This window comes from Cherax quadricarinatus, chromosome 35 (assembly GCF_038502225.1).
Source record: "Cherax quadricarinatus isolate ZL_2023a chromosome 35, ASM3850222v1, whole genome shotgun sequence".
Lineage (NCBI taxonomy): Eukaryota > Metazoa > Arthropoda > Malacostraca > Decapoda > Parastacidae > Cherax > Cherax quadricarinatus.
Window position 1 is genome coordinate 23,159,215 of NC_091326.1, and position 123,561 is coordinate 23,282,775.

At 47.5% G+C, this 123,561-nt stretch overlaps 1 protein-coding gene across 1 annotated transcript; it reads right to left on the bottom strand.

The window, feature by feature from the left end:
• Nucleotides 1-6,567: 6,567 nt before the first annotated feature.
• LOC128695107 (uncharacterized) lies at nt 6,568-121,620 on the bottom strand (the record flags this gene model as incomplete). Its single annotated transcript, XM_053785521.2, is given in 11 exon segments — nt 6,568-6,863; nt 7,389-7,463; nt 14,261-14,579; nt 15,245-15,347; nt 21,773-21,869; nt 56,244-56,431; nt 63,949-64,203; nt 70,081-70,395; nt 71,398-71,655; nt 79,824-80,090; nt 121,383-121,620. Coding segments are annotated over 11 exon segments (2,142 nt in total), but the record flags the coding sequence as incomplete, so codon positions are not given.
• Between the last annotated feature and the right edge of the window lie 1,941 nt (nt 121,621-123,561).

Here is a 123,561-nt window from a genome sequence, read left to right on the forward strand (position 1 = left end):
TGTTACCATTACCGTCTACTGTTACCATTACCATCTACTGTTACTATTACCATATACTGTTACCATTACCATCTACTGTTACTATTACCATATACTGTTACCATTACCATCTACTGTTACCATTACCATCTACTGTTACCATTACCATCTACTGTTACTATTACCATCTACTGTTACTATTACCATATACTGTTACCATTACCATCTACGGTTACCATTACCATCTACTGTTACCATTACCATCTACTGTTACTATTACCATATACTGTTACCATTACCATCTACTGTTACCATTACCATCTACTGTTACTATTACCATATACTGTTACCATTACCATCTACTGTTACCATTACCATCTACTGTTACCATTACCATCTACTGTTACTATTACCATCTACTGTTACTATTACCATATACTGTTACCATTACCATCTACGGTTACCATTACCGTCTACTGTTACCATTACCATCTACTGTTACTATTTCCATATACTGTTACTATTACCATCTACTGTTACCATTACCATCTACTGTTACCATTACCATCTACTGTTACCATTACCATCTACTGTTACCATTACCATATACTGTTACCATTACCATCTACTGTTACCATTACCATCTACTGTTACTATTACCATATACTGTTACCATTATCATCTACTGTTACCATCTACTGTTTCCATTATCATCTACTGTTACCATTATTATCTACTGTTACCATTACCATCTACTATTACCATTACCATCTGCTGTTACCATTATCATCTACTGTTACCACTACCATCTACTGTTACCATTACCATCTACTGTTACCATTATCATCTACTGTTACCACTACCATCTACTGTTACCATTACCATCTACTGTTACCCTTACCATCTACTGTTACCATTACCATCTACTGTTACCATTATTATCTACTGTTACCGTTACCATCTACTGTTACCATTACCATCTACTGTTACCATAACCATTTACTGTTACCATTACCATCTAATGTTACCATTACCATCTACTGTTACCATTACCATATAATGTTACCATTACCATCTAATGTTACCATTACCATCTAATGTTACCATTACCATCTAATGTTACCATTACCATCTACTGTTACCATTACCATCTAATGTTACCATTACCATCTAATGTTACCATTACCATCTACTGTTACTATTACCATATACTGTTACCATTACCATTTACTGTTACCATTATCATCTACTGTTACCATTACCATTTACTGTTACCATTACCATCTACTGTTATCATTACCATCTACTGTTACCATTACCATCTACTGTTACCATTACCATCTACTGTTACCATTATCATCTACTGTTACCATTACCATCTACTGTTACCATTACCATCTAATGTTACCATTACCATCTACTGTTACTATTACCATATACTGTTACCATTACCATTTACTGTTACCATTATCATCTACTGTTACCATTACAATCTACTGATACCATTACCATCTACTGTTACTATTACCATCTACTGTTACCATTACCATCTACTGTTACCATTACCATCTACTGTTACTATTACCATCTACTGTTACCATTACCATCTACTGTTACTATTACCATATACTGTTACCATTACCATTTACTGTTACCATTATCATCTACTGTTACCATTACAATCTACTGTTACCACTACCATCTACTGTTACCGTTACCATCTACTGATATGATACCATTACCATTTACTGTTACCATTATCATCTACTGTTACCATTACAATCTACTGTTACCATTACCATCTACTGTTATGATACCATTACCATTTACTGTTGTGCAAGAATGGTATATAATACCGACAAGATAAAATTAAGACACATGTGCAATATCTGGGTATCTTTATTGTAGACGTTTCGCCATCCAGTGGCTTTATCAATACAAATTCTAGGACATAACTTGAAGACAGTAGAACTATGTACAGAAGATGAGGTAATCAGTCCCTCAACCTAGCAGTAGGTGCGAAGAACACCATAGTCCACGACTATGGTGGACTGATTACCATTACTGTTACCATTACTGATTACTGTTACCATTATCATCTACTGATACCATTACCATCTACTGTTACCATTCCCATCTACTGTTACCATTCCCATCTACTGTTACCATTACCATCTACTGTTACATAAGAACATAAGAAAATGAGAAAGAAGGAACACTGCAACAGGCCTACTGACCCATAAGTAGCAGGTCCATGGCCCCCCGCCCGGATTAGCCCAATGACCCCCCCCGGATTAGCCCAATGATCCCCCCGGATTAGCCCAGTGACCCCCCCCCGGATTAGCCCAATGACCCCCCCCCCAGGATTAGGCAAATGACCAACCCAGTCTGGTCACCTTCATTCAAGGATGGAGCACGGCACCAGACCCAGCAGCACAAGCTAGTCAGGTCCAACACACACCCACCCACACCCACTTTTGTATTTATCTAACCTATTTTTAAAACTACACAACGTTTTAGCCTGAATAACTGTACTCAGGACTTTGTTCCTCTAATCCACGACTCTATTACCAAACCAGTGCTTTCCTATATCCTTCCTGAATCTGAATTTTTCCAACTTGAAACCATTGCTGCGAGTCCTGTCTTGGCTGGAAAATTTCAGCACGCTATTTACATCCCCTTTATTTATTCCTGTTTTCCATTTATACACCTCGATCATATCCCCCCTAATTCTACGCCTTTCGAGAGAGTGCAGATTCAGGGCCCTCAGTCTAACCTCATAGGGAAGATTTCTGATACATGGGATCATCTTTGTCATCCTCCTCTGTACGTTTTCCAGAGCATTTATATCCATTCTGTAATACGGTGACCAGAACTGAGCAGCATAGTCTAAATGAGGCCTAACCAAGGATATATAGAGTTGAAGAACAACCTGAGGACTTCTATTATTTATGCTTCTAGATATGAAGCCAAGAATTCTGTTAGCTTTATTGCGAACACTAATGCACTGTTGTTTTGGTTTTAGATTACTGCTAACCAGAACTCCTGAATCCTTTTCGCAATCAGTAGTATTAAGATCTACATTATTTAGTTTATATGTGGCATGGTTATTTAACTGTCCAACATTTAGAACTTTGCATTTGTCAATATTAAACTGCATCTGCCACTTCTCCGACCATTGCATCAGTCTATTCAAATTATCCTGGAGTGTTCTAGTGTCCTCATTAGAATGAATTGGACGGCCTATTTTGGTGTCATCAGCGAATTTGCTTATGTCGCTATTTATTCCCTCATCTATGTCGTTTATGTAAATTGTGAACAACAAGGGGCCCAACACTGACCCCTGAGAAACACTGCTTGTGACGTGCTCCCATTCTGATTTCGCCCCATTTATGCAAACTCTCTGCTGCCTATTTGTCAACCATGCCTCTACCCAGGAAAAAATTTCTCCTATTCCGTGTACCTTAAGTTTCCTCAATAGCCTCTGATGTGGAACTCTATCGAAAGCCTTACTGAAGTCCATATACACAATATCATATTCATTACCATGATCTACCTCCTCAAACACCTTAGTGAAAAAAGTTAGTAAATTCGTAAGACAGGAATGCCCCTTTGTAAAACCGTGTTGAGATTCATTAATCAATCTGTGCCTATCAAGATGGCTACGAATTGCTTTGGCAATTATTGATTCCATAAATTTTCCCACTGTGGAGGTAAGGCTTATTGGTCTATAATTCGAAGCCAAGGACCTGTCACCTGCCTTGTAAATAGGTGTTACATTTGCCATTTTCCACTTATCAGGCACTATGCCAGTTTGTAGTGATATGTTAAAAAGATTAGCCAAAGGTACGCTAAGTTCCTCTTTACATTCCTTTAACACCCTTGCAAACAATTCATCAGGACCTGGGGATTTGTTAGGTTTTAGTTTCTCTATCTGAGGACCATGTCACTAGTTACCGCAATCGTACATAGTTTATTATCCTGTTCTACATAATCTATTATTTCAGGAATATCGCTAGTATTTTCCTGGGTGAAAACTGAGAGGAAGTAGGTATTGAGAATTTCACACATATCCTTATCACTGTCAGTGATCTGACCAGAGTTACTCTTAAGTGGGCCAATCTTGTCCCTAATCTTACTTCTGTATACCTGGAAGAGCCCTTTTGGGTTAGTCTTTGAATCCCTTGCGGCCTTAGCCTCATAATCCCTTTTTGCTTTTCTTATTCCTTTCTTTATTTCTCTTTAGTTGAATATATTGATTTCTTAACTGCCCATCCCCTCTTTTGATACGCCTATATATGCCTCTCTTTTGACCAATGAGATGTTTTAATCTATTGTTCATCCATTTGGGATCATTTTTGTTAATCTAATTTCCCTACTTGGAACAAAAGTTGTCTGGGTAGCTAGAACTATGCTCTGAAAAACGTCATATTGGCAACCAAGATCACTTACCTGACCCATAATCAGGACATTCCAATTTAGCCCACCCAGGTAATTTTTCAGTCCCATGAAGTTGGCCAAGCGAAAATCTGGGACAGAGATTTGATTGAAGTTATCTGGGTAATTCCATGATATATTGAAACTAAGTGATTTGTGATCACTTTCCCCAAGCTCATCATTAACCTCAAGATTATTAATTAGTGAATCTTTGTTGGCAAGAACCAAGTCAAGCAGATTGTTTCCTCTAGTTGGTTCTGCCACAAACTGTTTTAAAAAGCAATCTTGAACCGTATCAAGAAAGTCACTAGACTCAAGATTTCCTGTCATATTGTTCAAATCAATTTGTCTAAAGTTAAAATCTCCCATTAACACAACATTTTCATATTTAAATGCCTTATGAATTTCATCCCATAACAGCTTACTGCACTCCCTATCAAGGTTTAGGGGCCTATAAACCACACCCAAAATTAATTTGTCACGACCCTCGAGAAACTGTAGCCAAACAGATTCTGTGTTCGATGTTTCTAATCCTATATCATGTCTAAGACAATTTAAATTTTCTCTGGCATACATCGCCACACCACCACCCTTCCTGTTGACCTTATCGGTGTGGAATAGTTTATAACCCTGTATGTTGCATTCAGAAAGCATTTCTCTATCTTTCAGGTTGAACCGGGTCTCTGTTATACCAATAATATCTATATTACTTGCACTTGCAAGTAATCTTAGCTCATCTATCTTATTTCTTAGACTTCCATCTACTGTTACCATTACCATTTACTGTTACCATTACCATCCACTGTTACCATTACCATCTACTGTTACCATTACCATCTACTGTTATCATTACCATCTACTGTTACTATTACCATTTACTGTTACCATTACCATCCACTGTTTCTATTACCATCTACTGTTACCATTACCATCTACTGTTACCATTACCATCTACTGTTACCATTACCATCTACTGTTACCATTACCATCTACTGTTACCATTACCATCTACTGTTATTATTACCATCTACTGTTGCCATTACCATCTACTGTTACCATTACCATCTACTGTTACCATTACCATCTACTGTTACCATTACCATCTACTGTTACCATTACCATCTACTGTTACCATTACCATCTACTGTTACCATTACCATCTACTGTTACCATTACCATCTACTGTTACCATTACCATCTACTGTTACCATTACCATCTACTGTTACCATTACCATCTACTGTTACCATTACCATCTACTGTTACCATTACCATCTACTGTTACCATTACCATCTACTGTTACCATTACCATCTACTGTTACCATTACCATCTACTGTTACCATTACCATCTACTGTTACCATTACCATCTACTCTTACCATTACCATCTACTCTTACCATTACCATCTACTCTTACCATTACCATCTACTGTTACCATTACCATCTACTGTTACCATTACCATCTACTGTTACCATTACCATCTACTCTTACCATTACCATCTACTCTTACCATTCCCGACTTGATGTCAATAACGGAGAAACTTGAGACTTAATTTAGTGAGTGATATCAAGAGCATATACATCAAGCATCAAGGTGAGGGTATAATGTTTGTCAGGGAATATTACAAGTGCTTCTTGACGCGGGTCTTAGTAATATGACTACACACAGCTGGAGCTTCTGGCCATATGTTCGAGTCCTTCCACTGGCTTACCCGCCCATCTCAACAAAAGTCATGGTTATGAATATACCCAATTAACAACTGTACCCCTAAGTTCAAGGATCTCACTAACTTAAGATTTTCAAAGTTGATGAACCTAAACTTGAGCTTGGTAAGTTACTAAAAAAAATAATTTTGCTGTACTGCATCTCTGGAAAATATTATGCATTTTGGTTTAAAAAAAAACAGGTAAGCAAACAATAGAATATATTTATTAGAAAACGTCTCTGTCCTGGGAACTTGATCACTTCTAACACACCCAGATTAATGTGACATTATATATAGGCGGAGAGTGAGAAGTGACACAAATTAAACCAATTTGTCGGTATTAATTACCAAGGTTTATACTATTATGCCTTTTTAACACCCCAAATTTGCTTTTATACCAGTGGACACATTTTTTGCTGTGGTATAGAGGTGTGGCATGACGCAAAAAAAAAAAAAAGGTTGTGAGCCACTGGTTGAGACAGTTTCTAAACCCTCTTGTTGATACCAGAACCTTCACACGGTGATTGGAACCTTCAGACTATGTTTATAATATTTTTATTGTTTCTGAAGTCTTCAGTGACTGGAAACTCCAAGTGGTGTTTGGAAACTCCAGATGGTGTTTAGAGACATTACAGGTGGTGTTTGGAAGCTCCAGGTGTTGTTTAAAAGCCCCGTAAGGTGTATGATAAGGAATCACAAGTCTTCAGAATCCTCAGTATCTGCTTCTGTCGCTATGCCTCTGAAAACAATGATGTCCAGTTATTATTATTAATAATAATAATAATAATAACAATAATAATAATAATAATAATAATAATAATAATATTATTATTATTATTATTATTATTATTAATATTATTATTATTATTATTATTATTATTATTATTATTATTATTATTATTATTATTATTATTATTATTATTTATTACTATTATTATTAAATCCGCTAAACTTACAGGATTTAAACAATGACTGAGAAATATGATCCGAGGAAATAGAAGGTAATAGCTCCACCTCCTGGGATGAAGAGCCCCTGGAGCAGGTAGGTTAGGTAAGGTAAGGTTTGTCAGGAAACAAGACAAGTGTTTCCTGACGCGGGTCTTAGTCTTATGATGACCCGCAGCTGGAGCTTTTGGTCATCTGACCGAGGCCTTCTACTGGCTTACCTGTCCACCCCTTTAAAAATTAATGGTTATTCTAATTATCTTTTTGGAGCAGAGAGATTATCTGTGGAAGTGAAGGAAGGTGGTGGTGGTGGTCTTACCGAGGACTGTGGGGAGTCGAACCGTGACGACGTCCCTCGTGGTTTCAAGCTCGCCTTGGGGATGTAACTGACCACCTGGTGAGATAACATAAGATAAGATTTTGTTCGTATATTTAATCTCGAGGGTTAGCCACCCAGGATAACCCAAGAGAGTTAGTGCTTCATCCAGGACTGTCTGTCTTATTTCCATTGCAGTCCTTCAATCTTGTCCCCCAGGATGCGACCCACACCAGTCGACTAACACCCATGTACCTGATTACTGCTAGGTGAACAGGACGAAAGGTGTAAGGAAACACACTCAATGTTCCACCGGGAATTGAACCACGGACACTTAGTGTGTTCGTGGTTACCTACCAGGCCACGGGCCCAGCTAGCAGAGACAACTTGTTTGAACAAGAACACGAAAAAAACCCACTTCACGTTACAAACGAACACTTGTTTATTTGTCAGGAGAAGTGACCCGGGGGATTCGAACCCTGTGGTCCAATTATTCAATTTATCTACCGACAGTCGTTCGTTACAGCACACCAAAGCTGGGGACAATTTGAAGCCGATCGGATGAGGCGTTCTGAGGTTACTGGCGACTAGTTAGCTTATTCAGGTACAGGTACATATAAGTATAATTATCATACATAGTGTCCGGGACCCAAGACTGTTCCACAGCCTCCCACCCAACGTACCCACCTAACATACCCACCCAACATACCCGCCCAATATACCCGCAAGTACCAATAAACCCCTGACTGCCTTCAAGAGGGAGCTGGGCAGATACCTAAAGTCAGTACCTGAACAGCCAGGCTGTGGTTCGTACGTTGGACTACGTGCGGCCAGCAGTAACAGCCTAGCTGATCGGGGCCTGATCCGCCAGGAGGCCTGGTCAAGGACCGAGTCGCGGGGGCGTTGACCCCCGTAACACCCTCCAGGTAGTAACATACGTGTAAATTACCTGGGATAGCCCCAATGTGTCTTGTGTTGTGGCAGCGGCAGCGGCAACAGGAACCTTGTCCTCTATTTTTACTTCTACCTGAGGTTCCCAGCAGCCCAGTGATGACCTAATCAAGACCCGCATAACACTAACATGTGTGGATACCCAGAATGATATAAAGCAACTGCAGAAATCACCCAAAAGTTCACAAATTTACCAACTAATAGGACTCGTACTAGCAACTCCTACCCCGCTGCCACTGAAGTGATACTCCACAACATTCACCCATCACCCATCGCCTACTATTCACCCGAAGCCACAGCCAATGGACAAGGGTCAGAACAATAAAAGAAGATCCAGTAACCAGCTAAGGACTCCTAACATCAAAGGTGAGAGCAGTAATAACACGAGGAAAACTTGTGGTACTGCCAGCCAGGACACAACCCTCATCACCCACCGACACCACCACAACACACGACAGACAACAACAAACATGGCCGCCTCTACAGTCCAAGATAACTCCTTCCCAGTATTTGATGTCAAGATCACCGACCCAGAAATAGCTAAACTCCTTATGATTCAGAACCAAACGATCACCAAACTAACTCAAGAAATGCAGGAACTAAAGGCTAGCAATGCAGATTACCTCAACAAGATCACTGCTCTAGAACATAAACTAGACACTCTAGAACAACAAAGCAACACCCACACCCGGTCCCTAGACACCATCAACACTCTAAAAGACCAAGTCACCCTACTTACTACCAACATTACAGAGGAAAGATCAAGAGTGGACCAACAACTTGCCAATGTCATAACCAACTTCCAAGACCATAATGACCAACAGCAGCTATCTGACGCTGTTGTAGTTAACAGCAAACATCTCCCAGCCACAGTCACCCAAGAGACCTGCATGGAGACCACCCTACAGCTTATCAAGGACCACCTTCGCCTTAACATACGTAGTGATGACCTAAAGGATTGCAAACTGATGGGCTACCAAGCAGGTAAAAAAACAGTGCTGTTAAAATTCCAAACTAGCCTACAAAGAAACAACCTACTAAAAACATCTATTTCTATGAAAACTGATGTTTACGTCAATGAGTGCCTTACCAAAACAAGACAAAACCTTCTTTATCGGCTAAGAAAATTGCGCTATGCCCAAAAAATCCACCAGTGCTTTGTGAGGGATGGAAAAATAGGAGTTAGGAAACAGCCCACTGGGAAGAGATACTTCATCTCCACAGAACATGACCTTAAAACATTCCTAAGTGAGGCTGGACTAACAGAATCAGAGTAAAGTGCAGATAATACCCATAGTCCACCGTTAGTGTTATATTGTCATAAATTTGTGCCCCCCTAAAATTCTAATACCCCAACTACTTTTGATTGTCATTGTTGTATTCAACGACCATTCTACCTCATAGTCTTAATTGTGTTTAATATCTACAGAATCTATCTCCTTTTTTACAACTTACCACATCACTGTTCCATCTTATTTTTTTATAAACTAACCATAACTTGTCTTCAATAATTCTACCTCACTTTAAAAAATACTCAATTGCCCAATTTTATTCTAAATCCCTATTATTGCCCAATTTTACTTTAAGCTATATTGATCAAAATTATTGTAAACTTCTTTTATTGACCATTTTTATTCCATACTTTTTTAAACTAGTATTTTCAACTACAACTTTTATATTATCCTGTCTACCATCTTACTAGCATATTATAACCAAGTCATTGCCATTTTTATTTTTATCATTTTTTTTATTATTCTTTTGCTACCTTAATTTGTGTATTTTATCCTGTCAATTTAAATCTAATTATACTTTAATTCTTGTAAACAACTTATATAAGACCTTAGTGCAATTACAATTGAGAGTCTTGTTCCTTTATTATATTATTAGATTAATCACAGTTTTACTCTAGCTCATTCTAGCTCAATACATAGTCAATACCAAATTCACTATACTAGACCATAGTGTAATTACTAGTGAGAGACTGGTGCTATTTGTAATTTGTACTTTTATATTATTAGACTAAACCTAGTTGTACTATAGCTCATTCTAGCTCAATACATAGTCAATACCAAATTCACTATATTAGACCATTGTGCAATTACTAGTGAGAGACTAGTGCTATTTTTAATTTGTACTTTTATATTATTAGATTAAACCTACTGTACTTTAGCTCACTCTAGCTCAAAACATAGACTCCACAAAAGTCATTATTAGACCTTAGTGCAATTACAAGTGAGAGTCTTGTTCTATTTGTAATTTGTATTTTTATATTACTAGTTTATACCTAGTTGTACTTTAGTTCATTCCAGCACAACACATAGACAACATCAACTTCATTATGTGTAGTAGTGACTATACTCTACATGACCAAAATACTCTAGCTATATACTTGTCCAAACTTCCCACCACTACAGATATCAGTACTAGAACTCAACACACAACTCAGGATATAAATAACCATAATTTAAACCTAGAAGATGATTGATCACGTTGACCCTGATCTAAACCTCCATAATCTGACACCCAATCAAAACCTATTGGAAAGTAACTGCCTTTATTACACAGCATCACAAGCCACCACTATCCTAAACAATGCTAAAAGTCTATCAGTACTTAACTACAACATCAGGTCCTTAAGCAAACACTATGATGACCTCCTAGCACTCCTTGAATCACTAAAGACACCCTTCTCCTGCATTATTCTTACTGAGACCTGGCTTAAGCAGGACACAATAGATATCTACCCTCTACCAGGATACACAGCAATTCACAACTGCAAACCAAACCAAGTTGGGGGTGGTATTGCAATCTATTACTCTAACCAATTATCTTGTCTTAGCACCACTTGCTTTAGTGATGAATATGGGGAATACATTTTTGCTAATTTTACTGTAAAAAACCTTAAGACGCCTATAACAATCAGTGCCATTTACCGGATACCTCACACAAACATCCCAAATTTCAGTGAAAAATTAAAGTCAATAATAACAAACAGACAAATGAATAAGCACCACCTTCTCTTAGCTGGAGACTTCAACATCAACCTTGGCTTACTAGATGATCAGCCTGTAACTGATTTCATCAACAATATGAACAACACACTTCTCATACCAACAATAACTAAACCAACCAGGCTCACTGAGACAAGTGCAACCATAATAGACCACATATGGACCAATATACTAGCCCCCCTTAAATCAGGGATAATCACAGATAGCACTACAGACCACTACCCTACCTTCCTCCTGACAAACATTAGTAAACCACCACTTGAATACAACAAAGTCTCATTTAGACTCCATGACGAGGCCTCAGTAAGGAAGTTCACAGCTGACCTAGAGACTGTTGATTGGCCTACAGAATTCTCCAAGGCCAATGGTATTGATGACTGGACAGACATTTTTCTTAACAAATTACTTAGACTATACAACAAACATTGTCCTATAAAAACAAAACAGATCACAAACAAACGGCTTGGTTGCCCATGGCTAACCAGCACCATTCTGAAATCCATTGACAAGAAACACCAATATGAAAAGCAATATAGACAGGGCTTAATACACAAAGATATTCTTAAACACTATTCATCAGCTCTCACCAAAGTAATAAAGAAAGCCAAACAACTATACTACTCCAGCAGATTCACAGACACTAGAGGAGATATAAAAAAGACCTGGAAAACACTCTCTCAGATTCTAGGGACCCACAAACTGAGAAAAACCAAGAATATTGTCCTAACTAAACCTAATGAAACACCACTACATCCCACTGACACAGCTAACAAGATAAACGACTTCTTCTCAACCATAGGATCTAATCTCGCCAGTAAAATCCCACATACCAATGCCCATGCCGGGGACTACCTAGATGGGAATTTCCCTAATTCCTTCTATCTTGCACCAACTGAGCCCACGGAAGTCACTGAGATTATAAAGTCACTTAAAAATAACTCGGGGAATCTGTCTCATGTCCCACCATTACTGTACAAGTGAGCGGCCCATGTCCTTTTGCATGCTATTTCATTACTTTTTAACAAGTCACTAGAGACTAGCACCTTCCCGAAACTACTCAAGATGGCAAGGGTTACACCAATACATAAAGGTGGTGACCCTACAGACTTAAACAACTATAGGCCAATATCTAACTTACCATTGCTATCCAAAATCTTTGAGAATCTCGTGCACAGGAGACTGTATTCATTTATAATGGCTCAAAACATACTCAACCCCCTGCCAATTTGGATTCAGGAAAAATAAAAGCACTAATGATGCAATCATAAAAATGCTAGATCTGCTTTACACAGCATTGGAAAATAAGGAATATCCACTAGGAATTTTTATTGACCTAAGAAAAGCTTTTGACACAGTAGACCACGACATCCTACGCCACAAACTTGATCATTACGGTATAAGAGGCCATGCGCTTGCTTATTTCAAATCTTACATTACTAATAGGTATCAGTACGTCACCATTAAAGACACAGCATCAGCAACACGGCCACTTGATACTGGAGTTCCGCAGGGAAGTGTCCTTGGTCCCCTGCTCTTCCTCATATACATCAATGACCTTCCAAACGTATCCCAACACCTGAAACCCATTCTCTTTGCTGATGACACGACTTATGTCATCTCTCACCCTAATCTTGCCACCCTCAACACCATTGTGAATGAGGAGCTGATTAAAATATCGACTTGGATGACAGCCAATAAACTTACGCTTAACACTGACAAAACCTACTATATTATGTTTGGTAGCAGAGCAGGAGATGCACAAATTAACATTAAGATTAACAACACTCTAATTACCAGAAATAATGGGGGCAAATCCTAGGCTTATACCTTGACAACAACCTAAATTTCAGCACCCATATCCAGCATATAATCAAAAAAGTATCCAAAACGGTTGGGATCCTCTCCAAGATACGATACTACGTGCCGCAAAATGCCCTTCTCACACTATACCACTCATTTATCCATACCTCACCTATGCTATTTGTGCTTGGGGATCAACTGCAGCAACACACCTAAAGCCAATAATAACCCAACAAAAAGCTGCAGTAAGAATAATCACTAAATCCCATCCCTGGCAACACACCCCCCCACTCTTCATAGACCTAAACTTACTCCCTGTTCAGTACATCCACACTTACTACTGTGCAATCTACATCTACAGGGCCTTAAACTCTAATATCAACCTTGACCTAAACCGCTTTCTTGATAGTTGTGACAGAACCCACAGGCATAACACCAGATACAAACATCTCTACGACATTCCCTGTGTCCGGCTAAACCTTTACAAAAATTCAATGTATGTCAAAGGCCCTAAAATCTGGAATACCCTACCTGAGAACTCTAGAACTGCAGACACATTCATCACCTTCAAAACTACCATTAGAAAACATCTTATCTCCCTGATACACCCCGTCAACTAACTACACGAATACCACCTGGTGGTTCACACACTCACTCACTCATTTGACCATAAACAGAAATATTAATCTCAATCTTAAAATAATGAATCCTGTGATACTCCAATACTGAAACTATGTACTGTGCCAAAACAAAAGCATTCACATTGCTAAACTCACAAACTAGTATTTAGTCACTTAGCCATAATACCAACTTACCTCATAATTTGTAATATTTTACAATTAAGAATAAAACTAAGTCTGCCCGAAATGCCTAGCCATGCTAAGCGTTCTAGTGGTACACTCTGTAATCACAATTTTACTACATGTAAACCACACAATAACCAAATTTCTGTAAACTCAGCATTGTAATCCTTATAGAGAATAAACTTTGAATCGAATTGAAAAATAGTCAAGGTGGCTGTTTTGCGGTTATCTCTCTTCTATTTTCTGTCTCCCACACGAGAGACAGAGAAAAGATAAAAAATAGCAGGGCACAAAAGAGTATAATACCCACCGGTTCCACAGAAGACTGGGCATGTTGGTAGCTGGAGTGACTGGAGTGCCCAGGACTGTACCTCCCGTCATTGTAAAGATCGTGAACGTCTCTCCTGGGGCTGAAGCTAGTATCTATGTACAGGTCACGGGGCGGTGGAATGCGCTGGGGGCTGTAGTGGGCTGCACTGTACGGATCATGGGCTGTTCTCTGTATGGGGGTTGAGTGGGCAGACCCCTGCAACGACCCACCTCCACCACCTGTCATCTGCGTCCCACCTCCACCACCTGTCATCTGCGTCCCACCTCCACCACCTGACTTCCGCACCTGCTGCTTCTTACTGTCGCCAGAAAAGTATTCTTAAATACGCTTCCTACTTAAAAGAACATATAACAATAACACGAATGCGTCAGCTGGAAACATGCATTTCCTAAATACGTGTGTTCCAAATATGTGTCCAACATATGCATGTTGGAAATCGTGAAAAAAGTGACATAATGTAAATCGTGAATACCAGATATATTCATTATTTTTTTTTAACACATAAATACAGATTTAATATTATGTTGTGTTTTTCCAGGGAGTTTTTTTTTTTCAGATTTCAATAATGGGTTGAGAGTACTGTGTTACTGATGTGTAGAATCTGCTAGATAGCAGGCCGACAGCCATCCCAGGAGGCTGACAGCCATCACAGGAGGCTGACAGCCATCACAGGAGGCCGACAGCCATCACAGGAGGCCGACAGCCGTCACAGGAGGCTGACAGCCATCACAGCAGGCGGACAGCCATCACAGGAGGCCGACAGCCATCCCAGCAGGCCGACAGCCATCACAGGAGGCCGACAGCCATCATAGGAGGCCGACAGCCATCACAGGAGGCCGACAGCCGTCACAGGAGGCTGACAGCCATCACAGCAGGCGGACAGCCATCACAGGAGGCCGACAGCCATCACAGCAGACTGACAGCCATTACAGCAGAGAGACAGTCATCCAGGCAGATACTTACTAAACGACGGCAGCGATGAATACAATAAGGGCCGCACCGAAGACCGAACCAAGTACCGAGACAACGATAACCCAGGCTGGTGTCTTGCTGCTTTCGTCTGGCACTGTTGACGATATATATATGTTCGGGTGAGATATAAGCAACTATTGGCAGAAAGGTGGGCTGGTGCCAGTATGAGTAGTGGGGGGGGTGGGTTGAAGAGGATTGGAATAGTTTTAAAAATGCAGTATCAGAATGTGGGGCAGAAGTTTGTGGTTATAGGAGGGTGGGTGCAGGAGGAAAGAGGAGTGATTGGTGGAATGATGAAGTAAGAGGTGTGATAAAAGAGAAAAAGTTAGCTTATGAGAGGTTTTTACAAAGCAGAAGTGTTATAAGAAGAGCAGAGTATATGGAGAGTAAAAGAAAGGTGAAGAGAGTGGTGAGAGAGTGTAAAAGGAGAGCAAATAAGAGTGGGAGAGGCCCTGTCAAGAAATTTTAATGAAAAAAAAAAAAAATTGGAGTTAAAGAAATTAAGAAAGCCTAGGGAACGAATGGATTTGTCAGTTAAAACAGAGAAGGGGAGTTAGTAGATGGGGAGATGGAGGTATTGGGTACATGGCGAGAATATTTTGAGGAACTTTTAAATGTCGACGAAGAAAAAGAGGCGGTAATTTCATGCACTGCCCAGGGAGGTATAACATCTTTTAGGAGTGAAGAAGAACAGGATGTGAGTGTGGGGGAGGTGCGTGAGGCATTACGTAGAATGAAAGGGGGTAAAGCAGCTGGAACTGATGGGATCATGACAGAAATGTTAAAAGCAGGGGGGATATAGTGTTAAAGTGGTTGGCATTTTTATTTAATAAATGTATGAAAGAGGGGAAGGTACCTAGGGATTGGCAGAGAGCATGTATAGTTTCTTTATATAAAGGGAAAGGGGACAAAAGAGACTATAAAAATTATAGAGGAATAAGTTTACTGAGTATACCAGGAAAAGTGTATGGTAGGGTTATTATTGAAGGAATAAGAGGCAAGACAGAATGTAGGATTGTAGATGAGCAAGGAGGTTTTAGAGTGGGTAGGGGATGTGTAGATCAAGTGTTTACATTGAAGCATATATGTGAACAGTATTTAGATAAAGGCAGGGAAGTTTTTATTGCTTTTATGGATTTAGAAAAGGCATATGATAGAGTGGATAGGGGAGCAATGTGGCAGATGTTGCAAGTATATGGAATAGGTAGTAAGTTACTAAATGCTGTAAAGAGTTTTTATGAGGATAGTGAGGCTCAGGTTAGGGTGTGTAGAAGAGAGGGAGAATACTTCCCGGTAAAAGTAGGTCTTAGACAGGGATGTGTAATGTCACCATGGTTGTTTAATATATTTATAGATGGGGTTGTAAAAGAAGTAAATGCTAGGGTGTTCGGGAGAGGGGTGGGATTAAATTATGGGAAATTAAATACAAAATGGGAAGTGACACAGTTACTTTTTGCTGATGATACTGTGCTTATGGGAGATTTTAAAGAAAAATTGCAAAGGTTAGTGGATGAGTTTGAGAATGTGTGTAAAGGTAGAAAGTTGAAAGTGAACATAGAAAAGAGTAAGGTGATGAGGGTATCAAATGATTTAGATAAAGAAAAATTGGATATCAAATTGGGGAGGAGGAGTATGGAAGAAGTGAATGTTTTCAGATACTTGGGAGTTGACGTGTCGGCGGATGGATTTATGAAGGATGAGGTTAATCATAGAATTGATGAAGGAAAAAAGGTGAGTGGTGCGTTGAGGTATCTGTAGAGACAAAAAAAATTTATCTATGGTGGCAAAGAAGGGAATATATGAAAGTATAGTGGTACCAACACTCTTAAAAGGGTGTGAAGCTTGGGTTGTAAATGTTGCAGCGAAGAGACGTTTGGAGGCAGTGGAGATGTCCTGTCTAAGGGCAATGTGTGGTGTAAATATTATGCAGGAAATTCAGAGTGTGGAAATTAGGAGAAGGTGTGGAGTTAATAAAAGTATTAGTCAGAGGGAAGAAGAGGGGTTGTTGAGGTGGTTTGGTCATTTAGAGAGGTTGGATCAAAGTAGAATGACATGGAGAGTGTATAAATCTGTAGAGAAAGGAAGGCGGGGTAGGAGTCGTCCTTGAAAAGGTTGGAGGGAGGGAGTAAAGGAAGTTTTGTGGGTGAGGGGCTTGGACTTCCAGCAAGTGTGCGTGAGCGTGTTAGGAGTGAATGGAGATGAATCGTATTTGGAACCTGACGATCTGTTGGAGTGTGAGCAGGGTAATATTTAGTGAAGGGATTCAGGGAAACCGGTTATTTTTATATAGCCGGACTTGAGTCCTGGAAATGGGAAGTACAATGCTGCACTTTAAAGGAGGGGTTTGGGATATTGGCAGTTTGGAGGGATATGTTGTGTATCTTTATACGTATATACTTCTAAACTGTTGTATTCTGAGCGCCTCTGCAAAGACAGTGATTATGTGTGAGTGAGGTGAAAGTGTTGAATGATGATGAAAGTATTTTCTTTTTGGGGATTTTCTTTCTTTTTGGGTCACCCTGCCTCGATGGAAGACAAGTATCCACAAGTATCTGCGAGTATCCATAATTATCTACAAGTATTTATAAGTATATAAAAGGATCTAAAAGTATTTGCAAGCATCTATAGGTATCTACAAGTATCTATAAGTATCTACGAGTAAAAGTATTTGTGAGGTCACTTCCATTCTTTTCATTTTAATTTCAAATGTTTACTGTGTTAATATTTGGTGGTTTCAGGGTTGACTTGTAGCTTTATGTAGCAGTATATGTCTCGTGACGGTATATGTCTCGTGACGGTATGTCTCGTGACGGTATATGTCTCGTGACGGTATGTCTCGTGACGGTATATGTCTCGTGACGGTATGTCTCGTGACGGTATATGTCTCGTGACGGTATGTCTCGTGACGGTATGTCTCGTGACGGTATATGTCTCGTGACGGTATATGTCTCGTGACGGTATATGTCTCGTGACGGTATGTCTCGTGACGGTATATGTCTCGTGACGGTATATGTCTCGTGACGGTATATGTCTCGTGACAGTATATGTCTCGTGACGGTATGTCTCGTGACGGTATATGTCTCGTGACGGTATATGTCTCGTGACGGTATATGTCTCGTGACAGTATATGTCTCGTGACGGTATATGTCTCGTGACGGTATATGTCTCGTGACAGTATATGTCTCGTGACGGTATGTCTCGTGACGGTATATGTCTCGTGACGGTATATGTCTCGTGACGGTATATGTCTCGTGACAGTATATGTCTCGTGACGGTATATGTCTCGTGACGGTATATGTCTCGTGACGGTATATGTCTCGTGACGGTATGTCTCGTGACGGTATATGTCTCGTGACGGTATATGTCTCGTGACGGTATATGTCTCGTGACAGTATATGTCTCGTGACGGTATGTCTCGTGACGGTATATGTCTCGTGACGGTATATGTCTCGTGACGGTATGTCTCGTGACGGTATATGTCTCGTGACGGTATATGTCTCGTGACGGTATGTCTAGTGACGGTATATGTCTCGTGACGGTATATGTCTCGTGACGGTATATGTCTCGTGACAGTATATGTTTCGTGACGGTATGTCTCGTGACGGTATATGTCTCGTGACGGTATATGTCTCGTGACGGTATGTCTCGTGACGGTATATGTCTCGTGACGGTATATGTCTCGTGACGGTATGTCTCGTGACGGTATATGTCTCGTGACAGTATATGTCTCGTGACGGTATGTCTCGTGACGTCTCGTATATGTCTCGTGACGGTATATGTCTCGTGACGGTATGTCTCGTGACGGTATATGTCTCGTGACGGTATATGTCTCGTGACGGTATGTCTCGTGACGGTATATGTCTCGTGACAGTATATGTCTCGTGACGGTATGTCTCGTGACGGTATATGTCTCGTGACGGTATATGTCTCGTGACGGTATGTCTCGTGACGGTATGTCTCGTGACGGTATATGTCTCGTGACGGTATGTCTCGTGACGGTATATGTCTCGTGACGGTATATGTCTCGTGACGGTATATGTCTCGTGACGGTATGTCTCGTGACGGTATATGTCTCGTGACGGTATGTCTCGTGATGGTATATGTCTCGTGACGGTATATGTCTCGTGACGGTATGTCTCGTGACGGTATGTCTCGTGACGGTATATGTCTCGTGACTGTATATGTCTCGTGACGGTATGTCTCGTGACGGTATATGTCTCGTGACGGTATGTCTTGTGACGGTATATGTCTCGTGACGGTATGTCTCGTGACGGTATATGTCTCGTGACGGTATGTCTCGTGACGGTATATGTCTCGTGACGGTATGTCTCGTGACGGTTTGTCTCGTGACGGTATGTCTCGTGACGGTATGTCTCGTGACGGTATATGTCTCGTGACGGTATATGTCTCGTGACGGTATGTCTCGTGACGGTATATGTCTCGTGACGGTATATGTCTCGTGACGGTATTTTATGTACACTGTAACTCCGGGGGACGGGAGTATCTCATGGGGACGGGACTATCTCCGGGGTACGGGAGTATCTCCGGGGTACGGGAGTATCTCCGGGGGCCGGGTGTATCTCTGGGGGACGGGAGTATCTCCGGGGGACGGTAGTGTCTCCGGGGGACGGGTGTATCTCTGTGGGACGGGAGTATCTCCGGGGGATGGTAGTGTCTCCAGGGGACGGGTGTATCTCCAGAGGACGGGTGTATCTCTAGGGGACGGGAGTATCTCCGGGGGACGGGTGTATCTCCAGGGGACGGGTGTATCTCCAGGGGACGGGAGTATCTCCTGGGGACGGGTGTATCTCCAGGGGACGGGTGTATCTCCGGGGGACTGGAGTATCTCAAGGGGAGGGTGTTTCTCCAGGGGACGGGTGTATCTCCAGGGGACAGGAGTATCTTCGGGGGGCGGGTGTATCTCCAGGGGACGGAACTATCTCTGGGGGGACGGGTGCATCTCCGGGGGACGGGTGCATCTCCAGGGGATGGGAGTATCTCCAGGGGACGGGTGTATCTCCAGGGGACGGAACTATCTCTGGGGGGACGGGTGTATCTCCGGGGGATGGGAGTATCTCCAGGGGACGGGTGTATCTCCAGGGGACGGAACTATCTCTGGGGGGACGGGTGCATCTCCGGGGGACGGGAGTATCTCCGGGGGACGGGAGTATCTCCGGGGGACGAGAGTATCTAACGAGGGACGGGTGTTCTCCAGGGGACGGGAGTATCTCCAGGGGACGGGAGTATCTCCGGGGGACGGGTGCATCTCCGGGGGACGAATGTATCTCCGGGGGACGGGAGTATCTCCAGGGGACGGGTGTATCTCCATCCATGGGACGGGTGTATCTCCAGGGGACGGGAGTATCCCCGGGGGACGGGTGTATCTCCAGGGGACGGGTGTATCTCCAGGGGACGGGTGTATCTCCGAGGGACGGGAGTATCTCTATGGGACGGGTGTATCTCCAGGGGACGGGTGTATCTCCAGGGGACGGGACTATCTCCGGGGGGACGGGTGCATCTCCGAGGGACGGGAGTATCTCCGGGGGACGAGAGTATCTAACGAGGGACGGGTGTTCTCCAGGGGACGGGAGTATCTCCAGGGGACGGGAGTATCTCCGGGGGACGGGTGTATCTCCGGGGGACGAGTGTATCTCCGGGGGACGGGAGTATTTCCGGGGCAGACAACGGGTCACCGGTGACTGGCCGCCGGTCCCAGGAACTACGACACTTCTCGTTCTGTGATGACCATCACCTCTACAAGTACCTACGAGTAAAAGTATCTAAACGTATCTACAAGTATCTATAAGTATTTACAAGCATCTGCAAGTATCTATAAGTATCTACAAGTATCTATAAGAATCTTCAAGCATCTATAAATATTTACAAGTATCTATAAGTATCTATAAATATCTACAAGTATCTACAAATATCTATAAGTACAAACAACTATCTATTAGTATCTAGAAGTATCTGTAAGTATTCATAAGTATCTATAAGTATCCATATCTTCAAGTATCTATAAGTATCCATATCTTCAAGTATCTATAAGTATCCATAATTATCTACAAATATCTATAAGTATCCATATCTACAAGTATCTATTAGTATCTACAAATATCTATAAGTATATGCAAGTATCTATAAGTACCTACAAGAATCTACAAGTGTCTGTAAGTATCTACAAATATCTACAAGTATCTTTAAGTATCTACAAGTATCTATAAGCATATATAAGTATAAGTATCTACAGGTATCTACAAGTATCTATAACTATCTGCGAGTATCTGCGCATGTCACCTGTTTACTAGTGAGTCTTGAGTACTTAGAGCTGAGTACTGATCACTAAACGCTGAGCACTAACCTTGAGGTAGTGCTCAGCGGACTCTAGTAGAGTTCTAACCTGAAGTGGGGCTAGTGTGGACTCTAGGAGAGTACTAACCTTGAAGTGGGAGTAGCATGGACTCTAGAAGAGTACTAACCTTCAAGTGAGAGTAGCGTGGACTCGAGGAGAGTACTAACCTTGAAGTGAGAGTAGCGTGGACTCGAGGACAGTGCTACCAGTACTCTGGTCCACTAACACGACCAACACACTCAGCCGCTGACCAGCCTGAGTTGCCTGTTACCAGGATGACATGTTGGGTTATCTTGCTTCTTAAACACACACACACACACACACACACACACACACACACACACACACACACACACACACACACACACACACACACACACACACACACACACACACAAATCGGCCTGACCTCACTGGAGGACAGGAGGGTCAGGGGAGACATGATAACGACATATAAAATACTGCGTGGAATAGACAAGGTGGACAAAGACAGGATGTTCCAGGGAGGGGACACAGAAACAAGAGGCCACAATTGGAAGTTGAAGACACAAATGAGTCAGAGAGATAGTAGGAAGTATTTCTTCAGTCATAGAGTTGTAAGGCAGTGGAATAGCCTAGAAAATGACGTAGTGGAGGCAGGAACCATACACAGTTTTAAGACGAGGTTTGATAAAGCTCATGGAGCGGGGAGAGAGAGGGCCTAGTAGCAACCGGTGAAGAGGCGGGGCCAGGAGCTAGGACTCGACCCCTGCAACCACAAATAGGTGAGTACAAATAGGTGAGTACACACACACACACACACACACACACACATCACAAACGACCACACAAAAAAAATTTTTTTTCTTTCTGTGGTATAAAAAAATGGGTTGCCAAACAGAAGGACAGAGAACCATGGGACTGTTGGATGAGCCTGGGAGGGAGGATTGGGTGGCAGAGCTCATGAAAATGGAAGAAAAGTGGGGAAGAAAGCTAGAAGAGCTTAGCAAGAAAATGGAAGAGAGGATAGCTGCAGAGAGCAGGAAATTGGGAGCTACAAGCCACAGCAGCAGAAGCTAAGATACAGTGCTTAGAAGAGAAACTAAAAAAGCTGAAACAGTCCAAAGAACCAAAGAGCCATATTCGCATGACATCAGAAACTACTACAACAGTTACAAACGAGGGGACTGTAGGGAACAAAGGAGTTTAACTGTATGAATAAGGTCCTATCAGACCACCGTGGAGCCAAGGAAAAGATGATGACACACCAGGAACTAAGGAAGGGACTGAAGAAAATGAAAGGGCCAAGCTATATGCAGAAGCCCAAACAGACCATGGCAGTCCCCAGGAAAGGCTGAGAAGAACAAATGACAGACCACAGAGCACAGGGACATCAGACAGAAAAGAGATTGAAAGAAGAAATCCTGCAGTGGAGGCAACCAAATCGACTAAGGGGATGCAAAGAGAAATGCAGTGGGAGGATGAAAGGGAGAGGTCAGTTTTTGTTTATGGGCACCAGGAAGTTGAAGGGGAAACTTATAAAGCAAGAAGGCAGGAGGAGAAAAAAAGCAATTGAAAGTATCATGAAAGCAATAGGAGAGGATAATATGACCCAGTTGACAAATTTTCTGAGAATAGGGAAGTTTGCGAGAGGAAAAAAAAAGCCAGTCAAAGTGATTTTCAAGGCAGAAACAGATTGAAACAGGATCCTGCAAGAGAAAGCACGACCAAGGGTCATGCCGACATACCAAAGGGTGTACCTCGACCACGACAGAACACAAACAGAAAGGCAGAAACTGAAAGAGAGGGTACAAAGACACAAGGAGGAAAGAGAGGCACAGATGGAGATGAGCAGAAGAACACAGACTCAGGAGGAAGAACAAATACAACCTTCCTCAGAACCACCTACAGAAGGACCTCAACCATGACAACCCCAATGCAACCAAACAATCTAACCCAAAACCCACTGTTATGACCTAGGTCATAATGAAATTAATTTATGTATTATCCACTTAATATTATACTCGGGGTTTCTTTAATATTAGCTAAATTAAAGATTCCACTAGTTTATAATATTATCTGATTTAGGAATATACTCAGGTATGATGTGTTTATATATAAATATATATATATATATATATATATATATATATATATATATATATATATATATATATATATATATATATATATATATATATATATATATATATTTACGTATTTTGAGTAATGTTAGGTAGGTAGGTAACAGCTGGCTAAAAGTTGAAACAAGGTATGTCCTTGGAGGGTAGTTTAGCCTACTATTCCCTCTTCCCTTTGTCGAGTTGATGTCATGTATGGATTAACTGTGTTAATTCAGTTCGCTCTCTCTGCCGACTCAGTGTGCATTGACTGAGCTACCCTCCAGTCCAGTACTCCGCCTTATTCTCACTTGGATAGAGAATTCTGTTGTAGAAACTCCTGAACCAGCTTGTGGTTTATTGTGAAGTGAAGTCTGCGGACAATTATATACTGTTACCTTCAGGTTACGATGTGACGACCAGTGTCAAGCTTAGAACTTTGTGATATATTCCTTATGCCAGGGAGTTACTCAGCGAAAGTGTTAATTCTCAATATATGTACTTGCTTACAAGTAATGTTACTATTGAGGAAGCAGTAATATTCCTCTGATCATTAACAAGTGTAGTGACCATATTGACATAGTCTCCAGAGGAGGTCTGTGATGTACATTCTATTTAAGAGTTTTCTTGTGTGAAGGAAAGTTTCTGACCAAAGTGATATTTAATAGATATTTGTGAATATCTCAGAATTATTTAAGCTTTTAAATAAAAAGAAACTAGAAAGGACTGAGTAACTATTATTTGTGCCTTACATTTCTAAGTTTGGAAATATCTTCTCATTCTATGAAGTGTATTGTTACGGAGTGCACTAACCTGGCTAAAGATTAAGATTCGAACCGTAACACCCACACACTGTACCCACTGCCCCCACACTCCCTCATCACACACTCCAACCCCACAGAAGCCCCCCATAGTTTCCAGCCAGGTCTCCTGCTCCCCCAAGGTTTGGTACACAAATGCAGATGGAATAACAAATAAATGTGAAGAGTGGCATGATAGAATCAAGGAGATGTCCCCAGACATCATAGCACTTACAGAAACAAAACTAACTGGGATGATAACAGATGCACTCTTCCCACCCAGATATCAGATCCTGAGGAAAGTTAAAGGGAGCAGAGGGGGAGGAGTTGCATGGATCATTTAAAACCGATGGGGATCTGAGGAAGTGGAAGAAATGGCCAAGTGGGCAAAATGGACTATGTAGTAGGTACAATTCAGTCTAGGGGACACAAGGTAGTCATTGCAGTGATGTACAACCCGCCACAGAACTGCAGGAAGCCAAGAGAAGAATATGAAGAGAGCAACAGAGCAATGGTGGATGCACTAACTGAGGTAGCCAGAAGAGCTCACACAGGTAGAGCAAAGCTGCTAGTCATGGGCGATTTCAATCACAAGGGGATTGATTGGGAAAACCTGGAGCCACATGGGAGTCCTGAAACATGGAGAGCCAAGTTGATGGATGTGGTACTGGTAAACCTCATGCATCAACATGTTAGGGACACTACCAAACAGAGAGATGAGGATGAACCAGCAAGACTGGACCTTGTAATCACCCTGAGTAGTTTGGACATCGAGAACATTACATATGAAAGGCCCCTCGGAGCTAGTGATCACATGGTTTTGAGCTTTGAATACATAGTAGAGTTACAAGTGGAAAGGGTCACAGGAGTAGAATGGGAGAAGCCAAACTGCAAAAGGGGGGACTACACAGGCATGAGGAACTTCCTGTAGGAGGTTCAGTGGGAAAGAGAACTGGTAGGAAAATCAGTAAACGAAATGATGGACTACATGGCAACAAAATGCAAGAAGGCAGAGGAAAGGTTTGTTCCCAAGGGCAACAGAAATAATGGGAAGACCAGAACGAGCCCTTGGTTTACCCAAAGGTGAAGGGAGGCAAAAACTAAGTATGCAAGAGAATGGAAAATGTACAGAAGACAAAGGATCCAAGAATATAAAGAGATTAGTTGAAGAGCAAAAAACGAGTATCTGTGCATACTCGTTTCTTGGAGGGACGCCAAGCAACAGTACGAAAACGACATAGCATCGAAAGTCAAGTATAACCTAAAGCTGTTGTAAAGCCACATCAGTTGGAAGACAACAGTCAAGGACCATGTAATCAGGCTGAGAAACGACCAAGTATGTGGGGAGCTCAACATGTGATTTAAGGAAGTATTTGCAATGGAGACAAAAAGGACTCTGGGAAGTCAGAACAGGAGGGTACACCAACAAGGAATATACAAGTGCTGGATGAGGTACAACTGAGGAGGAGGTGAAGAAGCTGCTAAATGAACTTGATACCTCAAAGGCGGTGGGACCGGACATCTCTCCATGGACCCTTGGAGAGGGTGTTGTTAGTGTGTGCCACTAACAACAATTTTCAACACATCTATTGCAACTAGGCAGACACCTGAGGTACGGAAGATGGCAAATGTAGTCCCCATTTTTAAGAAAGGAGACAGACACGAGGCACTAAACTACAAAGCAGTGTCATTGACGTGTATAGTATGCAAAGCCAAGGAGAAGATTATCAGGAGGAGAGTGGTGGAGCACCTAGAACAGAATAAGCTTATAAACGACAACCAGCACCGATTCAGGTAAAGAAAATCCTGTGTCACAAACCTACTGGAGTTTTATGACAAGGAAACTGCAGTAAGACACGAGAGAGAGGGGAGGGTAGATTCAATTCAATTAAATTCAATTGAAGTTTATTCTCTATAAGGTTACAGTGTGGGGTTTACAGGTTTTGGGTATTGTGTGGTTTACATGTTATAAAATACTAATTACAGAGGGGGCCACTAGGACGCCTAGCATGGCTAGGCATTTCGAACAGACTTAGATTAATTCTTAACATTAAATCCTTACAGATTATGGTATTAAGGCTAAGTGACTACATCATAATATATGAATTTAGCAATGTGAATGCTTTTATTTTGCACAATACAAAGTGCCTATATTGGAATATCATAGGCAAGCTTATGACTAGTTAGGATTTATTATTTTAAGATTAGTATTTCTGGGTTTATAGTCAGTGGGTGAGTGTAATTGTGAACCACCAGGTGGTTATCATGTAGTTAGTTGTCGGGGTGGATCAGGGAGATAAGATGTTTTCTAACTGTAGTTTTGAAAGTGACGAATGTGTCTGCAGTTCTAGAGTTTTCAGGTAGGGTGTTCCAAATTTTAGGTCCTTTGAAATACATTGAATTTTTGTAAAGGTTTAGTCTGGCTCTGGTGGCCTGGTGGTTAACGCTCTCGCTTCACACGGTGAGGGCCTGGGTTCGATTCCCAGCCAGAGTAGAAACATTGGACTTGTTTCTTTCCACCTGTTGTCTATGTTCCCCATCAGTAAAATGGGTACCTGGGTGTTAGTCGACTGGTGTGGGTCGCATCCTGGGACACTGACCTAAGGAGGCCTGGTCACAGACCGGGCCGCGGGGGCGTTGACCCCCTGAACTCTCTCCAGATCTCTCCAGAACACGGGGAATGTCATAGAGATGTTTGTGTCTGGTGTTATGCCTGTGGATCCTGTCACAACTATCAAGAAAGCGTTTTAGGTCAAGGTTAATATTGGAATTTAAGGTCATGTAGACATAGATTGCACAGTAGTAAGTGTGGATGTACTGAACAGGGAGTAAGTTTAGATCTGTGAAGAGTGGGGGTGTGTGTTGCCAGGGATGGGATTTAGTGATTATTCTTACTGCGGCTTTTTGTTGGGTTATTATTGGCTTTAGGTGTGTTGCTGCAGTTGAACCCCAAGCACAGATAGCATAGGTGAGGTATGGATATGTAAGTGAATGGTATAGTATGAGAAGGGCAGTTTGCGGCACGTAGTATCGTATCTTGGAGAGGATCCCCACTGTTTTGGATACTTTTTTTGTTATGTGCTGGATATGGGTGCTGAAATTTAGGTTGTTGTCGAGGTATAGGCCAAGAAATTTGCCCTCATTATGTCTGGCAATTAGAGTGTTGTCGATCTTAATGTTAAGTTGCGCAACACCTGCTCTGCTACCAAACATAATATAGTAGGTTTTGCCAGTGTCAAGTGTAAGTTTATTGGCTGTCATCCAAGATCAGGGTGGGAGATGACATAAGTCGTGTCGTCAGCAAAGAGAATGGGTTTCAGGTGTTGGGATATGTTTGGAAGATCATTGATGTAAATGAGGAAGAGCAGGGGTCCAAGGACACTTCCCTGCAGAACTCCAGTATCAAGTGGCCGTATTTATGAGGCTGTGTCTTTAATGGTGACATACTGATACCTATTAGAAAGGTAGGATTTAAAATATGCAAGCGCATGGCCTCTCATACCTTAGTGGTCAAGTTTGTGGAGTAGGATGCCGTGGTCTACTGTGTCAAACGCTTTTCTTAGGTCAATAAAAATTCCTAGCGGATATTCCTTATTTTCCAATGCTGTGTAAAGCAGGTCTAGCATTTTTATAATTGCATTTACTTGATTGTATTTACTTGGATTGCAAGAAGGCCTTCGACACAGTTCTTCACAAGAGATTAGTGCAAAAGCTAGAGGATCAGGCATCCATAACAGAAAGGGCACTGCAGTGGATCAGAGAATACCTGACAGGGAGGAAACAGCGAGTCATAGTACAACGAGGTGTCAGAGTGGGCGCCTGTGGCGAGCGGGGTTCCGCAGGGGTCAGTCCTAGGACCAGTGCTATTTTTGGTATATGTGAATGACATGATGGAAGGGACAGACTCGGAAGTGTCCTTGTTTGCAGATGATGTGAAGCTAATGAGGAGAATTAGATCGGATGAGGATCAGATAGGACTACAAAAAGACCTGGACAGACTGCAAGCCTAGTCCAACAACTGGCTCCTCCCTGCCAAATGTAAAGTCATGAAGATCGGGGAAGGGCAAAGAAGACCGCAGACGGAGTATGGGCTAGGTGGCAAAAGACTGCAAACCTCACTCAGAGAAAAGGATCTTGAGGTGAGTATAATACCGAGCACATCTCCTGAGGCTCACATCAACCAGATAACTGCTGCAGCATATGGGCGCCTGGCAAACCTGAGGATAGCATTCCGATACCTTAGTATGGAATTGTTCATGACTCTGTACACCGAGTACGTCAGGCCCATATTAGAGTATGTAGCACCAGTCTGAAATCCACACCTGACCAAGCACGTCAAGAAATTAGAGAAAGTGCAAAGGTTTGCAACAAGACTAGTTCCAGAGCTAAGGGAAATGTCCTACGAGGAGAGGTTAAGGGAAATCGACCTGACGACACTGGAGGACAGGAGGGACAGGGAAGACATGATAACAACATATAAATTACTGCGAGTAACTAACACGGTGGACAGAGACAGGATGTTCCAGAGATGGGACACAGAAACAAGAGGTCACAATAGGAAATTGAAGACTCTGATGAGTCAAAGGGATGTTAGAGAGTATTTCTTTAACCATAGTCTGGCAAGCGACGTAGTGAAGGCAGGAACCATACATAATTTTAAGACGAGGTATGATAAAGCTCATGGAGCAGGGAGAGAGAGGACCTATTAACGACCAGTGAAGACGCGGGTCCAGGAGCTATGAATCTACCCCTGCAACCACAAATAGGTGAATAGAAGTAGGTGAGTACACACACACACACACACACACACACACACACACGCGCGCGCGCGCACACACACACACACACACACACACACACACACACACACACACACACACACACACACACACACACACGGGTCACAATTGGTAGTTGAAGATTCAGATGAATCACAGGGATGTAATGAAGTATTTCTTCAGTCACAGAGTTGTCAGGAAGTGGAATAGTCTGGGAAGTGAAGTAGTGGAGGCAGGATCCATATATAGCTTTAAGAAGAGGTATGATAAAGCTTATGGAGCAGGAAGAGGGACCTAGTAATGACCAGTGAAGAGGCAGGGTCAGGAGCTGTGACTATCCGTGCAACCCCAACTAGGTGAGTACACACACACACACACACACATACACAACCGAGGAAGAAGTGAAGAGGCTGCTAAGTGAGCTAGATACCTCAAAGGCGATGGGGCCGGATAACTTCTCTCCATGGGTCCTGAGAGAGGGAGCAGAGGCACTATGTGTACCATTAACAACAATCTTCAACACATCTATCGAAATAGGGCGACTACCTGAGGTATGGAAGACAGCAAATGTAGTCCCAATTTTTAAAAAAGGAGACAGACACAAAGCATTAAACTACAGACCAGTGTCACTGACATGTATAGTATACAAAGTCATGGAGAAGATTATCAGGAAAAGGCTGGTGGAGCACCTAGAAAGGAATGAGCTTACCAACGGCAGCCAGCACGGTTTCAGGGATGGGAAATCCTGTCACAAACTTACTGGAGTTCTATGACATGGTGACAGCAGGAAAACAAGAGAGAGAGGGGTGGGCACATTGCATTTTTTTGGAGTGTAAGAAGGCGTTTGACACAGTTCCACACAAGAGATTAGTGCAAAAGTTGGAGAACCAGGCAGGGATAACAGGGAAGGCACTGCAATGGATCAGGGAATACCTGTGAGGAAGACAACAGCAAGTCATGGTGCATGGCGAGGTATCAGAGTGGGCGCCTATAACGAGCGGGGTTCCACAGGGGTCAGTCCTAGAACCGGTGCTGTTCCTGGTATTTGTGAATTACATAAATAGACTCAGAGGTGTCAGTGTTTGCAGATGATGTGAAGTTGATGAGAAGAATTCAATCAGACAAGGACCAGGCAGAACTACAAATGGATCTGGACAGGCTGCAGGCTGGGCCCAGAAAATGGCTCCTGGAGTTCAACCACACCAAGCGCAAAGTCATGAAGATTGGGGAAGGGAAAGGAAGACCGCAGACGGAGTACAATCTAGAGAGCCAGAGACTACAAACCTCACTCAAGGAACAGGATCTTGGGGTGAGTATAACATCAGGCACATCTCCTGAGGCGCACATCAACCAAATAAATGCTGCAGCATACGGGCGCCTAGCAAACCTAAGAACAGCATTCCGACATCATAATAAGGGATCATTCAGGACCCTGTACACTGTTTACGTTAGGCCTATATTAGAGAACGCAGCACCAGTTGGAACCCACACCAAACCTTTGCACCTTACAAAGGCTTGCAACAAGACTCGTCCCGGAGCTAAGGGGCATGTCCTACGAGGAGAGGTTAAGGGAAATCGACCTGACGACACTAGAAGACAGGAGAGATAGGGGAGATATGATGACGACATATAAAATACTGAGAGAAGTCGACAAGGTGGACAGAGGATGTTCCAGAGATGGGACACAGCAACAAGGGGTCACAGTTGGAAGCTGAAGACTCAGATGAATCACAGGGATGTTAAGAAGTATTTCTTCAGCCACAGAGTTGTCAGGAAGTGAAATAGTGTGGGAAGTGATGTAGTGGTGGCAGGATCCATACATAGTTTTAAGAAGAGATATGGTAAAGCTCATGGAGCAGGAAGAGTGACCTAGTAGTGACCAGTGAAGAGGCAGGACCAGGAGCTATGAATCGAACCCTGCAACCACAATTAGGTGAGTATACATACAAACCTAACTCAAGGAAAAGGATCTTGGGGTGAGTATAATACTGAGCAAATCTGAGGTGCACATCAGCCAGGTAACTGCTGCAGCATGTGGGCGCCTGGCAAACTTAAGAATAGCATTCCGACATCTCATTAAGAAGTCGTTCAGGACCCTGTACACCGTGTGCATCAGGCCCATATTGGAGAATGTAGCAACAGTTTGGAACCCACACCTGGCCAAGCACGTCAATAAATTAGAGAAAGTGCAAAGGTTTGACACGAGACTAGTCCCGGAGATAAGGGACATGTCCTACGAGGACACGGGGAAATCGACCTGACGATATTGGAGGACAGGAGGGACAGGGGGTGGGCATGGTAACAACAAATAAAATACTGAGAGAAATCGACGACGTGCACAGAGACAGGATGTTCCAGACATGAGACACAGCAACAAGGCGTCACAATTGGAAGCTGAAGGCTCAGATGAATCACAGGGATCTTAGGAAGTATTTCTTCAGTCACAGAGTTGTCAGGAAGTGGAATACTCTAGAAACTGATGTAGTGGAGGCAGGTACCATACATAGCTTTAAGAAGAGGTGTGATAAAACCCGGAGAAAGGATAGTGACCTAGTAGCGACCAGTGAAGAGGCGGGTCCAGGAGCTGAGTCTCGACTCATGCAGTCACAACTAGGTGAGTAGAATTAGGTGAGTACACACACACACACACACACACACACACACACACACACACAAGGTGACAGAAGTAAGGCAAGAGAGAGAGGGGTGGATCGACTGCATATTTTTGGACTGCAAGAAGGCCTTCGACACAGTTCCTCACAAGAGGTTACTGCAAAAGCTAGAGGATCAGGCACACATAACAGGAAAGGCACTGCAATGGATCAGAGAATATCTGACAGGGAGGCAACAACGAGTCATGGTACGCGACGAGGTATCAGAGTGGGCGCCTGTGACAAGCGGGGGTTCCACAGGAGTCAGTCCTAGGACCTGTTCTGTTCTTGGTATATGTGAACGACATAACGGAAGAGATAGACTCAGAAGTGTCCTTGTTTGCAGATGATGAAAAGTTAATGAGAAGAATCAAATCGGATGAGGATCAGGTAGGACTACAAAGAGACCTGGACAGGCTACAAGCCTGGTCCAGCAACTGGCTCCTTGAATTTAACCCTGCCAAATGCAAAGTCATGAAGATTGGGGAAGAGAAAAGAAGACCGCAGACACAATATAGTTTAGATGGCCAAAGACTGCAAACCTCACTCAAGCAAAAAGATCTGGGGGTGAGTATAACACCGAGCATATCTCCTGAGGCGCACATCAATCAGATAACTGCTGCAGCATACGGGCGCCTGGCAAACCTACGGATAGCGTTCCGATACCTCAGTAAGGATTCGTTCAAGACTCTGTATACCATTTAAGTCAGGCCCATACTGGAATATGCAGCACCAGTTTGGAATCCACACCTAGTCAAGCACGTCAAGAAATTAGAGAAAGTGCAAAGGTTTGCAACAAGACTAGTCCCAGAGCTACGGGGATTGTCCTACGAAGAAAGGTTGAGGGAAATCGGCCTGACGACACTGGAGGACAGGAGGGTCAGGGGAGACATGATAACGACATATAAAATACTGCGCGGAATAGACAAGGTGGACAAAGACGGGATGTTCCAGAGATGGGACACAGACACAAGAGGTCACAATTGGAAGTTGAAGACTCAGATGAATCAAAGGGATGTTAGGAAGTATTTCTTCAGTCATAGAGTAGTCAAGCCGTGGAATAGCCTAGAAAGTGACGTAGTGGAGGCAGGAACCATACATAGTTTTAAGGCGAGGTATGATAAAGCTCATGGAGCAGGGAGAGAGAGGACCTAGTAGCAATCAGTGAAGAGGCGGGGCCAGGAGCTGTGACTCGACCCCTGCAACCACAAATAGGTGAGTACGCACACACACACAAAATAGTTTAACATTTTGTAACACAATCTATCATGTAAGTAGCAGTCACCAGTACACAACCTGTGATTGGCAGTCACCAGTACACAACCTGTGATTGGCAGTCACCAGTACACAACCTGTGATTGGCAGTCACCAGTACACAACCTGTGATTGGAAGTTACCAGTACACAACATGTGATTGGAAGTTACCAGTACACAACCTGTGATTGGAAGTTACCAGTACACAACCTGTGATTGGAAGTTACCCGTACACAACCTGTGATTGGAAGTTACCAGTACACAACCTGTGATTGGAAGTAACCAGTACACAACCTGTGATTGGAAGTTACCAGTACACAACCTGTGATTGGAAGTTACCAGTACACAACCTGTGATTGGAAGTAACCAGTACACAACCTGTGATTGGAAGTAACCAGTACAAAACCTGTGATTGGAAGTTACCAGTACACAACCTGTGATTGGAAGTAACCAGTACACAACCTGTGATTGGAAGTTACCAGTACACAACCTGTGATTGGAAGTAACCAGTACACAACCTGTGATTGAAAGTCACCAGTACACAACCTGTGATTGGAAGTTACAAGTACACAACCTGTGATTGGAAGTAACCAGTACACAACCTGTGATTGGAAGTCACCAGTACACAACCTGTGATTGGAAGTTACCAGTACACAACCTGTGATTGGAAGTAACCAGTACACAACCTGTGATTGGAAGTTACCAGTACACAACCTGAGATTGGAAGTAACCAGTACACAACCTGTGATTGGAAGTTACCAGTACAACAACCTGTGATTGGAAGTTACCAGTACACAACCTGTGATTGGAAGTCACCAGTACACAACCTGTGGTTCGAAGTTACCAGTACACAACCTGTGATTGGAAGTAACCAGTACACAACCTGTGATTGGAAGTTACCAGTACACAACCTGTGATTGGAAGTAACCAGTACACAACCTGTGATTGGAAGTTACCAGTACACAACCTGTGATTGGAAGTTACCAGTACACAACCTGTGATTGGAAGTAACCAGTACACAACCTGTGATTGGAAGTAACCAGTACAAAACCTGTGATTGGAAGATACCAGTACACAACCTGTGATTGTAAGTAACCAGTACACAACCTGTGATTGGAAGTTACCAGTACACAACCTGTGATTGGAAGTAACCAGTACACAACCTGTGATTGGCAGTCACCAGTACACAACCTGTGATTGGAAGTTACCAGTACACAACCTGTGATTGGAAGTAACCAGTACACAACCTGTGATTGGAAGTCACCAGTACACAACCTGTGATTGGAAGTTACCAGTACACAACCTGTGATTGGAAGTAACCAGTACACAACCTGTGATTGGAAGTTACCAGTACACAACCTGTGATTGGAAGTAACCAGTACAAAACATGTGATTGGAAATTACCAGTACACAACCTGTGATTGGAAGTTACCAGTACACAACCTGTGATAGGAAGTCACCAGTACACAACCTGTGATTCGAAGTTACCAGTACACAACCTGTGATTGGAAGTAACCAGTACACAACCTGTGATTGGAAGTTACCAGTACACAACCTGTGATTGGAAGTAACCAGTACACAACCTGTGATTGGAAGTTACCAGTACACAACCTGTGATTGGAAGTAACCAGTACACAACCTGTGATTGGAAGTTACCAGTACACAACATGTGATTGGAAGTAACCAGTACACAACCTGTGATTGGAAGTTACCAGTACACAACCTGTGATTGGAAGTTACCAGTACACAACCTGTGATTGGAAGTAACCAGTACACAACCTGTGATTGGAAGTTACCAGTACACAACCTGTGATTGGAAGTTACCAGTACACAACCTGTGATTGGAAGTCACCAGTACACAACCTGTGATTGGAAGTTACCAGTACACAACCTGTGATTGGAAGCAACCAGTACACAACCTGTGATTGGAAGTTACAAGTACACAACATGTGATTGGAAGTAACCAGTACACAACCTGTGATTGGAAGTAACCAGTACACAACCTGTGATTGGAAGTAACCAGTACACAACCTGTGATTGGAAGTCACCAGTACATAACCTGTGATTGGAAGTCACCAGTACAAAACCTGTGATTGGAAGTAACCAGTACACAACCTGTGATTGGAAGTAACCAGTACACAACCTGTGATTGGAAGTCAACAGTACACAACCTGTGATTGGAAGTCACCAGTACATAACCTGTGATTGGAAGTCACCAGTACACAACCTGTGATTGGAAGTAACCAGTACACAACCTGTGATCGGAAGTCACCAGTACACAACCTGTGATTGGAAGTCACCAGTACATAACCTGTGATTGGAAGTCACTAGTACACAACCTGTGATTGGAAGTCAACAGTACACAACCTGTGATTGGAAGTCACCAGTACACAACCTGTGATTGGAAGTCACCAGTACACAACCTGTGATTGGAAGTAACCAGTACACAACCTGTGATTGGAAGTCACCAGTACATAACCTGTGATTGGAAATCACCAGTACATAACCTGTGATTGGAAGTCACCAGTACACAACCTGTGATTGGAAGTCACCAGTACACAACCTGTGATTGGAAGTCACCAGTACACAACCCGTGATTGGAAGTTACCAGTACACAACCTGTGATTGGAAGTCACCAGTACACAACCTGTGATTGGAAGTCACCAGTACACAATCCGTGATTGGAAGTCACCAGTACACAACCTGTGATTGGAAGTCACCAGTACACAATTTGTGATTGGCAGTCACCAGTACACAACCTGTGATTGGAAGTCACCAGTACACAACCCGTGATTGGAAGTCACCAGTACACAACCCGTGATTGGAAGTCACCAGTACACAACCTGTGATTGGAAGTCACCAGTACACAACCTGTGATTGGAAGTCACCAGAACACAATCTGTGATTGGCAGTCACCAGTACAAAAACAGTGATTAGAAGTCACCAGTACACAACCTGTGATTGGAAGTGACCAGTACACAACCTGTGATTGGAAGTTACCAGTACACAACCTGTGATTGGAAGTTACCAGTACACAACCTGTGATTGGAAGTTACCAGTACACAACCTGTGATTGGAAGTAACCAGTACACAACCTGTGATTGGAAGTTACCAGTACACAACCTGTGGTTCGAAGTTACCAGTACACAACCTGTGATTGGAAGTAACCAGTACACAACCTGTGATTGGAAGTTACCAGTACACAACCTGTGATTGGAAGTAACCAGTACACAACCTGTGATTGGAAGTTACCAGTACACAACCTGTGATTGGAAGTTACCAGTACACAACCTGTGATTGGAAGTAACCAGTACACAACCTGTGATTGGAAGTAACCAGTACAAAACCTGTGATTGGAAGTTACCAGTACACAACCTGTGATTGGAAGTAACCAGTACACAACCTGTGATTGGAAGTTACCAGTACACAACCTGTGATTGGAAATAACCAGTACACAACCTGTGATTGGAAGTCACCAGTACACAACCTGTGATTGGAAGTCACCAGAACACAATCTGTGATTGGCAGTCACCAGTACAAAAACAGTGATTAGAAGTCACCAGTACACAACCTGTGATTGGAAGTGACCAGTACACAAACTGTGATTGGAAGTCACCAGTACACAACCTGTGATTGGAAGTCACCAGTACACAACATGTGATTGGAAGTCGCCAGTACACAACCTGTGATTGGCAGTCACCAGTACACAACCTATGATTGGAAGTCACCAATACAAAACCTTTGTTTGGAAGTCACCAGTACACAACCTATGATTGGAAGTCACCAATACAAAACCTTTGTTTGGAAGTCACCAGTACACAACGTGTGATTGGCAGTCACCAGTACACAACCTGCGAGTGGCAGTCACCAGTACACAACCTGCGAGTGGAAGTCACCAGTACACAATCTGTGATTGGCAGGCACCAGTACACAACCTGCGAGAGGCAGTCACCAGTACACACTGTGAGTGGCAGTCACCAGTACACATTCTGTGAGTGGCAGTCACCAGTACACAACCTACGAGTGGCAGTCACCAGTACACAACCTGCGAGTGGCAGTAACCAGTACACACTCTGAGTGGCAGTCACCAGTACACAACCTGTGAGTGGCAGTCACTAGTACACAACCAGTGAGTGGCAGTCACAAGTACACAAATGGTGAGAGGCAGTCACCAGTACACACTCTGTGAGTGGCAGTAACCAGTACACAACCTGTGAGTGGCAGTCACCAGTAAACAACCTGTGAGTGGCAGTCATCAGTACACAACCTGTAAATGGCAGTTACCAGTACACAACCTATGAGTGGCAGTTACCAGTACACAACTTGTGAGCCGCAGTCACCAGTACACAACCTGTGAGAGGCATTCACAAGTACACAACCTGTGAATGGCAGTTACCAGTGCACAACCTGTGAGTGGCAATCACCAGTACACAACTTGTGAGTGGCAGGTAACAGTACACAACCTGTGAGTGCCAGTCAACAGAACACAACCTGTGAGTGGTAACCACCAGAACAAAACCTGTGAGTGGCAATCACCAGTACACAACCTGTGAGGGGCAATCGCCAGTACACAACTTGTAAGTGACAATTCCCTGTACACAGTCCGTGAGTGGCAATCACCAGTACACAACCTATGAGTGGCATTCAGCAGTACACAACCTGTGAGTGGCAGTCACCAGTACACAACCTGTGATTGGCAGTCACCAGTACACAACCTGTGATTGGCAGTCACCAGTACACAACCTGTGATTGGCAGTCACCAGTACACAACCTGTGATTGGAAGTTACCAGTACACAACCTGTGATTGGAAGTTACCAGTACACAACCTGTGATTGGAAGTTACCAGTACACAACCTGTGATTGGAAGTCACCAGTACACAACCTGTGATTGGAAGTCACCAGAACACAATCTGTGATTGGCAGTCACCAGTACAAAAACAGTGATTAGAAGTCACCAGTACACAACCTGTGATTGGAAGTGACCAGTACACAAACTGTGATTGGAAGTCACCAGTACACAACCTGTGATTGGAAGTCACCAGTACACAACATGTGATTGGAAGTCGCCAGTACACAACCTGTGATTGGCAGTCACCAGTACACAACCTATGATTGGAAGTCACCAATACAAAACCTTTGTTTGGAAGTCACCAGTACACAACGTGTGATTGGCAGTCACCAGTACACAACCTGCGAGTGGCAGTCACCAGTACACAACCTGCGAGTGGAAGTCACCAGTACACAATCTGTGATTGGCAGGCACCAGTACACAACCTGCGAGAGGCAGTCACCAGTACACACTGTGAGTGGCAGTCACCAGTACACATTCTGTGAGTGGCAGTCACCAGTACACAACCTACGAGTGGCAGTCACCAGTACACAACCTGCGAGTGGCAGTAACCAGTACACACTCTGAGTGGCAGTCACCAGTACACAACCTGTGAGTGGCAGTCACTAGTACACAACCAGTGAGTGGCAGTCACAAGTACACAAATGGTGAGAGGCAGTCACCAGTACACACTCTGTGAGTGGCAGTAACCAGTACACAACCTGTGAGTGGCAGTCACCAGTAAACAACCTGTGAGTGGCAGTCATCAGTACACAACCTGTAAATGGCAGTTACCAGTACACAACCTATGAGTGGCAGTTACCAGTACACAACTTGTGAGCCGCAGTCACCAGTACACAACCTGTGAGAGGCATTCACAAGTACACAACCTGTGAATGGCAGTTACCAGTGCACAACCTGTGAGTGGCAATCACCAGTACACAACTTGTGAGTGGCAGGTAACAGTACACAACCTGTGAGTGCCAGTCAACAGAACACAACCTGTGAGTGGTAACCACCAGAACAAAACCTGTGAGTGGCAATCACCAGTACACAACCTGTGAGGGGCAATCGCCAGTACACAACTTGTAAGTGACAATTCCCTGTACACAGTCCGTGAGTGGCAATCACCAGTACACAACCTATGAGTGGCATTCAGCAGTACACAACCTGTGAGTGGCAGTCACCAGTACACAACCTGTGAGTGGCAGTCACCAGTACACAACCTGTGAGTGGCAGTCACCAGTACACAACCTGTGAGTAGCAGTCACCAGTACACAAACTGTGAGTGACAGTTATCAGTACACAACCTGTGAGTGCCAGTCACCAGTAAACAACATGTGAGTGGCAGTCACCAGTACACAACATGTGATTGGCAGTCACCAGTACACAACCTGTGAGTGGCAGTCACCAGAACACAAGATGTGAGTAAAAGTTACCAGTACACAACCTGTGAGATGCAATCACCAGTACTCAACCTGTGAGTGGCATTCACCAGTGCACAACCTGTGGGTGACAATCACCAATACACAACCTGTGAGTGGTAGTCACCAGCACACAACTTGTGAGTGGCAGTTACCAGTACACAACCTGTGAGTGGCAGTTACCAGTACACAACCTGTGAGTGGCATTCACTAGGACACAACCTGTGAGTAGCAATCACCAGAACAAAACCTGTGAGTGGCAATCTCCAGTACACAACCAGTGAGTGGCAATCACCAGTACACAACCTGTAAGTGACAATTCCCTGTACACAGTCCGAGAGTGGCAATCACCAGTACGCAACCTATGAGTGGCAGTCAGCAGTACACCACCTGTGAGTGGCAGTCACCAGAACACAACCTGTAAGTGGCAATAACCACTACACAACTTGTGAGTGGCAATCACCAGTACACAACCAGTGAATCGCAGTCACCAGCACACAACCTGTGATTGGCAGTCACCAGTACACAACCAGACAGTTGCAGTTAGAAGTACACAACCTGTGAGGGGCAATCACCAGAACACAACATGTGAGTGGAAGATACCAGTACACAACCTGTGAGTGGCAATCACCAGTACACAGCCTGTGAGTGGCAGTAACCAGTACAAAACCTGTGAGTGGCAATCACCAGTACACACCCTGTGAGCGGTAGTCACCAGTACACAACCTGTGAGTGGCAGTTACCAGTACACAACCTGTGAGTTTCAGTCACCAGTGCACAACCTGTGAGTGGCAATTACCAGAACACAACCTGTGAGTAGCATTCACCAGAACACAACCTGTAAGTGGCAATAACCAGTACACAACTTGTGAGTGGCAATCACCAGTACACAACCAGTGAATCTCGCAGTCACCAGTACACAAACTGTGAGTGGCAGTTACCAGTACACAACCTATGAGTGGCAGTTACCAGTATAGAACCTGTGAGTGGAAGTTACCAGTTCACAATCTGTGATTGGCAGTCACCAGTACACAACCTATCAGTGGCAGTCACCAGTACACAACATATGAGAGACAGTCACCAGTACACAACCCGTGACTGGCAGTCACCAGTACAGAACCTATGAATGGCAGTCACCAGTACACAACCTGCGAGTGGCAGTCACCAACACACAACCTGTGATTTGCAGTCACCAGTACACAACCTGTGACTGGCAATCAACAGTGAACAACCTGTGAGTGGCAATCACCAGTACACAACCCGGGAGTGGCAATCACCAGAACACAAAGTGTGAGTGGCAGATACCAGTACACAACCTGTGAGTGCCAGTCACCAGTACAGAACCTGAGAGTGGCAGTCACCAGTATATAACCTGCGAGTGTGAGTCACCAGTACAGAACCTGTGAGTGGCAGTCGTCAGAACACAACCTGTGAGTGTGAGTCACCAGTACAGAACCTGAGAGTGGCAGTCACCAGTACACAACCTGTGAGTGGCAGTCACCAGAACAGAAGATGTGAGTAAAAGTTACCAGTACATAACCTCTGAGTGGCAATCACCAGTACTCAACCTGTAAGTGACATTCACCAGTGCACAACCTGTGAGTGACAATCACCAATACACAATCTGTGAGTGGTAGTCACCAGCACACAACTTGTGAGTGGCAGTTACCAGTACACAACCTGTGAGTGGCAGTTACCAGTACACAACCTGTGAGTGGCAGTTACCAGTACACAACCTGTGAGTGGCATTCACTAGGACACAACCTGTGAGTGGCAATCACCAGTACACAACCAGTGAGTGGCAATCACCAGTACACAACCTGTAAGTGACAATTCCCTGTACACAGTTCGAGAGTGGCAATCACCAGTACGCAACCTATGGGTGGCAGTCAGCAGTACACCATCTGTGAGTGGCAGTCACCAGTGAACAACCTGTGAGTGGCAGTCACCAGTACACAACTTGTGAGTGGCAGTTACCAGTACACAACCTGTGAGTGGCAGTCACCAGTGAACAACCTGTGAGTGGCAGTCACCAGTACACAACTTGTGAGTGGCAGTTACCAGTACACAACCTGTGAGTGGCAGTTACCACTACACAACCTGTGAGTGGCAATCACCAGTACACAACTTGTGAGTGGCAGTTGCAAGTAGACAACCTGTGAGTGGCAGTTACCAGTACACAACCTGTGAGTGGCAATCACCAGAACAAAACCTGCGAGTGGCAATCACCAGTGCACAACCAGTGAGTGGCAAACACCAGTACGCAACCTGTAAGTGACAGTTCCCTGTACTCAGCCCGTGAGTGGCAATCACCAGTACACAACCTATGAGTGGCAGTCAGCAGTACACAATCTGTGAGTGGCAGTCACCAGTACACAACCAGTGAGTGGCAGTCACAAGTACACAACCTGTGAGTGGCAGTCACCAGAACACAACTTTTGAGTAGCAGCCACCAGTACACAACCTGTGAGTGGCAGTTACCAGTACACAACATCTGAGTGCCAGTCACCAGAACACAACCTGTGAGTGGCAGTCACCAGTGCACAACATGGGATTGGCAATCACCAGTACACAACCTGTGAGTGGCAGTCACCAGCACACAACCTGTGATTGGCAGTCACCAGTACACAACCTGACAGTGGCAGTTAGGAGTACACAACCTGTGAGGGGCAATCACCAGAACACAACATGTGAGTGGAAGATACCAGTACACAACCTGTGAGTGGCAATCACCAGTACACAACCTGTGAGTGGCAGTCACCAGTACACAACCTGTGAGTGGCAATCACCAGTACACACCCTGTGAGTGGTAGTCACAAGTACACAACCTGTGAGTGGCAGTTACCAGTACACAACCTGTGAGTTTCAGTCACCAGTGCACAACCTGTGAGTAGCATTCACCAGTACACAACCAGCGAGTGGCAGTCACCAGAACACAACGTGTAAGTGGCAATAACCAGTACACAACTTGTGAGTGGCAATCACCAGTACACAACCAGTGAATCGCAGTCACCGGAACACAAACTGTGAGTGGCAGTTACCAGTACACAACCTATGAGTGGCAGTTACCAGTATAGAACCTGTGAGTGGAAGTTACCAGTTCACAATCTGTGATTGGCAGTCACCAGTACACAACCTGTGAGTGGCAATCACCAGTACACAACCCGGGAGTGGCAATCACCAGAACACAAAGTGTGAGTGGCAGATACCAGTACACAACCTGTGAGTGAAAGTTCCAGTACACAACCTGTGAGTGCCAGTCACCAGTATATAACCTGCGAGTGGCAGTCACCAACACACAACCTGTGATTTGCAGTCACCAATACACAACCTGTGAGTGGCAGTCGTCAGAACACAACCTGTGAGTGTGAGTCACCAGTACAGAACCTGAGAGTGGCAGTCACCAGTACACAACCTGTGAGTGGCAATCACCAGAACAGAAGATGTGAGTAAAAGTTACCAGTACATAACCTCTGAGTGGCAATCACCAGTACTCAACCTGTAAGTGGCATTCACCAGTGCACAACCTGTGAGTGACAATCACCATACACAACCTGTGAGTGGCAGTCTCCAGTACACAACTTGTGAGTGGCAGTTACCAGTACACAACCTGTGAGAGGCAGTTACCAGTACACAACCTGTGAATGGCATTCACCAGTATACAACCTGTGAGTGTCAATCACCAGTACACAACCTGTAAGTGACAATTCCCTGTACACAGTCCGTGAGTGGCAATCACCAGTACACAACCTGTGAGTGGCAGTCACCAGTACAAAACCTGTGAGTTGCAGTCACAAGTACACAACTTATGAGTAGCAGCCACCAGTACACAACCTGTAAGTGGCAGTTACCAGTACACAACCTGTGAGTAGCAGTCACCAGTACACAACATGTGATTGGCAGTCACCAGTACACAACCTGAATGGCAGTCACCAGTCCACAAACTGAGAGTGGCAGTCACCAGTACACAACCTGTGAGTGGCAGTCACCAGTACACAACCTGTGAGTGGCAGTCCCCAGTACACAACCTGTGATTGGCAGTCACCAGTTCACAACCTGAGAGTGGCAATCAGCAGTACACACCCTGTGAGTGGTAGTCACCAGTACACAACCTGTGAGTGGCAGTTACCAGTACACAACCTGTGAGTTTCTGTCACCAGAGCAGAACCTGTGAGTGGCAGTTACCAGTACACAACCTATGAGTGGCAGTTACCAGTACACAACCAGCGAGTAGCAGTCACCAGCACACAACCTGTGAGTGGCAGTCACCAGTACACAATCTGTGAGTGGCAGTTACCAGTACACAACGTATGAGTGGCAGTTATCAGTATAGAACCTGTGAGAGGAAGTTACCAGTTCACAATCCGTGATTGTCAGTCACCAGTACACAACCTGTGAGTGGCAATCACTAATACACAACCTGTGACTGGCAATCAACAGTGAACAACCTGTGAGTGGCAATCACCAGTACACAACCTGTGAGTGGCAATCACCAGTACACAACCTGTGAGTGGCAGTTACCAGTACACAACCTGTGACTGGCAGTTACCAGTACACAACCTGTGACTGGCAGTTACCAGTACACAACCTGTGAGTGGCAATCACCAGTACACAACCTGTGAGTGGCAGTTACCAGTACACAACCTGTGACTGGCAGTTACCAGTACACAACCTGTGAGTGGCAGTTACCAGTACACAACCTGTGACTGGCAGTTACCAGTACACAACCTGTGACTGGCAGTTACCAGTACACAACCAGCGAGTAGCAGTCACCAGCACACAACCTGTGAGTGGCAGTCACCAGTACACAATCTGTGAGTGGCAGTTACCAGTACACAACGTATGAGTGGCAGTTATCAGTATAGAACCTGTGAGAGGAAGTTACCAGTTCACAATCCGTGATTGTCAGTCACCAGTACACAACCTGTGAGTGGCAATCACTAATACACAACCTGTGACTGGCAATCAACAGTGAACAACCTGTGAGTGGCAATCACCAGTACACAACCCGGGAGTGGCAATCACCAGTACACAAACTGTGAGTGGCAAATACCAGTACACAACCTGTGACTGGCAGTCACCTGTACACAACCTGTGAGTGGCAGTTACCAGTACACAACCTGTGAGTGCCAGTCACCAGAATACAACCTGTGAGTGGCAGTCACCAGTGCACAACCTGTGAGTGGCAATCGCCAGTACACAACCTGTGAGTGGCAGTCACCAGTGCACAACCTGTGAGTGGCAATCGCCAGTACACAACCTGTGAGTGGGAGTCCCCAGTACACAACCTGTGAGTGGAGTGGCATTCACCAGTACACAACCTGTGAGTGGAGTGGCATTCACCAGTACACAACCTGTGAGTCACAATCACCATTACACGACCTGTGAGTGGCAGTTACCAGTACACAACCTGTGAGTGGCATTCTCAAGTACACAACCTGTGAGTGGCAGATACCAGTACACAACCTGTGAGTGGCAATCACCAGTACTCAACTTGTGAGTGGCAGTTACCAGTACACAACCTGTGAGTGGCAGTTACCAGTACACAACCTGTGAGTGGCAATCACCTGAACAAAACCTGTGAGTGGCAATCACCAGTACACAACCTCTGAGTGGCAACCACCAGTACAAAACCTAAAAGTGACAGTTCCCTGTACAGTCAGTGAGTGGCAATCACCAGTACACAAAGTATGAGTGGCAGTCAGCAGTACACAACCTGTGAGTGGCAGACACCAGTACACAACAGTAAGCGAGTGGCAGTCACCAGTACACAACCTGTGAGTGGCAGTCACCAGTGCACAACTTATGAGTAGAAGTCATCAGTGCACAACCTGTGAATGGCAGTCACCAGTACACAACCTGTGAGTGGCAGTCACCAGTGCACAACATGTGATTGGCAGTCACCAGTACACAACCTGTGAATGGCAGTCACCAGTACACAACCTGAGAGTGGCAGTTACCAGTACACAACCTATGAGTGGAAGATACCAGTACACAGCCTGTGAGTGGCAATTACCAGTACACATCCTGTGAGTGGCAGTCACCAGTACACAAACTGTGAGTGGCAGTCACCAGTACACACCCTGTGAGTGGTAGTCACCAATACACAACCTATGAGTGGCAGTTACCAGTACACAACCTGTGAGTTTCAGTCACCAGAGCGCAACCTGTGAGTGGCAGTTACCAGTACACTACCTGTGAGTGGCAGTTACCAGTACACAACAAGCGAGTGGCAGTCACCAGTACACAACCTAAGAGTGGCAGTCACCAGTACACAACCTGTGAGTGGCAGTCACCAGAACACAACCTGTAAGTTGAAGATACCAGTACACAACCTTTGAGTGGCAATCACTAGTACACAACCTGTGAGTGGTAGTCACCAGTACACAACCTGTGAGTGTCAGTCACCAGTACACAACCTGTTAGTGGCAGTTACCACTACAGAACCTGTGAGTGACAGTCACCAATACACACCCTGTGAGTGGTAGTCACCAGTACACAACCTGTGAGTGTCAGTCACCAGTACACAACCTGTTAGTGGCAGTTACCACTACAGAACCTGTGAGTGACAGTCACCAATACACACCCTGTGAGTGGTAGTCACCAGTACACAACCTGTGAGTGGCAGTTACCAGTACACAACCTGTGAGTTTCAGTCACCCGTGCACAACCTGTGAGTGGCAGTTACCAGTGCACAACCTGTGAGTTGCAGTTACCAGTACACAACCTGTGAGTTGCAGTTACCAGTACACAACCTATAAGTGGCAGTCACCAGTACATAACCTGTAAGTGGCAGTCACCAGGACACAACCTGTGAGTTGCAGTTACCAGTACACAACCTATAAGTGGCAGTCACCAGTACATAACCTGTAAGTGGCAGTCACCAGGACACAACCTGTGATTGGCAGTCACTAGTACGTTTCGCCTACACAGTAGGCTTCTTCAGTCGAGTACAGAAAAGTTGATAGAAGCAGAAGATACTTGAAGACGATGTAATCAGTCCATCACCCTTAAAGTTTTGAGGTGGTCAGTCCCTCAGTCTGGAGAAGAGCATTGTTCCGTTGTCTGAAACAATATGAAGTTGAAGTGACAGGATGGAGCCTTATATAGTGCCAGGAGGTGAGACGTAGGTTGCTTTGGGAGGTCAGGTCCCTCTCAAACTCAGCCGTTCTCACTAGTAGAGGTTGTCGAAGTTGATGGTCTGTACCAAGATACCCTTGTGTTGCAGTGTCTGACAGAATGAACATTAAAATGGTATAAAATACCGACAGATTGTTAGGTATGTTGCATATGTGTCTTACCTAACAATCTGTCGGTATTTTATACCATTTTAATGTTCAAACTCTGGCCTCCTTGAACCCCTCTAGAACTAACTCTGAACTCCTTAAACCCCTCTAGAACTGTGGCCTCCCTGAACCCCTCTAGAGCTAACTCTGGCCTTCTTGAACCCCTCTAGAACAAACTCTGGCCTGTTAGGTAAGACACATATGCAACAGTTAGGTATCTTTATTTCGGAACGTTTCGCCTACACAGTAGGCTTCTTCAGTCGAGTACAGAAAAGTTGATAGAAGCAGAAGATACTTGAAGACGATGTAATCAGTCCATCACCCTTAAAGTTTTGAGGTGGTCAGTCCCTCAGTCTGGAGAAGAGTATTGTTCCATAGTCTGAAACAATATGGAGTTGAAGTGATAGGATGGAGCCTTATATAGCGCCAGGAGGTGAGACGTAGGTCACTAGTAGAGTAAGAATGTAGACATTGAGAGGTCAGGTCCTTCTCAAATCCAGCCATTCTCACTAGTAGAGGTTGTTGAAGTGGTTCCAAGTCTGTACCAAGATACAATACTCTTTTCCAGACAGAGGGACTGACCACCTCAAAACTTTAATCACCCAGTACACCGTGGATGGTAGTCACCCACTCCACAGTGGATGGTAGTCACCCAGTACACCGTGAGTGGTAGTCACCCAGTACACCGTGGATTTTAGTCAACCAGTACACCGTGGGTGGTAGTCGCCCACACAACAGTGGATGGTATTCACCCAGTACACATTGGATAGTAGTCACCCAGTACACAGTGGGTGGTAGTCACCCAGTACAACGTGGATGGTACTCACCCACTCCACCGTGGACGGTATTCACCCAGTACACTGTAGGTGGTAGTCACCCAGCACACCGTGGACTGTAGTCACACAGTACATCGTGGGTGGTAGTCACCCAGTACACCGTGGATGGTAGTCACCCAGTACACCGTGGATAGCAGTCATCCAGTACACCGTGGGTGGTAGTCACCCAGTACACCGTGGGTGGTAGTCACCCAGTACACCGTGGATGGTAGTCACCCATTACACCGTGGGTGGTAGTCACCCAGTACACCGTGGATGGTACCTATCCAGTACACCGTGGATGGTAGTCATCCACTCCACCGTGGTTGATAGCCACCCAGTACACCAGGGATGGTAGTCACCCAGTAAACCGTGGATTGTAGTCACCCAGTAAACCGTGGGTGGTAGTTAGGCAGTACATCGTGGGAGGTAGTCACTCAGTCCACCGTGGGTGGTAGTCACCCAGTACACCGGGGATGGTAGTCACCCAGTGAACCAGGGATGGGAGTCACTCAATAAACCGTGGATGGTAGTCACCCAGTAAACCGTGGATGGTAGTTACGCAGTACATCATGGGTGGTAGTCACCCAGTACACCGTGGGTGGTAGTCATCCACAACAACGTGGGTGGTAGTCGGCCAGTACACAGTGGGTGGTAGTCACCCAGAACTCCGTGGGTGTTAGTCACCCAGTACACCGTCGATAGCAGTCACCCAGTTCACCTTGGATGGTAGTCACCCAGTACACAGTAGATGGTACTCAGTGCACCGTGGACAGTAGTCACCCAGTACACCGTGGATTGTAGTCACCAAGTACACCGTGGGTGGTAGTCACCTTGTACACTGTGGATAGCAGTCACCCAGTACACCGTGGATGGTAGTCACCCAGTACACAGTAGATGGTACTCAATGCACCGTGGACAGTAGTCACCAAGTACACCGTGGGTGGTAGTCACCCTGTACACCGTGGGTGGTAGTCAGCCAGTACATCGTGGATAGTAGTCACCCAGTACACCGTGGATGGTAGTCACCCTGTACACCGTGGATGGTAGTCACCCTGTACACCGTGGATGGTAGTCACCCAGTACACCGTTGGTGATAGTCACCCAGTACACCGTGGATGGTAGTCTCCCAGTACACCGCGGATGGTAGTCACACAGTACACCGTGGATGGTAGTCACCCAGTACACCGTGGGTGGTAGTCACCCTGTACACCGTGGATGGTAGTCACCCAGTACACCGTGGATGGTAGTCACCCTGTACACCGCTGATGGTAGTCACACAGTACACCGTGGGTGGTAGTCACACAGTACACCGTGGGTGGTAGTCACACAGTACACCGTGGACGGTAGTCACCCAGTACATCGTGGATGGTAGTCACACAGTACACCGTGAATGGTAGTCACACAGTACACCGCGGATGCACAGTACACCGTGAATGGTAGTCACCCAGTACACCGTGGATGGTAGTCACACAGTACACCGTGGATGGTAGTCACCCAGTACACCGTGGATGGTAGTCACCCTGTACACCGCGGATGGTAGTCACACAGTACACCGCGGATGGTAGTCACACAGTACACCGCGGATGGTAGTCACCCAGTACACCGTGGATGGTAGTCACACAGTACACCGCGGATGCACAGTACACCGCGGATGGTAGTCACCCAGTACACCGCGGATGGTAGTCACCCAGTACACCGTGGATGGTAGTCACACAGTACACCGCGGATGCACAGTACACCGTGAATGGTAGTCACCCAGTACACCGTGGATGGTAGTCACACAGTACACCGTGGACGGTAGTCACCCAGTACATCGTGGATGGTAGTCACACAGTACACCGTGAATGGTAGTCACCCAGTACACCGTGGATGGTAGTCACACAGTACACCGTGGATAGTAGTCACCCAGTACACCGTGGATGGTAGTCACACAGTACACCGCGGATGGTAGTCACCCAGTACACCGTGGATAGTAGTCACACAGTACACCGCGGATGGTAGTCACACAGTACACCGCGGATGGTAGTCACCCAGTACACCGTGGATAGTAGTCACACAGTACACCGCGGATGGTAGTCACACAGTACACCGTGGATGGTAGTCACACAGTACACTGTGGGTGGTAGTGAGATAGTACATAGTGGGTGGTAGTCAGCCAGTGAACAGTGGGTGGTAGTCAGCCAGTACACAGTGGGTGGTAGTCAGCCAGTGAACAGTGGGTGGTAGTCAGCCAGTACACAGTGGGTGGTAGTCAGCCAGTGAACAGTGGGTGGTAGTCAGCCACTACACAGTGGGTGGTAGTCAGCCAGTACACATTGGATCGTGGTCACCCAAAACACCTTGGGTAGTAGTGAGCCAGTACGCAGTGGGTGGTAGTCACCCAGTACACAGTGGGTGGTAGGCCAGTGCACAATGGGTGGTAGTCAGCCAGTACACAGTGGGTGGTAATCAGCCAGTACACAGTGGGTGGTAGCCACTACACAGTGGATGGTAGTCACCCAGAACACAGTGGGTAGAAGTAACCCGGAACACAGCGGGTGGTAGTCAGCCAGAACACCGTGGGTGGTAGTTAGTCAGTACACCGTGGATGGTAGTCAGCCAGTACACAATGGGTGGTAGTTAGTCAGTACACAGTGGGTGGTAGTCAGCCAGTACACAGTGGGTGGTAGTCAGCCAGTACAAAGTGGGTGGTAGTCAGCCAATACACAGTGGGTGGTAGCCAGTACACAGTGGGTGGTAGTCAGCTATAACACCGTGGGTGGTAGTCAGCCAGTACACAGCGAGTGGTAGTCAGCCAGAACACCGTGGGTGGTAGTCAGCCAGTACACAGTGGGTGGTAGTCAGCCAGTATACAGTGGGTGGTAGTCAGTCAGTACACAGTGAATGGTAGTCAGCGAGTACACAGTGGGTGGTAGTCACCCAGAACACAGTTGGTGGTAGTGAGCCAGTACACATTGTGTGGTAGTGAGCCAGTACACAGTGGGTAGTAGTGAGCCAGTTCACAGTGGGTGGTAGTCAGCTAGTACACAGTGGATGGTAGTCACACAGTACACCGTGGATGGTAGTCCCACAGTACACCGTGGATGGTAGTCACACAGTACACCACGAATGGTAGTCACACAGTACACCGTGGATGGTAGTCACACAGTACACCGTGGATGGTAGTCACCCTGTACACCGTGGATGGTAGACACCCAGTACACCGTGGATGGTTGTCACACAGTACACCGTGGATGGTAGTCACACAGTACACCGTGGATGGTAGTCACACAGTACACCGTGGATGGTTGTCACACAGTACACCGCGGATGGTAGTCACACAGTACACCGTGGATGGTAGTCACCCAGTACACCGTGGATGGTAGTCACCCTGTACACCGTGGATGGTAGTCACACAGTACACCGCGGATGGTAGTCACACAGTACACCGTGGATGGTAGTCACACAGACCACCGTGGATGATAGTCACCCAGTACACCGTGGATGGTAGTCACCCAGTACACCGCGGATGGTAGTCACACAGTACACCGTGGATGGTAGTCACCCTGTACACCGCGGATGGTAGTCACCCAGTACACCGTGGATGGTAGTCACCCTGTACACCGTGGATGGTAGTCACACAGTACACCGTGGATGGTAGTCACCCTGTACACCGTGGATGGTAGTCACCCAGTACACCGTGGATGGTAGTCACCCAGAACACCGTGGATGGTAGTCACACAGTACACCGTGGATGGTAGTCACCCTGTACACCGCGGATGGTAGTCACCCAGTACACCGCGGATGGTAGTCACACAGTACACCGCGGATGGTAGTCACCCAGTACACCGTGGATGGTAGTCACACAGTACACCGCGGATGGTAGTCACCCAGTACACCGTGGATGGTAGTCACACAGTACACCGCGGATGGTAGTCACCCAGTACACCGTGGATGGTAGTCACCCAGTACACCGTGGATGGTAGTCACACAGTACACCGTGGATGGTAGTCACCCTGTACACCGCGGATGGTAGTCACCCAGTACACCGCGGATGGTAGTCACACAGTACACCGCGGATGGTAGTCACCCAGTACACCGTGGATGGTAGTCACACAGTACACCGCGGATGGTAGTCACCCAGTACACCGTGGATGGTAGTCACACAGTACACCGTGGATGGTAGTCACACAGTACACCGCGGATGGTAGTCACACAGTACACCGTGGATGGTAGTCACCCAGTACACCGTGGATGGTAGTCACACAGTACACCGCGGATGGTAGTCACCCAGTACACCGTGGATGGTAGTCACCCAGTACACCGTGGATGGTAGTCACACAGTACACCGTGGATGGTAGTCACCCAGTACACCGTGGATGGTAGTCACCCAGTACACCGTGGATGGTAGTCACACAGTACACCGCGGATGGTAGTCACACAGTACACCGCGGATGGTAGTCACACAGTACACCGTGGATGGTAGTCACACAGTACACCGTGGATGGTAGTCACACAGTACACTGTGGGTGGTAGTGAGATAGTACATAGTGGGTGTTATTGAGCCAGTACACAGTGGGTGGTAGTCACCCAGTGAACAGTGGGTGGTAGTCAGCCAGTACGCAGTGGGTGGTAGTCAGCCAGTGAACAGTGGGTGGTAGTCAGCCAGTACACAGTGGGTGGTAGTCAGCCAGTGAACAGTGGGTGGTAGTCAGCCAGTACACAGTGGGTGGTAGTCAGCCAGTGAACAGTGGGTGGTAGTCACCCACTACACAGTCGGTGGTAGTCAGCCAGTACACATTGGATCGTGGTCACCCAAAACACCTTGGGTTGTAATGAGCCTGTACACAGTGGGTGGTAGTCACCCAGAACACAGTGGGTGGGAGTGAGCTAGTACACAATGGGTAGTAGTGAGCCAGTACGCAGTGGGTGGTAGTCACCCAGTACACAGTGGGTGGTAGGCCAGTGCACAATGGGTGGTAGTCAGCCAGTACACAGTGGGTGGTAATCAGCCAGTACACAGTGGGTGGTAGCCACTACACAGTGGATGGTAGTCACCCAGAACGCAGTGGGTGGTAGTCACCCAGAACACCGTGGATGGTAGTCAGCCAGTACAAAGTGGGTGGTAGTCAGCCAATACACAGTGGGTGGTAGCCAGTACACAGTGGGTGGTAGTCAGCTATAACACCGTGGGTGGTAGTCAGCCAGAACACCGTGGGTGGTAGTCAGCCAGAACACCGTGGGTGGTAGTCAGCCAGTACACAGTGGGTGGTAGTCAGCCAGTACACAGTGGGTGGTAGTCAGCCAGTACACAGTGGGTGGTAGTCAGCCAGTATACAGTGGGTGGTAGTCAGTCAGTACACAGTGAATGGTAGTCAGTCAGTACACAGTGAATGGTAGTCAGCGAGTACACAGTGGGTGGTAGTCAGCCAGTATACAGTGGGTGGTAGTCAGTCAGTACACAGTGAATGGTAGTCAGCGAGTACACAGTGGGTGGTAGTCAGCCAGTATACAGTGGGTGGTAGTCAGTCAGTACACAGTGAATGGTAGTCAGTCAGTACACAGTGAATGGTAGTCAGCGAGTACACAGTGGGTGGTAGTCAGCCAGTATACAGTGGGTGGTAGTCAGTCAGTACACAGTGAATGGTAGTCAGCGAGTACACAGTGGGTGGTAGTCACCCAGAACACAGTTGGTGGTAGTGAGCCAGTACACATTGTGTGGTAGTGAGCCAGTACACAGTGGGTAGTAGTGAGCCAGTTCACAGTGGGTGGTAGTCAGCTAGTACACAGTGGATGGTAGTCACGCAGAACACCGTGTGTGGTAGTCAGCCAGTACACGGTGGGTGGTAGTCACCCAGAAGACAGTGGGTGGTAGTCATCTAGAACACCGTGGGTGGTAGTCATCTAGAACACCGTGGGTGGTAGTCATCTAGAATACCGTAGGTGGTAATCACTCAGAACACCGTGGGTGGTAGTCATCTAGAACACCGTGGGTGGTAGTCATCTAGAACACCGTGGGTGGTAGTCATCTAGAATACCGTAGGTGGTAGTCATCTAGAATACCGTAGGTGGTAATCACTCAGAACACCGTGGGTGGTAGTCATCTAGAACACCGTGGGTGGTAGTCATCTAGAACACCGTGGGTGGTAGTCATCTAGAATACCGTAGGTGGTAATCACTCAGAACACCGTGGGTGGTAGTCATCTAGAACACCGTGGGTGGTAGTCATCTAGAACACCGTGGGTGGTAGTCATCTAGAATACCGTAGGTGGTAATCACTCAGAACACCGTGGGTGGTAGTCATCTAGAATACCGTAGGTGGTAATCACTCAGAACACCGTGGGTGGTAGTCATCTAGAATACCGTAGGTGGTAATCACTCAGAACACCGTGGGTGGTAGTCATCTAGAATACCGTAGGTGGTAATCACTCAGAACACCGTGGGTGGTAGTCATCTAGAATACCGTAGGTGGTAATCACTCAGAACACCGTGGGTGGTAGTCATCTAGAATACCGTAGGTGGTAATCACTCAGAACACCGTGGGTGGTAGTCATCTAGAATACCGTAGGTGGTAATCACTCAGAACACCGTGGGTGGTAGTCATCTAGAATACCGTAGGTGGTAATCACTCAGAACACCGTGGGTGGTAGTCATCTAGAATACCGTAGGTGGTAATCACTCAGAACACCGTGGGTGGTAGTCATCTAGAATACCGTAGGTGGTAATCACTCAGAACACCGTGGGTGGTAGTCATCTAGAATACCGTAGGTGGTAATCACTCAGAACACCGTGGGTGGTAGTCATCTAGAATACCGTAGGTGGTAATCACTCAGAACACCGTGGGTGGTAGTCATCTAGAATACCGTAGGTGGTAATCACTCAGAACACCGTGGGTGGTAGTCATCTAGAATACCGTAGGTGGTAATCACTCAGAACACCGTGGGTGGTAGTCATCTAGAATACCGTAGGTGGTAATCACTCAGAACACCGTGGGTGGTAGTCATCTAGAATACCGTAGGTGGTAATCACTCAGAACACCGTGGGTGGTAGTCATCTAGAATACCGTAGGTGGTAGTCACCCAGAACACCGTGGGTGGTAGTCATCTAGAATACCGTAGGTGATAGTCACCCAGAACACCGTGGGTGGTAGTCATCTAGAATACCGTAGGTGGTAGTCACCCAGAACACCGTGGGTGGTAGTCACCCAGAACACCGTGGGTGGTAGTCATCTAGAATACCGTAGGTGATAGTCACCCAGAACACCGTGGGTGGTAGTCATCTAGAATACCGTGGGTGGTAGTCACCCAGAACACCGTGGGTGGTAGTCATCTAGAATACCGTGGGTGGTAGTCACCCAGAACACCGTGGGTGGTAGTCATCTAGAATACCGTGGGTGGTAGTCATCTAGAATACCGTGGGTGGTAGTCACCCAGAACACCGTGGGTGGTAGTCATCTAGAATACCGTGGGTGGTAGTCACCCAGAACACCGTGGGTGGTAGTCATCTAGAATACCGTGGGTGGTAGTCACCCAGAACACCGTGGGTGGTAGTCATCTAGAATACCGTAGGTGGTAGTCACCCAGAACACCGTGGGTGGTAGTCATCTAGAATACCGTAGGTGATAGTCACCCAGAACACCGTGGGTGGTAGTCATCTAGAATACCGTAGGTGGTAGTCACCCAGAACACCGTGGGTGGTAGTCATCTAGAATACCGTAGGTGGTAGTCACCCAGAACACCGTGGGTGGTAGTCATCTAGAATACCGTAGGTGATAGTCACCCAGAACACCGTGGGTGGTAGTCATCTAGAATACCGTAGGTGATAGTCACCCAGAACACCGTGGGTGGTAGTTACCCAGAAAACAGTGGGTGGTAGTGATCCAGTACACAGTGGTTGGTAGTGAGCCAGTATACATTGGGTAGTAGTGAGCCAGAACACAGTGGGTGGTAGTCACCCAGTACACAGCGGGTGGTAGTCAGGCCAGTGAACAATGGGTGGTAGTCAGCCAGTACACAATGGGTGGTAGTCAGCCAGTACACAGTGGGTGGTAGTCTGCCAGTACACAGTGGGTGGTAGTCAGCCAATTAACAGTGTGTGGTACTCAGCCAGTACCCAGTGGGTGGTAGTCAGTCAGTACACAGTGGGTGGTAGTCAGCCAGTACACAGTGGGTGGTAGTTAGCTAGTACACAGTGGGTGGTAGTCAGCCAGTGCACAATGGGTGGTAGTCAGCCAGTACACAGTGGACGGTAGTCAGCCAGTATACAGTGGGTGGTAGTCAAACAGTGCACAATGGGTGGCAGTCAGCCAGTACACAGTGGGTGGTAGTCTGCCAGTACACAGTGGGTGGTAGTCAGCCAGTACGCAGTGGGTGGTAGTCACCCAGTACACCATGGGTGGTGGTGAGTCAGTACACAGTGGGTGGTAGTCACCAGCACACAGTGGGTGGTAGTCAGCCAGTACACCGTGGGTGGTAGTCACCAGCACACAGTGGGTGGTAGTCATCAGAACACCGTGGGTGGTAGTCACCAGCACACAGTGGGTGGTAGTCACCAGCACACAGTGGGTGGTAGTCACCAGAACACCGTGGGTGGAAGTCAGCCAGTACACAGTGGGTGGTAGTCACCAGCACACAGTGGGTGGTAGTCAGCCAGAACACCGTGGGTGGTAGCCACTAGTCAGTAAACAACAGTGTCAGAAACAAGACAGATACAAAACTTACTTTCATAGACTGTAAACATCTTCTCTTGTCTTGATCGTTGGTGGTGCAGGGCAGGTCTGTGTTAGAGTAGATCTTGTCAGGGTTGGCAGGGTCGTAGACGACCACCTCTATGGTGGCAGTGGTGCTGGTAGACAGTGTCACTTCCACCGACCCACCCACCATGGACACTGTTAGTGCTTGAGATGTCTCTGCAATGTACAGGTGATAGTGTGTTAACCAGTCCCTGCTGAGTGGTGTTATTGTGTTAACCGGTACTTGCTGAGTGGTGTTATGTGTTAACCAGTACTTGCTGAGTGGTGTTAGTGTGTTAACCAGTCCCTGCTGAGTGGTGTTAGTGTGTTAACCAGTCCCTGCTGAGTGGTGTTAGTGTGTTAAACAGTCCCTGCTGAGTTGTGTTAGTGTGTTAACCAGTCCCTGCTGAGTGGTGTTAGTGTGTTAAACAGTCCCTGCTGAGTGGTGTTAGTGTGTTAATCAGTCCCTACTGAGTGGTGTTAGTGTGCTAACCAGTACTTGCTGAGTGGTGTTAGTGTGTTAGCCAGTCCCTGCTGAGTGGTGTTAGTGTGTTAACCAGTCCCTGCCGAGTGGTGTTAGTGTGTTAACCAGTACTTGCTGAGTGGTGTTAGTGTGTTAACCAGTCCCTGCTGAGTAGTGCTAGTGTGTTAACCAGTCCCTGCTGAGTGGTGTTAGTGTGTTAATCAGTCCCTACTGAGTGGTGTTAGTGTGTTAACCAGTCCCTACTGAGTGGTGTTAGCGTGTTAACCAGTACTTGCTGAGTGGTGTTAGTGTGTTAATCAGTCCCTACTGAGTGGTGTTAGTGTGCTAACCAGTACTTGCTGAGTGGTGTTAGTGTGTTAATCAGTCCCTACTGAGTGGTGTTAGTGTGTTAACCAGTCCCTACTGAGTGGTGTTAGCGTGTTAACCAGTCCCTGCTGAGTGGTGTTAGTGTGTTAACCAGTACTTGGTGAGTGGTGTTAGTGTGTTAACCAGTACTTGCTGAGTGGTGTTAGTGTGTTAACCAGTCCCTGCTGAGTGGTGTTAGTGTGTTAACCAGTACTTGCTGAGTGGTGTTAGTGTGTTAACCAGTACTTGCTGAGTGGTGTTAGTGTGTTAACCAGTACTTGGTGAGTGGTGTTAGTGTGTTAACCAGTCCCTGCTGAGTGGTGTTAGTGTGTTAACCAGTCCCTGCTGAGTGGTGTTAGTGTGCTAACCAGTGCTTGCTGAGTGGTGTTAGTGTGTTAGCCAGTCTTTGCTGAGTGGTGTTAGTGTGTTAACCAGTCCCTGCTGAGTGGTGTTAGTGTGTTAACCAGTACTTGCTAAGTGGTGTTAGTGTGTTAATCAGTCCCTACTGAGTGGTGTTAGTGTGTTAACCAGTCCCTACTGAGTGGTGTTAGCGTGTTAACCAGTCCCTGCTAAGTGGTGTTAGTGTGTTAACCATTACTTGGTGAGTGGTGTTAGTGTGTTAACCAGTACTTGCTGAGTGGTATTAGTGTGTTAACCAGTACTTGCTGAGTGGTGTTAGTGTGTTAGCCAGTCCCTGCTGAGTGGTGTTAGTGTGTTAACCAGTACTTGCAGAGTGGTGTCAGTGTGTTAACCAGTCCCTGCTGAGTGGTGTTAGTGTGTTAGCCAGTCCCTGCTAAGTGGTGTTAGTGTGTTAACCAGTACTTGCTGAGTGGTGTTAATGTGTTAACCAGCCCCTGCTGAGTGGTGTTAGTGTGTTAACCAGTGCTTGCTGAGTGGTGTTAGTGTGCTAGCCAGTCCCTGCTGAGTGGTGTTAGTGTGTTAGCCAGTACTTGCTGAGTGGTGTTAATGTGTTAACCAGCCCCTGCTGAGTGGTGTTAGTGTGTTAACCAGTGCTTGCTGAGTGGTGTTAGTGTGTTAACCAGTGCTTGCTGAGTGGTGTTAGTATGTTGACCAGTCCCTGCTGAGTGGTGTTAGTGTGTTAACCAGTACTTGCTGAGTGGTGTTAGTATGTTAACCAGCCCCTGCTGAGTGGTGTTAGTGTGTTAACCAGTGCTTGCTGAGTGGTGTTAGTATGTTAAGCAGCCCCTGCTGAGTGGTGTTACTGTGTTAATCAGTGCTTGCTGAGTGGTGTTAGTGTGTTAACCAGTCCCTGCTGAGTGGTGTTAGTGTGTTAACCAGTACTTGCTGAGTGGTGTTAGTGTTTTAATCAGTCCCTACTGAGTGGTGTTAGTGTGTTAACCAGTCCCTACTGAGTGGTGTTAGCGTGTTAACCAGTCCCTGCTGAGTGGTGTTAGTGTGTTAACCAGTACTTGGTGAGTGGTGTTAGTGTGTTAACCAGTACTTGCTGAGTGGTATTAGTGTGTTAACCAGTACTTGCTGAGTGGTGTTAGTGTGTTAGCCAGTCCCTGCTGAGTGGTGTTAGTGTGTTAACCAGTACTTGCTGAGTGGTGTTAGTGTGTTAACCAGTCCCTGCTGAGTGGTGTTAGTGTGTTAGCCAGTCCCTGCTGAGTGGTGTTAGTGTGTTAACCAGTACTTGCTGAGTGGTGTTAATGTGTTAACCAGCCCCTGCTGAGTGGTGTTAGTGTGTTAACCAGTGCTTGCTGAGTGGTGTTAGTGTGCTAGCCAGTCCCTGCTGAGTGGTGTTAGTGTGTTAACCAGTACTTGCTGAGTGGTGTTAATGTGTTAACCAGCCCCTGCTGAGTGGTGTTAGTGTGTTAACCAGTGCTTGCTGAGTGGTGTTAGTGTGTTAACCAGTGCTTGCTGAGTGGTGTTAGTATGTTGACCAGTCCCTGCTGAGTGGTGTTAGTGTGTTAACCAGTACTTGCTGAGTGGTGTTAGTATGTTAACCAGCCCCTGCTGAGTGGTGTTAGTGTGTTAACCAGTACTTGCTGAGTGGTGTTAGTATGTTAACCAGCCCCTGCTGAGTGGTGTTAGTGTGTTAAGCAGTGCTTGCTGAGTGGTGTTAGTATGTTAAGCAGCCCCTGCTGAGTGGTGTTAGTGTGTTAATCAGTGCTTGCTGAGTGGTGTTAGTATGTTGACCAGTCCCTGCTGAGCGGTGTTAGTGTGAGTTAACCAGCCCCTGCTGAGTGGTGTTAGTGTGTTAACCAGTACTTGCTGAGTGGTGTTAGTGTGTTAACCAGTCCCTGCTGAGTGGTGTTAGTGTTAGCCAGCATCTCACACAGTGTTGTCATCATTCACGGACATGACACCAGCAGCTCTGAGGTTGGTGAATTATCTTAAGAGTTACATATAATTCCCATTATGACGTCTCCAGTGTTTATGTTTCAGAACAGGTCCATGACTGATCCAGAACAGGTCCATGACTGATCCAGAACAGGTCCATGACTGGTCCAGAACAGGTCCATGACTGGTCCAGAACAGGTCCATGACTGGTCCAGAACAGGTCCATGACTGGTCCAGAACAAGTCCATGACTAGTCCAGAACGGGTCCATGACTAGTCCAGAACAGGTCCATGGCTGGTCCAGAACAGGTTCATGACTAGTCCAGAACAGGTCCATGACTGGTCCAGAACAGGTCCATGACTAGTCCAGAACAGGTCCATGACTAGTCCAGAACAGGTCCATGACTGGTCCAGAACAGGTCCATGACTAGTCCAGAACAGGTCCATGACTGGTCCAGAACAGGTCCATGACTAGTCCAGAACAGGTCCATGACTGGTCCAGAACAGGTCCATGACTGGTCCAGAACAAGTCCATGACTGGTCCAGAACAGGTCCATGACTGGTCCAGAACAGGTCCATGACTGGTCCAGAACAGGTCCATGACTGGTCCAGAACAGGTCCATGACTGGTCCAGAACAGGTCCATGACTAGTCCAGAACAGGTCCATGACTGGTCCAGAACAGGTCCATGACTGGTCCAGAACAGGTCCATGACTGGTCCAGAACAGGTCCATGACTGGTCCAGAACAGGTCCATGACTAGTCCAGAACAGGTCCATGACTAGTCCAGAACAGGTCCATGACTAGTCCAGAACAGGTCCATGACTAGTCCAGAACAGGTCCATGACTAGTCCAGAACAGGTCCATGACTAGTCCAGAACAGGTCCATGACTAGTCCAGAACAGGTCCATGACTAGTCCAGATCAGGTCCATGACTAGTCCAGAACAGGTCCATGACTGGTCCAGAACAGGTCTATGACTTGTCCAGAACAGGTCCATGACTAGTTCAGAACAGGTCCATGACTAGTCCAGAACAGGTCCATGACTAGCCCAGAACAGGTCCATGACTAGTCCAGAACAGGTCCATGACTGGTCCAGAACAGGTCCATGACTGGTCCAGAACAGGTCCATGACTGGTCCAGAACAGGTCCATGACTGGTCCAGAACAGGTCCATGACTGGTCCAGAACAGGTCCATGACTGGTCCAGAACAGGTCCATGACTGGTCCAGAACAGGTCCATGACTGGTCCAGAACAGGTCCATGACTGGTCCAGAACAGGTCCATGACTGGTCAAAAACAGGTCCATGACTGGTCCAGAACAGGTCCATGACTGGTCCATGACTGGTCCAGAACAGATCCATGACTGGTCCAGAACAGGTCCATGACTAGTCCAGAACGGGTCCATGACTAGTCCAAAACAGGTCCATGACTAGTCCAGAACAGTTCCATGACTAGTCCAGAACAGGTCCATGACTAGTCCAGAACAGGTCCATGACTAGTCCAGAACAGATCCATGACTAGTCCAGAACAGGTCCATGACTAGTCCAGAACAGGTCCATGACTAGTCCAGAACAGGTCCATGACTAGTCCAGAACAGGTCCATGACTAGTCCAGAACAGGTCTATGACTAGTCCAGAACAGGTCCATGACTGGTCCAGAACAGGTCCATGACTGGTCCCGAACAGGTCCATGACTGGTCCAGAACAGGTCCATGACTAGTCCAGAACAGGTCCATGACTAGTCCAGAACAGGTCCATGACTAGTCCAGAACAGGTCCATGACTAGTCCAGAACAGGTCCATGACTAGTCCAGAACAGGTCCATGACTAGTCCAGAACAGGTCCATGACTAGTCCAGAACAGGTCCATGACTAGTCCAGAACAGGTCGATGACTAGTCCAGAACAGGTCCATGACTGGTCCAGAACAGGTCCATGACTGGTCCAGAACAGATCCATGACTGGTCCAGAACAGGTCCATGACTGGTCCAGAACAGATCCATGACTGGTCCAGAACAGGTCCATGACTAGTCCAGAACAGGTCCATGACTGGTCCAGAACAGGTGTCTGACTGGTCCAGAACAGGTCCATGACTGATCCAGAACAGGTCCATGACTGGTCCAGAACAGGTCCATGACTGGTCCTGATCAGGTCCATGACTAGTCCAGAACAGGTCCATGACTAGTCCAGAACAGGTCCATGACTGATCCAGAACAGGTCCATGACTGGTCCAGAACAGGTCCATGACTGGTCCAGAACAGGTCCATGACTAGTCCAGAACAGGTCCATGACTAGTCCAGAACAGGTCCATGACTTGTCCAGAACAGGTCCATGACTAGTCCAAAACAGGTCCATGACTAGTCCAGAACAGTTCCATGACTAGTCCAGAACAGGTCCATGACTAGTCCAGAACAGGTCCATGACTAGTCCAGAACAGGTCCATGACTAGTCCAGAACAGGTCCATGACTAGTCCAGAACAGGTCCATGACTAGTCCAGAACAGGTCCATGACTAGTCCAGAACAGGTCCATGACTAGTCCAGAACAGGTCTATGACTAGTCCAGAACAGGTCCATGACTGGTCCAGAACAGGTCCATGACTGGTCCCGAACAGGTCCATGACTGGTCCAGAACAGGTCCATGACTAGTCCAGAACAGGTCCATGACTAGTCCAGAACAGGTCCATGACTAGTCCAGAACAGGTCCATGACTAGTCCAGAACAGGTCCATGACTAGTCCAGAACAGGTCCATGACTAGTCCAGAACAGGTCCATGACTAGTCCAGAACAGGTCCATGACTAGTCCAGAACAGGTCCATGACTAGTCCAGAACAGGTCCATGACTGGTCCAGAACAGGTCCATGACTGGTCCAGAACAGATCCATGACTGGTCCAGAACAGGTCCATGACTGGTCCAGAACAGATCCATGACTGCTCCAGAACAGGTCCATGACTGGTCCAGAACAGATCCATGACTGGTCCAGAACAGGTCCATGACTGGTCCAGAACAGATCCATGACTGGTCCAGAACAGGTCCATGACTGGTCCAGAACAGATCCATGACTGGTCCAGAACAGGTCCATGACTGGTCCAGAACAGATCCATGACTGGTCCAGAACAGGTCCATGACTAGTCCAGAACAGGTCCATGACTGGTCCAGAACAGGTGTCTGACTGGTCCAGAACAGGTCCATGACTGATCCAGAACAGGTCAATGACTGGTCCAGAACAGGTCCATGACTGGTCCTGATCAGGTCCATGACTAGTCCAGAACAGGTCCATGACTAGTCCAGAACAGGTCCTGATCCAGAACAGGTCCATGATCCAGAACAGGTCCATGACTGGTCCAGAACAGGTCATGACTAGTCCAGACTGACTAGTCCAGAACAGGTCCATGACTGGTCCAGAACAGGTCCATGACTGGTCCAGAACAGGTCCATGACTGGTCCAGAACAGGTCCATGACTGGTCCAGAACAGGTCCATGACTGGTCCAGAACAGGTCCATGACTGGTCCAGAACAGGTCCATGACTAGTCCAGAACAGGTCCATGGTCCAGAACAGATCCATGACTGGTCCAGAACAGGTCCATGACTGGTCCAGAACAGGTCCATGACTGGTCCAGAACAGGTCCATGACTAGTCCAGAACAGGTCCATGACTAGTCCAGAACAGGTCCATGACTAGTCCAGAACAGGTCCATGACTGGTCCAGAACAGGTCCATGACTAGTCCAGAACAGGTCCATGAGTGGTCCAGAACAGGTCCATGACTGGTCCAGAACAGGTCTATGACTGGTCCAGAACAGGTCCATGACTGGTCCAGAACAGGTCCATGACTAGTCCAGAACAGGTCCATGACTGGTCCAGAACAGGTCCATGACTGGTCCAGAACAGGTCCATGACTGGTCCAGAACAGGTCCATGACTGGTCCAGAACAGGTCCATGACTAGTCCAGAACAGGTCCATGACTGGTCCAGAACAGGTGTCTGACTGGTCCAGAACAGGTCCATGACTGATCCAGAACAGGTCCATGACTGGTCCAGAACAGGTCCATGACTGGTCCTGATCAGGTCCATGACTAGTCCAGAACAGGTCATGACTAGTCCAGAACACTGACTGTCCAGAACAGGTCCATGACTGGTCCAGAACAGGTCCATGACTGGTCCAGACAGGTCCAGACTAGTTTCATGACTAGTCCAGAACAGGTCCATGACTAGTCCAGAACAGGTCCATGACTAGTCCAGAACAGGTCCATGACTGGTCCAGAACAGGTCCATGACTGGTCCAGAACAGGTCCATGACTGGTCCAGAACAGGTCCATGACTGGTCCAGAACAGGTCCATGCAGGTGAAAACAACACGTAGTTTCATTTTTTGAGTTAGATGTGAAGTTGTAGTCACTGCAATTGTGGCTTTTTTACCTCTGTTTCACGATATTACAAGAGTTATAACAACAGCCTGGATGATCTGAGACCTAGCCACTTTTAGGGGACGGAGGATCGAGCCTCTGCCACTCCTAACACTTCCTGAAATAAAATACATTAAGAGGGATTAGAGAGGATGTACAACGTACCCTTGAAGGCAGCCAAGTTGTTGTCACACTGAGACACTGTAGCAGGACCTCCTGGCGCAGTATTATTCACTTGCTCACACCTGAGCACCTTCCACGCCTCCTCTCCCCCTACCTGCAGGTAGTAGCAGGGCGGCTCCTCCTGCAGGCACACCCTGGTGCCGTTGATGGAGCCCTCCTGCAGGAGAGTGTCAGAACGGACAGATGCCGAAGAGTTGCTGCTCTCAGCTCCCACCCATGTCAACTTCTCCTTCAGTTCTGAACGAGATTAACGTCAAGAAAATTTTCCCATGAGGTTTAGTAATTCTCTCTCGCCTGCACTGTATTTTTCTTTGCCAAAAAAATAAATAAAAAAATAAGGTAAAATTTTGGTTAATGGGTTTAAATCCTATCGAAACACTAAATTAAAGATGGGCGATAACTTTTTTCACCGTCTGATAAGTGTGATGAAAATGGTTTTGAAAAGCGACAAATTGAGCGTTTCCTCAGTCAAGATTCCCAAGTGTTGTACATTTTTCACCCTCTGACTGTAAATTAGCTTATAAGAACATTACTGGCCCATCTGCAGGTTCAACTCACACCAACTAGTGCATTTATCTAACGTGTTTTCTAAATTACATAAGGTTTTAGCTTCAGTGACGCTACTCGGGACTTTTTTTCATTCATCCACAAAAAAATAAATAAAAAAATAAGGTAAAATTTTGGTTAATTGGTTTAAATCCTATCGAAACACTAAATTAAAGATGGGCGATAACTTTTTTCACCGTCTGATAAGTGTGATGAAAATGGTTTTGAAAAGCGACAAATTGAGCGTTTCCTCAGTCAAGATTCCCAAGTGTTGTACATGTGTCTTATTTTTCACCCTCTGACAAGAATATTTTAATACCTAAAACAGGGAGTGAAGTAAATTGACAGCTTATAAGAACATAAGAGAGAAGGAGCACCGCAGCAAGCCTACTGGCCCATGCAATGCAGGTTCAACTCACACCAACTAGTGCATTTATCTAACGTGTTTTCTAAATTACATAAGGTTTTAGCTTCAGTGACGCTACTCGGGACTTTTTTTCATTCATCCACAACACTGTTACCAAGCCAGTGCTGAGAGAACACTGTTACCAAGCCAGTGCTGAGAGAACACTGTTACCAAGCCAGTGCTGAGACAACACTGTTACCAAGCCAGTGCTGAGAGAACACTGTTACCAAGCCAGTGCTGAGAGAACACTGTTACCAAGCCAGTGCTGAGAGAACACTGTTACCAAGCCAGTGCTGAGACAACACTGTTACCAAGCCAGTGCTGAGAGAACACTGTTACCAAGCCAGTGCTGAGACAACACTGTTACCAAGCCAGTGCTGAGAGAACACTGTTACCAAGCCAGTGCTGAGACAACACTGTTACCAAGCCAGTGCTGAGAGAACACTGTTACCAAGCCAGTGCTGAGACAACACTGTTACCAAGCCAGTGCTGAGAGAACACTGTTACCAAGCCAGTGCTGAGACAACACTGTTACCAAGCCAGTGCTGAGAGAACACTGTTACCAAGCCAGTGCTGAGACAACACTGTTACCAAGCCAGTGCTGAGAGAACACTGTTACCAAGCCAGTGCTGAGACAACACTGTTACCAAGCCAGTGCTGAGACAACACTGTTACCAAGCCAGTGCTGAGAGAACACTGTTACCAAGCCAGTGCTGAGAGAACACTGTTACGAAGCCAGTGCTGAGACAACACTGTTACCAAGCCAGTGCTGAGAGAACACTGTTACGAAGCCAGTGCTGAGACAACACTGTTACCAAACCAGTGCTGAGACAACACTGTTACCAAGCCAGTGCTGAGAGAACACTGTTACCAAGCCAGTGCTGAGAGAACACTGTTACCAAGCCAGTGCTGAGAGAACACTGTTACCAAGCCAGTGCTGAGACAACACTGTTACCAAGCCAGTGCTGAGACAACACTGTTACCAAGCCAGTGCTGAGACAACACTGTTACCAAGCCAGTGCTGAGACAACACTGTTACCAAGCCAGTGCTGAGAGAACACTGTTACCAAGCCAGTGCTGAGAGAACACTGTTACGAAGCCAGTGCTGAGACAACACTGTTACCAAGCCAGTGCTGAGAGAACACTGTTACGAAGCCAGTGCTGAGACAACACTGTTACCAAGCCAGTGCTGAGACAACACTGTTACCAAGCCAGTGCTGAGAGAACACTGTTACCAAGCCAGTGCTGAGAGAACACTGTTACCAAGCCAGTGCTGAGAGAACACTGTTACCAAGCCAGTGCTGAGACAACACTGTTACCAAGCCAGTGCTGAGACAACACTGTTACCAAGCCAGTGCTGAGAGAACACTGTTACCAAGCCAGTGCTGAGACAACACTGTTACCAAGCCAGTGCTGAGACAACACTGTTACCAAGCCAGTGCTGAGACAACACTGTTACCAAGCCAGTGCTGAGACAACACTGTTACCAAGCCAGTGCTGAGAGAACACTGTTACCAAGCCAGTGCTGAGAGAACACTGTTACCAAGCCAGTGCTGAGACAACACTGTTACCAAGCCAGTGCTGAGACAACATTGTTACCAAGCCAGTGCTGAGACAACACTGTTACCAAGCCAGTGCTGAGACAACACTGTTACCAAGCCAGTGCTGAGACAACACTGTTACCAAGCCAGTGCTGAGACAACACTGTTACCAAGCCAGTGCTGAGACAACACTGTTACCAAGCCAGTGCTGAGACAACACTGTTACCAAGCCAGTGCTGAGACAACACTGTTACCAAGCCAGTGCTGAGACAACACTGTTACCAAGCCAGTGCTGAGAGAACACTGTTACCAAGCCAGTGCTGAGAGAACACTGTTACCAAGCCAGTGCTGAGACAACACTGTTACCAAGCCAGTGCTGAGACAACATTGTTACCAAGCCAGTGCTGAGACAACACTGTTACCAAGCCAGTGCTGAGACAACACTGTTACCAAGCCAGTGCTGAGACAACACTGTTACCAAGCCAGTGCTGAGACAACACTGTTACCAAGCCAGTGCTGAGAGAACACTGTTACCAAGCCAGTGCTGAGAGAACACTGTTACCAAGCCAGTGCTGAGACAACACTGTTACCAAGCCAGTGCTGAGACAACACTGTTACCAAGCCAGTGCTGAGACAACACTGTTACCAAGCCAGTGCTGAGAGAACACTGTTACCAAGCCAGTGCTGAGACAACACTGTTACCAAGCCAGTGCTGAGACAACACTGTTACCAAGCCAGTGCTGAGAGAACACTGTTACCAAGCCAGTGCTGAGACAACACTGTTACCAAGCCAGTGCTGAGACAACACTGTTACCAAGCCAGTGCTGAGACAACACTGTTACCAAGCCAGTGCTGAGACAACACTGTTACCAAGCCAGTGCTGAGACAACACTGTTACCAAGCCAGTGCTGAGACAACACTGTTACCAAGCCAGTGCTGAGAGAACACTGTTACCAAGCCAGTGCTGAGACAACACTGTTACCAAGCCAGTGCTGAGACAACACTGTTACCAAGCCAGTGCTGAGACAACACTGTTACCAAGCCAGTGCTGAGACAACACTGTTACCAAGCCAGTGCTGAGACAACACTGTTACCAAGCCAGTGCTGAGAGAACACTGTTACCAAGCCAGTGCTGAGACAACACTGTTACCAAGCCAGTGCTGAGACAACACTGTTACCAAGCCAGTGCTGAGACAACACTGTTACCAAGCCAGTGCTGAGACAACACTGTTACCAAGCCAGTGCTGAGACAACACTGTTACCAAGCCAGTGCTGAGAGAACACTGTTACCAAGCCAGTGCTGAGACAACACTGTTACCAAGCCAGTGCTGAGACAACACTGTTACCAAGCCAGTGCTGAGACAACACTGTTACCAAGCCAGTGCTGAGACAACACTGTTACCAAGCCAGTGCTGAGACAACACTGTTACCAAGCCAGTGCTGAGAGAACACTGTTACCAAGCCAGTGCTGAGACAACACTGTTACCAAGCCAGTGCTGAGACAACACTGTTACCAAGCCAGTGCTGAGACAACACTGTTACCAAGCCAGTGCTGAGACAACACTGTTACCAAGCCAGTGCTGAGAGAACACTGTTACCAAGCCAGTGCTGAGACAACACTGTTACCAAGCCAGTGCTGAGAGAACACTGTTACCAAGCCAGTGCTGAGACAACACTGTTACCAAGCCAGTGCTGAGACAACACTGTTACCAAGCCAGTGCTGAGAGAACACTGTTACCAAGCCAGTGCTGAGACAACACTGTTACCAAGCCAGTGCTGAGAGAACACTGTTACCAAGCCAGTGCTGAGACAACACTGTTACCAAGCCAATGCTGAGACAACACTGTTACCAAGCCAGTGCTGAGACAACACTGTTACCAAGCCAGTGCTGAGACAACACTGTTACCAAGCCAGTGCTGAGAGAACACTGTTACCAAGCCAGTGCTGAGACAACACTGTTACCAAGCCAGTGCTGAGACAACACTGTTACCAAGCCAGTGCTGAGACAACAACACCTCACATTATATATCTTGTGTAAATTTTCAGGAATTTGTCCCATGGACTATTGGAAAAAACATTTCCATAATTTGTTTTGCAATTTTAAGTTTTCAGAACTTCCTAACGTTATTTTTTTTTTTATAAAAAGTCAGTTTAATTTTTTTTTTAAGAATTTTAAATTCAAAGCTAAAATCATGAAGTTTATGTAAGATCATATGAACATAAGAAAGAAGGAACACTGCAGCAGGCCTACTGGCCCATGCGAGGCAGGTCCAAGTCTCCTACCGGCTTAATCCAATGCCCCCAACCTAGTCAGGCCAGGTTACATTCACTTAAGGAAGGAGCGCGGCATCAGACCCATCAGCACAAGCTAGTCAGGTCCAACTCACACCCACCCACACCCACTCATGTATTTATCTAATCTTTTTTTAAAACTACACAACGTTTTAGCTTCTTTCCACAACTATATTACCAAACCAGTACTTTCCTATATCCTTCCTGAATCTGATTTTTTCCAACTTAAAGCCATTGCTGCGAGTCCTGTCTAGGCTACATATTTTTAGCACACTATTTACATTCCCATTATTTATTCCTGTCTTCCATTTATACACCTCAGTCATATCCCCCCTAATTCTACGTCTTTCTAGAGAGTGCAGATTCAGGTCCTCAGTCTATCCTCATAGGGAAAATTTCTGATACATGGGATCAACTTTGTCATCCTCCTCTGTACTTTTTCCAGAGCATTTATATCCATTCTGTAATACTGTGACCAGAACTATGTAGCATAGTCTAAATGAGGCCTAACCAAGGATATACAGAGTTGAAGAACAACCTGAGGACTTCTATTATTTATGCTTCTTGAAATGAAGCCAAGAATTCTGTTAGCTTTATTGCGAACACTAATGCACTGTTGTCTTAGTTTTAGATTACTGCTAACCAGAACTCCCAATTCCTTTTCACAAACATTAATATTAAGATCTACATTATTTAGTTTATATGTGGCATGGTTATTTTCCTGTCCAATGTTTAGAACTTTGCATTTGGCAATATTAAACTGCATCTGCCACTTCTCTGATCATTGCATCAGTCTATTCAAATCTTCCTGGAGTGCTCTCATGTTTTCGTCAGAATAAATTCGTTGGCATATTTTGGTGTCATCGGCAAACTTGCTTATATTGCTATTTATTCCCTCATCTATTCGTTTATGTAGATTGTGAACAACAAGGGGCCCAACACTGACTCCTGTGGAACACTGCTCGTGACACTTCCCCAATCTGATTTCTCCCCATTTATGCAAACTCTCTTCTGCCTATTTGTCAACCATGCCACTATCCAGTAAAAACTGAGAGGAAGTGTTAAAAATTCTACACAGTTCGTTATCACTGTTGGTGAGCTGAGCCGAGTAACTTATGAGTGGGCCTATCTTGTCCCTAATCTTACTTCTGTATACTTGAAAGAATATCTGATAAGTGTATGTGCATTGAAGGTATACACAACTCAGAGTATATACGCTAATATACGCATCCCTGGAAGCATCCAATGAAGAGGCGGAGCCAGGAGCTATGAATCGACCCCTGCAACCACAAATAGGTGAGTACAAGTGTATGTGGTGTGGGAAGTCACCTGTGAGTGTGAGGTAGACGGCAGCAGCCACGCCTATGGAACCATCATCCTTGTGTCCCAGACACAGCAAGTCAACACTCTTTTCCTGCTTAAGGATGTCATCCGTGAACTTAAACAAGTATCCTTCGGCCGTCTCCTTGACTTCCCCTACGAAGTATCCCGCAGTGAGGCTACTAGAGTTTGCGGTATCCTCCCAGAACTTGACCAGTGTCACCTGGATAATGGGTGCCTCGGTTGTCGCTATGCTGACGCGGGTACCCGAAGAGTCGACCATACGAGTCACTTTATTCACCTGACCCTCCGGTGCAAGAACACCTGCAATTAGTTTTGAGAAAATTGTATATTATTTTCATGGAGGCACCATTATGATGCCGGGGGGGGGGGTTGACTGGAAAGTGTTACCGGCAGGAATAGGAAGAGAGAGTAAAACTTCCTTGTGTCGACGTCTCTCTCTCTCTCTCTCTCTCTTTCTCTCTCTCTCGCTCTCTCTCTCTCTCTCTCTCTCTCTCTCTCTCTCTTTCTCTCAGTTGTACACGAATGGTATCTTTATTTGTAGACGTTTCGCCAACCAGTGGCTTTATCAATACAAGGACATTATATCCTTGTATTGTATTGATACAGTTGCATATGCGTCACTGATAGAGTTGCACATGTTGCACATGTTGCACATGTTGCACATGTTGCACATGTTGCACATGTTGCACATGTTGCACATGTGTCTAATTCTTCTCTCTCTCGTTGTTGAGTTTTATCAGGTTATGGCATGATAAAGGTCAACACTGAGCGAAACGTTTCGAGAATAAAGAATCTATCTATTGGATTAGAGAAGGACCTGTTGATATCATGTTACAGCTGTAACATGATATCAACATCATGTTACAGCTGTAACACGATGCTGATATCATGTTACAGCTGTAACACGATGTTGATATCATGTTACAGCTGTAACATGATATCAACAGGTCCCTCTCTAACTCAATCTATCTATTGTTTGTAACAGCTTGACAAAGCTCCTGGAGAACGAAACGTTGCCACAGTAAAATCTCACATTAGTTGCACTTGTGTACTTTTAATTAACGATAAAGAATCTGTGTAACATGGAGGGGCGAAGCTCACCCATCAGAGTACAGAGGAAAAATATTCACTCACACCACTGACTTCGCAAGTGGTAGGCTGCTATCGGCCGCTACTGACCAGTGTACTGTTATAATCGCATCCCTAAGATAGCTCCATACGTAAATATTTAACCTGCATTCAGTGTACATTTTCCCATAAGACCTGTACATAATGTACGCCTGTGTACACAGTCCGACGTACCAGAGATGTTGTTGGTCACCACAATGTTGTTCTCTGTCATTTGTTTACTGACGCTGATGGAGACTTTCTCTTCCATGCCCACTCTGATCAAGTGCCCCTGGCAGCTCTCGTTGTTCTGAGGGTTGGTGCAAGCCACGGTGACTTGCAGCTCAGGTGATGAGGATGAGTTGAAGACCAGGTGGTAGGTGCCTGAGATGCTGTACGTCCAGGTGACTTCCACAACGTCCTGGAGCACCTGCCTCGCAGACACCTTGTAAACTGTTAGAGGTAGATATAAATACAGAGTGATAATACATATACACAAACAATAAAATATGCACCATTACGTACAAAGATACAATCATAACCATAAATTTTAAAGGGGTGGATGGGTAAGCCAGTGGAAGGCCTCGGTCATATGACTAAAAGCTCCAGCTGCGAGTTATCATATGGCTAAGACCCGCCTCAGGAAACACTTGTACTGTTTACTGATCAACATTAAGTATCTTAAAGCATGTACCATAAACTTAAGACATACAGAATAAAAATATTAAGATACAAACAAGATCGATGGCTTACTGCAGAAGGCCTACTGGCCCATGCTAGGCAGGTCAAACTCACACACTCGTCCGTTTAATTAAAGCTACCCAATGACGCTCGAATCGAATCGAGGACGACGAGAGCTGTCGTAAGATGGGAAGGAAGAAGGATAAGGAAGGATGGAAATAACTGGAAAAGGATGGGAAGGAGGGGAAGAGGAGGAATCAAGGCAAGTGGCCCAACCACTTTGGGACATGTGGTACCGAAGTACTGGAGGCGTAGATGGAGATGTATTTCAGAAATACTGACGAAGACGATGTAGAAGGCAACAGGAACTCAGCAGGTGCTGGCTGCATCTTGCTGCAGGCGACATGGAAGGAGCTCATCGTTGATTGGTCAGTTCATAGAGGTTTGGTATTCATAGGAAGTGAATATTCGTTGTCATCTTCAGTAGACGAATAGGAAGATGTTTCTGGTGACAAGGGTTCTGATTGGTCGGTTTCAATGAGGAGTGGTGGCGGTGAAGGCTTCTCATTGGACGTTGTTGGAGTGACGTCACTAGTTGATGGTGGTGTTGGATCTGCTACATCCGAGGTTGTGACTAAGTCTTTGGTGACAAATTCGACAAATTCGACAGACAAATTCGACAAATGACTTGAGTTGCAGCCCAGCCACCGTGGAGAGAAGACGTCGTCGTTCCTGCTCTTCAGCTGAGCAACTCTGAACACTGTTGCTCGAGAATTTACTTGGGTTATCCTGAGTAGTTCTTCACCAGAGCTGAGAGGAGACTTGCTTGCAGTCACTTCGAGCCCCATCCCATCAAGAGGGTAAGGCGGTGACTTGCTTGCTTGTTCACCCCTCTCATCCCCATCCCCCCATCCTTCCCCATCCTCCCCTCACCCATACAAGAACACTGGCCCACACACTTAACACACTACATACATTGCTATCCTTCTGACTGTCCTATTTTCTTCTTTTTCGGCAACTTCGCTTTGGCGAGTTAACACAAGGCATTTTGACCATCTGGTAGACCGTGTGGTTTTTTAAAATCCAGCCGATCTTTGCCTTGGGCCCTTTCCCCTCACTACTCGAGGGTAGGCTATCTTAGGGGCTGACCTTCATAAGTCAGCTGAAATAGGATGTTAGGCTAACATTAAGGAAAGATACCTTTTTTTAAGCAACTCCTCTGCCAGATGCACCTTCCCAGGCATCATGGCGAGGATTCGTGTAAGATTACGCATTGATGGAAATCAAATGTCCATGAAAGACATTCTCAAATGTATTTGCTCCAACTCAACTGTTGCTCCAGTGGATGTTTTTCAAACCCACGCTGGAGCAGTACTTCTCCTCTCTTCAGAAGAAGAGTTACTTCAACTACTAAAGCATGATGTCTTGGATAAACTGAAGACTTTTGGTGTTACCCCAGTTGCACCTGACAGCTATCAAGCTCAGAGGACTGTGTTTGTGGCCAGAATCAACAGTTTTATGAAACACAGCACTGTTAATGAAATTGTTGATAACATTAATACCGAGAATTCTGACCTTAGGGCTGTAGAAGCACATAAATTCTCGAATACCAACAACAATAAGGTAACTTTAAAATTAATACTCGAGACACCTGAGGAGGCCAAACTTGTGTGTCAAAATGGCTTCAAATGTTTCAGTACCAGATGCACATCTGACCAAATTTCTATGGAACGCTTTGTCAGTGTGACACAATGTTTCAAGTGTTATGCCTTTGGTCATAACAACAACAAATGCAGTACACAAGGGCAAATTTGTAGCATTTGCTCTGGCCAACATTCCTATCGTGATTGTACCAATAAAAATACACCTAAATGTGTCCTCTGTAATGGAAAATATCATGCTGTTTCTGCTATTTGTCCTGAAAGAAAAAAGGAAATGCAGAAAATTCTTGACGCCAAGAAACTATCCACATCTAAGAAGACCACTCCCCAGGCACCGCCAACCATGTCCCAAACTTCCTTCCCAGCTCTGCCTGGATCAAGTGGGACTCCTCAGGTCTCTACCAATGGTTCCAATGTTTGGAATTCTGCCCCTCTTGGAGCGCCCCAATCTAACCCTCACTTACAACAGACACAACAACAAGGTTCAGTCGCATCTCATATGTCTCAGGTATCGACAGACGGGGATATAACGAGAGCACAACTAATGTACTTGGTGGCCAAAGACACAGCAGGTGGTGACATTCAACTCTGCTCTCAGGTTTTAAATGATCTGTTAATGGCTAATGGGATCACTCCCATCATTATCCCTGAAAATGTGAAGGCTATTATGACCCAGCCTTCTCATAACAAGAAGTATGTACCATACTCTACATCTAAAAATAAGCCTAAGTCATCCCTGGCCCAGGGATCGCCCTCCTCGCAAACCCAGGTTGTCAACTCCTCTCAACCCGATAAGTCAACACCTGAACATAACAATGCCCCAGAAAGTGGTGCCTACTCTCTCGCTTTTGTAGCTGATCCTGTTGAACAGGAACTTTCCCAAGGTAACTCACCTTGCCTATCTAATATTCCCTTGGAGCCTACACAGTCTCCCATTAACTCTCACGAGCCTCTGCTTCCTGAAACTGAGAATAGCATACCTCAGTTTTATGATGATGACTCTAACGATTCTAATGAGTCTATTAATATTACTGCCTCTAGTGAAGATGATGGCATTTTTAATACACAAGCATCCACGCAAAAGTTCTCTCCTCCCCTTGACGAGTCCAGCAGGGATAGTGTAGATACAACACATGACATTACTTGCAGGCGTTCAGAACGCAGTGTACGAGCGAAGAAAAAGCAATAATGGGGATTACAATTTTCCAACTTAATGTTCAACATTTCTTTAATAACCGTTACCTTCTTGAGGTTGAACTACATAACTACAATCCCGATGTTATACTTTTGAACGAGACAGCTGCAAGAGTTGATCAACATATTAAATTACGTGGATACTGTACTGTGGAGAAATCGAGAGGACCCTTTAGTGGTGTAGCCATCTTGGTTAAATTAGGCTATACATTTAAAAATAATCATGTTGATGAAGATAACATTCTTGCAATAGAAATGACAACGTCTCATGGACAACTAGTGATAGGAACTGGATATTTTCCCCCGAGACAGCCATATATAGAGTCAATTCCTCTACATAGGATATCAAGCAGAAATATTCCAACAATTCTAGCTGGAGATTTTAATGTTCATCACTCTGCCCTCTTCAACTGTGGAGCTGGTATTCCACTGGGTGACTTAAAAGGAAAACAACTCTTTAATATCATGACAGCTATAAACTTGTCATTTCAAGGCCCATTCTTCAAATCGTACATTGGACCTCATCCAGGAACACCAGATATAGTACTGACAAACAGGGACTGTGACATCTTTCACTGTCGTATATCTCCTGGTGGAAATGTAGGATCTGACCATATCCCTGTTATAATACAACTACAAACTTCTCCATTTAGAATACCTGTAACTCCTAAACCCAATCTTAACACCCTAGGATTTGACCCCTTCAGGGCATATCTGGGTGAGGATGAAATTGTGTCTTTGGAAAATCTACCTTCCAGTGCAATTGATGATGCAATCAGGTCCCTGCACAATCGAATAATTGAAGCTACCAATGCAACTTGCCAATTAGCTTCCACAAAGATATACCAACAATATAAACCTACTAGAGAAATTAGAGACACTTTAAGAAATTATCAAGCAGAATGTCGAAGGCATCTTCAAACGCGACAACCACCATAACTACACTGCACCGATTAAGGCAAGAATTAATTAACATGATTAGTCAACACAAACGAGACATATGGAAATTTCTAGTTCTTCAAGCTAATCAATATAAACGTGAACCAGCAAAATTTTGGAGTAAGATCCGACAACTTTTAGGGGGAAAGCACAAGGCTCCTAACTACCTAGTTCATACCTTCACTGATGAGGATGATGAAGATGTTGAAATTAAACTTGACGATCCACAGGACCAGGCTAATTTGATGGGTGATGTATGGGAGAAAATTCTCTCTCACAATAACAGTCGTCAATTTAATAATAATCATTATCAGTTAGTAAATGAATGGAGTGATGAGAACTTGGATGATCTACAACCACTACCTTCCATCGATACTTCAACTCTTGAAGATACCCACCCGCTTACTAGACCTATTACATTACTAGAGATAAGTCAGGTTATTGGAAGAATGAGAAATAGAGCCCCTGGCCTCTCTGGAATAACAATGAAACAAATAAAGTACCTACCTAGAAATTGCAAACAGTCCTTGGTAAATATCTTTAATGCCATCTTGGCCTCAGGACATTTTCCAGTTGTTTTTAAGACTGCTAGGATGATCTTTCTTGCTAAGCCCAATAAAGACATCCACCAACCTGGGAACTATAGACCTATATCTTTACTTGAAGTCACTGGAAAAGTTCTTGAGAAAGTCATTTCCAACCGATTGAATTACTATATGGAGTTTAATCACTTTTTTACTGGAAAACAATTTGGCTTTAGAACACATAGAGGTACCAATCATGCAATAAATGTTATTTTTGACACTGTAGCAAGTCTAAAACATCAGGGCAATCTTGCCTTAATTGCCACCAAAGATGTTCATAAAGCTTTTGATAGCTTATGGCATGATGACCTTATATACAAACTCATTGACCTACCAGACCATAACTGGACTTTTCTCAGAGTAATTTATAATTTCTTAACTCAAAGAAAAATCATTCCCACCTTTCATGGCAAGTCGACAGAACCTTTTATACCGACCGCTGGTGTCCCACAAGGTTCTTGTCTTAGTCCACTTCTGTTTAACATTTATGTGAATGACCTTCCTCAACCAGAGTTTAATGACACAATTGTGACACAGTTTGCAGATGATGTTATTCATGTCGTCTCATCAACTCCAGTAACAGGAAAATATAAGTATGAAAGAGTCATAGAAAAAATGAATATTGAACTTCGTCGAACATCTAATTGGGAGAAGAAATGGAGAATTACGACTAATCCTGACAAGGTCCTTGTTAGCACGATAGGATGTTTTGCATCAACCATCGAAGATAAAGGGGGTATCTCCATCAGAGGTACACCTGTAGCCATTAGAAACCCTAACAAGATCTTGGGATATGAAATAGACAGGCTGCTCCACTCAACATCTCATGTAACTAAAAAGATCAACACAGCCAAAGTCGGTCTTAGCAGACTCTTTCGATTCAATCAAGCCCCTCAACATGTCAAAAAACATCTGTATAAAATGATAATAAGACCTATACTCGAATACCCTTGTGTCCCAATGTCATTAACAACAAAGACCAACATGCTACGGTTACAAAGGGTCCAGAATAGAGCTCTTCGCTTTATTACCGATACCAGGAGGAGAGACAGTTAAAATGGCAGATTTACACACACAACAAGATATTACTGCCATAAATGTACGCCTTGACACCCTAAAAAAGAAACAATTTTATACAATGCAAGAACTATACATGCCAGGTAGAGAACATCCTATACAAGTGATAAATACCACCGATTACACCATCAATACTCCTCCTCACAGGACTCAAAGAATGACTCTCCCACAGAGGGTTCGTCGTTTTATACATAAAGATGATTACCATCGACCCATGATTTTGAGCAACCTCCCTGATGAAGAAGATTGGGTAGCACCAGAACCCTTCTATGCATACTGAGAAAATCATCGCCCCCAATTAGGGAGACATCTTAAATAACTTTCTAATGTAAAATTATGCTATTGACTATTGTTGGACACCACCATTAACTTTCTTGTCGTATAAATATCCGTTGTGCAATCGCGAAAAAAAAAAAAAAAAAAAAAAAAAAAAAAAGCAATTGCAACTTGTATAACTACAACCAATTCAGAGTCATGTAGTTATATATCTGTTATATCTATGTGACTCTGATGGGTTAGTATTATACCTCTTAAAGAATATCTTATCAATTCACATACACTGTTTAAATTGCACCAAAGTGGTTGGTCCACTTACCTTTATATCCTACCTCTCCCCCCCCCTCCCACCCTTTTCCAATATTTCCATCCTTACCCATCCTTCTTCCTTACCCATCTTACCAAAGCTCTGGTCATCAGAAGCAAGAAGAAGCAAGTCTTTGGTGAATTTGAGAATTTCTTCAGAAGGTGGCGATGCTGGAAATGTGAATGATGGCATGTTATTTAATGCAAATAACTCGTTGATGGTAGAGTTAAAAGATCCAGGTACAGCCATGTTCTGCATGTGAGCGTATAGTAGACAATAGTGGATCTTGGTTACGTCACATGTTGGAGGAGTGATGGTGGTGGAGGCGGGTTGAGATGCTTGAAGTAATTTTGTAGTGTCTGCTTGTAACTTTGCAATTGCGGCATACGTTGGTGTGTTGTTGGTAGATTTTTTCTTTGTTGCATCATGTTGTTTCTTCATAATATAATTTCTTGTAGGACATTTTGCTGCCAGTGTATGGTGATCATTACTTTTGCAGTTTAAACACGTTGTGTTGGAGCAGCAGCGGTGCAGGAACTGAAGGTGTGTCCCTCACTACCACATGTAGTGCAGAACTTCTTGTCTTTTACTGGACATGCTTTGGTGGTGTGAAGATAAGAATAGCAGTTCCAGCAATGTTGGATGTAGTGGTATCTCTCTGCTTCTATGTAGGTGGGACTGATGTAGTAGTAGTAGACAGCAAGACCTTCGTTCAGGGCAGTGGCAGCCATGTTCACGTCGGTAAAGGTGACCTTGAGCATAGACGATGCATTCGGGATTTTGGTAATGCTATCAACAGTAGCACAAGTATTTTGCGTTTCAATGGATGACTTGAGTTCAGCAATTGATTCAGAAGTCAGAATCTTGTCCAATTTTTTTAGGAATACTGATTTTCTTGCCCTGAGGGCAGGAGAGGATGTAACAGTAAATCCTTGAGCAGTAAGAGTAGTGGTGGCTTCTGTGGTGAGTAACTTCTCTGCTTCAGCATCATCGTGACATACAACAATGAATGCTTCTTTCAGTGACAAAATAGCATTGAATTTCACTTGCAATGCTTCCTGCACAACAGTGGCAAGAACAAGCTTCGTTGAATCATCAACGGTACCACTTTTTGGCTTGATCTTTACACGATTTGCGTAGCTCATCGTGTAAGTCAAGGCGAAGACGACGCTGGTAAAGGTTCCCCTCCCCAACGGGGATCGTAGGGAGACAGAATAAGTAAGGAGAGCTGCTATGACCTGCCAGGGCGAGAGTCAAAAGCAGAATCGTGTCTGTGTATCTGTGTATCCCAATGACGCTACCTGGGAGTTCCACTCATCTACAGTTCTATTACTAAATCAATACTTCTCCTAAATACTTTTTAAATCCAAGTTTTTCGGACAGATTGTATATATGTTGGTAGAATTACCGACAATATATAAAGTAAAAGGACACAAGTGCAACTAATGGGACATTTTATTGCTGAAACAGCAAGAAACCTCGACACCCGCCTCAATGAACACATTTATGCATGTAGGAACGATTACTTGAATAACGTCTGCGTACAACACCGAAATTCCACCAATCATCTCATGAAATTCAGCGTGGCTGAGGGACTGATCACCTCAACTCTTGATCTTCACCATTTTTCTTTGCATTGGACAGACGAAGCCACAATAAAGAAATCCAGATGTTGCACAAGTGTCTCACTCTTCACTTTGTCGGTTTTGTAAATCGTTTACATCATAAGTAAAAGGTATGAGGCAGATTTCCCATACGTCCCACCTCTCCCAAGGTTCGCCCTAGGTCCTCTCGGCTGTAAATCTAACGTGTTATTGCTGCGCTACGAGGTACGTAACACGTAAGTGGTATATGTTACTCCTGCAACCTTCTGCCCTGGTCAGGATAAACACAAAATCTTACCATCAAAAGGGACACTGGCTGACATGACAGCGTAGCCATCCTGATCGAGGAGGACCACAAGAATGGTGACCTGGGAGCTCTGTAGCCCGTCTGTGATCACTACACTGCACTGATTGTCTTCCCCAGTACACTGAAACTGGTTGTCGAAGACGGTATTGTCGGTGGGGTTGATGACCACTACCTCCACCTGGGTAGCCTCGTCAGAGTAACTAACTTCTAAACTGTTTTCCTCCTGGTACAACACCAGCTTCGGCGTGTCTGTCAGATCTGCAATAAAGGTGCAATGATTTAAGCCCTATTATTATTACATTAATGGGAGCATGGGAAGGAACACAAAACAATAGGGGTGATAAGAGCGACTGGGGAATTGGAGGCATTCAGGTTCGATCCCCAAAAATGGAGGACAGGTTCAAATATCTAGATACAGAACCCATTATTGGGACAGGAGTAAATTGTGTGATTATCTCATAATATGTCTTAGTCTCCGACTTAATTAATGTAATTTGGGGTTCTTTCTTTACACAAAAGTTTCCTTCTAACTCCGGCAACCATCCAGGTATGGTGTTACCTTGCTACTCTTACTAAACAACCATCCAGCTATGGTGTTACCTTGCTACTCTTACAAAACAACCATCCAGCTATGGTGTTACCTTGCTACTCTTACAAAACAACCATCCAGCTATGGTGTTACCTTGCTACTCTTACAAAACAACCATCCAGCTATGGTGTTACCTTGCTACTCTTACAAAACAACCATCCAGCTATGGTGTTACCTTGCTACTCTTACAAAACAACCATCCAGCTATGGTGTTACCTTGCTACTCTTACAAAACAACCATCCAGCTATGGTGTTACCTTGCTACTCTTACAAAACAACCATCCAGCTATGGTGTTACCTTGCTACTCTTACAAAACAGCTGTTGTTTTATAAGGCTATTACTGCAAGTGTGCTCCGTGAGTGAATGTGGTTTCGCCAAATTCTCCACTTCAGTTTATGATTACCGCTGAAATTCATAATGGATGATACACCTAGGAAGCGTGAAAGTATTGTAGCTCTTAGAAAACATGCTGATTTCGGTATCAGACAGATCGCCGAAAATTGGAGCATAGCAAAGTTAACTGTTGGTCGGACTCTGAGGATCCCAAGAAAACCAACAAAGATCTGCAGAGAGATATGGCTCAGTTGACGTAAATGTTGATTCTTCAACTATTCGACGAAGGCTCCTTTAAGCTGGGAGAACCTCCAGAAGCCGGTAAAGAAACAATTATTGACTGTTGCTACGAAGGAAAAACGGCTGCAGTGGGATGAACAATAGATGAATGGAGAAAAGTTATATTTTCAGCTGTGACGCATTTTGAAGTACATGAATACAGATCAGTGGTGGTGAGAAGGAGCAAAGGCGAACCTCTTCGCATTGGGGTAGTTTTACTGCTAAAGGCCGTGGAAGACTTGTTATTGTTGCGGGAACGATAAACAGTGACAAATACAAGGCAATCCTTGCAACTCATTTCTTTCCCTTCGTGAATACAGACTTTTCTGATGGAGAAGACATTTTTCACCAGGATTTTGCTCCATGCCACACTTCCAGAAAAATATTGACATTCTTCGAAGAGAGTTGACTAAGAGTTCTAAATTGGCCTGGAAACTCTTGACCTCTACCCAACTGAGAATCTATAAGACATAACCAAACTCAGGCTCTCTAATCAGGACTGTTCAAATGTGGAGAAGCTAATTGTTGCTGTTATTAGGAATTATCTGTCATATCACTGTCGTGTATTTTCTAACTAAATATTAATTTTCCAAATGAACGTCTTATTTCATTACTGTTTCAGTTAATATGAAGACTACTGTAGGTACCCTAAAACATATTAAAATTTTATTTAAGAAATTCTTGAAGACTTAGAGTTTTGATAATTTTATTAATGCCCGATATACCCATCCTGTGGGTGTCAGACACCCCATACCCATCCTGTGAGAGGTAGACACCCCATACCCATCCTGTGGGTGTCAGACACCCCATACCCATCCAGTGAGAGGTAGACACCCCATACCCATCCAGTGAGAGGTAGACACCCCATACCCATCCAGTGAGAGGTAGACACCCCATACCCATCCAGTGAGAGGTAGACACCCCATACCCATCCAGTGAGATGTAGACACCCCATACCCATCCAGTGAGAGGTAGACACCCCATACCCATCCAGTGAGAGGTAGACACCCCATACCCATCCTGTGAGAGGTAGTCAACCTATACCTATCCTGTGAGAGATAGACACACCATACCCATCCTGTGAGAGGTAGTCACCCAATACCCATCATGTGAGAGGTCGATATCCCATACACATTCTGTGAGAGGTAGACATCCCATACCCATCCAGTGAGGGTAGACACCCCATACCCATCCTGTGAGAGGTAGTCACCCTATACCCATCCTGTGAGAGGTAATCACCCTATACCCATCGTGAGAGTGGTAGTTACCCCATACCCATCCTGTGAGTGATATTCACACCACACCCATCCTGTGAAAGGTAGTCACCCTATGCCCATTCTGTGGGTGGTAGTCACCCCATACCCATTCTGTGAGTGGTAGTCAAGCCATACCCATCCTGTGGGTGGAAGTGACCCCATACCCATCATGTGAGTGGTAGTCACCCGATACCCATCCTGTGGGTGGTAGTCATCCCACACCCATCCTGTGAGTGGTAGTCTCCCCACACACATCCTGCGAGAGGTAGTCACCCTATACCCATCCTGTGAGAGGTAGTCACCCCATACCCATCATGAGAGGTAGTCACCCCATACCCATCCTGTGAGAGGTAGTCACCCTATACCCATCCTGTGAGAGGTAGATACCCCATACCCATTCTGTGAGAGGAAGACATCCCATACCCATCCAGTGAGAGGTAGACACCCCATACCCATCCTGTGAGAGGTAGTCACCCCATACTCATCCTGTGAGAGGCAGTCAACCTATACTCATCCTGTGAGAGGTAGACACCCCATACCCATCCTGTGAGAGGTAGACACCCCATACCCATCCTGTGAGTGGTAGTCACCCCATACCCATCGTGTGAGTGGTAGTTACCCAATACCCATCCTGTGAGTAGTATTCACACCACACCCATCCTGTGAAAGGTAGTCACCCTATGCCCATTCTGTGGGTGGTAGTCACCCCAAACCCATTCTGTGGGTGGTAGTCAAGCCATACCTATCCTGTGGGTGGAAGTCACCCCATACCCATCATGTGAGTGGTAGTCACCCGATACCCATCTTGTGGGTAGTAGACACCCCATACCTATCCTGTGGGTAGTAGTCATCCCACTCCCATCCTGTGAGTGGTAGTCTCCCCACACCCATCCTGCGAGAGGTAGTCACCCTATACCCATCATGTGAGTGGTAGTCACCCCACACCCATCTTGTAAGTGGTAGTCACCCCATACCCATTCTGTGGGTGGTAGTCAAGCCATACCCATCCTGTGGGTGGTAGTCGCTCCATACCCATCCTGTGAGTGGTAGTCACCCGATACCCATCCTGTGGGTAGTAGACACCCCATACCCATCATGTGGGTGGTAGAGATCCCATACCCATCCTGTGAGTGGTAGTCACCCCATACCCATCGTGTGAGTTGTAGTTTCCCCATACCCATCCTGTGAGAGGTAGACACCCTAAAACTATCCTGTGAGAGGTAGTCACCCTATGCCCATTTTGTGAGTGGTAGTCACCGCATACCCATCGTGTGAGTGGTAGTTACCCCATAACCATCCTGTGAGTGGTATTCACACCACACCCATCCTGTGAGAGGTAGTCACCCTATAGCTATCCTGTGACTGGTAATCATCCCATAACCATTCTGTGGGTGGTAGTCAAGCCATACCCATCCTGTGGGTGGAAGTCACCCCATACCCATCATGTGAGTGGCAGTCACCCGATACCCATCTTGTGGGTAGTAGACACAGCATACCCATCCTGTGGGTGGTAGTCATCACACACCCATCCTGTGAGTGGTAGTCTCCCCACACCCATCCTGTGAGAGGTAGTCACCCTATACCGATCCTGTGAGTGCTAGTCACCCCACATCCATCCTGTGAATGGTAGTCACCCCATACCCATTCTGTGGGTGGTAGTCACCCCATACCCATCCTGTGGGTGGTAGTCGCCCCATACCCATAGTGTGAGTGGTAGTCACCCGATACCCATCCTGTGGGTGGTAGAGACCCCATACTCATCCTGTGAGTGGTAGTCACCCCATACCCATCATGTGAGTGGTAGACACCCCATACCTATCCTGTGAGTGGTAGTCACCCCACACCCATTATGTGAGTGGTAGTCACCCGATACCCATCCTGTGGGTAGTAGACAACCCATACCCATCCTGTGGGTGGTAGTCGCCCCACACCCATCCTGTGAGTGGTAGTCTCCCCACACTCATCCTGTGAGTGGTAGTCACCCCATACCCATCCTGTGGGTGGTAGTCAAGCCATACCCATCCTGTGGGTGGTAGTCACCCCATACCCATCCTGTGAGTGGTAGTCACCCGATACCCATCCTGTGGGTAATAGACACCCCATACCCATCCTGTGGGTGGTAGTTGCCCCATACCCATCCTGTGAGTGGTAGTCTTCCCACACTCATCCTGTGAGTGGTAGTCACCCCATACCCATCCTGTGGGTGGTAGTCAAGCCATACCAATCCTGTGGGTGGTAGTCACCCCATATCCATCCTGTGAGTGGTAGTCACCCGATACCCATCCTGTGGGTAATAGACACCCCATACCCATCCTGTGAGTGGTAGAGACCCCATACCTATCCTGTGAGTGGTAGTCACCCCACACCTATCCTGTGAGTGGTAGACACCCTATACTTATCCTGTGGGTGGTAGTCACTCCAAAGTCATCCTGTGAGTGGTAGTCACCCTATACCCATCTGGTGAGTGGTAGTCACCCATACCCATCCTGTGAGTGGCAGTCACCCCATACCCATCCTGTGAGTGGAAGACACCCCATGCCCATCCTGTGGGTGGTAGTCACCCCACACCCATCCTGTGAGTGGTGGTCACCCTATACCCATTCTGTGAGTGGTAGTCACCCCATACCTATCCTGTGGGTGGTAGTCACCCCATACCGATCCTGTGAGTGGTAGTCACCCCACACTCATCCTGTGAGTGGTAGTCACTCCACACTCATCCTGTGAGTGGTAGTCACCCCACACTCATCCTGTGAGTGGTAGTCACTCCACACTCATCCTGTGAGTGGTAGTCACTCCACACTCATCCTGTGAGTGGTAGTCACTGCACACTCATCCTGTGAGTGGTAGTCACTCCACACTCATCCTGTGAGTGGTAGTCACTCCACACTCATCCTGTGAGTGGTAGTCACTCCACACTCATCCTGTGAGTGGTAGTCACTCCACACTCATCCTGTGAGTGGTAGTCACTGCACACTCGTCCTGTGAGTGGTAGTCACTCCACACTCATCCTGTGAGTGGTAGTCACTCCACACTCATCCTGTGAGTGGTAGTCACCCCTCACCCATCCTGTGAGTGGTAGTCACTGCACACTCATCCTGTGAGTGGTAGTCACTCCACACTCATCCTGTGAGTGGTAGTCACTCCACACTCGTCCTGTGAGTGGTAGTCACTCCACTCTCATCCTGTGAGTGGTAGTCACTCCACACTCATCCTGTGAGTGGTAGTCACTGCACACTCATCCTGTGAGTGGTAGTCACTGCACACTCATCCTGTGAGTGGTAGTCATTGCACACTCATCCTGTGAGTGGTAGTCACTGCACACTCATCCTGTGAGTGGTAGTCACTCCACACTCATCCTGTGAGTAGTAGTCACTGCACACTCATCCTGTGAGTGGTAGTCACTGCACACTCATCCTGTGAGTGGTAGTCACTCCACACTCATCCTCTGAGTGGTAGTCACTCCACACTCATCCTGTGAGTGGTAGTCACTCCACACTCATCCTGTGAGTGGTAGTCACTCCACACTCATCCTGTGAGTGGTAGTCACTCCACACTCATCCTGTGAGTGGTAGTCACTCCACACTCATCCTGTGAGTGGTAGTCACTGCACACTCATCCTGTGAGTGGTAGTCACTGCACACTCATCCTGTGAGTGGTAGTCACTCCACACTCATCCTGTGAGTGGTAGTCACTGCACACTCATCCTGTGAGTGGTAGTCACTCCACACTCATCCTGTGAGTGGTAGTCACTCCACACTCATCCTGTGAGTGGTAGTCACTCCACACTCGTCCTGTGAGTGGTAGTCACTCCACACTCATCCTGTGAGTGGTAGTCACTCCACACTCATCCTGTGAGTGGTAGTCACTCCACACTCATCCTGTGAGTGGTAGTCACTCCACACTCATCCTGTGAGTGGTAGTCACTCCACACTCATCCTGTGAGTGGTAGTCACTCCACACTCATCCTGTGAGTGGTAGTCACTCCACACTCATCCTGTGAGTGGTAGTCACTCCACACTCATCCTGTGAGTGGTAGTCACTCCACACTCATCCTGTGAGTGGTAGTCACTGCACACTCATCCTGTGAGTGGTAGTCATTGCACACTCATCCTGTGAGTGGTAGTCACTCCACACTCATCCTGTGAGTGGTAGTCACTCCACACTCATCCTGTGAGTGGTAGTCACTCCACACTCATCCTGTGAGTGGTAGTCACTCCACACTCATCCTGTGAGTGGTAGTCACTGCACACTCATCCTGTGAGTGGTAGTCACTGCACACTCATCCTGTGAGTGGTAGTCACTCCACACTCATCCTGTGAGTGGTAGTCACTCCACACTCATCCTGTGAGTGGTAGTCACTCCACACTCATCCTGTGAGTGGTAGTCACTCCACACTCATCCTGTGAGTGGTAGTCACTCCACACTCATCCTGTGAGTGGTAGTCACTCCACACTCATCCTGTGAGTGGTAGTCACTCCACACTCATCCTGTGAGTGGTAGTCACTCCACACTCATCCTGTGAGTGGTAGTCACTCCACACTCATCCTGTGAGTGGTAGTCACTCCACACTCATCCTGTGAGTGGTAGTCACTCCACACTCATCCTGTGAGTGGTAGTCACTCCACACTCATCCTGTGAGTGGTAGTCACTCCACACTCATCCTGTGAGTGGTAGTCACTCCACACTCATCCTGTGAGTGGTAGTCACTCCACACTCATCCTGTGAGTGGTAGTCACTCCACACTCATCCTGTGAGTGGTAGTCACTCCACACTCATCCTGTGAGTGGTAGTCACTGCACACTCATCCTGTGAGTGGTAGTCACTCCACACTCATCCTGTGAGTGGTAGTCACTCCACACTCATCCTGTGAGTGGTAGTCACTCCACACTCATCCTGTGAGTGGTAGTCACTCCACACTCGTCCTGTGAGTGGTAGTCACTCCACACTCATCCTGTGAGTGGTAGTCACTCCACACTCATCCTGTGAGTGGTAGTCACTCCACACTCATCCTGTGAGTGGTAGTCACTCCACACTCATCCTGTGAGTGGTAGTCACTCCACACTCATCCTGTGAGTGGTAGTCACTCCACACTCATCCTGTGAGTGGTAGTCACTCCACACTCATCCTGTGAGTGGTAGTCACTCCACACTCATCCTGTGAGTGGTAGTCACTCCACACTCATCCTGTGAGTGGTAGTCACCCCACACTCATCCTGTGAGTGGTAGTCACTCCACACTCATCCTGTGAGTGGTAGTCACCCCACACTCATCCTGTGAGTGGTAGTCACCCCACACTCATCCTGTGAGTGGTAGTCACTCCACACTCATCCTGTGAGTGGTAGTCACTCCACACTCATCCTGTGAGTGGTAGTCACTCCACACTCATCCTGTGAGTGGTAGTCACTCCACACTCATCCTGTGAGTGGTATTCACTCCACACTCATCCTGTGAGTGGTAGTCACTCCACACTCATCCTGTGAGTGGTATTCACTCCACACTCATCCTGTGAGTGGTAGTCACTCCATACCCATCCTGTGAGTGGTAGTCACTCCACACTCATCCTGTGAGTGGTAGTCACCCACACCCATCCTGTGAGAGGTAGTCACCCATACCCATCATGTGAGTGGTAGTCACCCACACCCATCTTGTAAGTGGTAGTCACCCCATACCCATTCTGTGGGTGGTAGTCAGCCATACCCATCCTGTGGGTGGTAGTCGCTCCATACCCATCCTGTGAGTGGTAGTCACCCACCCATCCTGTGGGTAGTAGACACCCCATACCCATCCTGTGAGTGGTAGTCACTCCTGTGAGTGGAAGACACCACTCATCCTGTGAGTGGTAGTCACCCACACCCATCCTGTGGGTGGTGGTCACCCTATACCCATTCTGTGAGTGGTAGTCACCCCATACCTATCCTGTGGGTGGTAGTCACCCCACACTCATCCTGTGAGTGGTAGTCACTCCACACTCATCCTGTGAGTGGTAGTCACTCCACACTCATCCTGTGAGTGGTAGTCACTCCACACTCATCCTGTGAGTGGTAGTCACTCCACACTCATCCTGTGAGTGGTAGTCACTCCACACTCATCCTGTGAGTGGTAGTCACTCCACACTCCTCCTGTGAGTGGTAGTCACTCCACACTCATCCTGTGAGTGGTAGTCACTCCACACTCATCCTGTGAGTGGTAGTCACTCCACACTCATCCTGTGAGTGGTAGTCACTCCACACTCATCCTGTGAGTGGTAGTCACTCCACACTCATCCTGTGAGTGGTAGTCACTCCACACTCATCCTGTGAGTGGTAGTCACTCCACACTCATCCTGTGAGTGGTAGTCACTCCACACTCATCCTGTGAGTGGTAGTCACTCCACACTCATCCTGTGAGTGGTAGTCACTCCACACTCATCCTGTGAGTGGTAGTCACTCCACACTCATCCTGTGAGTGGTAGTCACTCCACACTCATCCTGTGAGTGGTAGTCACTCCACACTCATCCTGTGAGTGGTAGTCACTCCACACTCATCCTGTGAGTGGTAGTCACTCCACACTCATCCTGTGAGTGGTAGTCACTCCACACTCGTCCTGTGAGTGGTAGTCACTCCACACTCATCCTGTGAGTGGTAGTCACTCCACACTCATCCTGTGAGTGGTAGTCACTCCACACTCATCCTGTGAGTGGTAGTCACTCCACACTCATCCTGTGAGTGGTAGTCACTCCACACTCATCCTGTGAGTGGTAGTCACTCCACACTCATCCTGTGAGTGGTAGTCACTCCACACTCATCCTGTGAGTGGTAGTCACTCCACACTCATCCTGTGAGTGGTAGTCACTGCACACTCATCCTGTGAGTGGTAGTCACTCCACACTCATCCTGTGAGTGGTAGTCACTCCACACTCATCCTGTGAGTGGTAGTCACTCCACACTCATCCTGTGAGTGGTAGTCACTCCACACTCATCCTGTGAGTGGTAGTCACTCCACACTCATCCTGTGAGTGGTAGTCACTCCACACTCATCCTGTGAGTGGTAGTCACTCCACACTCATCCTGTGAGTGGTAGTCACTCCACACTCATCCTGTGAGTGGTAGTCACTCCACACTCATCCTGTGAGTGGTAGTCACTGCACACTCATCCTGTGAGTGGTAGTCACTCACCACACTCATCCTGTGAGTGGTAGTCACTCCACACTCATCCTGTGAGTGGTAGTCACTCCACACTCATCCTGTGAGTGGTAGTCACTCCACACTCATCCTGTGAGTGGTAGTCACTCCACACTCATCCTGTGAGTGGTAGTCACTCCACACTCATCCTGTGAGTGGTAGTCACTCCACACTCATCCTGTGAGTGGTAGTCACTCCACACTCATCCTGTGAGTGGTAGTCACTCCACACTCATCCTGTGAGTGGTAGTCACTCCACACTCATCCTGTGAGTGGTAGTCACTCCACACTCATCCTGTGAGTGGTAGTCACTCCACACTCATCCTGTGAGTGGTAGTCACTGCACACTCATCCTGTGAGTGGTAGTCACTCCACACTCATCCTGTGAGTGGTAGTCACTCCACACTCATCCTGTGAGTGGTAGTCACTCCACACTCATCCTGTGAGTGGTAGTCACTCCACACTCATCCTGTGAGTGGTAGTCACTCCACACTCATCCTGTGAGTGGTAGTCACTCCACACTCATCCTGTGAGTGGTAGTCACTCCACACTCATCCTGTGAGTGGTAGTCACTCCACACTCATCCTGTGAGTGGTAGTCACTCCACACTCATCCTGTGAGTGGTAGTCACTCCACACTCATCCTGTGAGTGGTAGTCACTCCACACTCATCCTGTGAGTGGTAGTCACTCCACACTCATCCTGTGAGTGGTAGTCACTCCACACTCATCCTGTGAGTGGTAGTCACTCCACACTCATCCTGTGAGTGGTAGTCACTCCACACTCATCCTGTGAGTGGTAGTCACTCCACACTCATCCTGTGAGTGGTAGTCACTCCACACTCATCCTGTGAGTGGTAGTCACTCCACACTCATCCTGTGAGTGGTAGTCACTCCACACTCATCCTGTGAGTGGTAGTCACTCCACACTCATCCTGTGAGTGGTAGTCACTCCACACTCATCCTGTGAGTGGTAGTCACTCCACACTCATCCTGTGAGTGGTAGTCACTCCACACTCATCCTGTGAGTGGTAGTCACTCCACACTCATCCTGTGAGTGGTAGTCACTCCACACTCATCCTGTGAGTGGTAGTCACTGCACACTCATCCTGTGAGTGGTAGTCACTCCACACTCATCCTGTGAGTGGTAGTCACTCCACACTCATCCTGTGAGTGGTAGTCACTCCACACTCATCCTGTGAGTGGTAGTCACTCCACACTCATCCTGTGAGTGGTAGTCACTCCACACTCATCCTGTGAGTGGTAGTCACTCCACACTCATCCTGTGAGTGGTAGTCACTGCACACTCATCCTGTGAGTGGTAGTCACTCCACACTCATCCTGTGAGTGGTAGTCACTCCACACTCATCCTGTGAGTGGTAGTCACTCCACACTCATCCTGTGAGTGGTAGTCACTAGTCACACACTCATCCTGTGAGTGGTAGTCACTCCACACTCATCCTGTGAGTGGTAGTCACTCCACACTCATCCTGTGAGTGGTAGTCACTCCACACTCATCCTGTGAGTGGTAGTCACTCCACACTCATCCTGTGAGTGGTAGTCACTCCACACTCATCCTGTGAGTGGTAGTCACTCCACACTCATCCTGTGAGTGGTAGTCACTCCACACTCATCCTGTGAGTGGTAGTCACTCCACACTCATCCTGTGAGTGGTAGTCACTCCACACTCATCCTGTGAGTGGTAGTCACTCCACACTCATCCTGTGAGTGGTAGTCACTCCACACTCATCCTGTGAGTGGTAGTCACTCCACACTCATCCTGTGAGTGGTAGTCACTCCACACTCATCCTGTGAGTGGTAGTCACTCCACACTCATCCTGTGAGTGGTAGTCACTCCACACTCATCCTGTGAGTGGTAGTCACTCCACACTCATCCTGTGAGTGGTAGTCACTGTGAGTGGTAGTGCACACTCATCCTGTGAGTGGTAGTCACTCCACACTCATCCTGTGAGTGGTAGTCACTCCACACTCATCCTGTGAGTGGTAGTCACTCCACACTCATCCTGTGAGTGGTAGTCACTCCACACTCATCCTGTGAGTGGTAGTCACTCCACACTCATCCTGTGAGTGGTAGTCACTCCACACTCATCCTGTGAGTGGTAGTCACTCCACACTCATCCTGTGAGTGGTAGTCACTCCACACTCATCCTGTGAGTGGTAGTCACTCCACACTCATCCTGTGAGTGGTAGTCACTCCACACTCATCCTGTGAGTGGTAGTCACTCCACACTCATCCTGTGAGTGGTAGTCACTCCACACTCATCCTGTGAGTGGTAGTCACTCCACACTCATCCTGTGAGTGGTAGTCACTCCACACTCATCCTGTGAGTGGTAGTCACTCCACACTCATCCTGTGAGTGGTAGTCACTCCACACTCATCCTGTGAGTGGTAGTCACTCCACACTCATCCTGTGAGTGGTAGTCACTCCACACTCATCCTGTGAGTGGTAGTCACTCCACACTCATCCTGTGAGTGGTAGTCACTGCACACTCATCCTGTGAGTGGTAGTCACTCCACACTCATCCTGTGAGTGGTAGTCACTCCACACTCATCCTGTGAGTGGTAGTCACTCCTGTGACTGGTAGTCACTCCACACTCATCCTGTGAGTGGTAGTCACTCCACACTCATCCTGTGAGTGGTAGTCACTGCACACTCATCCTGTGAGTGGTAGTCACTCCACACTCATCCTGTGAGTGGTAGTCACTCCACACTCATCCTGTGAGTGGTAGTCACTGCACACTCATCCTGTGAGTGGTAGTCACTCCACACTCATCCTGTGAGTGGTAGTCACTCCACACTCATCCTGTGAGTGGTAGTCACTCCACACTCATCCTGTGAGTGGTAGTCACTCCACACTCATCCTGTGAGTGGTAGTCACTCCACACTCATCCTGTGAGTGGTAGTCACTGCACACTCATCCTGTGAGTGGTAGTCACTCCACACTCATCCTGTGAGTGGTAGTCACTCCACACTCATCCTGTGAGTGGTAGTCACTAGTCACTCCACACTCATCCTGTGAGTGGTAGTCACTCCACACTCATCCTGTGAGTGGTAGTCACTGCACACTCGTCCTGTGAGTGGTAGTCACTCCACACTCATCCTGTGAGTGGTAGTCACTCCACACTCATCCTGTGAGTGGTAGTCACTCCACACTCATCCTGTGAGTGGTAGTCACTCCACACTCATCCTGTGAGTGGTAGTCACTCCACACTCATCCTGTGAGTGGTAGTCACTCCACACTCATCCTGTGAGTGGTAGTCACTCCACACTCATCCTGTGAGTGGTAGTCACTCCACACTCATCCTGTGAGTGGTAGTCACTCCACACTCATCCTGTGAGTGGTAGTCACTCCACACTCATCCTGTGAGTGGTAGTCACTCCACACTCATCCTGTGAGTGGTAGTCACTCCACACTCATCCTGTGAGTGGTAGTCACTCCACACTCATCCTGTGAGTGGTAGTCACTCCACACTCATCCTGTGAGTGGTAGTCACTGCACACTCATCCTGTGAGTGGTAGTCACTCCACACTCATCCTGTGAGTGGTAGTCACTCCACACTCATCCTGTGAGTGGTAGTCACTCCACACTCATCCTGTGAGTGGTAGTCACTGCACACTCATCCTGTGAGTGGTAGTCACTCCACACTCATCCTGTGAGTGGTAGTCACTCCACACTCATCCTGTGAGTGGTAGTCACTGCACACTCATCCTGTGAGTGGTAGTCACTGCACACTCATCCTGTGAGTGGTAGTCACTCCACACTCATCCTGTGAGTGGTAGTCACTCCACACTCATCCTGTGAGTGGTAGTCACTCCACACTCATCCTGTGAGTGGTAGTCACTCCACACTCATCCTGTGAGTGGTAGTCACTCCACACTCATCCTGTGAGTGGTAGTCACTCCACACTCATCCTGTGAGTGGTAGTCACTCCACACCCATCCTGTGAGTGGTAGTCACTCCACACTCATCCTGTGAGTGGTAGTCACTCCACACTCATCCTGTGAGTGGTAGTCACTCCACACTCATCCTGTGAGTGGTAGTCACTCCACACTCATCCTGTGAGTGGTAGTCACTGCACACTCATCCTGTGAGTGGTAGTCACTCCACACTAGTCCTGTGAGTGGTAGTCACTCCACACTCATCCTGTGAGTGGTAGTCACTCCACACTCATCCTGTGAGTGGTAGTCACTCCACACTCATCCTGTGAGTGGTAGTCACTGCACACTCATCCTGTGAGTGGTAGTCACTCCACACTCATCCTGTGAGTGGTAGTCACTCCACACTCATCCTGTGAGTGGTAGTCACTCCACACTCGTCCTGTGAGTGGTAGTCACTCCACACTCATCCTGTGAGTGGTAGTCACTCCACACTCATCCTGTGAGTGGTAGTCACTGCACACTCATCCTGTGAGTGGTAGTCACTGCACACTCATCCTGTGAGTGGTAGTCACTGCACACTCATCCTGTGAGTGGTAGTCACTCCACACTCATCCTGTGAGTGGTAGTCACTGCACACTCATCCTGTGAGTGGTAGTCACTCCACACTCATCCTGTGAGTGGTAGTCACTCCACACTCATCCTGTGAGTGGTAGTCACTCCACACTCATCCTGTGAGTGGTAGTCACTGCACACTCATCCTGTGAGTGGTAGTCACTCCACACTCATCCTGTGAGTGGTAGTCACTGCACACTCATCCTGTGAGTGGTAGTCACTCCACACTCATCCTGTGAGTGGTAGTCACTCCACACTCATCCTGTGAGTGGTAGTCACTGCACACTCATCCTGTGAGTGGTAGTCACTCCACACTCATCCTGTGAGTGGTAGTCACTCCACACTCATCCTGTGAGTGGTAGTCACTGCACACTCATCCTGTGAGTGGTAGTCACTCCACACTCATCCTGTGAGTGGTAGTCACTCCACACTCATCCTGTGAGTGGTAGTCACTCCACACTCATCCTGTGAGTGGTAGTCACTCCACACTCATCCTGTGAGTGGTAGTCACTCCACACTCATCCTGTGAGTGGTAGTCACTGCACACTCATCCTGTGAGTGGTAGTCACTCCACACTCATCCTGTGAGTGGTAGTCACTCCACACTCATCCTGTGAGTGGTAGTCACTGCACACTCATCCTGTGAGTGGTAGTCACTCCACACTCATCCTGTGAGTGGTAGTCACTCCACACTCATCCTGTGAGTGGTAGTCACTGCACACTCATCCTGTGAGTGGTAGTCACTCCACACTCATCCTGTGAGTGGTAGTCACTGCACACTCATCCTGTGAGTGGTAGTCACTCCACACTCATCCTGTGAGTGGTAGTCACTCCACACTCATCCTGTGAGTGGTAGTCACTGCACACTCATCCTGTGAGTGGTAGTCACTGCACACTCATCCTGTGAGTGGTAGTCACTCCACACTCATCCTGTGAGTGGTAGTCACTCCACACTCATCCTGTGAGTGGTAGTCACTCCACACTCATCCTGTGAGTGGTAGTCACTGCACACTCATCCTGTGAGTGGTAGTCACTGCACACTCATCCTGTGAGTGGTAGTCACTCCACACTCATCCTGTGAGTGGTAGTCACTCCACACTCATCCTGTGAGTGGTAGTCACTCCACACTCATCCTGTGAGTGGTAGTCACTCCACACTCATCCTGTGAGTGGTAGTCACTCCACACTCATCCTGTGAGTGGTAGTCACTGCACACTCATCCTGTGAGTGGTAGTCACTCCACACTCATCCTGTGAGTGGTAGTCACTCCACACTCATCCTGTGAGTGGTAGTCACTGCACACTCATCCTGTGAGTGGTAGTCACTCCACACTAATCCTGTGAGTGGTAGTCACTCCACACTCATCCTGTGAGTGGTAGTCACTCCACACTCATCCTGTGAGTGGTAGTCACTCCACACTCATCCTGTGAGTGGTAGTCACTCCACACTCATCCTGTGAGTGGTAGTCACTCCACACTCATCCTGTGAGTGGTAGTCACTCCACACTCATCCTGTGAGTGGTAGTCACTCCACACTCATCCTGTGAGTGGTAGTCACTCCACACTCGTCCTGTGAGTGGTAGTCACTCCACACTCGTCCTGTGAGTGGTAGTCACTCCACACTCATCCTGTGAGTGGTAGTCACTCCACACTCATCCTGTGAGTGGTAGTCACTTCACACTCGTCCTGTGAGTGGTAGTCACTCCACACTCATCCTGTGAGTGGTAGTCTCCCCACACCCATCCTGCGAGAGGTAGTCACCCTATACCCATCATGTGAGTGGTAGTCACCCCACACCCATCTTGTAAGTGGTAGTCACCCCATACACATTCTGTGGGTGGTAGTCAAGCCATACCCATCCTGTGGGTGGTAGTCGCTCCATACCCATCCTGTGAGTGGTAGTCACCCGATACCCATCCTGTGGGTAGTAGACACCCCATACCCATCATGTGGGTGGTAGAGATTCCATACCCATCCTGTGAGTGGTAGTCACCCCATACCCATCGTGTGAGTTGTAGTTTCCCCATACCCATCCTGTGAGAGGTAGACACCCTAAAACTTTCCTGTGAGAGGAAGTCACCCTATGCCCATCCTGTGAGTGGTAGTCACCGCATACCCATCGTGTGAGTGGTAGTTACCCCATAACCATCCTGTGAGTGGTATTCACACCACACCCATCCTGTGAGAGGTAGTCACCCTATAGCTATCCTGTGACTGGTAATCATCCCATAACCATTCTGTGGGTGGTAGTCAAGCCATACCCATCCTGTGGGTGGAAGTCACCCCATACCCATCATGTGAGTGGCAGTCACCCGATACCCATCTTGTGGGTAGTAGACACAGCATACCCATCCTGTGGGTGGTAGTCATCACACACCCATCCTGTGAGTGGTAGTCTCCCCACACCCATCCTGTGAGAGGTAGTCACCCTATACCGATCCTGTGAGTGCTAGTCACCCCACATCCATCCTGTGAATGGTAGTCACCCCATACCCATTCTGTGGGTGGTAGTCACCCCATACCCATCCTGTGGGTGGTAGTCACCCCACACCAATTATGTGAGTGGTAGTCACCCGATACCCATCCTGTGGGTAGTAGACAACCCATACCCATCCTGTGGGTGGTAGTCGCTCCACACCCATCCTGTGAGTGGTAGTCTCCCCACACTCATCCTGTGAGTGGTAGTCACCCCACACCATCCTGTGAGTGGTAGTCACCACACCCATCCTGTGGGTGGTAGTCACCCCATACCCATCCTGTGAGTGGTAGTCACCCGATACTCATCCTGTGGGTAATAGACACCCCATACCCATCCTGTGGGTGGTAGTTGCCCCACACCCATCCTGTGAGTGGTAGTCTTCCCACACTCATCTTGTGGGTGGTAGTCACTCCATGCCTATCCTGTGGGTGGTAGTCAAGCCATACCCATCCTGTGGGTAGTAGTCACCCCATACCCATCCTGTGAGTGGTAGCCACCCGATACCCATCCTGTGAGTAGTAGACACCCCATACCCATCATGTGGGTGGTAGAGACCCCATACCTATCCTGTGAGTGGTAGTCACCCCACACCTATCCTGTGAGTGGTAGACACCCTATACTTATCCTGTGGGTGGTAGTCACTCCAAAGTCATCCTGTGAGTGGTAGTCACCCTATACCCATCTGGTGAGTGGTAGTCACCCATACCCATCTTGTGAGTGGCAGTCACCCCATACCCATCCTGTGAGTGGAAGACACCCCATGCCCATCCTGTGGGTGGTAGTCACCCCACACCCATCCTGTGAGTGGTGGTCACCCTATACCCATTCTGTGAGTGGTAGTCACCCACACTCATCCTGTGAGTGGTAGTCACCCCACACTCATCCTGTGAGTGGTAGTCACTCCACACTCATCCTGTGAGTGGTAGTCACTCCACACTCATCCTGTGAGTGGTAGTCACTCCACACTCATCCTGTGAGTGGTAGTCACTCCACACTCATCCTGTGAGTGGTAGTCACTCCACACTCATCCTGTGAGTGGTAGTCACTCCACACTCATCCTGTGAGTGGTAGTCACTCCACACTCATCCTGTGAGTGGTAGTCACTCCACACTCATCCTGTGAGTGGTAGTCACTCCACACTCATCCTGTGAGTGGTAGTCACTCCACACTCATCCTGTGAGTGGTAGTCACTCCACACTCATCCTGTGAGTGGTAGTCACTCCACACTCATCCTGTGAGTGGTAGTCACTCCACACTCATCCTGTGAGTGGTAGTCACTCCACACTCATCCTGTGAGTGGTAGTCACTCCACACTCATCCTGTGAGTGGTAGTCACTCCACACTCATCCTGTGAGTGGTAGTCACTCCACACTCATCCTGTGAGTGGTAGTCACTCCACACTCATCCTGTGAGTGGTAGTCACTCCACACTCATCCTGTGAGTGGTAGTCACTGCACACTCGTCCTGTGAGTGGTAGTCACTCCACACTCATCCTGTGAGTGGTAGTCACTCCACACTCATCCTGTGAGTGGTAGTCACTCCACACTCATCCTGTGAGTGGTAGTCACTCCACACTCATCCTGTGAGTGGTAGTCACTGCACACTCATCCTGTGAGTGGTAGTCACTCCACACTCATCCTGTGAGTGGTAGTCACTCCACACTCATCCTGTGAGTGGTAGTCACTCCACACTCATCCTGTGAGTGGTAGTCACTCCACACTCATCCTGTGAGTGGTAGTCACTCCACACTCATCCTGTGAGTGGTAGTCACTCCACACTCATCCTGTGAGTGGTAGTCACTCCACACTCATCCTGTGAGTGGTAGTCACTCCACACTCATCCTGTGAGTGGTAGTCACTCCACACTCATCCTGTGAGTGGTAGTCACTGCACACTCATCCTGTGAGTGGTAGTCACTCCACACTCATCCTGTGAGTGGTAGTCACTCCACACTCATCCTGTGAGTGGTAGTCACTCCACACTCATCCTGTGAGTGGTAGTCACTCCACACTCATCCTGTGAGTGGTAGTCACTCCACACTCATCCTGTGAGTGGTAGTCACTCCACACTCATCCTGTGAGTGGTAGTCACTCCACACTCATCCTGTGAGTGGTAGTCACTGCACACTCATCCTGTGAGTGGTAGTCACTCCACACTCATCCTGTGAGTGGTAGTCACTCCACACTCATCCTGTGAGTGGTAGTCACTCCACACTCATCCTGTGAGTGGTAGTCACTCCACACTCATCCTGTGAGTGGTAGTCACTCCACACTCATCCTGTGAGTGGTAGTCACTCCACACTCATCCTGTGAGTGGTAGTCACTCCACACTCATCCTGTGAGTGGTAGTCACTCCACACTCATCCTGTGAGTGGTAGTCACTCCACACTCATCCTGTGAGTGGTAGTCACTCCACACTCATCCTGTGAGTGGTAGTCACTCCACACTCATCCTGTGAGTGGTAGTCACTCCACACTCATCCTGTGAGTGGTAGTCACTCCACACTCATCCTGTGAGTGGTAGTCACTCCACACTCATCCTGTGAGTGGTAGTCACTCCACACTCATCCTGTGAGTGGTAGTCATTCCACACTCATCCTGTGAGTGGTAGTCACTCCACACTCATCCTGTGAGTGGTAGTCACTCCACACTCATCCTGTGAGTGGTAGTCACTCCACACTCATCCTGTGAGTGGTAGTCACTCCACACTCATCCTGTGAGTGGTAGTCACTCCACACTCATCCTGTGAGTGGTAGTCACTCCACACTCATCCTGTGAGTGGTAGTCACTCCACACTCATCCTGTGAGTGGTAGTCACTCCACACTCATCCTGTGAGTGGTAGTCACTCCACACTCATCCTGTGAGTGGTAGTCACTCCACACTCATCCTGTGAGTGGTAGTCACTCCACACTCATCCTGTGAGTGGTAGTCACTCCACACTCATCCTGTGAGGGGGAGTCACTCCACACTCATCCTGGGAGTGGTAGTCACTCCACACTCATCCTGTGAGTGGTAGTCACTCCACACTCATCCTGTGAGTGGTAGTCACTCCACACTCATCCTGTGAGTGGTAGTCACTCCACACTCATCCTGTGAGTGGTAGTCACTCCACACTCATCCTGTGAGTGGTAGTCACTCCACACTCATCCTGTGAGTGGTAGTCACTCCACACTCATCCTGTGAGTGGTAGTCACTCCACACTCATCCTGTGAGTGGTAGTCACCCCACACTCATCCTGTGAGTGGTAGTCACTCCACACTCATCCTGTGAGTGGTAGTCACTCCACACTCATCCTGTGAGTGGTAGTCACTCCACACTCATCCTGTGAGTGGTAGTCACTCCACACTCATCCTGTGAGTGGTAGTCAATCCACACTCGTCCTGTGAGTGGTAGTCCACACTCTCCTGTGAGTGGTAGTCACTCCACACTCATCCTGTGAGTGGTAGGCACTCCACACACATCCAGTGAGTGGTAGTCACTCCACACTCATCCTGTGAGTGGTAGTCACTCACTCCTGTGAGTGGTACACTCATCCTGTGAGTGGTAGTCACTCCACACTCATCCTGTGAGTGGTAGTCACTCCACACTCATCCTGTGAGTGGTAGTCACTCCACACTCATCCTGTGAGTGGTAGTCACTCCACACTCATCCTGTGAGTGGTAGTCACTCCACACTCATCCTGTGAGTGGTAGTCACTCCACACTCATCCTGTGAGTGGTAGTCACTGCACACTCATCCTGTGAGTGGTAGTCACTCCACACTCATCCTGTGAGTGGTAGTCACTCCACACTCATCCTGTGAGTGGTAGTCACTCCACACTCATCCTGTGAGTGGTAGTCACTGCACACTCATCCTGTGAGTGGTAGTCACTCCACACTCATCCTGTGAGTGGTAGTCACTCCACACTCATCCTGTGAGTGGTAGTCACTGCACACTCATCCTGTGAGTGGTAGTCACTCCACACTCATCCTGTGAGTGGTAGTCACTCCACACTCATCCTGTGAGTGGTAGTCACTCCACACTCATCCTGTGAGTGGTAGTCACTCCACACTCATCCTGTGAGTGGTAGTCACTCCACACTCATCCTGTGAGTGGTAGTCACTCCACACTCATCCTGTGAGTGGTAGTCACTCCACACTCATCCTGTGAGTGGTAGTCACTCCACACTCATCCTGTGAGTGGTAGTCACTCCACACTCATCCTGTGAGTGGTAGTCACTCCACACTCATCCTGTGAGTGGTAGTCACTCCACACTCATCCTGTGAGTGGTAGTCACTCCACACTCATCCTGTGAGTGGTAGTCACTCCACACTCATCCTGTGAGTGGTAGTCACTCCACACTCATCCTGTGAGTGGTAGTCACTCCACACTAGTCCTGTGAGTGGTAGTCACTCCACACTCATCCTGTGAGTGGTAGTCACTCCACACTCATCCTGTGAGTGGTAGTCACTCCACACTCATCCTGTGAGTGGTAGTCACTCCACACCCATCCTGTGAGTGGTAGTCACTTCACACTCATCCTGTGAGTGGTAGTCACTCCACACCCATCCTGTGAGTGGTAGTCACTTCACACTCATCCTGTGAGTGGTAGTCACTCCACACTCATCCTGTGAGTGGTAGTCACTCCACACTCATCCTGTGAGTGGTAGTCACTCCACACTCATCCTGTGAGTGGTAGTCACTGCACACTCATCCTGTGAGTGGTAGTCACTCCACACTCATCCTGTGAGTGGTAGTCACTTCACACTCATCCTGTGAGTGGTAGTCACTTCACACTCATCCTGTGAGTGGTAGTCACTCCACACCCATCCTGTGAGTGGTAGTCACTCCACACTCATCCTGTGAGTGGTAGTCACTCCACACTCGTCCTGTGAGTGGTAGTCACTTCACACTCATCCTGTGAGTGGTAGTCACTCCACACCCATCCTGTGAGTGGTAGTCACTTCACACTCATCCTGTGAGTGGTAGTCACTCCACACTCATCCTGTGAGTGGTAGTCACTCCACACTCATCCTGTGAGTGGTAGTCACTCCACACTCGTCCTGTGAGTGGTAGTCACTCCACACTCATCCTGTGAGTGGTAGTCACTCCACACTCATCCTGTGAGTGGTAGTCACTCCACACTCATCCTGTGAGTGGTAGTCACTCCACACTCATCCTGTGAGTGGTAGTCACTGCACACTCATCCTGTGAGTGGTAGTCACTCCACACTCATCCTGTGAGTGGTAGTCACTTCACACTCATCCTGTGAGTGGTAGTCACTTCACACTCATCCTGTGAGTGGTAGTCACTCCACACCCATCCTGTGAGTGGTAGTCACTTCACACTCATCCTGTGAGTGGTAGTCACTCCACACCCATCCTGTGAGTGGTAGTCACTTCACACTCATCCTGTGAGTGGTAGTCACTCCACACCCATCCTGTGAGTGGTAGTCACTTCACACTCATCCTGTGAGTGGTAGTCACTCCACACCCATCCTGTGAGTGGTAGTCACTTCACACTCATCCTGTGAGTGGTAGTCACTCCACACCCATCCTGTGAGTGGTAGTCACTTCACACTCATCCTGTGAGTGGTAGTCACTCCACACCCATCCTGTGAGTGGTAGTCACTTCACACTCATCCTGTGAGTGGTAGTCACTCCACACCCATCCTGTGAGTGGTAGTCACTTCACACTCATCCTGTGAGTGGTAGTCACTCCACACTCATCCTGTGAGTGGTAGTCACTCCACACTCATCCTGTGAGTGGTAGTCACTCCACACTCGTCCTGTGAGTGGTAGTCACTCCACACTCATCCTGTGAGTGGTAGTCACTCCACACTCATCCTGTGAGTGGTAGTCACTCCACACTCATCCTGTGAGTGGTAGTCACTTCACACTCATCCTGTGAGTGGTAGTCACTCCACACTCATCCTGTGAGTGGTAGTCACTCCACACTCATCCTGTGAGTGGTAGTCACTCCACACTCATCCTGTGAGTGGTAGTCACTCCACACTCATCCTGTGAGTGGTAGTCACCCCTCACCCATCCTGTGAGTGGTAGTCACCCCTCACCCATCCTGTGAGTGGTGGTCACCCCTCACCCATCCTGTGAGTGGTAGTCACCCCTCACCCATCCTGTGAGTGGTAGTCACCCCTCACCCATCCTGTGAGTGGTAGTCACCCCTCACCCATCCTGTGAGTGGTGGTCACCCCTCACCCATCCTGTGAGTGGTAGTCACCCCTCACCCATCCTGTGAGTGGTGGTCACCCCTCACCCATCCTGTGAGTGGTAGTCACCCCTCACCCATCCTGTGAGTGGTAGTCACCCCTCACCCATCCTGTGAGTGGTGGTCACCCCTCACCCATCCTGTGAGTGGTAGTCACCCCTCACCCATCCTGTGAGTGGTGGTCACCCCTCACCCATCCTGTGAGTGGTAGTCACCCCTCACCCATCCTGTGAGTGGTAGTCACCCCTCACCCATCCTGTGAGTGGTGGTCACCCCTCACCCATCCTGTGAGTGGTAGTCACCCCTCACCCATCCTGTGAGTGGTGGTCACCCCTCACCCATCCTGTGAGTGGTAGTCACCCCTCACCCATCCTGTGAGTGGTAGTCACCCCTCACCCATCCTGTGAGTGGTAGTCACCCCTCACCCATCCTGTGAGTGGTAGTCACCCCTCACCCATCCTGTGAGTGGTAGTCACCCATACTGTGGGTTATAATCACCCTGTCTCTCTCCTTTAGACAATAGTCATTCAAATGTTGGGTCCAGGAACTAGGACCCAACATTTTGTTAGCTAATCAAGTTACAGTAGTAACGATCTATTGTAAAATATTGATCACTGTTAACACTGATTACTTTTTGTCACTTAACAATGAATGAAAAAACTCAAGACTCGCCTCCTCCTCATTGTTTACCAAAACTATCTCAGTCATGGTGCGGGTTCAGTCATGGTGCGGGTTCAGTCATGGTGCGGGTTCAGTCATGGTGCGGGTTCAGTCATGGTGCGGGTTCAGTCATGGTGCGGGTTCAGTCATGGTGCGGGTTCAGTCATGGTGCGGGTTCAGTCATGGAGTGGGTTCAGTCATGGAGTGGGTTCAGTCATGGTGCGGGTTCAGTCATGGTGCGGGTTCAGTCATGGTGCGGGTTCAGTCATGGAGTGGGTTCAGTCATGGAGTGGGTTCAGTCATGGTGCGGGTTCAGTCATGGTGCGGGTTCAGTCATGGTGCGGGTTCAGTCATGGTGCGGGTTCAGTCATGGTGCGGGTTCAGTCATGGAGTGGGTTCAGTCATGGTGCGGGTTCAGTCATGGAGTGGGTTCAGTCATGGAGTGGGTTCAGTCATGGTGCGGGTTCAGTCATGGTGCGGGTTCAGTCATGGTGCGGGTTCAGTCATGGAGTGGGTTCAGTCATGGAGTGGGTTCAGTCATGGTGCGGGTTCAGTCATGGAGTGGGTTCAGTCATGGTGCGGGTTCAGTCATGGAGTGGGTTCAGTCATGGTGCGGGTTCAGTCATGGAGTGGGTTCAGTCATGGTGCGGGTTCAGTCATGGAGTGGGTTCAGTCATGGTGCGGGTTCAGTCATGGTGCGGGTTCAGTCATGGTGCGGGTTCAGTCATGGAGTGGGTTCAGTCATGGTGCGGGTTCAGTCATGGTGCGGGTTCAGTCATGGTGCGGGTTCAGTCATGGTGCGGGTTCAGTCATGGTGCGGGTTCAGTCATGGTGCGGGTTCAGTCATGGTGCGGGTTCAGTCATGGTGCGGGTTCAGTCATGGTGCGGGTTCAGTCATGGTGCGGGTTCAGTCATGGTGCGGGTTCAGTCATGGTGCGGGTTCAGTCCTGGTGCGGGTTCAGTCATGGTGCGGGTTCAGTCATGGTGCGGGTTCAGTCATGGTGCGGGTTCAGTCATGGTGCGGGTTCAGTCATGGTGCGGGTTCAGTCATGGTGCGGGTTCAGTCATGGTGCGGGTTCAGTCATGGTGCGGGTTCAGTCATGGTGCGGGTTCAGTCATGGTGCGGGTTCAGTCATGGTGCGGGTTCAGTCATGGTGCGGGTTCAGTCATGGTGCGGGTTCAGTCATGGTGCGGGTTCAGTCATGGTGCGGGTTCAGTCATGGTTCAGTCGGGTTCAGTCATGGTGCGGGTTCAGTCATGGTGCGGGTTCAGTCATGCGGGTTCAGTCATGGAGCGGGTTCAGTCATGGTGCGGGTTCAGTCATGGTGCGGGTTCAGTCATGGTGCGGGTTCAGTCATGGTGCGGGTTCAGTCATGGTGCGGGTTCAGTCATGGTGCGGGTTCAGTCATGGTGCGGGTTCAGTCATGGTGCGGGTTCAGTCATGGTGCGGGTTCAGTCATGGTGCGGGTTCAGTCATGGTGCGGGTTCAGTCATGGTGCGGGTTCAGTCATGGTGCGGGTTCAGTCATGGTGCGGGTTCAGTCATGGTGCGGGTTCAGTCATGGTGCGGGTTCAGTCATGGTGCGGGTTCAGTCATGGTGCGGGTTCAGTCATGGTGCGGGTTCAGTCATGGTGCGGGTTCAGTCATGGTGCGGGTTCAGTCATGGTGCGGGTTCAGTCATGGTGCGGGTTCAGTCATGGTGCGGGTTCAGTCGGGTTCAGTCATGGTGCGGGTTCAGTCATGGTGCGGGTTCAGTCATGGTGCGGTTCAGTCATGGTGTTGGTTCAGTCATGGTGCGGGTTCAGTCATGGTTCAGTCGGGTTCAGTCATGGTGCGGGTTCATTCATGTTGCGGGTTCAGTCATTTTGCGTGTTCAGTCATGGTGCGTGTTCAGTCATGGTGCGGGTTCAGTCATGGTGCGGGTTCAGTCATGGTGCGGGTTCAGTCATGGTGCGGGTTCAGTCATGGTGCGGGTTCAGTCATGGTGCGGGTTCAGTCATGGTGCGGGTTCAGTCATGGTGCGGGTTCAGTCATGGTGCGGGTTCAGTCATGGTGCGGGTTCAGTCATGGTGCGGGTTCAGTCATGGTGCGGGTTCAGTCATGGTGCGGGTTCAGTCATGGTGCGGGTTCAGTCATGGTGCGGGTTCAGTCATGGTGCGGGTTCAGTCATGGTGCGGGTTCAGTCATGGTGCGGGTTCAGTCATGGTGCGGGTTCAGTCATGGTGCGGGTTCAGTCATGGTGCGGGTTCAGTCATGGTGCGGGTTCAGTCATGGTGCGGGTTCAGTCATGGTGCGGGTTCAGTCATGGTGCGGGTTCAGTCATGGTGCGGGTTCAGTCATGGTGCGGGTTCAGTCATGGTGCGGGTTCAGTCATGGTGCGGGTTCAGTCATGGTGCGGGTTCAGTCATGGTGCGGGTTCAGTCATGGTGCGGGTTCAGTCATGGTGCGGGTTCAGTCATGGTGCGGGTTCAGTCATGGTGCGGGTTCAGTCATGGTGCGGGTTCAGTCATGGTGCGGGTTCAGTCATGGTGCGGGTTCAGTCATTGTGTAGGTTCAGTCATGGTGCGGGTTCAGTCATGGTGCGGGTTCAGTCATTGTGTAGGTTCAGTCATGGTGCGGGTTCAGTCATGGTTCAGTCGGGTTCAGTCATGGTGCGGGTTCAGTCATGGTGCGGGTTCAGGGTTCAGTCATGGTGCGGGTTCAGTCATGGTGCGGGTTCAGTCATGGTGCGGGTTCAGTCATGGTGCGGGTTCAGTCATGGTGCGGGTTCAGTCATGGTGCGGGTTCAGTCATGGTGCGGGTTCAGTCATGGTGCGGGTTCAGTCATGGTGCGGGTTCAGTCATGGTGCGGGTTCAGTCATGGTGCGGGTTCAGTCATGGTGCGGGTTCAGTCATGGTGCGGGTTCAGTCATGGTGCGGGTTCAGTCATGGTGCGGGTTCAGTCATGCGGGTTCAGTCATGGTGCGGGTTCAGTCATGGTGCGGGTTCAGTCATGGTGCGGGTTCAGTCATGGTGCGGGTTCAGTCATGGTGGGTTCAGTCATGGTGCGGGTTCAGTCATGGTGCGGGTTCAGTCATGCGGGTGTCATGGAGTGGGTTCAGTCACGGAGCGGGTTCAGTCATGGTGCGGGTTCAGTCATTGAGTGGGTTCAGTCATGGTGCGGGTTCAGTCATGGAGTGGGTTCAGTCATGGTGCGGGTTCAGTCATGGTGCGGGTTCAGTCATGGTGCGGGTTCAGTCATGGTGCGGGTTCAGTCATGGAGTGGGTTCAGTCATGGTGCGGGTTCAGTCATGGTGCGGGTTCAGTCATGGTGCATGGAGTGGGTTCAGTCATGGTGCGGGTTCAGTCGGGTTCAGTCATGGTGCGGGTTCAGTCATGGTTGCGGGTTCAGTCATGGTGCGGGTTCAGTCATGGAGTGGGTTCAGTCATGGTGCGGGTTCAGTCATGGAGCGGGTTCAGTCATGGTGCGGGTTCAGTCATGGTGCGGGTTCAGTCATGGTCAGCGGGTTCAGTCATGGTGCGGGTTCAGTCATGGTGCGGGTTCAGTCATGGTGCGGGTTCATGGTGCGGGTCCAGTCATGGTGCGGGTTCAGTCATGGTGCGGGTTCAGTCATGGTGCGGGTTCAGTCATGGTGCGGGTTCAGTCATGGTGCGGGTTCAGTCATGGTGCGGGTTCAGTCATGGTGCGGGTTCAGTCATGGTGCGGGTTCAGTCATGGTGCGGGTTCAGTCATGGTGCGGGTTCAGTCATGGTGCGGGTTCAGTCATGGTGCGGGTTCAGTCATGGTGCGGGTTCAGTCATGGTGCGGGTTCAGTCATGGTGCGGGTTCAGTCATGGTGCGGGTTCAGTCATGGTGCGGGTTCAGTCATGGTGCGGGTTCAGTCATGGTGCGGGTTCAGTCATGGTGCGGGTTCAGTCATGGTGCGGGTTCAGTCATGGTGCGGGTTCAGTCAGTCATGGAGTGGGTTCAGTCATGGAGTGGGTTCAGTCATGGAGTGGGTTCAGTCATGGAGTGGGTTCAGTAATGGTGCGGGTTCAGTCATGGTGCGGGTTCAGTCATGGTGCGGGTTCAGTCATGGTGCGGGTTCAGTCATGGTACGGGTTCAGTCATGGTGCGGGTTCAGTCATGGTGCGGGTTCAGTCATGGTGCGGGTTCAGTCATGGTGCGGGTTCAGTCATGGTCCGGGTTCAGTCATGGTGCGGGTTCAGTCATGGTGCGGGTTCAGTCATGGTGCAGGTTCAGTCATGGTGCGGGTTCAGTCATGGTGCGGGTTCAGTCATGGTGCGGGTTCAGTCATGGTGCGGGTTCAGTCATGGAGTGGGTTCAGTCATGGAGTGGGTTCAGTCATGGAGTGGGTTCAGTCATGGAGTGGGTTCAGTAATGGTGCGGGTTCAGTCATGGTGCGGGTTCAGTCATGGTGCGGGTTCAGTCATGGTGCGGGTTCAGTCATGGAGCGGGTTCAGTCATGGTGCGGGTTCAGTCATGGTGCGGGTTCAGTCATGGTGCGGGTTCAGTCATGGTGTGGGTTCAGTCATGGTGCGGGTTCAGTCATGGTGCGGGTTCAGTCATGGTGCGGGTTCAGTCATGGTGCGGGTTCAGTCATGGTGTGGGTTCAGTCATGGTGCGGGTTCAGTCATGGTGCGGGTTCAGTCATGGTGCGGGTTCAGTCATGGTGCGGGTTCAGTCATGGTGCGGGTTCAGTCATGGTGCGGGTTCAGTCATGGTGGGGGTTCAGTCATGGTGCGGGTTCAGTCATGGTGCGGGTTCAGTCATGGTGCGGGTTCAGTCATGGTGCGGGTTCAGTCATGGAGTGGGTTCAGTCATGGAGTGGGTTCAGTCATGGAGTGGGTTCAGTCATGGAGTGGGTTCAGTAATGGTGCGGGTTCAGTCATGGTGCGGGTTCAGTCATGGTGCGGGTTCAGTCATGGAGTGGGTTCAGTCATGGAGTGGGTTCAGTAATGGTGCGGGTTCAGTCATGGTGCGGGTTCAGTCATGGTGCGGGTTCAGTCATGGTGCGGGTTCAGTCATGGTGCGGGTTCAGTCATGGTGCGGGTTCAGTCATGGTGCGGGTTCAGTCATGGTGCGGGTTCAGTCATGGTGCGGGTTCAGTCATGGTGCGGGTTCAGTCATGGTGCGGGTTCAGTCATGGTGCGGGTTCAGTCATGGTGCGGGTTCAGTCATGGTGCAGGTTCAGTCATGGTGCGGGTTCAGTCATGGTGCGGGTTCATTCATGGTGCGGGTTCAGTCATGGTGCGGGTTCAGTCATGGTGCGGGTTCAGTCATGGTGCGGGTTCAGTCATGGTGCGGGTTCAGTCATGGTGCGGGTTCAGTCATGGTGCAGGTTCAGTCATGGTGCGGGTTCAGTCATGGTGCGGGTTCAGTCATGGTGCGGGTTCAGTCATGGTGTGGGTTCAGTCATGGTGCGGGTTCAGTCATGGTGCGGGTTCAGTCATGGTGCGGGTTCAGTCATGGAGTGGGTTCAGTCATGGAGTGGGTTCAGTCATGGAGTGGGTTCAGTCATGGAGTGGGTTCAGTAATGGTGCGGGTTCAGTCATGGTGCGGGTTCAGTCATGGTGCGGGTTCAGTCATGGTGCGGGTTCAGTCATGGTGCGGGTTCAGTCATGGTGCGGGTTCAGTCATGGTGCGGGTTCAGTCATGGTGCGGGTTCAGTCATGGTGCGGGTTCAGTCATGGTGCGGGTTCAGTCATGGTGCGGGTTCAGTCATGGTGCGGGTTCAGTCATGGTGCGGGTTCAGTCATGGTGGGGGTTCAGTCATGGAGTGGGTTCAGTCATGGAGTGGGTTCAGTCATGGAGTGGGTTCAGTCATGGAGTGGGTTCAGTAATGGAGTGGGTTCAGTCATGGAGTGGGTTCAGTCATGGAGTGGGTTCAGTAATGGAGTGGGTTCAGTCATGGTGCGGGTTCAGTCATGGAGTGGGTTCAGTCATGGAGAGGGTTCAGTCATGGTGCGGGTTCAGTCATGGTGCGGGTTCAGTCATGGAGTGGGTTCAGTCATGGAGTGGGTTCAGTCATGGAGTGGGTTCAGTCATGGAGTGGGTTCAGTCATGGAGTGGGTTCAGTCATGGAGTGGGTTCAGTCATGGAGTGGGTTCAGACATGTTGTGGGCTCAGTCATGGAGTGGGTTCAGACATGGAGTGGGTTCAGTCATGGAGTGGGTTTAGTCATGGAGTGGGTTCAGACATGTTGTGGGCTCAGTCATGGAGTGGGTTCAGTCATGGAGTGGGTTCAGACATGGAGTGGGTTCAGTCTTGGAGTGGGTTATTCATGGAGTGGGTTCAGTCATGGAGTGGGTTCAGTCATGGTGCGGGTTCAGTCATGGTGCGGGTTCAGTCATGGAGTGGGTTCAGTCATAGAGTGGGTTCAGTCATGGTGCGGGTTCAGTCATGGAGTGGATTCAGTCATGGAGTGGGTTCAGTCATGGTGCGGGTTCAGTCATGGAGTGGGTTCAGTCATGGAGTGGGTTCAGTCATGGTGCGGGTTCAGTCATGGTGTGGGTTCAGTCATGGTGCAGGTTCAGTCATGGTGCGGGTTCAGTCATGGTGCGGGTTCAGTCATGGTGCGGGTTCAGTCATGGAGTGGGTTCAGTCATGGAGTGGGTTCAGTCATGGTGCGGGTTCAGTCATGGTGCGGGTTCAGTCATGGAGTGGGTTCAGTCATGGAGTGGGTTCAGTCATGGTGCGGGTTCAGTCATGGAGTGGGTTCAGTCATGGAGTGGGTTCAGTCATGGTGCGGGTTCAGTCATGGAGTGGATTCAGTCATGGAGTGGGTTCAGTCATGGAGTGGGTTCAGTCATGGTGCAGGTTCAGTCATGGAGTGGGTTCAGTCATGGAGTGGGTTCAGCCATGGTGCGGGTTCAGTCATTATGCGGGTTCAGTCATGGAGTGGGTTCAGTCATGGAGTGGGTTCAGTCATGGTGCGGGTTCAGTCATGGAGTGGGTTCAGTCATGGAGTGGGTTCAGTCATGGTGCGGGTTCAGTCATGGTCCGGGTTCAGTCATGGAGTGGGTTCAGTCATGGAGTGGGTTCAGTCATGGTGCGGGTTCAGTCATGGAGTGGGTTCAGTCATAGAGTGGGTTCAGTCATGGTGCGGGTTCAGTCATGGAGTGGATTCAGTCATGGAGTGGGTTCAGTCATGGTGCGGGTTCAGTCATGGTGCGGGTTCAGTCATGGAGTGGGTTCAGTCATGGAGTGGGTTCAGTCACGGTGCGGGTTCAGTCATGGAGTGGGTTCAGTCATGGAGTGGGTTCAGTCATGGTGCGGGTTCAGTCATGGTGCGGGTTCAGTCATGGAGTGGGTTCAGTAATGGAGTGGGTTCAGTCATGGTGCGGGTTCAGTCATGGAGTGGGTTCAGTCATGGAGTGGGTTCAGTCATGGTGCGGGTTCAGTCATGGTGCGGGTTCAGTCATGGAGTGGGTTCAGTAATGGAGTGGGTTCAGTCATGGTGCGGGTTCAGTCATGGAGTGGGTTCAGTCATGGAGTGGGTTCAGTCATGGAGCGGGTTCAGTCATGGAGTGGGTTCAGTCATGGAGTGGGTTTAGTCATGGAGTGGGTTCAGTCATGGAGTGGGTTCAGTCATGGAGTGGGTTCAGTCATGGAGTGGGTTCAGTCATGGAGTGGGTTCAATCATGGAGTGGGTTCAGTCATGGTGCGCTTTCAGTCATGGAGTGGGTTCAGTCATGGAGTGGGTTCAGTCATGGTGCGGGTTCAGTCATGGTGCGGGTTCAGTCATGGAGTGGGATCAGTCATGGAGTGGGTTCAGTCATGGTGCGGGTTCAGTCATGGAGTGGGTTCAGTCATGGAGTGGGTCCAGTCATGGAGTGGGTTCAGTCATGGAGTGGGTTCAGTCATGGAGTGGGTTCAGTCATGGAGTGGGTTCAGTCATGGAGTGGGTTCAGTCATGGAGTGGGTTCAGTCATGGAGTGGGTTCAATCATGGAGTGGGTTCAGTCATGGAGTGGGTTCAGTTATGAAGTGGGTTCAGTCATGGAGTGGGTTCAGTTATGAAGTGGGTTCAGTCATGGAGTGGGTTCAGTTATGGAGTGGATTCAGTCATGGAGTGGGTTCAGTCATCTAGTGGGTTCAGTCATGGAGTGGGTTCAGTTATGGAGTGGATTCAGTCATAGAGTGGGTTCAGTTATGAAGTAGGTTCAGTCATGGAGTGGGTTCAGTCATGGAGTGGGCTCAGTCACGGAGTGGGTTCAGTTATGGAGGGGTTCAGTCAAGGAGTGGGTTCATTCATGGAGTGGCTTAGGTTATGGAGTGGGTTCAGTCATGGAGTGGGTTCAGTTATGGAGTGGGTTCAGTCATGGAGTGGGTTCAGTTATGGAGTGGGTTCAGTCATGGAGTGGGTTCAGTTATGGAGTGGGTTCAGTCATGGAGTGGGTTCAGTTATGGAGTGGGTTCAGTCATGGAGTGGATTCAGTCATGGAGTGGGCTCAGTCACGTAGTGGGTTCAGTTATGGAGTGGGTTCAGTCATGGAGTGGGTTCAGTCATGGAGTGGGTTCAGTTATGGAGTGGGTTCAGTCATGGAGTGGGTTCAGTTATGGAGTGGGTTCAGTCATGGAGTGGGTTCAGTCATGGAGTGGGCTCAGACACGTAGTGGGTTCAGTTATGGAGTGGGTTCAGTCATGGAGTGGGTTAGGTTATGGAGTGGGTTCAGTCATGGAGTGGGTTCAGTTATCCAGTGGGTTCAGTTATGGAGTGGGTTCAGTCATGGAGTGGGTTCAGTCATGGAGTGGGTTAAGTTATGGAGTGGGTTCAGTCATGTAGTGGGTTCAGTCATGGAGTGGGTTCAGTCATGGAGTGGGTTCAGTCATGGAGTGGGTTCAGTTATGGAGTGGGTTCAGTCATGGAGTGGGTTCAGTCATGGAGTGGGTTCAGTTATGGAGTGGGTTCAGTCATGGAGTGGGTTCAGTTATGGAGTGGGTTCAGTCATGGAGTGGGTTCAATCATGGAGTGGGCTCAGTCACGTAGTGGGTTCAGTTATGGAGTGGGTTCAGTCATGGAGTGGATTCAGTCATGGAGTGGGTTAGGTTATGGAGTTGGTTCAGTCATGGAGTGGGTTCAGTCATGGAGTGGGTTCAGTTATGGAGTGGGTTCAGTCATGGAGTGGGTTCAGTCATGGAGGGGGTTAGGTTATGGAGTGGGTTCAGTCATGGAGAGCGTTCAGTCATGGAGTGGGTTCAGCCATGGAGTGGGTTCAGTCATGGAGTGGGTTCAGTTATGGAGTGGGTTCAGTCATGGAGTGGGTTCAGTTATGGAGTGGGTTCACTCATGGAGTGGGTTCAGTTATGGAGTGGGTTCAGTCATGGAGTGGATTCAGTCATGGATTGGGCTCAGTCACGTAGTGGGTTCAGTTATGGAGTGGGTTCAGTCATGGAGTGGGTTCAGTCATGGAGTGGGTTCAGTTATGGAGTGGGTTCAGTTATGGAGTGGGTTCAGTCATGGAATGGGCTCAGTCACGTAGTGGGTTCAGTTATGGAGTGGGTTCAGTCATGGAGTGGGTTAGGTTATGGAGTGGGTTCAGTCATGGAGTGGGTTCAGTCATGGAGTGGGTTCAGTTATGGAGTGGGTTCAGTCATGGAGTGGGTTAGGTTATGGAGTGGGTTCAGTCATGTAGTGGGTTCAGTCATGGAGTGGGTTCAGTCATGGAGTGGGTTCAGTCATGGAGTTGGTTCAGTCATGGAGTGGGTTCAGTTATGGAGTGGGTTCAGTCATGGAGTGGGTTCAGTCATGGAGTTGGTTCAGTCATGGAGTGGGTTCAGTTATGGAGTGGGTTCAGTCATGGAGTGGGTTCAGTCATGGAGTTGGTTCAGTCATGGAGTGGGTTCAGTTATGGAGTGGGTTCAGTCATGGAGTGGGTTCAGTTATGGAGTGGGTTCAGTCATGGAGTGGGTTCAGTCATGGAGTGGGTTCAGTCATGGAGTGGGCTCAGTCACGCAGTGGGTTCAGTTATGGAGTGGGTTCAGTCATGGAGTGGATTCAGTCATGGAGTGGGTTAGGTTATGGAGTGGGTTCAGTCATGGAGTGGGTTCAGTCATGGAGTGGGTTCAGTTATGGAGTGGGTTCAGTCATGGAGTGGGTTCAGTCATGGAGTGGGAAAGGCTATGGAGTGGGTTCAGTCATGTAGTGGGTTCAGTCATGGAGTGGGTTCAGTCATGGAGTGGGTTCAGTCATGGAGTGGGTTCAGTTATGGAGTGGGTTCAGTCATGGAGTGGGTTCAGTCATGGAGTGGGTTCAGTTATGGAGTGGGTTCAGTCATGGAGTGGGTTCAGTTATAGAGTGGGATCAGTCATGGAGTGGGTTCAGTCATGGAGTGGGTTAGGTTATGGAGTGGGTTCAGTCATGGAGTGGGTTCAGTTATGGAGTGGGTTCAGTCATGGAGTGGGTTCAGTTATGGAGTGGGTTCAGTCATGGAGTGGGTTCAGTCATGGAGTGGGTTCAGTTATGGAGTGGGTTCAGTCATGGAGTGGGTTCAGTCATGGAGTGGGTTCAGTCATGGACTGGGTTCAGTTATGGAGTGGTTTCAGTCATGGAGTGGGTTCAGTTATGGAGTGAGTTCAGTCATGGAGTGAGTTAGGTTATGGAGTGGGTTCAGTCATGGAGTGGGTTCTGTCATGGAGTGGGTTCAGTCATGGAGTGGGTTCAGTCATGGAGTGGATTCAGTTATGGAGTGGGTTCAGTCATGGAGTGGGTTCAGTCATAGAGTGGGTTAGGTTATGGAGTGGGTTCAGTCATGGAGTGGGTTAAGTCATGGAGTGGGTTCAGTCATGGAGTGGGTTCAGTTATGGAGTGGGTTCAGTCATGGAGTGAGTTCAGTCATGGAGTGGTTTAGGTTATGGAGTGGGTTCAGTCATGTAGTGGGTTCAGTCATGGAGAGGGTTCAGTCATGGAGTGGGTTCAGTCATGTAGTGGGTTCAGTCATGTAATGGGTTCAGTCATGTAGTGGGTTCAGTCATGGAGTGGGTTCAGTTATGGAGTGGGTTCAGTCATGCAGTGGGTTCAGTCATGGAGTGGGTTCAGTCATGGAGTGGGTTCAGTTATGGAGTGGGTTCAGTCATGGAGTGGGCTCAGTCATGGAGTGGGTTCAGTTATGGAGTGGGTTCAATCATGGAGTGGGTTCAGTCATGGAGTCGGTTAGGTTATGGAGTGGGTTCAGTCATGTAGTGGGTTCAGTCATGGAGTGGGTTCAGTCATGGAGTGGGTTCAGTTATGGAGTGGGCTCAGTCATGGAGTGGGTTCAGTCATGGAGTGGGTTAGGTTTTGGAGTGGGTTCAGTCATGTAGTGGGTTAGGTTTTGGAGTGGGTTCAGTCATGTAGTGGGTTCAGTCATGGAGTGGGTTCAGTCACGGAGTGGGTTCAGTCATGGAATGGGTTCAGTTATGGAGTGGGTTCAGACCAGGAGTGGGTTCAGTCATGGAGTGGGTTCAGTTATGGAGTGGGTTCAGTCATGGAGTGGGTTCAGTTTTGGAGTGGGTTAAGTCATGGAGTGGGCTCAGTCATGGAGTGGGTTAGGTTATGGAGTGGGTTCAGTCATGGAGTGGGTTCAGTCATGGAGTGGGTTCAGTCATTTAGTGGGTTCAGTTATGGAGTGGGTTCAGTTATGGAGTGGGTTCAATCATGGAATGGGTTAGGTCATGGAGTGGGTTCAATCATGGAGTGGCTTCAGTTATGGAGTGGGTTCAGTCATGGAGTGGGTTCAGTCATGGAGTGGGTTCAGTCATGGAGTGGGTTCAGTTATGGAGTGGGTTCAGTCATGGAGTGGGTTCAGTCATGGAGTGGGTTCAGTCATTTAGTGGGTTCAGTCATGGAGTGGGTTCAGTCATGGAGTGGGTTCAGCCATGGTGCGGGTTCAGTCATGGAGTGGGTTCAGTCATGGAGTGGGTTCAGTCATGGAGTGGGTTCAGTCATGGAGTGGGTTCAGTCATGGAGTGGGTTCAGTCATGGAGTGGGTTCAGTCATGGAATGGGTTCAGTCATGGAGTGGGTTCAGTCATGGAGTGGGTTCAGACTTGGTGTGGGCACAGTCATGGAGTGGGTTCAGTCATGGAATCGGTTCAGAGATGGAGTGGGTTTAGTCATGGATTGGGTTCCGTCTTGGAGTGGGTTCAGACATGGAGTGGGTTCAGTCATGGAGTGGGTTCAGTCATGGAGTGGGTTCAAAAATGGAGAGGGTTCAGTCAAGGAGTGGGTTAATTCATGGAGTAGTTTCAGTCATGGTGTGGGTTCTGTCATGGAGTGCGGTCATACATGGAGTGGGTTCAGAGATGGACTGGGTTTGGACATGCAGTGGGTTCAGACATGAAGTGGGTTCAGTCATGGAGTTGGTTAAGTCATGGAGAGGGTTCAGACATTTTGTGGGTTCAGTCATGGAGTGGGTTCAGTCATGGAGGGGGTTCAGACATGGAGTGGGTTCAGTGATGGACTGGGTTTGGACATGCAGTGGGTTCAGGCGTGAAGTGGGTTCAGACATGGAGTGGGTTCAGACATGGAGTGAGTTCAATCATGAAGTGTGTGCAGACATGGAGTGCATTCAGTCATGGAGTGGATTCAGTCATGGAGTGGGTTCAGACATGGAGTGGGTTCAATCATGGAGTGTGTGAAGACATGGAGAGGGTTCAGTCATGGAGTTTATTCAGTCATGGAGTGGGTTCAGGCATAGAGTGATTTCAGACTTGGTGTGGGCACAGTCATGGAGTGGGTTCAGCCATGGAATCGGTTCAGAGATGGAGTGGGTTCAGTCATGGAGTGGGTTCAGACATGGAGTGGGTTCAGACATGGAGTGGGTTCAGTCATGGAGTGGGTTCAGTCATGGAGTGGGTTGAGACATGGAGTGGGTTCAGTCAAGGAGTGGGTTCATACATGGAGTAATTTCAGTCATGGTGTGGGTTCTGTCATGGAGTGCGTTCATACATGGAGTGGGTTCAGTGATGGACTGGGTTTGGACATGCAGTGGGTTCAGGCGTGAAGTGGGTTCAGACATGGAGTGGGTTCAGACATGGAGTGAGTTCAATCATGAAGTGTGTGCAGACATGGAGTGCATTCAGTCATGGAGTGGATTCAGTCATGGAGTGGGTTCAGACATGGAGTGGGTTCAATCATGGAGTGTGTGAAGACATGGAGAGGGTTCAGTCATGGAGTTTATTCAGTCATGGAGTGGGTTCAGGCATAGAGTGATTTCAGACTTGGTGTGGGCACAGTCATGGAGTGGGTTCAGCCATGGAATCGGTTCAGAGATGGAGTGGGTTTAGTCATGGATTGGGTTCCGTCTTCGAGTGGGTTCAGACATGGAGTGGGTTCAGTCATGGAGTGGGTTCAGTCATGGAGTAGGTTCAAACATGGAGTGGGTTCAGTCAAGGAGTGGGTTCATACATGGAGTAGTTTCAGTCATGGTGTGGGTTCTGTCATGGAGTGCGGTCATACATGGAGTGGGTTCAGTGATTGACTGGGTTTGGACATGCAGTGGGTTCAAGCGTGAAGTGGGTTCAGACATGGAGTGGGTTCAGTCATGAAGTGGGTTCAGTCATGGAGTTGGTTAAGTCATGGAGTGGGTTCATACATTTTGTGGGTTCAGTCAGGGAGTGGGTTCAGTCATGGAGTGGGTTCAGACATGGAGTGAGTTCAGTCATGAAGTGTGTGCAGACATGGAGTGCGTTCTTTCATGGAGTGGATTCAGTCATGGTGTGGGTTCTGTCATGTACTGCGGTCATACATGGAGTGGGTTCAGGGATGGACTGGGTTTGGACATGCAGTGGGTTCAGATATGAAGTGGGTTCAGTCATGGAATGGGTTCAGTCATGGAGGGGGTTCAGACATGGAGTGGGTTCAGACATGGAGTGCGTTCAGTCATGGAGTGGGTTCACACATGGAGTGTGTTCAGTCATGGAGTGGGTTCAGACATGGAGTGAGTTCAATCATGAAGTGTGTGCAGACATGGAGTGCATTCAGTCATGGAGTGGATTCAGTCATGGAGTGGGTTCAGACATGGAGTGAGTTCAATCATGAAGTGTGTGCAGACATGGAGTGCATTCAGTCATGGAGTGGATTCAGTCATGGAGTGGGTTCAGACATGGAGTGGGTTCAATCATGGAGTGTGTGAAGACATGGAGAGGGTTCAGTCATGGAGTTTATTCAGTCATGGAGTGGGTTCAGTCATGGAGTGGGTTCAGACTTGGTGTGGGCACAGTCATGGAGTGGGTTCAGCCATGGAATCGGTTCAGAGATGGAGTGGGTTTAGTCATGGATTGGGTTCCGTCTTGGCGTGGGTTCAGACATGGAGTGGGTTCAGTCATGGAGTGGGTTCAGTCATGGAGTAGGTTCAAACATGGAGTGGGTTCAGTCAAGGAGTGGGTTCATACATGGAGTAGCTTCAGTCACGGTTTGGGTTCTGTCATGGAGTGCGGTCATACATGGAGTGGGTTCAGGGATGGACTGGGTTTGGACATGCAGTGGGTTCAGACATGAAGTGGGTTCAGTCATGGAGTTGGTTAAGTCATGGAGAGGGTTCAGACATTTTGTGGCTTCAGTCATGGAGTGGGTTCAGTCATGGAGGGGGTTCAGACATGGAGTGGGTTCGGACATGGAGTGGGTTCAGTCATGGAGTGGATTCAGTCATGGAGTGGGTTCAGTCATGGAGTGGGTTCAGACATGGAGTGGGTTCAATCATGGAGTGTGTGAAGAAATGGAGAGGGTTCAATCATGGAGTTTATTCAGTCATGGAGTGGGTTCAGTCATGGAGTGGGTTCAGACTTGGTTTGGGTACAGTCATGGAGTGGGTTCAGCCATGGAATCGGTTCAGACATGTAATGGGTTTAGTCATGGATTGTTTTCCGTCTTGGAGTGGGTTCAGAAATGGAGTGGGTTCAGTCATGGAGTGGGTTTAGTCATGGAGTGGGTTCAGTCATGGAGTGGGTTCAGATATTTAGTGGGTTCAGACATGTAGTGGGTTCAGACATTTAGTGGGTTCAGACATGAAGTGGGCTCAGACATGGAGTGGGTTCAATCATGAAGTGTGTGCAGACATGGAGTGCATTCAGTCATGGAGTGGATTTAGTCATGGAGTGGGTTTAGTCATGGAGTGGGTTCAGACATGGAGTGGGTTCAATCGTGGAGTGTGTGCGGACATGGAGAGGGTTCAGTCATGGAGTTTATTCAGTCATGGAGTGGGTTCAGTCATGGAGTGGGTTCAGACTTGGTGTGGGTACAGTCATGGAGTGGGTTCAGCCATGGAATCGGTTCAGACATGTAGTGGGTTTAGTCATGGATTGGGTTCCGTCTTGGAGTGGGTTCAGGCATGGAGTGGATTCAGTCATGGAGTGTGTGCAGACATGGAGTGGGTTCAGTCATGGAGTGGGTTCAGATATTTAGTGGGTTCAGACATGGAGTGGGTTCAGACATGGAGTGGGTTCAGACATGAAGTGGGCTCAGACATGGAGTGGGTTCAATCATGGAGTGTATGCAGACGTGGAGTGGGTTCAGTCATGGAGTGGGTTTAGACATGAAGTGGGTTCAGTCATTGGGTGGGTTCAGACATGGAGTGGGTTCAGACATAGAGTGGGTTCAGTCATGGAGTGGGTTCAGACATGAAGTGAGTTCAGTCATGGAGATGGTTCAGACATGGAGTGGGTTCAGACATGAAGTGGGTTCAATCATGGAGATGGTTCAGACATGGAGTGGGTTCAGTCATGGAGTGGGTTCAGTTATGGAGTGGGTTCAGACATGAAGTGGGTTCAGTCATGGAGTGGGTTCAGGCATGGAGTGAGTTAAGTTATGGGTTCGGTTCAGACATGGACTGGGTTCAATCATGTAGTTGGTTCAATCATGGAGTAGGTTCAGACATGGTATGGGATCAGACATGAAGTGGGTTGAGACATGAAGTGGGTTGAGACATGAAGTGGGTTGAGACATGGAGTGGGTTCAGACATGGAGTGGGTTCAGACATGAAGTAGGTTCAGACATGAAGTGGGTTCAGGCATGGAGTGGGTTCAGACATGAAGTGGGCTCAGACATGAAGTGGGTTCAGTGATGAAGTGAGTTCAGTCATGGAGTGGGTTCAGACATTAAGTTGGTTCAGACACGGAGTGGGTTCAGACATGAAGTGGGTTCAGATATGAAGTGGGTTCAGTGATGAAGTGAGTTCAGTCATGGAGTGGGTTCAGACATTAAGTTGGTTCAGACACGGAGTGGGTTCAGACATGAAGTGGGTTGAGACATGAAGTGGGGTTCAGACATGAAGTGGGTTCAGTGATGAAGTGGGTTCAGACATGAAGTGGGTTCAGTGATGAAGTGGGTTCAGACATGAAGTGGGTTCAGACATGAAGTGGGATCAGACATGGAGTGGGTTCAAACATGAAGTTGGTTCTTCTATGGGGTGGATTTAGACATAAAGTGGGTTCAGACATGAAGTGGGTTCAGTGATGAAGTGGGTTCAGACATGAAGTGGGTTCAGACGTGAAATGGGTTCTTCCATGGAGTGGGTTTAGACATGAAGTGGGTTCAGTGATGAAGTGGGTTCGGACATGAAGTGGGTTCAGACATGAAGTGGGTTCAGACATGAAGTGGGTTCACACATGAAGTGGGGTCAGTCATGGAGTGGGTTTATACATGGAGTGGGTTCATACATGGAGTGGGTTCAGACAATGAGTGGGTTCAGGAAAACCCACTTTGTTGGTTTATTTAGTTCTGAACTATCGACTACCTCTCCCACATGATAAATTTGTCCATCACCACCAGTACCGTTCTAGAGGGGTTCAAGGAGGTCAAAGTTAGTTCTAGAGGGATTCAAGGGGGCCAGACTTAGTTCTAGAGGGGTTCAATGAGGCCAGAGTTAGTTCTAGAGGGGTTCAAGGGGGCCAGAATTAGTCCTAGAGGGGTTCAAGGAGGCCAGAGTTAATTCTTGAGGGGTTCGAGGAGGCCTGGGTTAGTTCTAGAGGGGTTCAATGAGGTCAGAGTTAGTTCTAGAGGGGTTCAAGGAGGCCAGAGTTAGTTCTAGAGGGGTTCAAGGAGGCCAGAGTTAGTTCTAGAGGGGTTCAAGGAGGCCAGAGTTAGTTCTAGAGGGGTTCAAGGAGGCCAGAGTTAGTTCTAGAGGGGTTCAAGGAGGCCAGAGTTAGTTCTAGAGGGGTTCAAGGAGGCCAGAGTTAGTTCTAGAGGGGTTCAAGGAGGCCAGAGTTAGTTCTAGAGGGGTTCAAGGAGGCCAGAGTTAGTTCCACAGGGGCTTAAGGAGGTCAGAGTTAGTTCTAGCTTCCAGAAAAGCAGTAGTTTGACGTCGACAACTTAGATCTGTTAGTATAAACAGTGTGATGTCCAAAATTCTAGAGAAAGCGATATAGTCATTAAGACTGCATTTTGAGGATTAAGACAGTTAGGTATCTTTATTGATGAAATGTTTCGAATACACAGTAGGCTTCTTCAGTCAACCACAGTGGGAGCAGCAGTAGTGAAATCAACCTTGGAGAAAAAGTATTTGAGGTGGTCAGTCCCTAAGTCTGGAGAAAAGCTCAGCTCCATCGTTTGGAACGATATCGTTCCAGACCATGTGACTCGCCAGAGGGAGTCCCTCTGGTGGCTCTTTTCTGCCTCTTCAACCTCTTACCGTGTGTTCTTGGGCAGGTTTGGAGGGCTCAGTGACTCCTTCTGACCACACTTCTCACAGCTAATGCTCATTCAGTGTCTCTCGCGACTTTTGCGTTTTCATTGGCATGAAATTGTGCTTGATTCTGACTGAGTCTAAAAAATATCCTTTCTTGTCATCATCGAAGTAGCATTTACGAGTGTCTGTAGAACGGTACTCTGGAGCCTAGCAGTAAACAGATGCTCATAGTACTCCTACATAATCACATTCAATAATAAATACTCAACGTTACTAATCAGTCTACACACAGTTACTAACTTATACTGTATATACTTAGTTACTCACTTCTATATACTCACACACTTATTCGTTAGCATATACTTACACAGCTTGGTAACAGATGCAACAAGACTTTGACTACTCGCTCATAGGTGCAGCCCCGCAGAGGGTTCCACCCTTGTATCTTTGGTTGGGCCAAATGCTTTATACTTACTGTTGGAAGTGCCGATAACATCATCACAGTGTTTGATAGTGGCATTGTTATAGGTATCCATGAGGTCTTCACAGCGAGGTACCTCAAGAGGTACCTGCCACCCTGTGCTGTACAGGTAGCAGGGACTGTCCGTGCTCTGGCAGGTCAGGTTCCCAGCAGTTACCTCCTCCAGGGTACCAGTCTCAATACGGAGAAAACCTGCTACCCCTTCCCTCTGGACCCAGGATACTCTTGTGCCAAAGTCTGTGGAGCAGTGGCAGGTTATTAGTGTATGGAGTAGTGGCAGGTTATTAGTGTATGGAGCAGTGGCAGGTTATTAGTGTATGGAGCAGTGGCAGGTTATTAGTGTATGGAGCAGTGGCAGGTTATTAGTATATGGAGCAGTGGCAGGTTATTAGTGTATGGAGCAGTGGCAGGTTATTAGTGTATGGAGCAGTGGCAGGTTATTAGTATATGGAGCAGTGGCAGGTTATTAGTGTATGGAGCAGTGGCAGGTTATTAGTATATGGAGCAGTGGCAGGTTATTAGTGTATGGAGCAGTGGCAGGTTATTAGTATATGGAGCAGTGGCAGGTTATTAGTATATGGAGCAGTGGCAGGTTATTAGTGTATGGAGCAGTGGCAGGTTATTAGTGTATGGAGCAGTGGCAGGTTATTAGTATATGGAGCAGTGGCAGGTTATTAGTATATGGAGCAGTGGCAGGTTATTAGTATATGGAGCAGTGGCAGGTTATTAGTATATGGAGCAGTGGCAGGTTATTAGTGTATGGAGCAGTGGCAGGTTATTAGTATATGGAGCAGTGGCAGGTTATTAGTGTATGGAGCAGTGGCAGGTTATTAGTGTATGGAGCAGTGGCAGGTTATTAGTATATGGAGCAGTGGCAGGTTATTAGTGTATGGAGCAGTGGCAGGTTATTAGTGTATGGAGCAGTGGCAGGTTATTAGTATATGGAGCAGTGGCAGGTTATTAGTGTATGGAGCAGTGGCAGGTTATTAGTATATGGAGCAGTGGCAGGTTATTAGTGTATGGAGCAGTGGCAGGTTATTAGTATATGGAGCAGTGGCAGGTTATTAGTATATGGAGCAGTGGCAGGTTATTAGTGTATGGAGCAGTGGCAGGTTATTAGTGTATGGAGCAGTGGCAGGTTATTAGTATATGGAGCAGTGGCAGGTTATTAGTATATGGAGCAGTGGCAGGTTATTAGTATATGGAGCAGTGGCAGGTTATTAGTATATGGAGCAGTGGCAGGTTATTAGTGTATGGAGCAGTGGCAGGTTATTAGTATATGGAGCAGTGGCAGGTTATTAGTGTATGGAGCAGTGGCAGGTTATTAGTGTATGGAGCAGTGGCAGGTTATTAGTATATGGAGCAGTGGCAGGTTATTAGTGTATGGAGCAGTGGCAGGTTATTAGTATATGGAGCAGTGGCAGGTTATTAGTGTATGGAGCAGTGGCAGGTTATTAGTGTATGGAGCAGTGGCAGGTTATTAGTATATGGAGCAGTGGCAGATTATTAGTGTATGGAGCAGTGGCAGGTTATTAGCGTATGGAGCAGTGGCAGGTTATTAGTATATGGAGCAGTGGCAGGTTATTAGCGTATGGAGCAGTGGCAGGTTATTAGTATATGGAGCAGTGGCAGGTTATTAGTGTATGGAGCAGTGGCAGGTTATTAGCGTATGGAGCAGTGGCAGGTTATTAGTGTATGGAGCAGTGGCAGGTTATTAGTGTATGGAGCAGTGGCAGGTTATTATTGTATGGAGCAGTGGCAGATTATTAGTGCACAGAGCAGTGGCAGGTTATTAGTGTATGGAGCAGTGGCAGGTTATAAGAGTGTGTGCAGCAGTGGCAGGTTATAAGAGTGTGGAGCAGTGGCAGGTTATAAGAGTGTGTGGAGCAGTGGCAGGTTATAAGAGTGTGTGGAGCAGTGGCAGGTTATAAGAGTGTGTGGAGCAGTGGCAGGTTATAAGAGTGTGTGGAGCAGTGGCAGGTTATAAGAGTGTGTGGAGCAGTGGCAGGTTATAAGAGTGTGTGGAGCAGTGGCAGGTTATAAGAGTGTGTGGAGCAGTGGCAGGTTATAACAGTGTGTGCAGCAGTGGCAGGTTATAAGAGTGTGTGGAGCAGTGGCAGGTTATAAGAGTGTGTGGAGCAGTGGCAGGTTACAACAGTGAGTGGAGCAGTGG